Source organism: Melospiza melodia, chromosome Z, assembly GCF_035770615.1.
Source record: "Melospiza melodia melodia isolate bMelMel2 chromosome Z, bMelMel2.pri, whole genome shotgun sequence".
Classification (NCBI taxonomy): domain Eukaryota; kingdom Metazoa; phylum Chordata; class Aves; order Passeriformes; family Passerellidae; genus Melospiza; species Melospiza melodia.
In genome coordinates this window covers 59,922,514-60,030,270 of record NC_086226.1, presented here as the reverse complement: position 1 = coordinate 60,030,270, position 107,757 = coordinate 59,922,514, and the positions used below count along the sequence as shown (strand labels likewise).

Sequence of the window (107,757 nt, the reverse complement as noted above, 5' to 3'; positions counted from 1 at the left end):
TGGAAAAACAGGAAAGCTAGAGATGTGAATGGAGAACTGATTGTTGGCATTTTAGGTAAAAGCCTGATTCCATAAGAAGTGCCTTCTCACAGTTCCAAATGGCAGACAGTACTCTGGCCTATTTCCAGCTGACCCTAAGGAGCCCAGTGAATGAAACCAGGTGAGGGACAGTTGGGGCAGTCCCCATGGCACTGCTCAGGGAAGTGCAGGGCATGGGAGCAGGGAGGGATAGCTGTACCCACACTCAGCCCACAGCTGCTGTTACTGGCACTTGGGAGTGGGCTGTGCAGGACTTGGGAGCGCTGCACTTTTCAGAGTCCTAAGCTCCTTGCACAGTCATCACCAGACTTTCAGTATCCCGAACAGTGCTGCTGTCATGATAGCCTGTCTCACAGTGCAGTGGGCAGGACTGGACCCTGCCAGCACCACCCAGCGCCTGGGTCAGTAGCTGGCCCCAGCTCTGTTGGGCAGGGGTGGTTGGCAGTGACTAGCCCCAGGGTCACGGGCCATTGCCGGTGGCTGAGCTACTGGGGAAGGCATGGGAGCTGACCGGTGTTTTGTGGGAGATGGACATGGCCCCAACGCGAAGAGCTGGGTACGACAACATGGCAGAGGATTTCTGAAAAGATCATGATGCTTCTCAATGGCTGCCTCCAGACCCTTGGAAATCCACAGGGGTTTTTAGTTCCTTTCAGCAGCATAACAGCTTCTGCCTGGACTTTCCTTATCAGCTAGGCTAGGTGAATGCAACAACCAGAGGAAGAGCTAGGAAAGCAATTTATATTGGCCACAGAAACTCTTCCCTTTGGCTAAAATTTTTCTTCCCTTTAGCCAAAGAATTCAATGTGATCCAACAGCTTCTGGGCCTACAGAGCCCTCTTTTGTTGAACAATCTGTCAGCAGCAGGTACTGCCTGTAGCTGGACTGTTTGCAAGCCACAACCACCTCAGAAGCCCAGATTTGTCCTGTTATTTCATTAGGTGTAGACATGTACTGGTTTTAGGTTGCAAATACTTTATAACAATGCAGATTACATTTGCATTTTGATGCCATTATAGAGGCTGAGGGCTGTTGCAGTTCTAGAATACTGAAAATTTCTTCATTCTTCCATCTTGCTAGGAACAGTACTCTAAGATAGACACTATTTTGATTTATCTCTTTTCTTTCTTTTCTTTTCTTTTCTTTTCTTTTCTTTTCTTTTCTTTTCTTTTCTTTTCTTTTCTTTTCTTTTCTTTTCTTTTCTTTTCTTTTCTTTTCTTTTCTTTTCTTTTCTTTTCTTTTCTTTTCTTTCCTTTCCTTTCCTTTTCCTTTTCCTTTTCCTTTTCCTTTTCCTTTTCCTTTTCCTTTTCTTTTCCTTTTCCTTTTCCTTTTCCTTTTCCTTTCTTCCTTTCCTTTTCCTTTTCCTTTTCCTTTTCCTTTTCCTTTTCCTTTTCCTTTTCCTCATCTCTTCTCTCCAGTTCCCAGGGACAGAACCCAAGGGAATGGCCTGAAGTTGTGTCAGGGAGGTTTAGGTTGGATATTAGAAAAAGGTTCTTCACCCAGAGGGTGGCTGGGCACTGGAACAGGCTCCACAGGGCAGTGGTCACAGCACCAGCCTGACAGAACTCAGGAGGCATTTGATAATGCTCTGGGCACATGGTGTGATTCTGGGAACATCTTGTGCAAGACAAGCAGTGATCCTTGTGGTCCCTTCCAACTCCATATACTCTGTGATTCTGTGTAATTCCATGATTTTCGTGAAGAAAAGAACCCAGAGATGTACAGAAAGAGACTGAGGGCACCTCCAGAGAGAGAAAACCACTATGTGAGGGTAGCAGCCTGGTTGTGTAGAGGGTGAGATGCATCAGAGGCTGAATTCCTAGAGGGGAATTCTCAAGGTTCTCACTTGACTGGGAGATCAGAGCAGAGCCTTGAGCTAAAGGTAATGAAGAAGTTGACAAGGCCATGTTTATACAAGCTGAACAGTTCTAAGATCTGCTTTATAGATTAAATGGCAATGGGGAGCCAAAGAGAAAGAAGTTTTAATAATCATGGTGGTAGGTTGTGGGAGTACTCACAGCTGGGTTACCAGGAACAGCAGAAAGAGAGCAGGTCAAAATCTTTTGTAGAAAAAAAAATTTTGTGTGTTGTTATTTCTTCATATTCTGATCATAGCAATCAGTAGTGTTTAGTATAAAATCTCCCTGACCTAACAAGGATAGAAATACTGCTCTGGTTGTAACGTAGGACTGTTCTGAACAGAAAACAGGAAATTGAGCTCTGATTGAGATCTGTTTCTTATCACTCTTGTCCTACTTTGAAGTTCCGTGTCCAAAGTATTTTCCCTGCAAGCACAATATTGTTTTCATAGTAATAACTCCCCTCCTTTCCTCCCTTCATGAAATTAGCTGTTGATTCCTGTACTTACACATCCTGTCTGAAGAAAACATCTGGAGCCAAGGCAGGAGTGAGGTATCCACGTCAGGGTCTGGAGTGTCCATCTGTGTGGCAACATAAAGGCAGCAGGGAGTGTAATGAAACCTGCCCACGCTGCCTGGTCCAGAGTGAAGAAGAGGTCAAATGCCACTGAGCTCCAGATGTCTGGCTGAGTGAGCAGATAAATGTTGGCTGTGTATCCACAGTGCATTAATGCTCATGCATTAAAGGCAGCTGAGGGTAAAAACAAGATGCTGTCAGCAGAAAGGACTAGAGCAGGTTACAGCTCCCAAAGGCAGAGAAAGCTAGAGAGCCACAGTCAGGTTCTGCTGTGACACCACAGTTGCTTTTCAGAGTGACTGTGTCTCTCTTTTGTCTTCTGCATTTAGCTGCAGGAACAGGCCCACTGCAAAATTCAGCAGCATTGGGCATGCACAGCATGGTGATGATTGTGCACCACGGTGACTGTACAGAATAACCAGAGATCGCTCTGCTTTTCACCCAAATACCCTGTACAATGTCAGGGCACACGGGCAGGATTGGGTGAGAGATAGTCCCAGGAAAAATGAGTATGAGTGATCATACTCACAACAAAGAGGACACTCCTTCAACTGGAACAGAATATGCAGCATGAACAGCACCACCTTGCAGCTGGCCACAAGCTGACCTGTGAAAGGCGGCTAGGAAAAAGAGAAATATTATAGTGGCATTGCAGAGTTTCCTTAGGGGGAAATGTCTCCTCCATATTAATGGAATCAAGAGCTATGTCCTCCAGGGCCCTGGAATAAGGGTATCTATTTAAAAGTGCTGGTTTTATGCAATTCATTATGCAATCCAGGACCTGCTCATGCACCTGGGTGGCCTTCTCTGCACAGCTTTGTGAAGACATATCAGCAGAGGCAGTTCTCATTTCTCATCTTTAAATTAATTTGCCCCCAAAGAGGCAGGTGTGTGAAACAACATGGAGAGGTTTCACTAGTTTGGCAAGAAGAAAACACCTGCCTTTGCCTCTTTAACCTGGTTTCCATGACATGTCAGCAGACCTAAAGCTAGCATAAAAAGGCCTGGAGGAGAGGCAAAGGCCTGTGACTTTGGGTACTGTTGTGGAGGTCAAGTCCTTTTTTTCACAGTGCGTGTCCCAGATGAATGTAACAATACTGTTGGGGGAGAAAGGGCCTGCTTGTACAGGTTATGTCTGTGTTATTTTAGTCGACTTACTGTACAAGTAATTGTACCTTGTCTTATTCATCTTGTAGTGCCCAGTTTAGAACCCTCCTCCCTTATATGAGGAGACTGATACCTATGCATGTGATTTGCATGTTTGTGTATGCACTCACAAACACATAAATGAAAGATTTGATAGCCCTTATTGTCATCTTGTCATAGGTCAGGCTTGATAGGGTTGAGAAGTTACTTTCTACTGGTTTTTACAGTGAAACAGTAGTAGTTTTTAGGCTTTGTATTTGGAATGGGAAATCTGGGATCTGAAGAATACATCTGCAGGGACCAATACTGCTCCAATTTTTCTGCTTCTCACAGCAGGAATTTTCATCAGAAATCACTTCTTAAAGTCAATCCCAGGAGATATGGTGCAATGCTACAATTCTCCAATGAATTACATACAGCATCACTGGCTACAAAATATTTCACATGGAATGTATTTTCTGAGCAATAATTATCTGTCAGACATGCACTATCCAGAATAAAGTTGGGGAAAATTTGCTGGTCCCCACAACAAGATAGGAAAGATTATAGAAAATTGCTGGAAGTTTATAAATCACTGTAATAATTGTTGTGTGTGCTTGTGTTTGATATTGTACACTTCTACAACATAAAGAAAAAAAGACAGCCCGATTGCCTTTAGCTTGTCCTAGAAGAAGCTCTGAAAAGTATGATTATGTGATTAATAAAATGCCTGGATTATGGTGCACGATCTTGTGTGCTGGCATGTTTACATATAGGTAATGCTTGAATGTCTTGAGCCATCAGGTGAGACCTAGGTCTTGAGGCTCTGACACTGGGCAGCTTGTCAGTGCTGAACTCAGCTGAAGGTGTGAGCTGTGTCTGTGGGGTTTCCTGCTCCACAGCACAAACTGGACACTGCCTAAGTGTAGGGTTAGTGCTCTTGCAGGGGCACAAGGACAAAGCAAAACACCTCCTGCTGCCACATGCAGATTTCTCATGCAACTGTAATGGCTGTGTTCGAAGCTGGCTTAACCAGATGCTGACACTGGCAGACTGTGTTTGATAAAATTACACTTCCACACCCAAAATGCTAAAGGAATTTGCATAAGGAAACACTGAAGACATAAAACCAATCGGTTCTGGTCATGCAAAATGTGTTCAAGACACTTTCTTAGCTTGGGTTAAGCTTCTGATGGAATTGCACTGAAAGGGGGACTGTGCCTTGCTCTCAGGAACATGCTCTCTTTCTATCAAAATTAGAAGATTTTTGGAAAATGCGATAAGGTTGTAGATCTGGTTGAAAACCGTGCCTTCAAGAAAGAAATACTGGCCTTCAGTAAGACCAGAGAGTTGATGTCTCAGGGCTGAGGGACCCCTATAGCAAGCTTGAGCAGCTGGATAGCACAGGGGAAGCAGACTTGCTTCTTTCAACAGCAACAGGGCGTAAGATAGCTCAGGGTGGCTCTGAAACCACACCCTCACTCAGGATCAACTCAGTGCCACTCCTGACTCTCGGGAATAACGGAGCACCTGGAAAAAAACAGCTACTGGCCTGTTTCGTAAGGAATCTCTGGTTTAGATTGAAAAAGATCTTAAAGAAGCCACAGACATTTTATATCTCTGCATTTCCTAGAGGATTTCCAATTGGATGTGACTCATTAATTAAATGTTTTTTTGTTTGGGTTGTTTTTACTTTCAGTTATAGCTGGGGACATTTGCAGACTGGCTTCAAGTCCTTTAAGGTATAGTAGTCTTTATGGAAATTTTCACTAAATGGTACTGCTGCATTCTCGTTATTGAAGGAAAACAAAGGAGGAAAAACAAATGAAAATTAGATCTAGGCCCTCTCAGCAGCTGTCACAGCTCACACTCCCATTTAAAATTATATGAGCATATATTTTTGTGTAGCTGATGTCTTGCGTTATGACCTTTGCCTGCCTGGTCCCAGAGAGTTATTATGGATATCTATCACATAAATTTCTTCATTTACCTTGTGGTGAACAGCATTGAACAAAAATAACCTTGTCTCTGCCTTAGTAACAATATGAACCAGTTTTTCTTTTTTTCACTGTAGACAAGCTTGTTAAAAACATTAAGTTTTATATTATTAGCACGTTTTTGGTACCTAAAACACCTTGGGAAAGGAAGGATTTCATGGCTTTCTAAAAGCTGTACTCAGAACAGTTGTCAAAAGTAAACTGATTCATAATCAATGTTGGCATGCTTGAGGCAAAGGAAGTATGTGGGCAGAGGAGTAAAATAAGCACATTAAAGGAAATAACAGCTGCCTCCATATATAGAAGTTGCTGGTAATATATATCAATAATATGAAATTTAGATCAATTATAAAAATGAAATGTATTACTCTGATGACTTATACATTATTCTTTTTTCCTCCTTTTCTCCCTTCCTACCATAAGGTACCCAAATAAGGCCTAGATTGTGCTATGGAGATATTCCAGCTATTGCCACTTGTGAAAAAAGCTAGACGCATCTAGACAGAAGGACAAAGCCTTTGCACCTCTGAATCTTGTATCCCTTATGTTTTTGGTGTCTAATTTAGTGGCGGAATTGAGTTTGTACCCTGGGATTTCTCATCACTGCTTCAGATAAGCTATGAGCTAAGAAGTGGGGCTCATAAAGGCCATCATTAGTAAGCTCTCAGCACAGAATTACATAAGGAGAAATCTAGTGCCAAGGTGAGCCTATTGCCTTCAGCTAGGTGACTTTCTCTCTTTTACTGGACCTCCAAGGAACTAGCTATCTCTCCTGACTCCTTTCCATAAAACAGCCCTCTTGTGAACTATCGGTTTTTTGGTTTAAAAAACTGGTGAAATTTAGATGTATCCTTTATTCAACAGCTGTGACTCCCCTAGTGTTGCAGCACAATGTTATAGCTCACAACAGCTGAAACTAATTGCTAGTGTCAGGAAGACTGGCAGTGTTTTAGCAAAAGGGAACTGTACCATCAGTTAAACAGCTCTTGAGAAAGAGCCTGGGGAGGAAAAGGAGAGGGGAAGAGAAGAGAAGAGAAGAGAAGAGAAGAGAAGAGAAGAGAAGAGAAGAGAAGAGAAGAGAAGAGAAGAGAAGAGAAGAGAAGAGAAGAGAAGAGAAGAGAAGAGAAGAGAAGAGAAGAGAAGAGAAGAGAAGAGAAGAGAAGAGAAGAGGTCAGGAAAACAAGTCAGATTGGCAGAGTGACAACTATCCCTTTTCAAGATAATTTTCCACTTTTCCCAAATGCTCCATATATTTATCGACTTCAGAAAATCTTCAAATTGAGAGTCAAATTGTATACATACTAAAAATTATGTTCATTTTCAAGACGCATCAAAAAAAAAAAAAAGGCCAGACAATTTTAATGGATTAAAACCCTTGGGAGGGGGAAAAATAGCTAATATTTTTACTTTGGAGTTCTAAATGATTCTCTGTCAGATTAGTATAGGAATAGGACTCTGCTAACAAATTTACCTGCCAAATAACCCCTAGACCTACTAACCTATGAGGTAAATTCTGCAATAAAGTGATTGTAGGCCTCCACTGTAGTATTGACCTGCAAAGTAGCCATGGTCAGCCAGCTGCACAAACCCCCAGCTCAGACCAGGGTTATGTCTGTCCCTCTTACTGTGCCAAGCCCATCAAGGCCTGGGCAGTAACACCTGGCTCTTGAGAGATGTTCTGTACTCATGAGTTGCAAAAATTCCATTGTAGTAAAATGTAGCTGGCAAGCTTGGAAAGTGTTGCCATTCTCCTTTGACAGGTGGAATAACAGGTGTGGAGAGGTTAAGTGGTTTATTGAAGGTGTCAGATAAAGTTGGTGGCAGAGCTGAGAGTATTTCAAGAAGACTAATTCTCATGACCTTGATCTAAGTCTTTGGAAGGCATCTCATTATTCACACATGTTTTTTTTGCATAATAGAGATACTTAATTACAGGAAAGGAGAGCTATAAGAAATGGTAAATTATGAGAACAAGGCTGAAATCATTAATAAAACAGAGGAGGACATTGAGCGCTGAGAGACTACTATGTTGAATAAACTGGGAGCATGAACACTACTAGTTCTGGCTTCTGCAAATAGAATTTGTTAAATTAAAAACTTGCACAAGTGATCTTTTGCTGCATTTCCAGATATAGGCTTAGTTTCCCCAGGGCTGTCCTCCATGTATTCATGTTTTAAATCATATAAACTATGACTTCCTGAAAATAAAAATAGCTTTGTTAAACTTAGACTTTTAATAAAGTACGTCAGCTTACATGAGGCAGGAAAACTATTTCTTTGCATAATAAAAGCTTCTGGCTAGTAACAAGACATTTTAAGACTTAAAACATTTGCAACATCCTGAGCCTCCTCTCATGTTCACCAGTTCATCTCTGAATAGAGTGAATGCTTCTTCTCTCCACAATTAATTTTCTCCTCATACTGAAGTCCAAAACAAAAATAAAACCCTAAACTCTTAATCTGAATTGTTCTATCAGACAGAGAAGTGAAAAAGCATAGAGCAATATCAGCATTTTGTATTTTCTTCTCCATGCACAGCAGTAGCAATTTACATTCAAATTTGTGAACAGTCTTACTGAAGGCTATTCCCATACTATTCCCATACTAGGGGATAAAGAAGAAAAATATGCATTTTTAGTTTGTGAGGCAGATTGCCATTCTGGAGTTATCCACAGGCCATCTGTAAGTCAAAATTGCAGCTTCTGGAGGTGGACTACCAGGTCATGTCATGCCAGCAGCACTTAACTGCTGGGCTGCCTGCACTCCCTTCAGAGCAGGCACAAAGTGGGTGAGTGTGAGCAGCACAAAGCTAGAGGAGCACCGTGACAGGCAGTGTCAGACACGAGCGGCTTAGCACTTTCAGACGTGTTAAATGAACGAGACAACTTGTCTGTATGAAGTTTGACATGGATGTGTGAAGGGCCAAGGCCTTAGCAATGTATTAGAGCTATTGCAATTGTATTTTCAGGGAAAATCTAAAAGAGAAAGCTAAATCCTACAAATATCTCCTGAGAGTCAAAGACAAGCAATGTACTATACCATCTTTCTGAGTTTGTTTGCAGGCCTGAATCACAGAGACTTGCTTGCATTGCATTTTTTCTGTTTACAGTATATGTTTCAAGCAAGTTAGGGAATTTGGTTTTTATTCTTTTTCTCTGGTTAACAGATATGGGGGCCCTTTTCATCATCAAAGAATGGATGTTCATGCAGTCTAACACAGTAAAAACCACAAGCCAAGGAGATTATTCCCTTGCTGAAGAGGATCCTGAGGAAAGGGCCCTTCTTCCATGGGCACTTTCATTCCTCCCGGCCAGTAGCTCTCTTTCTTTCATTTCTGCCTTGCTGCAAGAGGTTTATAACTGTTGGCAATTGCAAGCCCACTTCACCAAAGACAGCAGAGAGAAGTGACAACTGGGAAAGATGTGTAGGAGAAGCAGCAGCTAAGAACACAGCTTTCTATAGCACCCTGCTGCCAGCCTGAGGAGACATTACAGAGCTATTCACAACATTTTCTGCTGTAGTTATTTTATCTGGGATAATAGAAGCACAAAATGATAAAAAGTAAGCCTACAGAATTAGCAGCCTTGCAGTATTGGCATATTGTGACTATATAAAGACAGCAATCACTGAAGTTGCTTCAGTTTTTTCTCTCCAGATAGCAGCATTGGCAGTGACTCAAAAATACAATATGAATTGCAGCAGAACCACTGATCCAAAAGGGAATAAACAAGAACAATGGGGATGCTTTTAATCAACAACTTGCTCTTTTACAGGCAGTTTTAAAAGGTTATTTTTATGATTACTTTGTATTTCTACACTGTTATTTGCAAATGTGCTCCTGCTAGTACATACTCATTTTGGAAGGCACATCTCTATTTTTTTATATCCTCACAGCAGTGTGGGGTTGTTGAAGCCTCATGGAAATGGTTCTTTCTCTCTGTCAACCATGCATGCATGCATGTGGATTTGATCTAAATATTTATTAATTCTCCATAGAGAATATAAATACAACAATCAAACAGTCCTTGTATGGCCAGAGTCTGACAGTCTAAAATTTCTGAGCAATATTGAAGTGGAATGTTCTATAGCATAGCTGTTCAATTTGCATCTTTTATTGTAAATCAATGAATTCAAGTGGCCTAAATCAGTTTTTAGGGCACTCTACTATATTTTGAGATCTCTGTATCGTAACAGGTTTATCTGAAAATTAAACAAGTATATTAAAATAGATTTATTTTTGTACTGACAAATGAGGATCCAGCACTAGTTGTCTTTTTCAAACATTTTCGGAAACTGAATCTGTCTTGTTCCTGGACTATAAATTTACATGTTTAATGCAGAGTTAGTTTTGGGAAGGGAGGGATGAATTTTATAGCTTCAAGAGGAGGGTTTGGGGTTGTGTGTGTGTATGTGTTTGTATTCTTTTCAAGTCTCATCTGAGAGAACTGGTAGTAGGAAATTGGTAAAGAAAGACCAGAGCATATTTAGTTATTCTGTTCCTGCACCAGATTGTCTGGGCATAATAAATGGACAATAAAATAAATATAACCACATGTCTCTTAACTTGATACTTTGAAAGTCCCCCACTCTCTTTTTGCCTAAGGTAGATCACTATTCTGCTATTAAAGTTCCTTTAATACTACTTAAACTTAACCCAGGTCCCACTGAAGTAAATGGGAATTGTTCAATGTTCATTGTATTTCACTGGGGACAGAAATAGGCCTTTAGGATATATCCTTCCATTGCTACTTATTTCCTTTTATTTCATCACATTGTGTCATCATAAGTACATCTGCCTTCTTGAGGAAGTGGCGTGGGAGATAAAGAATCTAATTTCCCAGGAAAAGTCATATTATTTTCCAAATCTAGAATGAGGTGGGGGAAAAAACTTGGAGGAGTCCTCCAAATCTGTCCTGTAACCCAAATTACAAATTAGTACTTGTTTTGGTTTGAACATCCATTAACACATGCCTAGATATTAAACGTGATTTGCCCTTGCAAATATCTTATAAAGTCTCTTGCAATACCAATCTGTTAACTTTTGCTAAAGGTTAGAAATACTTTTTTGTCAAAAAATTCCAACCTTTTCTGAGTGGTGTGAATCTGCTGGTGTAACATTACATGGAAAGCTCTGGCAACTATGTGGAACAGGTTTGAGCAGCACTGGTTGCCAGCAACATGTCTTTGCTGTTGCTCCCACTCGTTTTCCACATTACTGAAGTTGCTCTAGCACTGGCAGCATTCAGGTTAGAAAACATCTTTAAACAAAAGCTCAGTGTCTGAGAGGATTTAAATAGTTTTTAAACATGATCCTACTCAGCATGGGTAAATTGGGCTATTTTCCAGCAAGATTGGGATTTAAACAGAGATCTGGCTATTCGCACTTGAAGTGCCATGGGGACAGGGCCTCAAAATGAAACTACAATATATAACAGGCTGCTGACAAATCTGTGAACACTGGGGGTGGCAGTTATGAAGCAGAATATCATTCCCAGTCTTACTCCCACAACTCCCTTGCTTTTGGTGTCCTACACATTCTCTTCTACCCAATAAAGTCCATAACAGCCTGTGTGATACTCCTTGATGTTTTGAATTCCTTGCTCCTGGACAGGGCAATGCACTGTGTCAACAACGAGGATGCCACAGCCAGCTCTGGTTTTGTCCCACTGGTAGGCTGCAATGGCCTTGGTGAAGCAAGTGGTGATTAACTTGTTTCCAAGTGTGCATTTGGGTTAGAGACACAAAAAACAAAAGGGAAGCAATCACATGGCGGAGACAAAGCACCAGAGTACATACTTGCCAAAATGACACATCCTTATATCCTCCAGGACACAGTCCTATTTAGATATCATTGCCACGGGCAGCTCAGCTGTGGCTGGTTGAGGAAAAGACCTTTCCCACTTTCAGTCAGGTTTTCAGCACAGAAATCTTTGGAATGCTTTCCTAAATATATAAATGAGTGGGATATTTTATATAGTTGTTCTCTGCTGCTGTCCTGAACATTTTCATTATAACTCTTCTTATTTATTTTTGTTTGGTTTTGATTTCTTATGTGCACTGTAATCAGTCTCTCTGTCAGGGATTTTTAAACTGGAACACAATTCATCAAGAATTTGCTCAGACTGGTTTTGGGAGATTTAAAAAAGTATCATTTGTGCTATTTAGCAAAGGATAGCATGTCAAACTGCTGACCCTGGTCTGATAGAATACCTAACTGGTTCATACACTAGTGTGCTATGTTTACAAAATGAACCATATAGGATTGAATAGCTGAAATCTACTCAGACACAATAAAAATTCTATTGCTTTTTAATATGAGATGTTCCTGGAGTTGCTGTAAATTTCAATGGGAGTTCAATATCTGGAGAACATCCAGATCTAATTTAGAACCTGAATTATATTTACTATTGATTTAAAGCATAGATTGTTTTTAAATTTGTTCACCTAATCTTATCATGCTGTGCCTGTTTTTCCTTTGCAGTTACTCAGAGTCCACCAAGCTCTACTCAAATCGCTAATTAGCAGGAGCTGAATGCTTCTATTTAAAGGAGAAAATCAGGTGTGCATTCCTTCACTTTTTCTTTCACACAGAAACTTAATTGTATGAGTTAGTGTGGTTGTTTCATTACTTTCACGTCAAATATTTTCTTTAAACAGTTCCAGAACAAGATGGAGGTAAGACCTCTGTGAGACAAGTTGTGAAGTCTGAATGTTCCAAGATTTCTGTGAGTGAATGGAAGGGAAGATGTTTCTCAGCACTGCAATCACTTCCTGCTGCGCTTCTGTTGATGTCCCACAGAAAAAGGAGGTTCTGGGAATAGTTGCAATACAACAGAGAGCGATAAATATCAGTTAATATAACTTTTGTGCCATTTGAAGTGTTTGTTATCATAATAAAATTTATTTAAAGTCTTGTCTCACTGAAGGCACACCATATACGAATACCATGGCAGCAGGAAGGAAGGTTTGCTCATCTCACTCTCCTTACACCAGTACCAGTTTACTGCACTGCACCTCAGGGAGGGAGAGCCCTGAGGCACAGCAGCAAACTGCTGCCACTGAGTGCTCACACTGCTGAAACCCACTTCCTCTGACACTTCTCAGGAAGGCATAATTGATTATCTTCTAGTTTGCAATGTACCATTTAACTCAAACAGCTGAACTGTTTCTCTTCCAGCCCAATTTCCGAGGCATTAAATCCCCTTAGTTTAGAAATATGTTTGTATTTACTTTTGTTCTTCAAAATAGTAAGATGGTACTTAATTCAGGTTAAATATGATGATGCTCTGATATGTTAGACAGAAATGTTGCTACTGAGAAATCAGCAGTTACATCTGAGGAAAGCTTCCCACATTTTGCATGGTTTTTTGACAAATGGAAATAAATTAACTATATAGTAATGGGAAAGAAAACAGTTGATTAAATGATGCTTTCTTAACTTTGTGCCACAGGGGAGAAAAGGCAGTTGCTCAACACACAGAGGAAATAGAGTTTAACAGAATGTTTGGATTACAGTATGATTAGATGGCAGATCTTATTGCCACTCTATATTGCTACAGGTATAAAGCTGGAAAAAATGTATTCCCGCTGCCTATGGCAGGTGTGATTTTCATCCTATCAGTTGAGTAATTGGATAGACCCATTTTCTAGGCCAATTCTCCCAAATGCATTAATGTGAAAATAGAGATTTCTCTATAGTTATTTTCCTCTTATTTTATTTGCTCTCTTTCTCATTTTTGTGTTAGAGTTCTTCTTCTTCTTCTTCTTCTTCTTTTTTTTTTTTTTTTGTTTTTTTTTTTTTTGGTTTTTTGGTTTTTTGGTTTTTTTTGGGGTTTTTTGTGTCTGCATAAATAAGGCTCTTATTACCTTAGTTCAAATTGCACATGCTGTACCTATCTGTGCATTTATCATAAACAGGTAAATTCCCAGATTTGTAGACTGCAAGTTGAGCAAAAGAGGTAGCCCAAAATATAAGAGAAGTACTGTCCAGGAGATGGAAACCAACACAATCTTGTTTCCCTTTTCTATACTGTGCAGAAATTACATAGTAGGGACTTACTGGATGTCTCCTCTGCAAGAAATACTTCAGTCATTTGACATTTTACCACACACTGGGGAATCAATTGCGTGATAGAAAGTCTAAGAAATTAGAATACATGCGTTATAGAATTAATGGAACTACTGTTCTCTTATTGATAGTCCATCTCAGTCATATTTCAACCTATATGCATACTTTTGTCTTCTTTTGTACTTTTGGCACAGACCAAGATATCTCTTCCCTTTGCAAATTGGAGACTAGCAATCAGAATGGATACTAACATCCATTTCAGCTTCAGGAAAATGTTCTCTTACACCATTGTCAATGTTATTTGCTATCAGTGGGCTTGTTTGGTTTAGGTGGTGTTTGGAAAAGGCAGGTGTTTGGGTGCAGGCCTGTGCAGACACCCATGCCCTGTTGTGGCAAATTCTGTCTGGCAGTGCAGCTGGACGTGCAGAACTGCACCTTCCCCAAGAATGAATCAGGTAGGCTGATGGCAAATGATAAAAAAACCTCTGTAACTTCACACACACATTTTCTGGGGCATGAATAGCAGCTGAATTTAATTTTTGGGGTGACTGCTCTGGCTTGACCTGAGATTTTCTGAAAGACTCACAATTCTGCTAGCAGTTAGTAGGATACTTGTTATAGGAAAATCTAAGCATGGTTATCCAAGCATATCAACTATTTCTGTTGTGAGCCCCACCTCTTTTGACCTGTACTGTGGACATGAAATAAACACCTCTACTCATCACTGTCTGACATCTCAGTTGCAAGTTCAAAGCATATGCTTCAGGCTTATAGTCACTGTTCAGATGCTGAGGGCGGTTGTTTTCTTCTCATGAATATGAATATCCTGTTCAAAATAAATGTTGGCAATCTGTGGCGGACTAGGACTGAAAACAATTCCAAATTAATCTAGCAGGTTGTCAAGAGATCAAAAATACCATCAGTGTATGAGCTGATGCAACTTACTGCAAGTTACATAAACCAGGAAGGCATCTTAATGGGGTGATTGATGGCACAGCAAATACTACTGCAAGAGGCTTTTAGAGTAAACCCATCATTTAGGTTACCTTTCCATCAGCTGAGTAAGATTCTATTCACTTGCCTAACATTAAATAATTAAACTTAACTTGCGACTATAAACAGCGTAGGAGAAGAAAAACAAAATCAAAGTTAAAGATACACTGTATTTTGTAAGGTGGGATTGAACATGAAAGCCCCTGGTATAAAGAAACTGTACCCAAACACATACAGCCCTCTGTTAAGACCTGAAATTTTTTTACAAGGTGAAAAAACTGTTCTCACTAAAGAAAGTGGTATATCTTCCACTAAGTCATTCAAGTTTTAAGGTCATGATCAGACTGAGGTAATTCCCTGTGTTTAAGAACCAGGGAACATTTAATGGGTATGACAGAAATAATGAAAAAAGCATAAAATAACCTTGACACTGGATACACCATCCTATTTTACTTCTTAGAAGTCAGAAATAGAATTATTCTGAATGTATAGGGAATGCTGGTTTCCTTTTGATGTTCGTTTCATTTTGGTGATGGGGCAGAATGGGTTCAAACAGCTAGAAGTATGAAAAAGCAATGGAGGTTTATATTGTTATTAGATGAAGGCTTAACAACTTGTCGTTAATCCTCAGTTACACTAAGCTGGTTTATTGCAGGGACAGGTAGATTTAATAGTGGTTAGAATGCAAGTACACCTGGTTTGCAGTTCAGAACAGGGTTGGTGCAGTTGCATTGATAAAAAACCACAAATGAGTGAAAACTCAGCATTCATGAAAATGGCAATTAAAAAAGAAAAAAAAATGTAGCAGGAAAATTAACTCAAAGAACTAAATCCATGTCAGCTTTCAAGAAAAAAAAAGTGCGGGCTGGATGCTAAAAATCAGAGGAGTTTTTCCCAGACAAATACGTTTCCTTGGAAAATACTTGAACCTAGCAAGCAGCACTAATAAGTCTGTAAAACTCTCTGCGCCATTAGCAAGGCACTAGGAATATTAACAGCAAGAAAAAGTAGATGTCACAAAGGACTCCAGAGTGTTTCCTCCTATTCCCAGACTATCCTACCTGTTTTTATAGCATATGTAAAATGCAAAGACTGCTCTTTACTGTGCCTAATGGAATGCCCAATCTATGGTTAACCCAGCAAAACTGCACTTTCATAAGCCGGAAACCGAAGTTAATCCCTAGAGCTTCAGAAATAATAATGATTTTTTAAAGTGTGGAAATATTTATAATTTGTATCACAATAGTGACTAGAGAAGCCAAACAAATTGTGAGTTGCTTAATACTGGCCAATGGGCAAACATAGCACAAACACCAAAGAAATATGCAACCTAAACAGACCAGACAGCCAGAGGGTAAGAGAGGAAACAAAGATGCATGCTAAATAACTACAAATTTCCAAAGTCAGAATAAAAACCAAAGGAAGTTACCAAAGAAAACATATTAGAAACCTAATTACCATCAGGGTTCTTGCAAGTGTAAAAAATGCTATTGTTCCTGGGGTTCCATTTCTGTCAGAAAAAAAGGACAATGAATGAAGGTATGCAGATATTTCATTGCAGACTCACAATGAAGCAACTATATCACTGCAGTTACTTAGCAAAGCTCCTTTCTGATAGAAATAGTACTATTATCTGAGAAAATCCCATTGGATTTCCATGTGGTGAGTTTCTTTTGTTTAAGGATCCTCATTTTATTATGCAGAAAAGCTCTGAGCCGCTTTGCCAAGTTCAGGTCTTTACATGTTGAGTGAGAAGTTACTGAGTCAAGAGGACACACATTCTTTTCCATTCACCCCACAATTTTGTTGTCAGTAGTAAATCTGCCTCACGCTACTTGGTGAAAGAGCACCTCAGCTTGTGTTTCAGTTGTCTGGATCTAATTCAGAAAAATGCATATACTAGCTATAAAGCCTTAAGGGAGCACACATGGTGCATCAGCTTCCACATGGGTAGTTATCAAGCCACATACAGGGACTTGGATGCAAAGCACATACAGATTAAGAGATTTTGTTGGGACTTCTAGAGGAAACTTCTGCCTCTTCTGGAAAAAAAGCCCAAGTTTTTTCCTTACCCTGGCTTGTTCATAGAGAAGAACCACTTAGAGGAAACAGTGGAAAGTGAATATCCTCAGCAGCTTCCTCTTTTACCCTAAAAGGAGGCAAGCAAGGAGTTAGCCTTTCTGCTCCAGCCCCACCACCCCCATTCCCTGGGCTGAGCTGCCCTTAAGAGTGGGAGCTGTGACTGCAGACTCCTCCTGCACTGGCCACGAACAGTCCCTTGCAATAGACTGAGCAGTCAGAGCACAACACATTGCCTCTTGAGCGACATTAGCTTCTGGGTCCTTGCCTCTGGCAGCTGCAGAACAACACAAGTTTGCCTAGGCTGCCATCAGGAATCACAGAACCAGCAATCATTTAGTTTGGAAAAGACCTCCAACATCACGGAGTCCAGCCCTTGACTGATCACCACCTTGCCAACTAGACCATGGTGCTGAGTGCCATTCCCAGTGGTTTCCTGAACTTCTCCAGGGATGGTGATGCCACTACCTGCCCGAGCAGTACATTCCAATGTTTAACAACCCTTTCCATTAAAAAATTCCTTATGAAGGTATGAGGGTAGACAGTTGCCACACGGGAGAAATGCAGCTATGGTCAGCTAATGGAACTCAGTGAGTAGCTATCTTGATGACTTTTAACTGCTGATACAGACCTTCACTGACCTGTACATGGCTACATCAGAAATGGAGGAATCCTGTTGTGTTCATGAGTGTTATACCCACACACTACTATTTAGTCATAATTAGTGTGTACATTTTATTGCTCATTCAAAAAAGGAGACAATGCATTTTTAAATTCGAAATTATAAGATTATTTTTCCCTTTTAAAATTAATCTTTTATTTTTTCACACATACCATCAATTCCAGCAATGATAGATGTTTCTATCTGTTTTTTTGGTGTGTTGACTAGCAAACATTCTAGACCACAGAGTAGGAAAAATGTAATTTACCATGAAAGGTTGATATAAATGTTGAATTATTTCTGCCTGACCATTTCTTTCAGGCTTTGGCATGAGGCCCTGAGGACAGCAGGAGAGGAAGAGGATTCTGAAAGATAAATCTTGTCTATCTTTGGATATCTTTGGATATGGGAGAAGTAATTAGTAAAAGTAGTCAGTAATACAGGTAAGACTGTCACTGAAGAAAGAAATCACTGTAGGAGAATTGTCAGTGTTTAGTCAGAAGGACATGAGATACTTGGAAAGTGGTAAAGGCACCCTGACTGGACTTTTGAGGAACTAACCATAATAAAACAGAATAAAAACTGCTGGTGAGAGCACATTTGTCCAACACAGTTCAATCTTCTGAAGGCTTGAGTTCACTTGCAAGCATGGCTGGCTCTGTGCACAGTTCATTCTCACACACACCATGATTAGCACTTTGTCAGCAATGATGGCAGCTGAATACGGACCACTACTGCCAGAAGAAGCCTGGCACACGACTGTCCTCTGACAAGCATTTGCTCTCACAATGCAGATGAATCTCCTGACTCCGCTGCTAGACTTGGTCTCAAGGGGCTGGCATCTTACAGGCTTGTGCTGCTGGCTACACAATGTCACTTTGGGCACACCAGTGTCTGTGGAGACACATGACAGTGGAGAGGCCTGAAACTCCAAAGTGGTACCAGAAGTATGTAACACAGATGACTGTGGATGCACTTGACATATCTCTGTTATTTGAGAGGAATTGCTGTGGGGAACAGCTGAAACTGTGTGTTATCACAGCGCTTGATGAAAATGTCACAACTCTTTAGAATATAAAGGTACTACTTATGTAGGCAGTCCTCCAGGATATCATTACTGTGCTAGCAATTTTGGCTAAAGATTTTATGATGTTTCTGCAATTCACCTGCTCCTGCGTGAAATGTAACCAATAAAAACTGAAAGTTCTTACATCTCATACCTTAAATGTACAATATAGAAACAACACATTGCATGGGGTTCCCCTTATTGGTTCATATGCTTATGAAACCAGATATTTCTGCTGATGTTTTATGTATAAATTTGCTTACTCTCAACATTTCCATGTAAGTACACATTATTTTCTGCACAAATTCAACAAAATAATTCAATTTTAGCATGTCTTTTTTCAACATTGCTTTGCTCCTTCTCACAATAGTTTCTCATGAGTGGAGTCCTGAGAAACAGAGCTTGAGAAAAAAATGAACTTGTGGTTTTAAACTAATGGATCTGCACCAAAATTCTGGATTAAGTTTCTGGTTTTACCACATACTATATATATATATGACCTGAGGCAAGGTATAGTGTCTCTTTATTTCTGATCTTGAAAGCAGGGATAATAGTTTCTCTACCTAACAGGATTCTTATGAAGTAAAATCCACGATCAGTAATGATAACCTTCAGCAGAATGGAAATAACAACTGCAGCTGTTCTTTGCAGACATAAAGTAAGGCCAAGTGCCATGCCCAGCACTTGGGTCTCAGCAAACCCCTACAGCACTACAGGCTGGGGGAGACACATGCTTGGCAAAAAGGGACCTGGGGGATGCTCGTTGTGAGCTGGCTCAATGTGAGCCACCCTATGCCCAGTGGCCAAGAAGGCAGTGGCATCTTGGCCTGAACCAGAGCAGTGTGGCCAGCAGGACAAGGGTGTGATCATCCTCCTGGACTTGGCGTGGCTGAGGCTGCACCTCGAGTCTGGTTCTGAGCCACTCACTTTAACAAGGACATTGAGCTGGTAGAGGAAAGGGCAACAAGGCTCATGAAGGTCTAGCAAATGTGTGTTATGAGGAGATGCTGGGGTAGGTGGGTTTGTTTAGTCATGAGAAGGCCCAGGGGAGACCTCATTGCTCTCTACAACTCCCTGAAAGGAGGCTGTAGTGAGGTGGGAGTTGGTCACTTCTACTGTCCCTGCAGTGATGGGAACAGAGGAAATGGCCTTCAGCTGAGACAGAAGAAACAGATTAGATATTAGAAATTTTTTTTCACTATTAGGACATGTCAGGCATTGGAATAGGTGTGCTGGGAGGCGGTGGAGTCACCATCTCTGGAGGTGTTTAAGAGGCATCTGGATTCAGTGCTGGGTGATGTGGGTTAATGGTTCAGGGCTTACAATGGTAGTACTGGGATGATGGTTGGACTTGACAATCTTAGAGGTCTCTTCCAGCCTTGATGATTCTAGGGCTCTAAAATAAGGGTGTTCATCTTCTAAACACACACAGCAAAAACACCATCTTCAGGGCACTGAGCCGAAACTGGTTTTCAGTGACTGACTCTTGAATGGAAGATCAGTGTCAGGGTATGCCTGATGGAGGCACTTCTCACACCATGTCCTTCTGAAGGCAAATTAGACATAAGTATATTGTTGGGCACAAAGCCCTCTCAGAAAAATATCCAAAATTGTAAAAACACAGCCTGAAGAAATAATAAACCATAAATATGTTGACAGTAAAAAAAAAGTATCTGGCATGTTTTTCACTTTAACTCATGACACCGAATGAGCGGCACGATGTGCAAAACCAGGAAAAGTCGTGCACAGGAGAGATGGCAGCCTAACTCTGTAAAGAACTATGGCTTGGCAGCAACAGGGTGTCACCAGGTGTAGCTTCCAGCCATAATTCTGCATCTAGCAAGGAATATCTGATATTGTAGGTTCGTCGTATTTCATATTTGAGTCATGCGTGCCACCTTCAGCATTTTCCCCTTATTTTTCACTTTTAAAAGACAAGGTATGATTTGTTGGAACGGAGCGGAGATAGCTCTCTTAGAGAGTCGCAGGGGCACCATACCTATGTTGAATCAGTAAACCAGCTACAGGTGTGGAGCACCCATGATGACTCACCACCTCTCTGGGAGCAACTGAAATGACTGCCGGGGGAACGGGGGCTGTAGGACGCTGGAATGTTACCGACAGGCAGAGGAGGATTGTTGCTGTCAACAGCTGGGGGTCAGAAGATCCCCTTCTCATTTCCTTGTCCCACCACAAGCGCATCAGCTTTCGTGACCCGCTTTCCGCCACCCCTTAAGGCCGTGGCGATGCCAGCGCATTTTGGCCGGGGAAGGGTCCCTGCGCTGCGGTGGGCAGCGAGCCCCGGGCGGCGGCAGCGGAGCGGGCCGGGCGCGCTGCGGCGCGGGCGGAGGTTGGCCGGCGCGGAGGCGGCGGAGGAGGAGCGGGCGGCACAGCGATAGCGCTGACGGGCAGCGGCAGCCGCTCTTTGTCCCCTCCCCTCCCCGGCGCGCCCAGCCCAGCCGGCAGCGCGGAGCGGAGCGGGCCGGCCCGGGGATTCCCTCCCCCGCCGCCGAGGTCGCCATCTTCACCCCCGAGCTCGCCTCGGACGCTGCCGGCCGGGCTCCCGGGGAGCCGCCGGGAGCCTGCGCCGCGCCTTCCCGCTGCATGTGACGGGCGGGCGGTAGCGGCCTCCTCCGCGGATCTCGGCTGCGTCCTCCTCCGCCCCCGGCGCGGCGGGGAGGGGGCGCGGGGCGCCCGGCAGCGGGAGACGGAGGTGCCGGGGCGCGGCGGGCACACAAAGGAGCGGGCGCCGCCGTGGGCAGCGGTGAGTGGCGGGGCAGGGCTGCGGGGTGCCGCGCTCGCCGCCCTGCCCCGTACCTGCCGGTGGGCTGGGCAGCGGCCACTCCCTTTCCCGGGGGCCCGCTGGGAGCGATGGCGGGGGTTGCGTTGCGCCGCCGCCGGGGACCGCCGGTGTTTTCCGCACCGCCGGCGCCGCGGCCGGGCAGCGGCGAGCGAGGGCCGAGCGAGGTGCCCGGGGGCGGCGGGGCCCGTGCTGGGCGGGGCGATGCGGGGGAGGCTCCGGCCGCGCCGCCTCGGGAGCGGGCAGTGCCGCGGGCGCGGCGGGTGATGCTCAGCCGCGGTCGCGCTCGACGCTCGGACAAAGAGGAGAGAGCCACAAATTTCGTGGTGGGCGAAAAAAAAAAAAATATCAAACAAACAAAAAAACCAGAGGGGTTTGGGTTTCCTGGATTTTGTGGGGTTTGTTTTCTGGATTTTTTTTTGGTTTGTTGTGAGGCTTTTGGCGGCTGGGCTGGAAGGTTTTCGGCTCCCTTTAATGCCGTGCGCCCCCGGCCCGTCCCCCCAGCGTGCGGCGGCGGGGCAGGTGCCGCGGCGGGCCCGGGCCTGGGGTCGCGCTGCGGCCGGCGCAGGGCGTGGTGCCGCGGCGGGGATGCCGAGCCTCCCGCCGAGCCGGGCCCCCGGGAGCGGTGTAAGGCCCTCCGGCCGGGCAAGGAGGGAGCTGGGGTGCGACAGACAGCAGGGATTGTCGTGCGCGTCTAGAGGGGTAAATTAGCGTTTAGCAGCTGGTGTTTGAAATGTGGCGCTTGGCTCCTGGGGTGAGCGTGCGGTTTTCAGGCAAATCCTCCGTGTGTGTGACCCTGTGCGCTTACCAGAATTGTAACTCTTCCGTAGGAGAACGTTCCAGGAGAACGTGAAGCTCTGCGACATTTAACTCTGAAGCTGGATATGCATTAAACTGTAAGTTTTCCGGTTTTGTTTCTGAACTTGGATTGATGAATGGAGTGATTATTTCATGTCTGCGAGATAAAAACTTGAGAAATAATTTAAGTGGGACCCTAGGCAGACTTTTCCCATGCCTGTTGCGTATATATGTCTCTTCTAGACTGCAATAACTGGTTAAAAATAAAAAAGTAAAGAAAATCTGAGGAAAAGTGATGCCTTAAATGCTTGCTTTAGGTACGGTTGTGGTGATGGATCTTACTTAATCCTCTAGGGCTGACAGTCATCTTTTAGACTTAAATCAGTGTATAGGAAATACTGGTAACTGTAGTACTAGTGTCTTTCCCTACATTTGATGGAAATAACTGAGATTAGATGCTGCTTTTTCCTCACTCATATAGCATATTTAGTCAAATATTTTACTTAGATGGTCTGATTAATAGCAGCTCGTTGAAGGTATAGATATATTTCTGAGCTGTTTTTTACAGTGTTAAAATATAGATGCATTTTTGAAAGATGTAATCAAATATTAAATTTCTACTGTAATGGGGCTTTTTGAAGGGTGAAAAGGGCTGTTGTAGATGGAATTGCAGGAAGTCATCAAGCAAATGACTACAACCACTAATAAAATAAGTAGCAGATCAAACAAGCAATGAGATAATTTAGTATATACATAAATTCATTATATGTCAATAGCTATATCACTGCTCTTTTAAATTTGGGTTCTCCCATTAGCTTGAGTGAGAAGCTGGAACCTGGATAGAACTGTCTGCGCATCTAAAGTGATTTTGCTAACAAGTATGAGTTATTCAGTGTTCAAGACACTGGTGAATTTTCTGTATATCTAGGCCAGAGTTTTTTAGCTTAAAAATTACATCACACAGTCCATATAATGTTATATGGCATTTGTGCACCACAGGAACAAAGCACTCCGTTGTTTTGTGTAGCTTGTACATAAATATTACAGTTAAATTATCTTTTGTTCTGTTTTGCAAAAAAATAATTGTCAGTTTACTTGTGCTTTCATATAACCATACAAAATAAAATTTTTTTTGAAGCGTGCTAGTAATTCTGATGCTGTGAGTGTTTTGGAAGTTCTGTGGTAATGTGGTGGTCTGTGGGAAGTCTTGAGGACATGGTGGCTGGTCACAATAGGGAAAAGACAGAAATGTTTCAAATATCCCATCAAGTGAAAAAAAAAGTTGAGCTGATTTAGAATCAGAAAAAGGAAATGAGAAATTGAGTATGTATTCCAACTTACTTTCTGTATATTTTACTGTGCCTTTTTTAACCTGTATATCAGAGGTTTCTTTGCGGTGATAAAATATTAGCCCTAAAATGGTTTCAAAAAATCAGATCATGTTCCATAGAGCTGTTACAGTGAAAAAGAAGGATTAAATGTCTCATTTAATCCCTTTGCTCAACAAGAAGTTGCTTTTCTGGAAGCAGTGGTTCTTGGTGGTGAAATAGTGCTAATCAGCAGTTGTTGCTGTAATTGATTGTCCACTGCAGAGGAGTCCATGTAGCACCCATTAGCTTGAGCAAGCTTGCACGAACCCTGAAGATACTTGTGCCAGACCTTTTGACCCTGAGGTGGAGGTGAAGGGGCTTCTTTTTTTGCCTCTTGAGTTTCTCCTCACTGGAATGACAGTGCGCTTTTAGAAAAATACTTTTTCCTTTACACCACTGACAAGGAGAACATACTTCATTCTGTGATACATCTTTGAGGTGACAGTTTTCCTGAAGTTCAGTATTATATTTTTAAACTATTAGGCATAGCACTGAGATACTTGCTCTGCTTCATGTGATTTATAGACCTACCTTTTAGACATGAAGCATAATGTGGAATTAAATTACAATAATGGAAAAAAAGAACCCTGGTGTTGAAGTAGTCCCTTGAGATACTGCCCCGATGAGTTTTTTTTTAGTTGTTGTTACTTTATTTTCAGTGAACTTAGCTTGACAAATTAAATGTAAACTTTGCATACCATAGTGCTAAGGAAAATCTTCTGCCAGTCTGTTTTACATACTCCATCATGTTTCGTTTTAGAAACCCACGGGGTTCTGGTCAGTGTCAGTGAGTGCTTGGATAGAATTCGAATGAGACTAATTTTCACTTTTGAGTGATATATTTTGCCTATTCAAATCAGTTTTCAGCAGCTCAGTTGTAGCTCTTGATTACACTTGACAGCCTGAGTCCAGGTAGTGAATAGCAGTTTATCATGTAATTCATTAGTGCAATAAGTGTATTTCCTAGCTATGATTCTAGCAAGCATTACAGACTGTTGCCTTACGTAAACAGATGTAAGCACTTATCTTTGGTCACCGCCTTACCCCTGGGTGTGTGTTCCCCGTCCTACACCTCTGTGTGTGCCTGTAGATAGAGATGAGGGCTGGTGTGGCCCTTGTTCCCTGTGCCATGTTCATTAAAATGTGTTTGCTGCTGCCATAACTGTTTAATATTATCCATCTTGTGTCTCCTGGTTTTAATACTGGCCTTATATTGTGTAGTGCCTAAAAGAGTTTTAGAGGAACTTGGGGTGTTGTGAAAGTGTTTGTCACTGTTTTCATACTTTAAAAGGGGGAGAATTGCTTTCTAATGTGTTCTGAAGGACTGTAGACAATTGACTGCTGAAACATGAATGCCTGTCCCCCAGTCCAATTTTATCAATGCTCAGAGTATACTTAGCAGGGTTGACATGAAGGAGTTATTTTTTATATTACAGCTGCTGTATTATGTTTGTGTTAAAAAGTATTGAAGCAAAGTGTTTATCACTGCACAAATAAATTATTTTATTTTTTGAATAGACTAGATGTAGATGCACTAGAAAAGCAGGCACATGCTGTTCTTTTCTGTAGCCAAACCTCGGAGGAAAATGAAGGAGAGAGGGGGAGGAGGAATACTGCTCTGAAAGATGCCGAACTTGAGATGGGTGGATTGGATTAATTTTTCTTTAAAGGAAATCAGTTGATCTGAAGAGAGGCTTTTGAGCATTCACAGTCACTTAAAGGTTTCATGTTATTTTGATGAAGCAAGTCTGTCTTGCATGATGAGCGTCTCATTTTATTATATGACTAGCAATAAGAATTGATGATGAATTCAAGGAAGAGGCAACCTGAGGCAATTGAACGTGGGTAAAAGAGCAATCAAACAGCTGCAGTGAACATGTTTAAGTGGGGGCTTCACATAAAGGGCAAATTGAACAGGAAGTTTAGCAGTGAGAAGGCTGCCTCTTAGTAGTGAAGTGAATGTAGGAAAATTAGGCTGGTGAGCGTCCTACAAGAGGGTTTTGGCTCAATGCCCATTACATAGATGGGTAGCTCTGCCTGAGGACTCCTTTGGTCTTTCTCAAATTGAATGTTTTGTGTGGTTAGAAGTGGATGTGCAAGATGAAATTACTAGACCAGGGGTAGTTGTAAGAGGAACAGTAGTTTCTGTTGATTGCTTCACCTCAACAACAAGGGGAAGAAGAGCTGCCTTGTCCATATAGAAAGCAAAATTAAGGGGGTGCAGACCTCCTTCAAAGCAGTCTTATGTATTCTTTGTCAGTTTCACATTAGCAGAATGTCTTAGGACAGGGGTGTAAGGAGGAAGACATAAGGTGTAAATGAAATTGTTGGCAGGTTTTGCAGGCTTCTTCCTGAAACATAACTGAACTATATTAATTTCCTCTTCTAATTTATTTAGTTTTCTGTCCAGTCAAATTTGCAGTATTTGCTGTGAGACGTCAGAGGGAGAGCTGCTGGTGTGACTCTTGTGGATGTCTTGTGCAGGGCTAGGAGTTGGAGTTGGACTTGATAATCCTTGGGCATCCCTTCCCACTCAGCACATTCTGTGATACCTTCTGTCTGCACGTGCCTTAGGGAGGAGGCAAGCTGCTGCTAACTGCACTGCCTGAAGAGCTAGGAGCTGCTGCACAGCTTGCTTCTGTGTTATGGCTAAGCAATATTCAACAAACAACTGAAATGGCTCTCTGTTATGTTCGAAGGTTTACCTATTCTGTTACTGTTGGAAGCAGGGATCATATTATAGGCTGACATCTAGTCATGTCAAAAGTCTGTTGAATTGCAGTTACCTGAGCCCTTGATCTGACACCATACTTATTAGAAAAGAGTTATCTCAGTGCTTTGCTGGACAGTTTGAATCCTTTCCCCACCATATACAGATTGCAACAGACGTGTGCTGGCCTGTGATGAGGGTTTTTTTGCATTGTATAAGCTAGTGCCTCTGTGTTGGGGAAGAGGTGCTGGAAGAAAAATTGCAGTTCATCTTTATAGAAAAGAAGAAAGTTTGTTCTCAACAGTAAGGGGCTTGTAGTGCTGGGAGGGTATTTATTGCACATGGAGATGACCACTCTCATCTAATAACTTTTCACAGCTAAACAGTTAGAGTGCCTTGAAGTTGCACTTTAGGCAAGCAGTGATAAAATATTGTAAGCATCTCTATCTATTTAGGCTAAAAGAGGGAGCTATTTGTTTTATCAGCGTTATCAGTGCATGAACAGTACAAGGGCAAAACTGGGCATGAACCCAGTAACTGATTACGAACTGCATCATGGTTCGCTGGGGATTTTGGAATCTTGTACTTTTTTACAAATTGCTGTACAACTCAACCTGTTTTTTTCTAACTGTATGTGCCTTGAACTTTATCAGTTATTACAAAGAGTTCGAAAATGTTTCCTTAAGAAAAATTTCTTTTCACAGAATAGAAAGCGTGTTGTCACCAAAGCCTCCCCAGTTAAAATCCCAGTTGTCCTCATAAAAGAAATAAATATGTGCCTTCACAGAGGTTTGTGAACTCTGTCTTAAAGTTCTGGCTTATCATTGTATGGGCTTTATATACTTTTCCCATGCTTCATTTTTGGAATGGGGTCTTCTAATCATCTTTTTTGTACTCACTCACTGAATTTGGAGACCAACTGTTTAAATCTCTTGCAAAAATAGGACTTTTCCAATTTGCAGCTGGCTTCCTTGTCAAAACAGTCATGCTGCTTAGTACTGAAGTATTATATGCAGAAAGTGTCTTGTTACATTTATTGGTTGCTTTTATCTTGCAGCTCATATTCAGTAAGTCTTGTGCTGTCTGATAACACCTCTTTTAATTGGCCCCATGTGATGTAGCTATTAGCATCAAACACCAGTTGATAGAGGAATTCCACCTACTCCTTTAAAGCTTCCTGAGAACAATTTTTCACTTGAGCTCAACTACCTATTTCTTCTCTTGACCCTGCAAGTGAATGGTATCTTGCCCTGGTATATTTGCACTGAAGTTCTTTTCTAGTTAGCTGAGTTTTATAAGGTTTGTTCTGCCTTGATATAGTTTAAAAAAGCCTAAAATTGATGTGAGAATGTAGTTTCAAGTTAAGTAGTCCTGTTCACTTGAACTGTATAAACAGATTTTGAGATACAATAGGAGCTGTTTCCTCCAGCCAAAATTAGGTATAAGTATTTCAGAAATAGGAGTATACCCATTTTATTTGGTGTAGACATGTTCAAAAAGTCAGTGTACAGTGGACAGGATGAAAGGCTTAAAATGTGTATTTTAAGTAACATCTAAGGGTGGAAAAAGGGAGCAGGGAGTAGTCTTCACCAAATTACACCAAAGTGTTATTTTTGTTGTTCACGCACTCCTTGCTCATCTGATTGTTTTGGTTTTGTCCTCAAGCATATGCGAGGAGAAATTTGCAGAGGTAATAGAAAACTAAGCTTTGATGCATTCTGTTATTTTATTTCTTTTTGGTTGGTTGGTTTTGTCCTATCAAAAATTCGTCTTGCACAAATGTTTAGGTGATGTGCTCACAGTAGGAACATGTCACTGGTACAGCCATGGTTTGCTACGTAATCAGATCTTTATTTAAGTGTTGAAATAGGGACTTTTTTGAAAGGATAAATCTAGGTGTGTTCAGCTCTGCTATTTTGTATAATTGTACCTCGTTTTCTTCTAAGCTGTCTTGTAAATGGCGAAGCCTTGTGGTACTCTTCAAAAATCTTAGTTCATCTTGAGACTGCGAATTCACTGAGGTGGATTTGAAGGGGCAGTGTATCAGTACAGACAGTTTCACGTGTAGACCTTCCTCTAGGGTCTACTGTATCCAAGCTGCCTGTAAGCTTTTTCTGTAGAAGAATCTCTAAATCCCTGCACTGGTGCCTGTATTTTCCATGAATGATTGCAAAGTGGCACTTCCACTTAGCACCGGCTTTTCCCGGGAAGTCAGCAGGAGTGATGACTCCTTTCAGCTCTAAAGCATTGCAGGTCAGACCCTGGCTATGACTAAATTAGTGGTGAAGCTTTCAGTGGGATCCTAAATTCATTGCAATTTAAGGCCTGCAGACCAAGTTAACTGCATCTCTGCAAGAACGCGTTTGCGAGAGTGATCCTGGCCATCAACCAGCACTTACGGTGGAGTCATATTTCTTCAGTGGAATTGCAGATAGTTGTATCCAGAGGTGCTTACAAACCAAAGTATGAGCATTATCAGTTTATATATAGAAAGATACAGGTACAGGAGGTTGTGGTGGATTTGTTTTTTAATGTATTTATTATTTGGTTGGGGCATAGTTGTCACCTTTGCTCCCAGTCCTTTGTCCTCTGTGTTATGAGGATATATATGTATTCATTGCAAGATGATCCTTAATTCTTAAGATTATTTTATTATTATTTAGATCAGTTGAAATTTGTAATAGATAAAAGGAGACTGCATTAAGAGTGATCCCACTTGGGAGAAACTCACAGCAGGCACAGACCTGTGATAGTCCAAACAAGTGTGCATTTTAGTGAAATAGTATGCAAATTAAGAATTCCATTAAAGAAAATGTGTTGTTCTGAAAGTGATTCTTCCACATATTAGATAGGTACTCAAATATTCACAGAGGTAATGGATGATTCTAGATTATGTTTTTTATACTGTTTATATGCTACCTCTTTTTTCAAATTCTTAAAATTTGTTCTTTTTCTTTCAAGGACAGAAAGTGTGATCTGAAAGCTTTGTTGCTTTGTTTCTACTGGTTGAGATAATATTCAAATATTTTTGTCAGTGTTCTTCTGTACAGACAGTTTTATCAAGCTATTTGTGACTTAGTGTCCTTTAAAATGTAACTTAATTTGTGTTTGCATCTATTCAAAGATGCTGAGGTCAAATGCTGTACTGTTCTGAAGTCCCAGGCAGCAAATTTTGCACATCACTATGGTAATGTGCGTGTGGCATGTGGGAGGAAGGCTGAAGTTGGAACCTGCATTAACAGAATCTGTTAATATTACATATGCTCAGTGGCACTAGCACTGCTTGTTCTTTGACATGCATGTTCTTTGACTGCATGTTCTTTGCTTAATTAAAAACAAAGTAATATGATGGAATTAAAAGCCTCTATTGTCTGATTTTTAATCTTTTTTTCTTCTCCGTGCATGTGTGCTTCTGAAACAACTCTACTGAAATAAAATGTAGGTAATTCTGGAATCTTCTTTCTGTTTGGAAAATGCAATTATGATCTTGTAAAGTAGCAAAGAAGCTCCACAATTTCTTTGTTCCCTCTCTGAGAACTTATGGATAGACTTAAAAGTAATTGTGTTACAGCTAGGGATATCTACCGAGAACAGTTGCTACTCATAGTGCATGTCCTAGTGATTTCTGCCAAAGCATTGTGAATGTTTAAGTTGCTTGATTTTGGGTAAGCATATTTGGATTCTTCTGTACTTGCTATTGTTTTCTCAGATACAGAATTAGTTCTGAAGCATCAGAACTAATTCAGTGCTAGTTTATTTCTTTTCTTTAATAAAGAAGAACTGTGTTCTGTTCTGAAACTGATTCTTAATTGCCCTTAGTGCTGATTACAGATAAACTTATAAATACCTATGAATTTGTTGGAAAAGTCGACAAGAGAAAAGTTAAAGCCGACTTTTTTTTGTCTCTTTGTTACTGTAGTCTAAATAAACTTGGAAAAATTGGAGACTTGGATGAAGAATGATTTATATTCCCCATTACTATATTGATTGTCGCAAGCCTCAAAGTAGAAGAGTGAAGACTGTGAAGGATGTAGAGGGGAAGCCACTCAAATAGGGGCTGAGGTCTCTCAGTTTGCTGAGACTGAGGAGAGGCAGAGACCTTGTTGCAACTTCCTTGTGAGGGGTAGAGGAGCAGCATTGATCTCTGTGATCACCAGTGGCAGGACCTGAGGGAATGTGCTGTGCTAGGAGAGGTTTAAGTTGGATATTAGGAAAAGGTTGTGTGCTTGCTTCCTAAGGAAAAGGCTCCCTTAGGAAGTGGTCACAGCACCAAGCCTGACAGAGTCCAGAAGTGTTTGGACAATGCTCTTGGGCACATGGTATGACTCTTGAGGCTGTCCTGTGCAGGGCCAGGAGTGGAATGATGATCCTTGTGGTTCCCTTTCAGTTCAGCACATTATATGAGTTTAAGAAATTTTAATTACTTGCAATAACTTACTAGTTTAAAAATACTGACCCACTGCTATTGAGAATTACAGGCATTGATACGGGTTCAAAATGCAGACCAAGTCACGATGACTTTTGTTATATGGCCTGAGGGAGTGGGCTTCTTAACTATGTCGTTGCATAGATAAACCTTATAGCAAAACAAGCAAGAAGGGTCCAAGGGGAGTTGAGATGTTCTTGCTGCATCAGAGTTCAGGTGGGTCAGGAGGTTCACCAGAGCTGCCTTTGCCACCAGTAGAGCAGAGTTGTTAGCCTGGCGTGACGTGAACATTCAGACTGTTCTTAACTTGGGAGGTCACCCGGAGATCTCAGCCATCTGTGTGTGCATTCACATTACTTGGTGCATTTTGTTTTTACAGTGATATTCACTTGTTGTACATGATCTGTCATAGTAATAACTCTTACTAGTGTGATATTTTTCCTTCAAAATGCCAGGCCTCCTTTTGAGAGTGCAAGTGTGGGAAGTGATGGCTTTGACAGTCTTTGCCTTAGGAAAATAAGCTGCTTTTTCAAGGCTGTTTGTGCGGGGGCTGAACATCGCTGTGTACGCAGTGTAGTCATTTGTGTATCTAGTGACTTGCAAGGTCCTTTTTTGCATTTTGAGGAGAAAGATACTTGCCATGTACTAGACTATCTCTCTTTAAATGTCTTTAAAAGACAAAACTTGTCAGTCAGTAGGACTTTGGACAGTGAACTGTTGTAATTTTGGGTGGGTTTGTTTTTCATTCCATCATTCCCTTGACCTGTTTCTGTTATGTACAGGATCTGTAGTCCCACACAGATTGATTGTCATCTGGGTGATTTAAAGCAGACAGATTTTTCATATTAGATTTGAAGAAAAAATTCAAGTAAACTACGTCCTTTATCTGATGAATCAGTGAAGTTACTTATGTCAGGTTTTCAAAGTCTGTATTGGCAGGTGTGAAAACAGAGTACCTGCTCTGAAAAGCATGCTACTAAATACACCTTCCTCCCACTGTCTAGAAAAAAAATAAAAGCCTTTATGGTAGTAAAATAATCTTGAGAAAGAAATACTAGTACATGGATATTTCTTCTTTCACTTTAGAAAGGTTTAACCTCTCAAACTTTTTAATACCTATTGAGTTACTCAAAATTCAGTGTGCCCAATTGAAGTGAAATACAAGGTTTCTCCCTTTATGTAGCTGAATTTCTGCACTGTCTTATTCTTATCCCAGAGTATCTTTCAGTCTTCTCCCTAGTGTGTTCATACAGTCTTATGTGTTCATCTTCTAAAGCAAGCATGTGTGTCTCTGAGCCAAGGAATTTCATTAGAAAGAGGAGAAATAGGAAAGCCTGATGCCAGTACGGATAAACAGGACGTGGACACCAGTCTTCTGGGTGTCTGACCCCTAGTAGTTTCTGGGAGAATTATTTGCCTTTTTTTTCTGACTTGGGAGGTTTTCTGGAGGCCACCCAAGATAAATGCAAACATTGTAAAGTATTGAAATGTCTTGGTGTTGCTGTCTTTTAAGGATCTCTTGAAAACAATGTTTGAGGTGAAGAAAAGGCATTCTGAGGTAAGTTTAAGTAGGCTACTGTCCCAAGTCCTCTTGTAGGGTTAAGTTGATGAACAGAAGTATCTTTCTCCTAAAGAAACAGAGTGTCTTTCTCCTAAAGACGTACCTTAAGTGTAAACTCCATCTCTAGTTTGTTCTCTAAGGAGCTCTGATTTTGAGATTTATATCCCTCTGGTAAGAATGGGAGAAACTAAAATGAACCTTCTCAATTTTTTCAACTTGTCTTTTATGTTATATGCTGTATGTCTCTTTTGGTGCCAAATATGCACAGGTCTGAATTCACTGATGTTTCACTGACTCCATTCATTATGGTTCTGTGTAATTAATTGCTGTACCAATTACGGGCTTCATAGTGAAATAATAAAATATGCTCTATGGGCTGTCTGTAATTTCCTGTATGTATGTGACTTTGCCTTTGACTAGAATAGAATGAAGATTTTAAACCTGTGTATATATATGGTATATGTCTACGGAGATAAAAATTACTTAGGTACAAAATAAAAAATTGGTATTTTTTCCATTTTTGTTTTTAATAACTTTCAAAATGATGAAAAATGTCCAAATGAAGACAGCGAAACCCAATGCAAACTTTAGATTTTTATTTTTTAATGGATAAAACAGTTAAACTGCTGAAGTTCACTTTTTTTTTCTTCTAGCAGACAGGACTGAATGTCTGCAGACTAACTGTTCATGTATTGTAAATTCACAGGCTCTTTAGCTTAGAAAATCTCTTTCTTTATGGTATGAATACATCTTTACAGTGTACATGTGTTGTGTTTTCAAGTTCTGTATCAAATTCCAACCTGTTTTGTATAATTAGAAAACAACTTAGAAGGTGTTATGGAGCTACAGTAATGATTTTACTCTCTGAATTTGATACTTAGGAATAGCAGTATTAATTTTCTCAATTCTTTTGATGCTTATGATGCTTTTATAGCTGTTCCACTAAAATATACTTCCTTGGCATTGAGGTTCTCTGAAATATGTCTTCAGTAGAAGCACTGTACTAATAGACACATTTTACTTTTCTAAGGGCACCCATTTCCCATTTTTTCAACCCTACTGATTTGGTTTTTGTCATCTTTGTTTTCATACACAGATTTTATAGTGAACTCCTCATAGGAGGCAAATGTGACTTGTAAGCTGGGATGGACTAAGTAAAATAAGAAATCATCCGAGAGATATTATCAGGATGACAATGAAATCGCCTGGTAATGTGACCTGTTAATCACTAATGCAACATTAGTGATTTTTTGTAACTGGTTAAATCAGTAATGTAATTATTATTTGGAAATACAGGCTTGAAAACAAGGCTTCAGAGAAGCATACAGCTTCAAATTCTCACACAAATGATACCACTTAGACAAATGCTTGTTGTAACTGGATTTTTTAATGAATGTGATGTGGGCAAGTCTGCAGTAAGCCCTCCAGAGTCAATAGGGAGTTGGCACTGCTGGATAAGTAGTGTGCCTTGGCAGTACCTGCAAACAACTACTTTTTCCACTCTGCTGTCATTTAATAGCCTTTCAAGCCAAAAGTCTACCATTTATAGCAATGATTTTAGTAATTAAATTGTCCATTAGGATGTATATTTAGTCTCCAGGATTCATACATCTGGAATTCTAAATAGCTGTGACATGATGACTTACAGCCGCTGGTTCAGATCATCTCGTTTCTGACTGACTTTTAAAGATGTTGTACAAGGATGGCTTTCGTTATTCTGCTCTTACAGCATGTCCCTAGATTTCCAATGATGAAGTTTGGGAAAGTCTTGAAGTCTTTTTTTATTTAAGGAGAGGGGTGGAGGAAAACATTTGGCTTAGAGATTGTAAATATAGATATTCTTATATCTACTGTTTCCTCATTTGTATAAATGTTATTACATATTTAAATTGTTTATACAGAATTGGTCTCGACATGCTAAGGTCGTTATGTGTGCTTTTAATGTATTCTCTTTGCTAATTTCTCATAATGCAGTTTTCTCTGAGTGAAATTTACCATAGTAAATCTTTGTCCACTTTGCTTTCAGTTGCATTGCATTTGAGTGAGGAGGTCTGTGTTTACTGCAGCTAAATGAGCTGTTTCTCCTATCTATGTACCAGCTATTGTCCACAGTGTCTTAAACTAGAAGGTAGCTAAATTTCAGTAACACTTGTTATAAATTTCAATAACACTTCTGTTATAAATTTCAATAACACTTCTGTTATAAAGTTGACATCTACTCTAAAAAGATATGATTGCCTTTCTGGCTTTAAGGATTTTATTTGCTTCGTATTGGACTTTCACAGCTCTTGCCATGCAATGCCATGCAGACAAGTTTATCCCATTCCCCTTTTCCTTCACAATATTTTTCTTTTCAGCAACCATTTTTCTGCATTTACAGTTTGAGGAAGCGAAGGGAGCCGACCCACCCTTATTGATCAGCATCGAACTCCGATTTATTGATCCAACATGCACATTTTTATAACCGTGTTAATTAAGTTCATACATATTGCAAAACCCGAGCTCATCATTGCTTACAGATTACACACCAACCCCTCCTTTTGTTTTCAATACCTGTGGTTTCTTATTGAGACCAAAACTTGTTTTTCTCATCCTGTTATTGACTGTTCTCAAGGCCTCCATGTTTGTCACTCTGCTTTCCCATCGCTATCCAAGGACAAGGTATTTACTTGTTATTAAAAAACAAGCCTGAGAACTCTGCTGTTTACAGGAACATGTCTGAGAACTTTGCTGTTTACAGCTGCCTTTTACTTTTCAATCAGCTGTATATTTTCATGGCCTTTTTTCCTTCAAACCATGTCTGAGCAAAATTCTCCAACAATAGTTTGCTCTACCTGCTCTCATCTGCCTTAGCTCTTCATTCCTAGTTCATAATTTCTCTGACGATCTTTTCTGAAAATGACATGGGTAAAGATAAACACCCCCTAATTTTACATTTAAAATCTGTCTTATGTCAGTCTGAGAAGAAAGAGAAAACACTTGGTTCCCTAGTGTGTGGACAAGGAAGGGCTCAGATATGATAAAAAAACCCCCAGTAGAAGTCTGCAAGCAAATGCCTCATCATATAATGTGAGGGTTAAAACATTAGGGTTCTCAAGTGTAGAAGGGAGGTGGAACTTTTTGTCTGGGGCGTTTTTTTTGCTCTTTTTTGGGGTGGGTTTTTTTGCTTATTTTAGTGAAATCTGCAAAACATTGCGCTATCTAACACAGGAGATGTACAAAATTTCATTTACTACCACATTTAGGTTATTTTTATATTCACATTTGAAGTGTGAACTAGATTGTTTGATATTTTCACCTTTCCTCACATCTTCTGTCTGTTTTGAAACCCATTTCTGATATATCAGTGCTTTCATGACTGTCATTGCAGGTGGATGCTCTGCGAATACCAGAGTCTTCTGGTTTGTTTGGGTTGAGTTTTTTGAATAGAGGTTTAACAGCACTAAATATTCTCCTGCTACTTCAAGTAGCAGTGATTCTTCTTTTCACTCAGAGCCAGCTCTTATGAGTGTGTTTCTTTTATTGCTTGCAGTACTTGCAATACACCCTTCCTTCAACTGAGAACTGCTGAACTCATTAGCAGGTGTCATGGATGTGATTCAGTAAAAAGCTTGTTTGCTAAACCTCACACGCTTCGTGGCATTTAACTGCCATGTTACATGTTATTATTGGGAACTAGTACAAAACAGTTATTCCTGAATGACGTGGTACTGCCACTAAATTGAAATCTGATCACTAGCTATACTCGTGAAGAAATAATGTTGGAATACACATACAATTTCCACACACCCCTGCTAATATAAAAGTCTGACCCTAGGAAAGGAAGCAGCCAAAACTAAGTAGGTCCTGCTTTTGCACCCATGCTCCTCATTTACTTCATTTAACTATGTCAAACATATGTGTATATATATATATATAAATAATTTATGTAACTTAAACAGGGTATAAGCATACTGGGATATAAGGGTTAAGAGGACCTGAGAGTGCACAAGTCAGTGATTGTTTCTTTCAGCAGTGCTGTAAACAAGGTAGTCGTAATCCTTGGAATCATTTACAAGTGGAAGTAGCTCAGTTATTCTGACACCTGCGGTGCTTTGCAAAGGAGAAGCCTTGGAGGAACTCCTGACTCTCCCTCTTGGTAGCTGTTTTTTTCCTGGAACCATGAAGTTACATTGCTCTTCACTGTGAATAGTTTGGATTAGGTGCTGTAACAGACTGTAACTTAATTCTGGTTTTTTTTCAGTTTTTCGTTGCTCTCTAAAATTGGGGATATCTTCACTGAATAACTTGCTGCTTAAAGAAAGTAACAGAAGTTGGGAAATTCAGGTAGGCAATACTTTCGATTTACTATTCACTTTAAATGTTGATGCAAATATGTATGACAGATCTATAAATACTCATTGTACCAAAACCATCAAAGCGTGATATAGATTTTAACCTTACTAAGACTGAATGTGGTTTCATGGCACCTCTTGTGAGTTCTAATCAGGCCCTGATAAGAAATCCAGCAGACTTATGATATTCAAGTGTTCTTTGTGCTCATAATAAAAATAAATTAATGTTCAGATTTAATGTCATAGGAGGTACTTTGTAATGCTCAATAAATTTAACAAACTATTTTTGACAAACTATTGTCTTGTTGCCCCAACATACTCTGGTATTCATGGTATGTGCAGCCACATACACTTCCATTTCTTTTCCCAATTCCCTTATCAAGGAAAATTCTTGATGGATTTGCTAATTACATGTATTTCATATTTCACTTCCTTTGTTTCAACTAAGGCTTCTAAAGAGATTTCCAGTACTTAATTCCAGTATAAGATGACAGAATTCTTTTGGTGTTCTTTGTGTAATAACTTTCATGGCTTTAATAATTTAGTTTGCAACTCTGTATATTACAGAGTTGTTTATTCTGCTTTGCTCTGATTTTAAGGATTCATCCAACTTTAATTCGCTACTTTCTAGTTTTAATTCAAATACATGTGCTTTGGTGTAGTGTTAAATAATGTGTAGGAATGGACAGTAGTTTTAATTACCTGAATTTTCCTCCACCAAAATACTCAGATCTATTCCTATTTGACTTTGCTCATTGATAATGATTCTAGCACATTTATATGGGGTTAATTGCTGGGATTACACTAACAACCAATGAAACAGTTAAACCCTGACACTATTGCTGATTTCTTATTATCTCAATTCTACATAGCAATTTTAATTTTAGAAGCTTGTAGCTCTCCTTTAATATTTTCCTTTACTGTTTTCATGTTTTACTTTTTAAAAATCCAAATGAACACTGTGGAAAAGAATCCTGTAGGAAATCAGTACCTTAGGAAATGTATATAAAAATCCCTTGTGCATGTTGTTTCCCCAGAAAGAGATGTAACTTGTGAAACATATTGCAAAAACTCTCTTATAGTGTTTTGCAGGCTTTGTTATTGATTTCTTTTTCAGGAGCTAAGTGTCTTTCTATTTTACCTTACTCTCTACTTCTAATCACCATTCATGTAGTATGTAATTCAAGTACCAGTAAAAATTGATGCTTAACCTTAAAAATACTCAAAGTATGTTGAATTTTGTTTAAAGATTACATTTTACATTTTAAGATACTGGTTAGTGTTACATTTTCTGTTTCATTCTTTCTGTCTCCCTTCCCCCAAGTTCCTTTGAACACTCTGAAGTGTTTTCAGTATGACTGACGATACCAGACATGTTTGGGCTTATCCTCAGTGTTGTGCACTTCCTTTCCATTATCACCTGATCTTTTTAGCTCTCATTTCACTATTACTTGTAAAATGTTTCTGCCAGGGAGTCTGGGGAAGAAAGTCTGCACAGGGATTTACCCTGGAGGAGCATGTGACAGAAAGGTGATTGTATTCTTAGCATGAGAAACTGAAGTGTAAATAGCATCCCACACTGGGAGCAGGAGCTGCTGTCTCTGTTGCTGACCCTGCAGCTCCTCCTCTGGCCTGCTGCTTGCTGCTGGGACTCAATGACATTCCCAGATGTTTTATGTGCCCACCGAGTGAAAAAATGTTTCATTGCAGAATGGGATTGGGCTGTGCAGTTGGGAATCTGTGTTCTTTCGTCTCTGGCAGGCAAGGGGAGAGAGAAAGAAATAGTAGCCCAGTTGTAGTAACTAGTCCAAATCTAAGGTCATTTTTAAGTAGTTTTATGAACTGCCAACCTCAAAAAAATTCACAACCAGAAGAATACTGTCCTGTGAGGGTGGATGGAAGAAGGAAGACAGGCAGTTGGGTAGCATGTGTAGGGGTGATAAGGATAGGTAAAACATGATGGTGATGATACCTATTTGAAGAAGACAACTCAGAGGAAAAGAAGAGCAGTATTTAAAACCAGAGGGAAGTAAGGGCTGTACTGTAAGCAGCAGCAGGAGGGTACAGGGATGGATGACAACGGGTGCAGGAAGGCAGGTGAGGAAGGAGCAGAACTTGTGGAGCAGAGGTTCTGTGAGTGGTGATCGCCACTGGAGCAGGAGCAGACGGGAAGCAAAGAGAACTCGCAGTGCAAAAATATGCATGTTTCATTCTTGTGCCAGAGACAAGTGAAGTACAGTGGGTGTTCCCAACCTGTTGGCTGGCCTTTCTGTGCAAGCTCCAGGAGTGTCTCCAGGAAGCTTCAATCATAGGCCAGGAAGCGCAGCTTTCCTCACTTTCCTTGCTGGCAGCTATGATGTTGGTGACGGTAAAATCTCCATAAAAACCTTATTATGTGGCCTATTCCAGATTAAAAAAAAAGCCTCAGATCCTAATATTTTTCTTCATTTTTTTACGGTTCTGAGGTTCAGAAATTGAAAGAATGTAAGATAGTGATGGACAGTGCTCTAGTGCCATTTCCTGCTGCCTGTTTGCCTAGAACCCTGCAGCTTTTCCTTTCCCTGCTTCTCTGCAGTTGTGTGGTGGACTTTGTTCACATGCCAGGGCTTTAGTTGCATGACTCTGACCATGTGCTTTGTGGATATACTTCCAGTCATGTGAAGTTGAAGTATTTAGGCTTGTGGCTCTTCTTCATAGTTAGTATATTCCTCATCTGGCCTCATGATACCCTTAAACATACACTTTCCAACTGTTAAGAGGAAACTCAGAAAAATCTGAAAAAAAAAAAAAATTGAAAATGTGTTTTTCTCAATTTTTCCATTCTCTTTATTGCTAATTCACTAAAGTTCTAGAATACTGGGGTGAGGGAAAAGATGGATTAAAACCTCTCTCTTGTGAAGGCAGTGTCAAAACTGTAAATTATTAAAGTTTGGTATAGAAGCCTTTGTTCCATTCATGTCTGGAACTAAAAGCTGGTGCAATGTTTCTGCATTACTCATTGCCTCCAGAAGTCATTACCCTAAAATGCTGGTGGACTGTTCATATGTTGTGCGCACATCTTGATGCCACCATAGAAAAAACACACATCTTCAAAATCTCAGATATGTCTTTTATGTTCTCGTGCTTTTTTAGTATATGATTTTCAAATTGGGTCTCCAACCTGTGCGAGATTTTAGTTTCCTGAGTAAGGAAACGTTTAGGCTTCACCACACTTTCATTAGTTTTCTATGATTCTAATTTTCAATTTATTAGTTGATTCGTTAATTTGAAGCAATGCCAAAAAGAGAAATTTTAGTTCATTTACGTAATTGAAATTTAATTCAGTGCTTTTTACTCTGAGGGAAAGGAAAGAAAGAAAGAAGGAAAGAAACTCACATAAGATGTTGGTTCTCAACGTTTTATTTCATTAAGAACTTCTGTTTTTCAGTGTAGCTTAACTACCTTTAACTTCTAAATTCATATAATCATATTAATCCTGTAGAATAATTAAAGTAACACAGGTAGAAAACTGTCCTTCTGTTACTCTATTTCAGATGCCCTTTTGTGCAACCATTCCATTACTGCTGACTCTTGTACCATCTGTATTTGTATCTGACTGTCCTCCACTTCCTCCGTTGTTAAACTTGGGGCAAATCACTGGGGTGCAGCTGAATTATGTGATCCAGCTGATCCAGCTTCTCAAGGGTTCAGAAATGGTTTAGTTTTTTTTCCCTGAAACATTTTATTTGCATTTCAAGGTAGAACATAGCTGATCCAGCTAAACTATATTAATGTGAAAGCCCACGGTCCTTTTGCTCTCACTTTTCACAGTATGTGGAACATGAAATACAAATTCTCTGAGGCTTTGTGTCATTGGAAACCATAAAACAGAGGAAAGCTAGGAAACAAAGTTTGTCAATAGGACAATGGCAGTCATGGTAACCAAATTTCATTCTGTCTGTATGCAGAGAATAGTAAACAAAAAGAATAGAAAAGTGTATGGGGAATATTGGTTGATGTCTACATAAGATACTTAAACTAGTTTGTCATCCTCTGTGCTGTAATGGGGAAGAGAAGGAAAGCACAGCACCCCAGGGGAATTATCCTGGGAAATATACCTGCCTGATGTCCAGTTTCTGTAATTTGAAATATTGAATATACACCTGAGAGATCTTTCATTTTTGGAGTTTTTTAATTAGACTTCTAATTCACTCTAGAATCCACTTTATTTTACAAATCCAGTAGTTCTCTTCTATAAGACGTTTTTACTTTCTGGAAGTTGTATGCTATAATCTTTTTCTTAAATTGGCTAATCTTATGTGCAGTGGGAAATAAGACTTCCTGAAAAACCTGTGTCCTGCCCTCTTACACTGTACTTTGCAACGAATATATTTTTTTAAAAAATATGTCATTTTATACTGGAAGAAAAACCTGCCATTTTGTACTTACGGCACAAAGCCTGAGAAGCTTAAGAGTACAATTCTGGCTTTCTCCACCTTGAATAATCACATCTCCACGGAAAGTGCCCCAAAGTCCATTCAATACTTAATGTTTGGGACAAAGTGCTCTCTGCAGAGAGAATGCCAAGGACAAATGTCTTGGGGGTACTTGAACACTGACATCCTGGGCTGAGTGTTAATAGTCCTTGCTGTGTTCAGTGCTTACTGTTTGTCTTCTGTACTTGAGGTTTGTGTGTGCAATACTATGCATTCGCTAAAGCTGCCAGGCAATGCCTTGGTGTTACACAGTCAGAGTAGATTGCTATAGTTGTGAAATAATTAAAGACTCCCATTCTGCAGTGTGAAGTTACTCGAAATACTTAAAACCTAGTAAGTTAGGTAGCTCAGAGGCAGAGAAAAGCTCCTGTGAAATCTAAGAACTGGCTGAAAGTGAGCACAAGCAGGAGAGATCTGTTTGTTCCATTAACATGTCTAAATGTTCTTGAGTTCTGGGTGGAGCTTCTAATCATACAGCTGTCCATTTTCTTGAAAGGAAAGAAAAGGATCCTGTTCTGTCCCGTATGAGTGATCTAATATAAAGACGGAAAGCATGAGTAATGAACAGACTTGTGCTGATAGCAGAAATTAATTCTCAAGTTTGTCTTTGCCACACAAAACAGTCCTGCAGGCTGTCTTTCGGACCAATAGCACACTGCAGGACGCAGAATGGATTTTGTTCTAGCTTTGTTCTTAACATTATGTGCAGCTTACATCCTTGTTAGGAAAAGCACTTTAACCTGTGTCCCTTGAAGGAGTGGTGTGTTCCAATATGCACTTATTCAGAGTTTTGCACATAGATTCAGAATACAGTCTTGAAAATTTTAGTAACATTTTTCTTTGGAGGTGCAGATTTTACAGACTTCTTTCTTCCTTTCTGTCATTTCACACAGACTGACTGTCTGTGACATGTCTACTGATGTTCACAATTATTTGACTGGACTGTTTGTGTGCTACCTTAGGTCCAGAAGAGACTGGTCTATTTCTTGGAATATGCTTCATTCATATCATGTTATGCTTTGCGTGGACACCAATTAGTTATGTAATTTTCTTTGTAAAATGCAAAGAGTGAAGCAATTATCTTGCTGTTCCTGCCCCCTTTAGTATGAAGTAGTGGCTGTAGATTTTTCAAGAATCTGATTTCTTCTTTTGACCAAGGCAATTCAAAAGAAACCCGTCTTGTCTTTAAATCTTGCTCTGCATTGAAATGTAATTTCAATTGCATTGAAATCAGTCTTTAATCCTTCTAGTCTTTCTTCATTCCCAGTTATTAATCCTACCAGGAATGTTTTCTGTTACTGAGTAAATTGGGGAGGAGGGGTAAGTAGGCCAGTATTTCCATTATTCTGTTGCATAATTGATCTGCCTCTGTGACTGTGTTATGCATGGCTGACCTTCTGTTTGGGGCTGGTTTATTAAACTTCATTTCAAGTATTTGTCAACAGTTACTTTGTCAGTCATGTTGGGCCTTAATTATGGATCACATTCAGAGGCTGGGCTGCATTTGTGCATCCTGGGCATATTCACTCCTTGCTGCGCAGTTGGAAGACCTCTAAGAGTGGATGGCCTCAACCTGGAACTTCTTTAAATCCCACTGACAGGCAAATGAGGATTGCTGCTTTTGAATTGTCTCAGGCAGGAAAACAGTGAGGAGTTTCAGTAGCTTCAGTGGGTTTTTGTTTATTTTTTAATTAATATGAGTGAATTAAAAAATGAGGATAGCAGGGCTACCCTAAACAAACTCCCTTCAAAGAGCGGTCTGTTCAAGTTAGTGCTAGTATTGTGGGAAAGATGCTTTTACTGAGGTAAGGAGGAAGAGTGAATTACCTTCTCTTTAAGAAGACTACATGGGTGATAGTTACTTGTTACAGCATATATATCTATATAAATATAGATATATGTATTATATCTGTTTTTATGTATACATAAATTACCCTAGGCAGAAGAGGGATGGGAAGCACAGAAAAGCATTGTAAGTAATTACTGGGAGGCAGGAGGAATTATTTGATTTACAAAGTAGCAAGCTAAATCTGAAGTTGAGTAGCACCTGCATCTCAAAAAATCTGTCAGGCGTTGAGTGGAAGCTGGAGGGGTACACGACACTTCTGACAATCTCGCAATCCAACTTTCCATCTGAGTTCTGAGATGCTTCTAACATAAAGGCCCTAACTTGAGAAGCCACAAGAGACTGCTGTATTGACTGCCTTTTAATGGACTGTGACTTAACAAGTAAATGAAAAGCCACACAGTGACATGAATCTCTGGTCCCCACTGATTTTAAAGTGCAGGTCCCCAGAGCAGTTTGTATATAGGTGTTACTACTTGATTTATTGTTGTAGTGAAAACAAATTCATGGAGGCTCGCTGAAATTTATCATTGTTAACAGAATTTCTGTGGAATAAAAACACAACTTACTGTCAAAATTTTATTTAACTTCAGATAACCCAGTCCATATAATGATTTTGCCAACAAGTGCTCTCTCATAAATATAATGGTTCCACTGTTTCTGTACCCTCATTCTTTTGCTCTCCATCTAACTCCTTCATATCTCCTGCAACTATCTTTGCCTGTGAATATTAAGATATATTTCAGCAAAACTTTTTAATGTGGTAGTTATCTCTTGTGCTTTTACTTTCCATTCTTCAGATGTTTTTTTTGTTGAAATCGAAACAAATCAACCCTGTTGTTTTATATCACATGTAAACTTCAGACCTGTTTCCTAAGTGTAGTTTCTCTCTCTGCTTGCTCTGCCTTGCTTCTCCTCTTCATCTCTTTCCCCTGTTAGAACACCAGCCTTTCCTGTTACCTCCAGTATAGCACTAGCCCTTCCTGTTACCTTTCTGCCTCTTCCTTTCTGCCGCTTCTAACTCAGAATAGCCACAGTGGTTGGTACCACTGTGGTGATTCTGTTAGTTTGATCCAGAATTTGAAGGCTGATGGATAGCATTACATCATTTAGCCCTTTGTGGTGGGTGGTACAGGAGAAAGACTGTATGTAACTATTTCTGCTTTTAAAGCCCAGGAAAAAGTTGAGAGCTTTGCAAATACTGACTGTCATGCCATTTATGGGGAAGGGACTTGATATGTTTTATAAATTACAGAATGGTTTGGGCTAAAATGGATCTTTAAGGTAGTATTGGAGACTCGTGGGTACTCTTTGTTAACCTATGGATTGGTCCTACATATTGTTTTGCTGTGACTGGTAACCCCCTGTAAATAGATCACTTAATTCCCCAGTGTGAAGTTTTGTAGCAGAAAAATCTGTGTACCAAAACAAACTGTTAAAAAGCGCATGCTTGTTCCAGTCTCTAGAGGTTGATACACTTTCATTCCCATATGTGTTTAAAGAAGTCACATAGCATTTACTCACCGGAAGCTTTACAATAGAGTAGCACTGCAGCTGTAGCTAATTTGGTAGCTCAAGTTGAGCTCAAGTGTGGAAGTGGTTTTTTGTTTGTTTCGCTGCCTTTTTTTTTTTTTTTTTCCTTTTCATATACCTGAGAATCCTCTAGAAGCAAGATTCACATATATCCAGAAATCATAGCTTGTTTTGCAGAAGCTTTTGATATTCTGAGGGTGTGTTTAATAGCACAGTTGCTAGTAACATGCAGCTACAAAAGGAACAAAACTCCATTACTTGACAAATTAAGAGCAGTAGCTTTTCAGAAGAGCTTCTAAAAGACTTCTCACTATCTCATTATTGTGCTCTTAGTATTGGTACACTTAAAGAGCATTTAATTTTTGATAAACTACATTTTCAATATTACAGTAAAATGGGATATTAATCAAGAAGTGAAAGAGTGTGTTTTAGACTATTGTTTTCAGAATTTTTGCAAAAATCCTAAGCCTGTGCCTTTTTCCATCAAAATACCAGTCTGTATTTGTCAAAGTTGACGACCACTATGCACTGACTGTCTAAATTTTGCAGCTGTCTGGGATATCAGTATAGTACAAAGCAAGTTAAATCAGTATTTTTTTTTTGAGAGTGATGGATTTGTGCACATCTCACTAGAGCAGCTGAAATGCTTAAGGTATCCATCTAGCTATGTAAAAATATACACACCTGCTAGTTATTTCCAGACGTTCAATAATGGATGTACTAGTGACATAAAAAGAAGATTCACTCTCTTTTGACAGGTGTCAACATTATTCACTACATTGCATGTTGAAGAACTGCAGTTATTTCAGCATCACTGTGTGTAATTCTACTGCTCCTCTCTTATTCCTCTTTATTTTTCTAGTTAGTTCTGCCTTGTTGGCTGCCTAATGTGAAATACATGTTTTGTTTTTGGTTTTTTTTGCTTTTGTTTTTCTTGGACTCTAGCTGATGTATGTCTTTAACATGGAAATTGCAGTTCTCTCTCCTAGTTGTTCTATCATCTGAGTTACAGAGCTGCACAACAGGTGGGGGAGACAGAGATATGAGATAAGGCTAGATGAAAGAGCAGGTGGAATCAAATACTGAAATACATAGTATTACAAGTAAACAATGGTACCTGTACCATTCCTTGATCTTATTTTGTTCCTGCTTTAAATATTTATGATATATTCTCATGATGGAAGAAAGCCCACAATTGTAGGGTAAGAAAAAAAATAAACCTTTTGTTGTATTATAAGTATTTCACTCAGGGCCCTTGAATATTACTGGTTGTATTCTTCAGGATTAGATGCTTTACACAGAACTGAGGCACGTAATTGTAAATATGCTGCTTTTTTCAAAATGTGGACTTTTATTTCGTTGAAAGAAGTGTGGTTTGATCAGCTCTGCTTTCCTTGTGCCCTTCAGAAATAACAGTGAGGCCAGAAGACCTCAGTAGAACTACCATGAGGGAAGATCTAACCTGTTTCTCAAAAAGTTACCGTGAACAGGGCTGGGCTGTCCTTTATTAGCACAGAGTTCAAACAGCATGCTGCTGCCTGTGGCCCAGGTCACAATGTCCCATCATGGGACAGGTGCCAGCCTCTTGGTTTCAGACTGTCTGGAAGTCATCACCCGCTGGCTGTTCAGGAGTGCAGTGAGTGCACAGCCTTGCCAGCGTGCTCTGGTAATCTCACAGGCAGGAAACAATGGAATTCGTATGGCCTTCTATGGAGACTGGGTTTCCTCAGAGCTGGCACAGGTCCTAGATGTTTCCTTCACTGTCCACTGTTGTGAAGAAACAGGCCTTCAGGAACAGGACTGCTGATTTGATGACATAAAGTGAAAAACTGGTCTGGCCTTTAGTAGAGGCCTAGATAAACTGTGATTTCCTTTCCACCTTTTGCTGTGTGATTGTCTGGCACCCTGTGTGGGAATGCTTTTGTACACTATTCAATCTATGCATCTGCTATTAATGTAGAACTGATAATCTTTAAAGTGTATGTGTAAGATGTACATGAACTAAATATTCTGTTCCCATTGTAAAGTACTTGTACATAGCAAAAAAACCCATATTTAATAAGATATTGTGTGTTGCTACTCAGGATTCTCATGAAGAGTTAATATCTTTCTCTTCTCTAATAATTTTCTGCTCTTTAGCAGTGAAGTTTTGCCCTGAGAAAGGGAAATCCAAAATGAAAATAATTAATTTTGTTTTCTTTCTTCTGACGCCAGAAATGCTAAACAACTTCCTTTTAGGAAATTGCTGATGATATTCTGGCATTTACAATTAGCAAGATACCAAAACCTGTCCAAGAAATAATGAATTTTAAAATATTTCTAATTTTGTTTATTCAGTTACATTTCTTAAATGGTAACACTCCCTTACACCCCTCTCCTTCACAAGTGTGCAGAATGAATCTAGCTGTTAGTGCCAGTAAATATATAAATTAAACCATGGGAGGATTGTTCAGTGCGAATGAGATCACAGCACAGTATGCTCATTTGGTCATTGAATCCTTTCCTGTTTTCTGTCTTCAATCTGTATTTCCCAGAGAAGGCCGCTTCTCTTGAAGACTGGGTTTATTGGGGGACTGTGCTAGCTAGTTTTAAAAATACAGGTCTTGTCTCAGTGGAGTTCTTAAGTTGAATTGTAGTGTGAGCTCCCCATCAAGTCACGAGCCGAGACTGGATCACAAATGAGCAGCTTCTGCAGCGCGTCCCTGGGAGGGAGGGAGGGAGGGAGGGAGCTGGTGGTGACAGACGTCTGAGCAGGGCGCTGTGCCTTCTGCAGCTCCTCATGCCAGTGCTCACGTCTGGCAAAGGCTCGCTGCCTGCTCCTGGGGGGGAGAGGGCGGAATGCTCTTATCTGGGGCTGGGAGGAGCAGATAATGAAACCCTTTGTGTCCCCCTCCGGAGACATGAGCTTCAGCAGCAATGAGCTGTGCAGCTGCAGCCCTAGCAACAAGGGCCTGGAGACAAGAATGAGGGCAGCTTCCCAGCGCAGGCTGGCCAGGGGGTTAAGGATGAGCAAATTGAATGGGTAGCATAGTATTTAGATGAACCTGTGTGCCTGTTAGTCTTACTAGGAATATATATTTTTTTGTTTTAATTTTGACGCTTAGACTGAAATATATCCAAGTGTCTTTTAGTACATCAATAAACCAATGACTAAGGACTTGTCAGTGTCTTTGTTGCTTTTAAGGGTTTTGATAGTGCATTTTCTGGAGAATTCAGTGTTCTTTGATACAATGCAGACAGTCCATTGTCACCAGTTAAAGAGCATGAAAGAAGTCAGTTTTGATTTTTGTAGTGTAGGTGCACAAAGTCCTTAAAGATGCAATGGTTTAAGAAAGAAATTTCTTTTTAAAAGTGAACTAGTTCAAAGGGTTGTTTGCATTGGCGCTTCTGAAGTGATTATGCTTATTGTGACAGATGATTTCCATAGAAACTGATGTTAAATACTTCATTTTTTAGATGGAGCAATCTGGTCTATTTCCATGGGAAGTTCCATGAATGAGTTGAGGATAACTCTACTGATGAGAATGCCATAGGCTTCATTAATTACCTTGCTGTGGATAAGGATTCACAAACCTCAGTTTGGGCTGCATGTCAGAGAGAGGGGGAGTTTATTTGAGGGAGAGACTGAATAATGAATACCTTGAACCAAATGATCTGTGTCTGAGTGGCAGACAAAGAGGGCTTTGGGGCAGTGACTGATTATTCTGTGTGAAAGGGGCACAACCATATCTGGCCTGCATGCTGAATCGCACATGTGAGCTGTCACTCCTTATTTCTCCAGAAATAAGAGAAAAAGGGGAAATCAAATCTGCTTAGCAAGCAAGTGCACCTTGCTGGTAAAGGTGCTGTTACTGACTGCGTGATGCTCATCTAGTTACTGTAATGAGGAAATTTTGGTTATTTTAGTTCTGTTTTCCAGTCTTTTGTCAAATGCAGTAGACGTTTTTTAAGATGTTATGTACACGTCTTTGTCTGTTTTCCCTTACATTTTCATACCTCCTGGATGCAGTCTGTAATATTTGTCCTACAAGCTGATTGTAAGTCACAGCCCCGAGCAAATGGAGCAGCAGATGTGGAGATTCCAGAATGTTTTTTGATCAGGCCAAAATGCTGACCTGAGGGAATTGCAAGTCCAGGACCAGGTTTACTTCCACTGACTGTGCTACACAGGCACTATTGTCCTGCACAGGAGCTGGGTGAAGAGCTATCATCCCACTAAACTGTTCGAGCAAGATTTAATGGAGCTTAATGGTAGAATGAATGAGTTTCTGATTTCTTGGCTTCCCTTATTTGTTGCCTCTTGACGTGAGCACTGAAGGTGAAAGCTAAGGAGAACATGTTCTTTTTACTAGGTATATTTGTTGACTTGTAAAGTGCAGATGGAAAGGTCAAGTGTTAAAATATTTGGAGATACCTCAACACTGAAGTTGTAGAATTCTCTGTATTTTTTTGTGAGGGGCAGGAAAAATGAGGGAAATGTTTTGGTTTGGGAGAGGACTTGAGACTGTACTTAAATATTTAATTGAATAATTATATCTTGCACTCTTTTCAGAAGTTTCTAGTGAAATCAAAGCTACAGATTTAAAGTTTGACACCATCTTTAACAGTCCTTTTCCTTTATTTGAGAAGGAAAAACACGTTCGAGAACAACTGCAACTTTTATCTAAGCGCATACTTTTTACAAATTAATCTAAACTTTTGGATAAAAACTGTTATCCCAGGCAAAGGAATTGGTGTGTGTTTTTTTGGGTTTTTGTTTCCAAATATACAGAGTCAATCTTTGTCAGCAGACACAAGGAAAATATCTCCCACTCCACCCACACACAGAGAAGGAAAAATGAACATTTGTGTGACATTGGGAGAGATGGGACCTTGTTCAAAACAGAGAAACTTTTTATGGTAAATTGAATTGTCACCGTGCAACTGTTTGACAATGTAGTCCAAGTAAATTGCTTCTTTCATTTGAGTTTATTTTCTTAAGCCAATTACACATGCAGATTCGATTGTACCCTCCAGCATAACTCTTATGACTCAGCAACAGATCTTTCACTGGGAAGGATTATATAAATGAAATACTGTTATGGTAGTAAATAACTCAAAACAAACAAAACCAGACACAATTAAGACAAGTGTGAAGGCAGGAAACACGTTTCTTTTTTTCTGTGATAGAGAGTTTTACAACTGAATTTTACAACTTAACTTGTCTGATAATGGAGTTTTGCAGTAGTTCTGTAGTGTGCAGACAGAGCGCTAAAGCAAACCTTCATTATGAAGATATTTACCAATTGTAACTACCAGTTGTATATTTCAGAGATACTACAATGTCTTTTTCAAAAGTGTCTGCAAAGCTTCGTAGGAGTTCAAGGTAACTGGAGATTGGGGAAAGTGTCTCCATAGAGCTGAAGAAAATAGTGCCCCTTCTCTCCAAGTCAAAAAATCTCTCATTGTACCTCTTTTGTAAAAGGCAGTGTGCTAGTTTGGGCTATTTTTGTCTTTTCAAAACTTGTGTAATGCCTGTTTTGTAGTCATTTGCCACATTAGTTCTTGAGAGAAAATGAAGCTGTTGTACTAGTCAGTGGTTTCTCTCTCTTCGTTGCTGCAATGAGGGCATGGGACAAGTTCTGCTGTGTTAAATGAGACTTCGTCTCTGTTTTGAAATGGAAGCATGTGCTGACCATGGCAGCACCGTGGATACCAGTAAAAGTAGTGGATTTGTATATTAGGAAATTCTTATGGTTTGTCTTGTTTCACCATAATAACAGCTGGAGCCAGGAAGATGCTTCTGAATATATGTTTATCTTGTGGTCCAAGGAACTAAATAGTCACCAAGAGAAATAATTTAGTTAATAAGTTTACCTGTCATAAAGATGCCAGATGGTGAGAGTGGTGTAGAAGGTTCTGGAAAAGAGTTTGTTTTCTGGGCTTAAACTTGCAAGCATCAGGTATGAAGTCCATCAGGAGCTAAGCCTTGTAATATACTGTGCTGTCTGTGGCCAGTTTGGGTCTTGAAGGAACCTGGTAATCCTTCCCAATACAAAAAGCCACAGTAGTTGTCACTGCCATTTTCCTTATGACTTTGTCATGTATGTTAGAAAAAACTGCCCGTTGTGTTGGCTGTCTGAAAAATCTGTAGCTGATCTTGAGTAAAGTAACTTGTATTTCCCTGTTTCAAGTGGGTAAATGGTTTTGAATGATGTGAAAAATGCTGGAGTCTTCATGCTTATATTTATTGAGATTCTTACTCTGTGTGGAAGCAGCATTCTTTTCATAGTGAGGCAGCACAAGTATTATACTTCACATTTGTTATTCAGGACTTTAAAGTTATCAGCAGAAGTACTCCATGACTTGTCATTGTTTTGGCATGAGAAATGCTATGGTCAAAACATTGTTTATTTTTTAGACTTCACTTAGGGTTTCTGCTTAGGTCAGAAGGTTGGGGACTAGAGGGAAGTATGTTGTGTATTTAATTTGCCTTCCTTACCTGTTCAACTAACTGAAATAATGCAAGAGAGATTGCTTGGAGACAGTATGCCTCTGATGTGTATCACAGTTGTTGATACTGTTTTCAAATATGTTTTCTTACAAATAATCTAATTACTCCCCTTTCCTGCCTACCAAACAAAGTCTCCAGAGTGAGGTCTTTGTACTTGAAAGTGTTCATTCAGTGTGGATAAGCAAATATTGCCAGGTAATGTGATCACCAAATTGAAGTGCCCACAACGGGGAGAAGAATGTAACTTCATTACTGTGCCATCTTACAGCAGTATGATTTTATTTCACACTGATAACACCTGCTGTTAGTAGATACTATTTTTACTGGTACAGAAATTAATATTTAATGGACAATTTTTCCTTGCCACATGTGTTCGATGGAGAAGAACAGCTGTTCTTGGGAAAGAGGAGAAATCAAGAAGTAGGTAAGAGAAATGTCTGAAGACTGGGCTAGTGCGGAGACCTGGACAACATGGAGCAGAAGCGGAAAGCACAGGCTCCTCTACTAACAGAAGTATAAAAGGACTTAGTAGCAAAAAGAACCTAGTTCTCTTTCAATGGCTGTTTCTCACCATCACTGCATAAAGAGCTGAACACAGCATGGCTGCTTGGCTTGTTCTTTCTATTTTGTTTTCTAACTTTTGGCTCCTGCTCTTACTGTCCTCAGGATCTAACATGCCTGCTTCACAGTGCAGAAAGGAAAGAGCAGACATCACAAAAGGAAAAGCGCTAGGAGACTGAGAATTGTCTAGCTTGATACACCTTGAGGGTTATTGTTTTGTTTGTTTGAAGCACCAGCAGAAAGATAAAAGTTGCACTCAATTCTAACATTAGTTTCAGAATTAACAGCAGCATACTAGTGTAAATATTTTGAGGAATATGCCTAGTAGTTTGGGGGTTACTTTTCCCAAGTTCTGCATTGTCCGTCACTCTGGTGTCTTTATTTCTTTGAGATTTGAGCTGTACCAGTTTGATTGTCCTACGGTAGCTAGATACACAGACAAGAGCAATAGGATATTTATTAATTTTTTAAAAACCCAAAACATATGGAATACATTCATGGCAAAAATGTCAAGGTAAATTGTGAAATGGGGAAAATTACTATAAAGCCTTGGTTAATTTATTCCAAAAGAAAACAGTGTGTGCTGTACGTCTTTACTTGGGATGTCATTCATAATGAAAATAATAGTAAAAGGCTAGTGATGCACTAGTTCCCTAATGTGCACCCTATTCAGATGCTTATTTGTCCTTCTTCCTGTATATTGCCTGTTTAAAAGTGAGGAGGTAGAGATAATATTCTTTGAGAAAAAGGGGCAAAAAGTTAAGGAAAGTGGGTAGGATGAGACAGTGCTTGTGAGCTGTAAGGACGTGAAGGGGCATATTTTTCAGACTTAGATGGCTCAATCATCAGAATAACTTTCTAAGGGCACTAATGGTTACTGCATCACTTCTTTTCTTCAAATGGCATTTGAATGCCTATTTTTAAAAAATTATACAAATGGACTAGAGGTTCAAGATCTTCAATTATTACTTTATTGTCTGTTTGTGTAGAGTGGTGGTTAATGGTGTTGTGGAGGCCTTTTCAGAGGGGAAGCACGCCTGTCCATTTATCGCTGTTTCTGTTTGCAACTAGACAAGGCAGGTTACCTTCCATTAATCTGGCATTTATCTACACAATGAAGTTTCAAACTTCAGGGAGGTTTTTTTCTGCTTCTTAGTTTACAAAATAAGACAAAACTCTCAAACATGAAAGAAGAAATGAACATTCAGAGATATTTGAAGCAGTACAAGCATGTTAGGGGCCACAGATTAACCAATGACTTTACTGTATATTTGTTTTTTAAAAAAACATACTTCTAACTTAATAATGCTTGGCAAAGAGCAGTTATGCAAAGAAATGCAGTTGTAGCAAATATATCCATCAGAAAACAGGATGTTATTAGGTTTTTTGTATCTTCCGTGGGTCAGCATTAGTAACCAAGGTTTCTTTCCAAACTGTTTTTTTTTTAAGCTGTTTTTCTTCTGCGAGTTGTCTCACTTACAAGGCTTTTGACTTCTATACGTAATCTCAAGCTGTAAGTGTAACATCTGTATCTTGAGAAAAAAATGAGGCATTTTAAAATCCTGTTATGCCATATGAGAACCCTTTCAAAACAGAATACAATATTCTAGTGACTTGCACAAACCCTTGTATTAATAAACAGTGAGAAATGAAGTGTTATCTGGCACAGTTACAGTCCTGTATTGTTGCCTATTTGTAGCAAAGAGAACAAATCTTCTTTTACGTTTTGCTTGGTGTGTATCTGGCAAGTAAGCGTTGACAGCTCTAACAAGTGTGTATGTGTTTTACTAGTGTTACCTAAAGAACAGACTCCCTGCATCCATTAGGGATTTGTTAGATGGTTTTGTCAAAGAGCTGCTGAGGATACTGCAGAGCTTTTATAAATACACAAGATTGACATAAGGGGAATGACACTGCTGAGAGTACATAGAACTTGATAAGTATATACTCTTAACTCACCTTGTGGATACTGTAATTTTGCCCCTCTAGTAAAAAAGTAATTTCCATGGACACTGCAGCATATTCCTATTATAAATCCTTACTTCAGTCAATCTTTTTACTTAAAGAAGGATGAACCTCTGAATATTATGTTAATTTACAAGCCGTGTGTGTTACTAACAGACATGCAGAGGACCGCTTGTTTGTTCTGAGCAGTAAAACTGTATAACTGAGAAGATTCCCTTTAAAAATAATGTGATTTTGTCATGAAATTGTCTGAATATGCCTTTATAGTTGTACTGCTAGAATGCAATGACAACAGATACCAAGGCAGATGTGTAGAGTTCTTTTTAAACACATCACAGATTAAAGTAATCAGCAGTGCATATTCTGTGGGGGTTATTTCAAGGCATGCTATTCAGTGAACTGCAGAGTTCTGTGAGCAGAGTATAGAAAAATTTCTGCTGACGCATATATTGCGTTGCTTTCTAGGAAAAGGTAACATTTTACTGTTAGTGTGTCTGTTCATAAAATTGTAAAAGATTAATACACAGAATTTCAAAAACTAGTAGATATCTGCTGGCCTGTCTTTAGCATCTGTGAGCAGTCCCAATGCCTTATCTCTGAGAAGATACACATGGAAATCCTTTAAATGGTAGAAATGTGTGTGCTCAGAACAAAGTTGACTGTGCATGTTATTGGCTGCCTTAAAATACAATTGTTGCATGCCTTAGTTTCCCACACACATAAAGAGGCAGAGGTCAGACTTCCTTAAAGCCTATACCTGCCATGAGCCTCCTGTTTATTTGTTTGTTATGTTTTAGCAATTAAACTAATTCCTATTAAATACTAGAAATAGAATTCATGATGATTGATTATGCTCAAAAGTCCTTATATAAATGCATGATTTTTTTTTTACAGTAACTACCAGCTTTTGCTGTGACAATTCTATCTCAAAATTGGCACCACAAATTATATCAAAGAAGTCACTGGATCTAAGATGATGAATCATGTCTGTTCAGGGAAAAAGCAAAAGCTGGTTACTTGCTTGGTACTGTTTTTCAAAGTTTTGGCAAAGTCTTTGAATCGTTAATGAATTAACTTTTTTCTTTTTTTTTTGTAATGTAGCTTTTTAACATACATCAAGAACCTTTTTGTTTCTTCCCCTACTGAGTAATGGGCTGAAACTTCCACTACTTGCCTACTGAGACTGTTCTACAATTTAGAAAAAAAAAAAAAACTCCAGGAAATGTATTTTGGTAATAGCTTTCAGTTTTTTCCCCTATACCATTTAACGTGATTTAATGAATAAATTGATTAAGTCTGTTTTAGAGTAGTAACGGGGGCCTGGAGTCTGCGTGTCAGAGTACAAAAGTGCTGTTTGCAAACCTGCCTTAGAAAGTAATAACCCAGTTATATCAACAATGTCCTTTGTGTTTTGGACATAATAATCATTTTTTGTAATTAAAGTTCTGTTTTATGCTTCCATCTTTCATCTGAAAGCATGACCATGCAAATAAAAACCTCCTATGTTTGATAAATAAGCTAGATAATTTGATCTCATGTTTATCCCTTGTAATTTAATTTTGATTTTCTTTATTTATTGTTGAAAACACTGTACTGGTCTCTTCATTGTTCACAGTGGTTAAAAATACTCTGTTAACAAAGGACTTTCTAGCTGTCATCAACTAAATGAGAAACCCACATCTATGCTCAGCTTAGGCACCTCTGTTTCCCTTCAGAGCAGCAGTGTCTTTCTGTGAAATTGACAGACAAGTGTCCTGCAATGTGCCTGACTTGGCAACATGCTCTGAGCTTGTTTGTGCTATGTAGTAGCTATTGACAAGTAACTCAGTATTTTACAATGGAAGCAATTTATGAGCACACTGCTGCTGTAGAGCATTTAGTTAGGCCAAACTCGAGATATTTTAAGTACCTCTTTTTGTTGTTGTTACGATTATATGGAAATAGTTCAGTTTCGACATGATGCAGCTCTGATTTCTTTGTGCCAGATAGCAATACACTGCATTTTTCAGCAGAAAAAACACTTGTCTGAACTAATTTTTAGCTAGGCCATATGGCATGACTCTGCTTTGCAATTATCACATCTTAAAAAAACGAAGTTAGATTTAGCTCTGGATGCCCAGCAGTCAGCCCTACAGGCATGGCCATGAAGGGGTGGATGTACAAGAATGTGTGAGGGGCAGGGAGGCATTTTGGGAGAGGCTCTGCTCTGAGGCTTGGCTAGTCTGGGTTGTGTCTGTCTGTGGGAGCTGCAGCGGCTGGTCCAGACTCACTTTCTGTAGTCTGCTCCACAGTTCTGTGTGGTGTGGCAATTGCACTGTCAGCTCCGCCACAGCCACGCCTGGCATCTCCGGAGGTGCCACCAGGGGATGTGGGTGCAGTGTAGCGCAGTGATTGTGCATGAGATCACACCTCAGGCAGCTAAACACCTGCCTCTTCTGTAGGCACAGTGTGTCTGTCCACAGGCAGATCTAGCCTCATATCCACTGTGTTCCTCATTGCCTTCTTTCTTCCTCCTTTCCAGAATGTTTTCTGATTTCTTAGTTAATAAATTGGTCTCTAGAACAGACTTTCAAAGGCAGAAGTTTTTGTGTGGGAACATGAGTAACTGAAAGCTAAAAGGAGTTAAGCGGCAAATGCTGTCTGGCCTTGAGCTAAATAATTAAATATCCTTATTTGGGGGCAGGGAGGATTGTGATGTGGTTCTTTGTGGGCTCTTTTGTGCGGTTAAGATTTTTTGGGAACATCTTGTTGTGATAGATTATTACTAATTCAGAATAGAACTCTCTGATCAGTCCAAGAACATGAACTTGATAAGAAGTGCTGGGGACCTTGTTAATTTTTATTAAATGAAATTGGGGTCTCATTAGGACTCCAGCACTGTCTTTGGCTCTGCATTCAGAAGATCCCTTTCCGAGCTCAGGATAGCAGGATACAGAGTTTTTCTAACTGAATTTAATTGAGAAGCAGGTAACTTTGTTGCGAGTTAGGTTTTAGCATACAGAAAACATCTTCTACCAACAGTAAGGTTAACAGTTTACCTTTACAGTCCCTGGATTAATTGATTTTAAAAAAAATGTATTCTTTAAATTCTCTTTAAAAGAGGTTGTATTTAGTAGCTGTCATGACTCAGCTTTGACAATGTCATGTTTGCCTGCAGTGAATATAATTCATATTGTGTGATGTGAACTTAATCTGGAATGTATTGGGAAAAAAATAATAGGGTGTTTCTGGTGCAAAATGCGCTTAAGAGCAAGCAAAATTCATTTTTAAGGAAGAGAATTAACAGCGGATGCATGACCGTATCAGAGCCAGCTGGCTGAAGTACGTCTGCGGTCAGAATGAATGTGCAAATGTAATTCAGGTGAATCAGATTTTGTTCGTGGGGAGAAAAATAAAACCTTAGTAACCTACATATCCATCTGTTTTCTCCTTCAGCTTTTAAAAGCATCAGCTTTTAAAAAGATCACCTGCACTGGGGGGGCTTGCAGAGGCAGTAGCATCCCCGAGGCTGTGCCTGGGGCTTGGAGGGCTGTGTGAGGTCCCTGACCCAGGGCTTGCCTCCTGGGGTAGATTTGGAGCCAGCTGGATGCCCAGTGGCTGCCCCTTGGCAAAGAACCTGCTCCAGATCTTGCCAGGGTACCTGCTGATGGGCCTATGGTCCCCTGCTGTCACACAGCCCAGACCTTAAGCAAACCAAATGCTTCTGTTTCACAGAAAAGTTCCAAGCTAATGGTGAAATAGACACAATCAAGAAAGTTGTTATCTTGAGGGCGGGCAAGAGACCATGTGCTGAATCCAGATGTATCCTGGAAAGTTTCTGTAGTTGTGTTCTGAGGAACAGAACAAGAAGTGTCCAGGTATACTGTCTCAGTCCTCTCATGCTTATTAATGCAACTTATAGAAAATACTTTGCATCACAGAGAACAGAGGGTTCTTCAGTTGAAAAATCATATTTTTCACAATTTATTTCATAGGAATGTCATTTTGACAGTTTAAGAAATTGAGGTTTGGTTGATTTGTTTTCTTTTTATGAAAAACACCCCCAAAACTCAGAATGTAAAAGAGCAGTCTTTTATGCTATGAAGTATGTTTTAATGTTTAAACACATTTGGTTAGTAGGCTCTTGGATAAGATAGGAGAGTTTGTGACATGGGATAATCTGCAGTTTATTAGTGTATTGTTGGCAGGCTGAATTTACACCTGTCAAATTATATCCTATCTGAATTGAATATGCCTGTTTTTTAAGGGGATGTTGCTTGTATTTTCTGTCTGCTCTATGACAGTACAATTTGGAGTTATTACTATAACTGGAGTTCACTGCAGAGTTCAAATAGTGTCATCCTATGGTTATTTGGTGTCAGAGTATGCTTTTCACATTACCTATTTACTTCCTTATAGTGAGAAGCTAAGAATTGAGAGACGTGAGATTGCTTCCATATTTAGTGAAGTACTGCAAGCTGTTAATGGCTTTGTCAGCAGCTTTCGGTTTCAGGAGCTGAAATGAATCTGTTTAAGATTTACTGGTAGGAACAAGCTATTTTGAAGCTATTAGGAAAAGTGGCTTGTAGCCTTGACAGGTTTATTCTTGGTTTTCCTTTCCCTGGATACCTGTCCAGGGTAGGTGAGCCATAGACCACTGTTTGTGGGTGTTCCCCGTGAAAGTCAAACTGTTTGAGGTTTGCAGTGGTTTTTTACTGGCTGTAGAACTCCTGGTGAGTTTTACTCTGCCACTGGGATATTACCCACAGGACATTTCCCAAATGGACATTTTTAACAGCAGTGACCTTTTCGTGGGTACCCAGGGAAGCCAAGTCAGTGTTCCTTGGCAAGATAGGCAGCTCATTTCTGAGGAGACCGTCTAGTTTCCTTTGGGTTCAGATTGCAGAACAGCAGTAACTGTTCTGCTGAGAATATATACTTTGTTAAAATGTTTCTGGAACATTTTGAAATTTCCTTTTTTGTATAGCACTTTGCTTCTTAACTAGGTCAATAATTCTGATATCTTCAATGAAATTGCATTGAAGTGTTGAAAATTTGTGCACCATGTGTTTTATTTTAAGCTGACTGTATGTTCTTAGTTATTTTTCTGCATATGTATGAAAGATGTCATAGTGTCTTTTGGGCTTAAAGCTAGACGTCACTACCTGGTTCTCTATTTTACTTTTCTAAATTTTAATAAGTTATTTTTGAACTTAATTTGGTAAAACTGTTCCTATTGTCCGATGTCTAAAATGCCAAGTGGCAGGTGAACTTAGAGAAGTCATGGTTATAATGTTAACTAAAAGGCTTTTATTAGTGATTACATGGTGATCAAATTACTGTTAATCAGTGATTGAATGTAAATTAAATGGTAATCAATTAAGCCGTAATTGAATGCAAACTAAGTAGTGATTTAACCAAATTTTCAAGAAAGGTGAGAAGGAGTGGTAACTATAGGCCTGTAGCTCTCACTTCAGTAACTGGTATGGGTGCTACTGAAAACATCATAAGGACAACACAGTCATTGGTCACAACCATCATAAGCTCATGAGGGGAAGTATTTGTTTACCAAACTTAATTTTCTTTTACAAGGTAACCTACTCAATTGACCAAGCAAAGCCAGTTGATGTAATCTTTTTTGGATTTCTGTAAAGTTTTCAATACTGTCTCTCTCAGGACCCTCCTGCAGAAAATGTCCAGCCCACAGCTGGATAAACACATCATGTGGTGGGTGAGCAGCTGGCTCATGGTCAGGCACAAAGGGGTGCAATGAATGGGGTGACATCAGACTGGTGTGACCTGTCACTGGTGGGGTTCCATGGGGCTACGTCTTAGGGACATTTCTCTTTAGTGTTTTAAGAAATGGTCTCTGAATGCAGATATTAAGTAAATTGTCCTACATGAAGTAACTTTACCAATTATTCTAAATTAAGAGGAGTCGTGGACTCCCTTGAGGGTAGGGAGGCCCTTCAGAGAGATTGGGATAGACCAGAGAGCTGGGCCATCACCAGCCATATGGAATGTAAAATAAGCAAATGCCACAGTCTGTGTCTGATCCAAAATAATGCTGCTTGAATATACAACTAGGGAGCAAGAGTCTGAAAAGCAACCATCCAGAAAGAGACTTGGAAAGAGATCTGGGGCTTGGTTTTTCTGGCAAGTTGAATATGAGCATGAGTGGGCAGTGCCCCGGTAGCCAGGAGGGTCAGCTCTGTCCTGGGGTGCATCAGGCTCAGCATCACAGCCGGGCAAGAGAGGGGACTGTCCTGCTCTGCTCTGCACTGGGGGCAGCCTCACACTGAGCGCTAGGTTTTGGGTTACACAGTTTAAATATCCAAATATCTTTATATCTAAAGCTATTAGAGAGGGCAACGTGACCAAGGTGGTGGTAGGTCTTGAGGGCAAGAATTCTGAAGTGTGGTTAAGGTGACTTGGTTTGTTCAGCTTGGAGAAGATAAGGCTGAGGGAATGACCCCATCACAGTCAGCTCAGGCTGGTTCTGTTAGCTTGTGGTAGGACATGGCCTAGATTCCTTAGTTCCTGTGAAGATACGGCCTAGCAGAGTTCTGCACAGCAGGGCTGACTTCAGTCAGGCCTTCTTGATGATGTCTGTCTGGATCAAAGCACTCTTCACTCAGAATGGGTTCATCCATCTTGGACTTGCCAAAAAACAAGATCTCTAAGCGAAAAATTACTAAGCATCTATCACAAAATGAAAGTCAGTGAGGATTTTCAAGATTTTGTTTGTAGTTACATTTTTTTCATACTCTGTGGAGGTAAACATTTTTATCAGCGTAAGCAGCAAGAGCTCTCTGTGATCAAGTACTTAGTTTAAAGAGTAAAGTAAATACTCAAATTCAACTCAATATTAAGGATCATTTGCAGTGAATTTCAGTTTAGGAAAGGGGGAAGCAAAGAACAGTAATTCCTTTTAATTAATGTGCATTTTATTAATGTGCTTTATCTGAATCAAGCTGAAATTTGAAGATTAGATACCAAAGAAGATATTTTGGAAATTACAGTATTTCTTCTATGATAAACAACCCTGTATGGGTACTGCTGTTACTGCTAGTAAGGAGATATAACTTTGTGCATGTGTAATGCCTGAGTGAGAGCAACTCTGTGTATAAAAAAATCTGAAGAGTTCTGATTTTTCTCCCTTTCCTGAATTTCATTCTCTTTTGAAAACCAAGTGTTCCTTCCAGCAAAAGAATCAAAATGTGCTGTTGACCTGAAAAATGTTATTTCATACTGACTACAACTCTAATGTGTGTTTGGTTTTTTCTAATTAGATATCCCTAGAAACTTTTTTTCAATTGGTAGTCGTTCTCCTTAGTATCATCTGGCTATCTGAAGTTTGTAGAGGCAAAAGCTTATTAGCTTTCTAGTTGGTGGTTTTCATACTTGCTGGATATAGCATGAGAGCCTTAGCCGTAGGAATGAAATATTCAATGATTGCTGCAGTTACTAATTGTAGGTTGTGGCTTTGTGTGGCTTTGTATGGACATGTGCACGCACATGCTGTCACAATTTTTAGCAGGTTTCTTGTGTGTAGAAGTGGCTGAAAGGAGTTTTCTGTGCTGTGGAAGTGTAGGAGCTCTCTGTGTGTGCTTCTCAGGGGCTGTATTTCAGTTCATTGTTTTTGTTGCACTTGTTTAAGTGTTACAGAGTTAGGACACTCTTACCTGCATTATGGCTTACTTAAATTACGGTACTTGGACCAGATTTCTTTGTTGCTATAGGTATGTCTGGATTTTTGTTTGCCTTAAGTGACATTTCTTAAAGTCACTTAAGGCAAAGGAAAATCCAGACATACCTACCTATAGCAACTGAAGTCTGAAGGCAGGGGAGAAAACCATTTACTGCTGTATACTGCTAGGAAAAGGTGAAATCTGACCCTCCTGTGTAGGCATCATTTTGTGCTGTATGTTACTCATTAATGTGCTGCCTAATCTCTAGCTATTGATGGAGAATAGGAAAAAGCCAAACATTTTACCAGTTTTCTTCTTCTCCACATGGTGTGGTCTGAAACCACACATATTTTTTTACACGGTTTTTACATGAATACAGATTTCTGACTAGAGCATTCTTTATGAGACTTGCTTTGTGAGTCTATTTGTGCCGCTCCCCATGCTTATCTTTAAAGTGAAATCCAAACAGGCCCAGTTAGCACTTTCCACCTCTCACAAGTTCTAAAATTTGTTTTCCGGCTCTGCCATATGCCTCAGTTACATCCTGCTTTTTCTGCCAAACTTGGGTGATATTTCTGTACCAATTTCGGTCTGAAGATGGACTGCCTGTAAAATGAACTGAGTGTTCGGTATACTTTTCTCAAGTGTCTGGTCAGGAAAAACTGACACCACTTGAGACCAGTCAAAGCCTGATTTAGACTTGTGTGTGCGAGGCTCTTGTGTGAGTGCTTTTCACATGAGCAAACAGTAACGGAGGTAGACGTTGAAGCCAAGAGATGTCACCTGTATTAAACTGCAGAGTGGTCTTTTAAGTGAGTTCACACTGGGCAGTGACAAGAAAATGTACTGCTTCTTGGGAATTGGTACACTTGAGAAAATGACTGCATGAGCTCACCGGCCTCTGCCTACAGCTTCTCTGAGTACCCGCTCCAGAAGTCCTAAATTGCACTTCTACTCTAGAGTGACCCAAAGTATCTTTGAAATTGTGATTTGTCTTAGCTTTCAAGTTTCTTTAAGCCATGTCCCATGTGCCTACATGTGGATGCATACACAGAGCTCAAGTCATCTAAACAAGCTTAAATTATAGCAGATTAAAAATACCCAATTCTGTTGCGTTTTTAACAAAAACCTATTTCTGTTTTGTTTTTTGCATGCTGTGGAACTGAAAGCAGAGACATCCTGCTGATACATTCTAGCCATTTGAAGCATGCGTAGTCCATGCTGAGGAGGACTTGAACAGAGAAAATCCATCTGGCTTTTCACTTGGCCCCATGTGAACCCTGGGTAGTTTCATGGGGTAACATTGACTTATCCAGTCCCACAAAATGCGAGACTGCTTTTGCCTACTGCACTTGGTCTCATAATTGTTTTGCAATCAAGAGGGAGGTGATGTCCAGGTATTAGATAAATTACTTTTATGTAGAATTGCCTCGTTAAATTTTAGCATCGACATTCTTCTGTGATCTCAGACCCAGGGGGAGGTTGACAAAGCTTGGGGAGAAGGATGTACCGCTGATAGTGGACAAAAACAAAGCAGAATTTATGTGCCACAGGGACTTTTGGCTTGACTCCTAAGATAAGGAAGAAACTAATAAAGGAAACACAGCATCTGTGCTGACACCAGCTCCAACTAGTAAAAAGTAATTCTGGCAGAGGGAGATGGGGACCACTGACTGACAGCCCATGAACTAAACAAACCTACGGACTCAGGAGAAAGTCTGAGCGTGTGAGCTACTTAGCATGAGAATCATTTAACCAGTAAAAGGTGTAATACTAGTGAAAGATCCCTGTGTAACTTGTAGCCAATGGACTATGATTTCTTTCTTTGCTGAAATGTATAAATGGTGTAAAGTTTTGGTGACTGGGTTGCCTTTTGTGGGTTGTCACCTGGCTCATGCTTTGCACAAAACTAGAATAAAAAAATAGGAATACCTTGTGTCCGTGTGTAAATTGGCACTGTGCACCAGGCATTTGGGTCAATGGAAGTAGCAGCAGTAATTTACTGAAGTGCATTAAAAGATCTTTAGGTACCGCGTCAGACTTGTGTTGCACCACAGTTTTTACAGGTTTTACAGTGGCTGGTTAAAATCTGAAATACTGGTGTGCCATAGTGATATATTTTTTTATATGGTACACTTCCTGTACTGTTAAGAGTTTGCCTCTGTGAACTCTGGCACTTTAAATGGCCTTTCTTCTCTTGTTCACACTTACTCCTTTCCTCTGTCCCAAACTTCCCTTGGATATTGCCTTGATGTCTTAGTTTCCTGTTTTCCCTGGAAAAAAAGAACATTTTAAATGCTGTGGGTAATGCTCTTTATCTGTTGTCATACTAAGAACAGGTGAGGGTCCCTTCAGTATCTTGTGTGGTCTGCCATGTAGTATGTTGTGAGCATAGACTGTTCCATTCTCTCTAATGCTGCCCTGTTTTTAAAATTATGGTCTCACTGGATGCCAATATTGAGGATTCCCCATCATTACTGTAGAACAGGGTAATAATAATAATAATAATAATAATAATAATAATAATAATAATAATAATAATAATAATAATAATAATAATAATAATAATAATAAATAACTGAGCATTCTTCAGGAATGTTAGTCTTTTTGGGGATTCCTTTCTTTCAATTCTTTACAGAAGGGGTACAGTGTAGATGGTTTGCCTTTAACCATTACTTTGTCCTGTTCATTTTTTTCCTCCCTGACTGGTATTACCTGTTAAAAGTAACTAGGAGGCTAGCTGACAAAAGCATTGTTTTTACTTCTATAGAACTTGCCACTTAAGAAGATAATGTTATTGACCAATTAAAACTTTGTCTGAAAGCATTTTTTTTCATGCAGATAGGAAGCCAGTATGAAATCAGGTTTTCTAAACCATAGGAGTGAATTCTGAAAGGCTTTGCACTTGTTCTTAGCTGGCTGTTTTTGGAGGTAGGGCAAAATGTGCCTGGACTATGTCTTAGGTTGAACAAAACATATTTATTAAGTCTGTGCTTTTCCTTTCTGTTATTGAGTAAAAAAATTTGGATAATTAGTTTTCTGTTAGTCTTTCTGAATTTTCATAGTGCAGAACTATTAGTGCTGAGGTTTCAAGAGAAGTAGGTTGCTGTGGGCATGTCAGTGTGGGGAATAGTATGAGCTATGAATTGACTGTTTCAGAAACGTGCATTGAACCCATATATATCAAATGTAGTTATTAATTAAAGACAATAAAGGAAGCTTTGAAAAGAACTAGACATGAAGAATTTTAATGTGACTTAGTGGTACTGTCTCATTTGTTGGTTCTGTGCCCAAAATAGTAAGGACTTTTCAAGGGCTGGATCCCTCACATGAAATAAATAAATGTAAGTGAAGGGCTACAGAATAAAACTCGGGCAGTTGCAGATAGGAGTGTAAAAAAAAAAAGAAAGTTTAATGCCTTTCTGCTTTAAGGTCACAGCTGGCACTTACAAATGTGTTTATTGTCACACTTGGTGAGCTGTACTTTCCTTGACAGAATTGTGTGCTTTCCTGCTGTCCCCTTCTTTACAGCTCCCTCTCATGCTATCAACAACCTGATAAGGAAAACCTAGTATTTCTCCTTAGAAACTTGCCGTGGTTTCCTTCCTGTATCATTTGCTGCTTTCCCATGTTTTATGCCAGGTGGATACAATTATTGCAGCACAGCTTGTGATGGCTTCCTGCAAGCTGAAAGCACAAAAACTGAAGGTGTTCAGTGAAAGATGTGATTGTTCCTAAAGCTAGATTCTGTACTATTAGCAACAACTACAATTTAAAAAAATCACCCCATCTCCTCTAAGTAAGCTGTAAATAGTACCTTCAGACTATTGCCCTGTTTTCAACAGTTTTCAAACCTTAAACTCAGAAGAAAATTGCTCTAATACTAGTAATTTTTCATGGCTATTAGTTTGTGTTGAGCTTGGTTTGAAGTACAAACTATTTCTAAGTTGCTTAAGGAAATATACTAGTGAAAACCATTTTGGTATTAATAGGGGCAAAAAAAAAGAATTTACTCCAGATGACCAATAATCCCAAAATCAAGACCTATTGCCTTACCACTTTAGTAGTAATGTGAAAAATTGTATCACAAAGACCTGAATAAAAGTAGCCTTTTTACAGAGTCAGGACATGGGCATTCAGGGTTTAAAAATGCACAAGAAAGCCTAACTCAGACTTTGAAGAAGACTGTTAAATGTATTGAAACTAAACCTTGAGGGACTTGGGAGGCACTGAAGCAGAATCAATATGGGAAGATTATGAGGAAATGAAAAAAGAATTTCAGCCTTATTCAGGCTATGTTGATGGTGAATGTTATCTATTGTGTGGCATGAGTTATTTGCAGCTCAAGTTTCTCAGGATTTGAAAGTGCAGAAGACAATTGCTGCATTAAAATCAGTGTCAAAGTGCCCAGAAGTGTCTGTTCTTGTAGGGGGGAATGGAGGAAGAGTGCTTCTGTAAGTTCAGTGCCCTGATGAGATAAAGTTTTCGATACAAAATTCACGAATGGAAGCAATTGTATCTGTAGGTTGTATTTGTTTAAAACCTCTTGCTTCTTGTAGATGGTTTGTTTCAAAAAATCAGGCTGGAAAGTGAAAACATCTCTCTCTCCTTTGAGAGTTGTAGAGTGTCCTCTGGTTGCTACAGCTGTAGGTGTGTATAATTGTGCACAAGCTCAGCCTCTCTCTTGGCTTGGACACACCTTAATCCTCTTCCTCACTTGTTTCTGGTTGCCACATGACTTAATTTAGTCATATCAAGACGAAATAGTGTGGTTACAATAGAAATTTAAAGTGCAAAATGTGAAAGACATCTTAGAAGTACATTCAGAAATGATAATTTTCCACTTACAACTTGCAGGATTGAAAGAAATAACAGTTTTTCAAAGCCTTTAAGGCATAAAAACCAAATCAAAATACCCATGTATTTCATGGGATTAATCTCCTATAGCAAGAACAACTGGAAGGTTTTTTTCTTTGAAGTACTTGAGACTAAAATACTGTTACTGGGCTTGGTTGTGACTTTGTGCCTACATGTGCTTATTATGGCACATCATGTTGTGTCAGGGCATCCCATGGCATGGCATGATTTTCGTTCATGATTTGAACAAAAAATTTTTTTTTTTTTTATGCTTCCCCCCCCCCCCCCTTCTTCTTAAATAATACTCTGAGCTTTGGAGCAAGCCTAGTTAAATTCAGATGCTAACACCTGTAGGTTTTTTTTTCTCTTCCTGTGGTTTTATTTATTTCAAGTGATTGTCAAAGAGCGTTGTTACCACATTTCCTGTGTAAAGCCACAGTGAACAGCATACAGTCAAAAGATATCGAAAATTCATCCTTAAAAGGATGCCTTTTTAAAAAGACCAGGCTGTTCTCAAGCTGTGTATTTATTAAGTAGTTTTATTCTAACTGACTCTCCACAGCATAGTGCATATTCCTGTTTGGATCAGTTAAGGTAAATGCTGTCTAACCTGTTCTAGATCAATAAATTTGAAAGGCTCAGAGGGAAAATTGATGCCTTAGTTTACCTTTCCTGCTCTGTATATTTCTCACCAAAAAGCTAGTGCTGCTTTAGTAAGAAAAGTTGGTGATACTGTAATATAAAGTGTACTTTGCCTACTAATCATTAATGCAGTGCTTGCACTTCCTGCCTTTGTGACTGGTATTTAACAATAAGCAGTAGTTTTGGTTTTTGCATTAGACCAGCCACCGTGAAATTAACCTTAGAGTGAAGAAAATTACCTTATTGGTGTTTCACTTTAAATTTTAAACAATGTATTATTTTTAAAATCTTGATTTCTTTATACTTAGAATTTCTAGATATGTTATTAAATTGTTATAATAACTAAGGTATAAAAGGTATAAAAGATGCAACAGAGTCGTTCAGCATGATAATCCTGTGTGTTTTTGCAGTGTGAATCATCCACTCTAAAATAAGTTGCACTCAGAGTTCAGAAAGTTTACATGGGAAAAACAAATTGGTGTTTCACCACTCATCAGTGATAAATTTCTGGTTTAGACAGAGCAATTGTCTTGTCTTTTCAATGTGAGCTCTACGGTGTTCTGCCACAGACTGAGCAAAGAGCAAAACCAAAGGGTGGCAGAGCTGTTACTGTGGAGTGTGTTCTTCAGCCTCTGTTGTGCTCTTCATCTGGCAAGTCTGCTCTGACAAGGGCAGCAGTACTGCAAACCATGCCGTGTTAGGGTGCTGGGACACTGGCACAGGTTGCCAAGAGAAGTTGTGAATGCCCCATCCCTGACAGTGTTCAAGGCCGGGTTGGATGGGGCCCTGAGAAACCTGGGCTGGTGGAAGGTGTTCCTGTGGAAGGGAGGCTGGAACAAGATGGTCTCTGAAGTCCATTTTAACCCAGACCGTTCTGTGGTTCTGTGATTCAAATCTTAATCCTATGAAAAAGGAGGGAACTAGATGAGAAATACTGCAAATATTTTGAGGCCTTGTTAATTGCAGCTAGGCTTGGGGTGCAATTCAAGCTTTGCAGGAACAATTTCCTACAAGATTGCTGGTGTGCTAATGTTAGATAATTACCTGACTAGAAGCTGTAGGCCACTATATTTTTTTTCTCTTTCTTTCTTTATAACCAATAATTTGGAAAAGAACTGCAGAATTTTCTTGTTTCAACTTGATCTTTAAACAAGCAACTGACAGTGTAAGAGAAGTTTTAGTGTGTTGTCATTAACATCACCATTAGCACCAATATACCTTTTTGCTTTCAGCTTAATTGCTTTTCTTTCCATATTGGTGCAACAGATTTATACCTGATATTTACTTTGACTTGATTCCTGTTAAAATCATTTGTTTAGCAGACTGGGAAGATGTATGAAATTCCAGAGCTCTGAAAAGTACTGCTAAGCATTCATTTCCTTCTAAGAGGTGCAGTTAATGTCAGTTTTCTCCAGACATACTGATATGTCAACTGTGTGTTTTAATTAAAAGTCAACACATTGAAAAAGTGTTGGTGATTGCTGAACCACCAAACTAAAGGCAAATGTAGCACTTTACAGTCTGTAGAATTGAAAATGCCTTTTTAAGAATAAGCATGTAATCAGAGATTATTATTTACAATCTTTAGCTTGGCTTTGTCATTCAGAAGCTTTAGATCTAAGGCAGGGGGTCAGTTTTGACTGTCCTGGAGGTCACAAGTCCTGCATGCAGAGAGTGGCTGTGTAGAGCTAGGCTTCTGCACCCTTGGGTGTTCTGTAACCAGGCAGAGCTTTCCAGGCTCACAGGTGCCCACACAGAGCCCTCCAGGTTTGCTCCCAGGGCTGCAGCTCAGCACGATGCCCGAGGCTGCGGTGAGCTGGAGGAGTGTGCCAGCTATGAGTGAGCAAACACAGAGGCACATCAACAAAAAATCTCCCTGCCCTTCAGAGTGTGTCTTCTGTACTTGGGTGTAACATGCAGATCAAAGTTAACCCTCTGTGACAGTAAGAATTTGATACGTCAATTCTGGACTTAGTCAGAAAGAGATTGTAAGGAAGCAACAAGTACCACAGTTTCGGGAGTCACAAATCAGACTCCTTGCGCAGCAAGAAAAGCTCACTGTGCAACACCCACTCCTTGCTCTACAGCTTACACTATATCAAACTTGAAAATGCTAACTTTGAGTGTTTGATTTCTCAGTTCCTCATAATCTGAACCACTAGCTTTGGGAAGGGCATTGCTGTGTTTCAGAAAAACTTCACGCCTGTCTTAGAAGTAAATTAACCAGCTCTTACGGAGACATAAGCTGTACAGCCACGGGACTAGAAGTATCAAATATTACATGCTTAACAGGAGTTAACTGTATTTTACTTTTGATTTCGTAACATATGGAATCAAATTTAGAAAATAATTTTGTGGTGTGCAAATTCTGAGCCCGTAGAGATCAGCCGAGTATTTTTCTGTCAAGCTTTCCTTTGTTACTCTTGCTATTTAAAGTTAATGAAATTTTCAGTTGCCAGAATAATTGAGAAAATGGGTCTGAAACCACCTATGTATGGAGTGAGAACTTCTGTAGACACTTCTGTTTTCAATCTTGGTTTCACACTACTGGTTGCTGAAACCCAAGTTTTATTGCAATTTCATGATCCATTCATGGGATTTAGATGGTGATCTTTAAACCAGGAAAAGGAAAGGAAAAACATCATTTAAGTAGTGAAAATATATCATGTTAGCACTGTTCTAAGACCTTCTTTTCAAGTGTCTGACAAGAAAAAGGTTGTACAGAAGTATTTTTGTCAGAGCGGGGATTGTTTGCTGGTTTATGTTTCCTTCTTGCCCTCAAGGTATCCTGTTTAATAAAGTTGCTTTGTTTTATATGGTGTTAGCAACAGGATAACCTAGCAAAGCATATCCCCCCCGCTGCTTCCTGTTCTGATCTTTAAGCAAGGAATCTAAGAAGCAGGCAGATAAACCTAATTTTGACAGTATCAGTTGATTTTGCAAAGCTAGGAGATGAGAGTACTTTAGATGGGGTGTTGCTATTTAGATGTTGTTACTGCAGCATGCATTTTTTTCTCAAGGAGCTTCAGATAGGGTCTTAAAAACCAAGAAATGTGAGAGCCTCCCAAAAGCTTTGGAGATCGTATGGAAAAGGTTCCACTTTATTCTTTTTGTGCGTGTTGTAGAGAGTAGTTGTGGAAAGTACATGACCTGTCACGGCCACACAGTGCAGTGATTTGGTGTGTGTGTAAATAAATGAGGGACAGCTTTGCTCATGTGTTTGGCATGTAGTAAACTAATGAAGATGGTAGCAAAGTGGAGCTGCTCTGCCACGGAAGGTGTACGCTGATATATGCCTAGTTTCATGCATTGCATGGAGCCTCCAAACCACTTCATACTGTGAGGAATTGCATAGAAATAGAAATTGCATAGTTGTGCAAACATCTGTGTAAATGAAGATGCAAGTGTATAAAGAATTGTTAAGGAGTATGCCAGTAAAAACCTTCTCAATATTCATTATCTTGCTTTCTCTGCAAGTAAAGTTTGATATGTTGCAAGATAAATGAAGTCTCACAGGAATTTTTATTGCACTCCTACTGAAAGAAACCAGAATGGAGGTTTACCAATAAACATTATTTGAGCAAAGGAATTGTTGGAATCTGGAGCCTCATTTGTTCCACTTGAGGAGTTTTAGAGGTTTAAGGGAACAATTTCAAGGTCTACAACTAATACCCTATTTTGAAGTAAACTGTAAATGAGGCATAGGGTAGAAGAGGGTGGAAGGAAAGAAAATACATTGTGTTGACCAGGTCCAGCCATTTTGCAAATATTCTATATACAGAAATGTATTTGTTTCCTTGACATTTAGGAGAGCATACCTTTAATTGACAATTGTGTAAAAGGGTTGAGGTTAAATACCATTTAAATCTCACACTGTGAGTGTATAATGAGAAGTATGTATGCATTGAGAAGTATGACGTGTTAACAAGCACGATTCTCTAATAAGATAAAGGGGTGTATGGGCAATTATCACTTTCTGAAAGTTAGAAACAAACAGAGATAACTGCCAAAAGATTGGATACCAATTCTCGGTATCACTTAGTCTAACCAAAGCTGGAATGTAAGTCTCATATGGATTTATGTTGTATGCCATTTTTGGTAGTCACAGTAGAAAAAAACACCTGACTTGTTTGCTAAAGTCTTTCAATCTGTGATTCAGGGTATTACCAAGAACTCAATGGTGTGGGTGGCTGGCTTGGAGCTTGAGATTCTTTGTATTCTCTCTTTTTGATTCGTGTGCTTCTGTTTTCAGGTTCACGTAACGCTAGGGACCAAAGAAGCATTCGTAATATTTCTCTGGTGCTGGGATCAACCTTCTGGAAGAAGACGCTAAAATATCTTTTTGCCTTCAAGTTCTTTATCCTGGGACTGACTTGTCTTTGGAGAAGAGCTCATCAGAAAAGAAAATTTTCACATTGGAGCCATTAAAAATAAACCTGTTCAAAGAACAGGCAGACTTACAAAGGTTGACTCCTGCTTTTCATCTGTGTTCCCACTTCAGACTGTAAACAATGAGTGAGTTTTGGTTGTGTTTCAACTGCTGTATTGCAGAACAGCCTCAGCCTGTAAGTATCAATATTGGCACTGCTTTTTTTTTATATAATTAACTAAATTATTAAACTTTTGAATTTTCTTTATTTCTTTTTTCTTTTTTTTTAATAAGGGCTGTTTGACCAGCCTTGGTGAGAATTAAGCAATTAACTTATAATATGCATGGATGGGGATCAAAAAAGTCTGTTCTAAACTGCTGTTACTTTCCTGTCCTTGAGACTGAATCTGTCCAAAGTCTTTAGAAAGAGCCCATATTTGTTGGAATTGAAAAGGAGGGGAAGGGAAAAGGGCAATGAGGATGTAAACTGTCTTTCTAGAATAAATAATGTTTTAGTGGAGGTGTAGAGATGCCCTCACTTCTGTATGAGTTGAGGCCTGCCTTTGGGTGTGGCTAGACAATGATGGTAGAAGAAAATGATTACATTAAAAAGTCCAAAGTGAAATTCAGTCCTCTACCACCTTAATTTAAAAAGGATTTAATCTTTAACTATTTGGTTACTTTTTAGATTCAATCTTTGAAGAATGAAGGGATGCATTCATATTATAAATACTTAAAAAAAATAGAATTTAAAATGGCTGTTGTGTGAAAAAGTGTATAGCAAACTGTTACATAAAAGAAAATTTCAGAGCATATGTTAGGAAAACAGAAAATACAGAAATATTCTTTGTTTTCATATATTTTTAAGTAGCTTTAGAGTATGTTTCTGAGTCCAGTGCTGTTGGCCGAAATTCTGCCTGTATGAAGGTGGAATTAACCAGGAATATGGTTAGGACTGTGAGAAACATCATTTTATGATGTGGCATCTAGATCAAGCTGTGAACATATAGAAATTACAGTGGTTTTACAGTAGTTTTACAAACATGTTAAAAAAAAACCCAGTTACTACTGGTGGCATTACAGTAACCAAGAGAAACCCAGAGTGAATAAAGAAACCTCACGTTAATATGCTCTGCTAATATTTGGCTCTAGGGAAACTAAAGTTTGGAAAAAAGAACCTCACATTAGGCATTGTCCTTGCACAAAGCCTGAATGCCAGACTGATGGGATGCAAATATTAAAGTGTGACCATTAACATTTTGAACTAATGAGTGCAGTTTTATTTCAGTCCTAGTCAAGCAGACTTGTGGGAGATTAACTCTGAGATACCAGCATGGGAAGCTGTGATCCTCCTCTCTTGCTTGAATACCATGCAGTCTTTTAAAACATTAGCTGTACTCATATGGACTCAAAGTTGTCTCTTTTTTTGAGCATACATTTGAATATGATGTGACAGTTCAAAGTATTTCAGATAGCAAAATGGCATATTCTGTTCGTTTTTGAGAATCCCAAGGCTCAGTCCTTAAAAAATCTTGACTTGAGTTCTGTGATTTGTTTAAATTACTGCCCAAGAAATCCACATGTTAATACAGTGGTCTGTGAGTAATGACTCATGAAGCAGGAGGAGACGGTACATGGAAAGTGAAGGAAAGGGAAGCAGCACACTGTTCCTGCTGATACGGTGGTGTGCATTGGCTTGATGATTAAAACAATCCTTGTGTTTGAGATCCTAATAGCATGTTGTTGAGCGCTAACCTAGTTTCTGAAGTGTGTCTTTCAAGTGTTGTAGGAGACTTGCTTGTTACTAAGTGCCAAAATTCTTCAGGATATGTCTCAAAAAAAAGAGGTGTGCCCTTCTTGGCATGCTTGATGAAAGGCACTTAGTTGTCCTTTCCCTGCAGTTACTCATCTCATTTTGCTGTGTTGTGTTGTACAGCCCTTGTTCTGCCATGCTCGGTTGCACTAAGTGGAGTGTTTAATCAGACACTTGTACCTCTGAGTAAGTACAGGAATGTTTTCCATTTCTGACAAATAGCAAAGCGTGTACTGTAACTCTGAGGTAAATGAGTCTGATAAATGAGGCAAGTGATAAGCAAGCATTTTTCCCTGTCTCTGCAGGTGTTGTGTGCTTGCATGTTCAAGAGACTTGCTGAAAAACATGCTAATTTTCAGCCCCAAAATACTGTTACATATTTTCCCATTATATCTTAAACTAAGTGAAACATGCAAACTTGGATAAAAGTTATGAGTCTGTCCCCTGCTGTGCATTCAACTTGTCAGTTGAGTTCAGTTTCTGAGAAGAAATGCCTCATCTGCCCAGACTTATTCCTTTCATGTGCCTTCTTTCATTTTAACTCCTGCATCTCAACCACTTCCATGGCCTGCCTAAGTGTCCCAGCCACTTCATGTTCAGCCATTGCATGTTGAGTGGCCGTCTTCTGGGGAAGGACTAATGGGGTCTTGTAGCAGCACCAACAACCACCAGCCTCTCAAGATAGACCTTGGAAGCAGGAAGTTAATTTGCAAAATGTTCTGATCAATGCTTTAAATGTTCCTTCTATTTTTAAACTTCTGTTTATTATGGAATATCCTGAGTCAGAAGTGACCCAAAACAATCATGAAGTCCAACTCCTGGCCCTGTGCAGAACAGCTCCAAAATACGTTCTGTGTGCTCAGAAGTGTTGTCCAAATGCTGCTTGAACTTTTGTCAGGCTTGGTGCTGTAACCACTTCCCTAGGGAACCTGCTCCAGTGCCCAAACACCCTCTGGTGAAGAATCTTTTCTTATATCCAGCCTACACTTTCCCTGATGTGTCTTTATGTGTTCCTTTGGGTCCTGTCACTGTTCAGCAGAGAAAAGAGGATCAGCACAGCAGGAAAACCTTGCCCACATCATCAGCTGTCTGTCCATCCTGTTCCAGGGCCTCACGCCTGTTGTGTAAGGGCACTTGAGAAGGTGAGGCAGGTGGGGAGGGAGCTTGCCTGTCCCTGCAAGCACTAGTAACCTGCTTCCATTCTGCCCTGGGTCTCCTCGGTCCCCTCCTTCTGCCAGGGGACATGTTCTGAAGTGATTATTTTTTCTCAATTTCTTTGGCAGATGCTGATATCTGAGGCACCTTTAATGTCATGGACATAAATGTTAACCCTCCTTGCTAGAGGGGGAAGTAAAAAGAAAGTCTTCATAGTTGCATGTTTCTGTGGTATTTTTAGCATCTGTTGAGCTAAGGAATTTCATTCTCTCTTGAAATCCAGGATGCCAGAATTGTCCCTGCTTTCAGAATTTTGCTGGCAAAATTCTAACATACTACATTTGAAATGGTCAAATACATCATCTATATTCTTTTCAGCTATAGTGCACTTAACATGAGAACTGCACATGCATGAGTCCAATAAGAACACATTACTTTGTGAATAGCATACCCCAGAGCAGAGCAATAACAATGTTGCAGTTACATATTAGTGTGCTTGTTCCTTAAATCAAAGACAGTGTTCAGGTATTACCATGATCTTTTAGTGAAATGTATCTTGGCACAGCTTTTAGTCTTTTGTCAGTGCTAACTGTATGCACCATGCTGCTGTGAAATAAAACACCTGTCTTGGAAAGCAGTGTTCTACTCTCTCTCCTAAGTGTTACTTTGGTTGCTAAATATGTCACTTGGTGTATCCAAAACAGCAGTACTCACCATCATGGAAGGTACACAGGTTGGAAGCCCTAAGCTTCTCTGAAACACAGTGATAAAATGAAGAAAGCAGGTATTCAAAGTAACAAAACTAATTAGGGATGCAGCTGAAAGAAGCATGTTCCTTGCGGTGGCTTCTAAATAGCCTGAGGTTCTTACCACAGTAGAATCCAAACAAAAGCCAAGGGAGAATGTTCTTGTATCACACTCTTGGTTTTTTTTTTTTTTTTTTTGATTCATAATGTACTTTACCACAATGAAGACTGCAGATAACAAGTTGCTTTCATATCTGTTTTCATGATACCAAGGAGGAGATACTAATCTATTAATAACCGTGTCCAGATTTTCTTGGTGGTTTAAGTAGCCTGAATTCAGTTTCTTATGATCTGACCTTTGTTTTGGGAAAAGTAGCACTTTCTGTGATTGTAGGTTTTCTTACACCTCCCACTGATATCCTTTATAGATTCTGTAAGCTGATTTTGTTTCCTAGTGTAAGATCAGTCATTTTTCACATGCTTTTTCTGTGCTATCATCTTATCCACTGCCATGTTTCACTAAACTCTGCCGAATTCCCACTACCAGATGCATTGCTTGATAATAGAAGCTTAGAAATCTCACAGGTTTTTAGAGGAAGTGTCCATGGTTTCTTTCTTAGGCTAAGTTTGTCACCTACACCAGGAATCTGTTATTTTCCTATACTGCTTTCTTCCTGGTCTGTCCATTTTTAACTTGGAAAGTTAATTTTTGGTCTGAGAAGCCTTTGGTCATGATCTGGTGCACTCCCACCTGATTTGGGCCAAAGCTCAGTACAGCTGAGCTTTGCAGTTTGCTTTGACCTTGCAGTAAAATTGTTGCTCTGCTACAAAAGAATAAACTATGCTCTCTTACTTCTGGCTTCAGGCTTCCTTCCCTAGTTAATTTGTTGATGTGTTTGTCTCTTGTTTAGATTATTTCCATTTTGTGTTTTGTCAAGGGGCTTTTACATTTTTGTTGCATGCTATGCCATAAATGTTTAAAGTGGTTTGGAAAGTGAAGTTTGTTTAGTGTCTCTTTTGGTGTATGGAAGAGGTTCAACAGGCAGGTGTTTAGAGTGGGGAGGCCAGTCTTAAAAGAGAGGCAGGAAAAGCCCTGCACATAGTGCTGCGTAACTGACTGCTGGATGCTTCAGAAGACATAAATTATCCTAACCCTGGTTACCTAAGGAAATTATCCATGAATGGGTGTTCTCAGCCCTAGCTTTCTTTCTGGAAAAGGAGTCATAGATACAGCTAAGGATACATCTAACACTGTAATTTATGCAACTCTTATAAAGGAGAATTAAACATTCATTCATTAAACATTCATTCATTAAACATTCACACATTCGTGTGCCTTGTAACTGCAGAACAGATGATCACCCCACCAGCAGGCACACATACCACCTTGCTGCTTGAAGTACTGGTTCAGTGCAGGCTCTGTGCTCAGCACAAGTGCTCTGTGCAAGTGCAGCTTCTGGCTTAAAATACCTAAAACTCAGGCTTTCTTTTTCATTAAATTCAATCATTCTACTGCATTCAGTAATCCTAGGAAAGACTCAGTAAAAAAACTGACAACCTTAGAGAGCCCTCAGATTTCAGAGTTACCCTACTGAGTGATGTTTTGAGCTGCCAGTTAAGAGGCTTGAAATTCTTTCTTTTTCCTATTCAGTGCTGTTGTTAGAAGTAGCCCGAGGGAACACCTTATCAAAGGGGGCAGAATCAAAAAAGCACCAAAATGCTTGGCTTTTATTTATAAAACCTGATCTGCTTGTATGGCTTTAAGCCCGATAGAGCTGCTGTAGATTTTTCTCTTACCTTTAAATAAGCCACCACACAACTTAAAATATCTTTAGAGACGTTCAAGTATTAAACTGTTTACAAAGAAAACAAAGGAAGTGTTTTGTGTTTATGTATAAATACCTGAATAAAATTAACTGAATATTTTATGTTCTTTTATATTATGGCTGTGAAATTTTTAGCCCTTCATTTGCTGCATTGTTGCTATTTACTTAATATGATACTAGTTGATGACATGGAAAGTAGCTCTTTGAAGGATGTTGGAAACAAGAATTATGCCAGCTTTCTGTTGATGATAATGTGTCTTGCCATTATCAACATAGTTGAAGAAGGACGTAATATGCTTTTAATATCTGCAGGCTCCACAGAGCTGAGGCTTTCCACTTAAACATGGGCAGGAAGTCGATTGTGCTGTTTGTTGATCTGGACACCAGTGCTAGAGCCCTTGAATTGCTTGTTTCTTATTTCTCTTAAATCTCAAAATTTTTCAATGAGAAGACATTTTCAAGAGCAACACCCTGGTATGAGTCACTGACGAAAGGAGCTTCCACAAGAACTAGTTGATGCTGCCTAGCAAAAGTTGATAAGTTTTGCAAACACCCTTGGAGACTGTGCTGAAGCATTTCCAATGCAATTTTTTGTAATTTTTCTGTAATTTTTGTAATTTATAGGGCTATAAATTTATAGGGCTATAAAGCCCTGGTGTTTTTTGTGTTCCTTAGTTCCGTTGTTTGTCAGTTCAGTGGTTTTATCCCCTTCTGCCTTTCACGTCAGAGCAGTGGAGATGGGGAAGCATGAAGATTGAGGGGCATTTCTACTTGCCAACAGCTAGAGGCAGGAGTAATCTGGACATAGCCTGAGAGATGTGCACTTTCACTGGCACTATTTGGAAGTGTGCTTTGTGTTAGTGAATAGAGAAGTGAGTTGTTGCCCTGAAGCTACGTGTTCAGTCTTCTGGCTTTGACTGCTTTTGATATGAAAGGGACTATTGAGATTAGAGGCTTCCTCTGCTGCTATCTTACTGTATTTTTATTGTAACTTTTCTGGAATGGGTCTCAGATACTCTGTTGGTGATAATTCTTAAGACCAATGTGCAACTCAGAAAATATGTATTTTTAAATTGCGGTTTTACAGATCTTTGCCTGCACTTGCATTTTTAATTCCCAGCATTAGCATTTCACAATGCTGAAAGTTTTCCTTTTTCAGACTGTTCCTCAAACCTCTGGTTCTGCAGTTCCTGTCATGACACTTACTTACACAGGAGATATGCGTGATCCCAAAGTTCCCATTTACTTACAATAATGCTATTCTTCACTGTTCTCAAAGATCCTGAATTTATAAGGTATCCATTAAGTCAGACTTTAATAGGTAATCACTTGTAATTATTTTCTTGCCTTTGTCTTCAAAGTGGCTTAGCTGATCACTCTAAAATGCTGACTGCTGTAATTCTGGCTGAATATCCTGCCACAGGAGGATATTCTCCAGAGTGAGGAGAACAGAAGAGTGGAGGCAGGGCAGAAAAACTGAAGCTGTCAACTGCACTGGGATGTGGATTCAGGGAAGTAATGACTCTCTGAACGCATTGGGTATTTTTTGTTTGTCAAATAATTTTAGAGGTTTTTTTAGTTACTTGGATGTATCCTGAAGAGAGCTGTAGTTAACTGTAGCCAGGAAAAGATACCATTTCTCTTTGTGTTTAGTTTCTCAAAGGAATGTGTAACACTGAGTGATTTGTTAATAAGTTATGCTCTGAAAGTGACTTGACATTAAAAGGGATGAGGCTTACATGGAATTTTTTAAAATAGTTTAAACTACATTATCTCTCTTATTGCGATTGTAAATTCAGCTCACTCAGGCTTAGAAAATAGTCTGGGCTTATAATATGTTGTCCTTAGTACGGACAGGGTTTTAATTTCTCCTGCTTGTGCTATAACTTCTTCGGGGTGAACATAACCACCCTTGATGCTTGATAGTGTATTGTAAAGGACTGCTTACTTCACTTACTTCAGTTCATAAGTTCTGGTACTGGGATGCTCTCAAATCAGACTGTTTTATCTTCTTAATGCCTTATCTTCGGCACATTGCAATTTACGCGTTTCTCATCTGCTCAGGATGGTTTCAAGTTGGTATGTGGTTGCCTTATCTCCAGAGAATGAGAAATTTAATTGAGCCCCAATTGTGATTTATCTTTTTAAGTTTGCCCAGACCAGCCTTTCTTTGCTGACATAGGGTGGCATTTCCTGCTGTACTGTTCAGCCGCCTGGAGTTTTCCATCTCTTGAGCAGACATACATCTCATCACAGTGCACAGGAGGAAATAGTTATTACTTGTTGCTTATCAGTGTCTGCGTGCCCTCTGGTTTACATCCAGCGCTCTGAGTGGGATATGTTGTAACACAAAGCTTTGTACTTCAGGTTTGTTAAAATGAATTGTGACCTTAAAGTATTGTACTTACTTAAGCAAAACGTTTTCCATGGGCAGTGTGTCATGACTGCAGAGTGTAGGTAAATGCTCTGGGAATTTAGCATTCTTTTATTCTGGCATCAGACAGCTCCAAGTAGGTTCGAATCTTGCCTTTGCTGAAACCCTTCAGTTCTGTCCCTGGTGCCAAGTTCTGTTTTCTCCCAGTTCAGGCTTGACTCATTTGAAGGTTCAACATTGCAATTCTTGTTTTTCAGCTGGAAAATGTTAGACAGGTTACTCGGAGAGCTGCATGATGGTCCATCAGGGGCTTCAGAACCTGTGACCTTAAATTAGGAAAGAACAGAAAAATTGGGACGTACAGGATGATGTAGTGAAAAATGAATCTAATTTGAATAAAATGGAAGAAAGTACTTCCAACAGGATTTATGAATAGATGTTAATTGGACATTACAGCAGAATGATAGAATTTTAAAGGTGGAAATGATGTCTTGGGAGGCTGACTTGGAACAGAGACTGAAAAGAGCTAAAGGAATTACGTAGGTATTTATTAAAAGACCTTAATGGATACACCTTGGGCAGTACAAGAGCCCAGCCAGGGCTACACCCAGGATGAACCCAAAATGGTCACAAAATAGACAACTGGTCGCAAGGTCTCACACTTTTATAAGTTTTGATCTATTTGAAAATTGGAGTGAATTGTCCAATTACAGCTTCAGGTTAAGAAGTCCTATCCTTCTTGTTTTCTCTCTTCAGTCCACTCTTAAGATTTTTAGCACTGAAAATTCTAAGAGTTGCTCTTGGTCTCAAGCTGGAAAATGATTGTTTTGTCTACCTGCTCTGTGAAGAGAACTTACTTACATTTAATGTGAAGATCAGAGCTAGACAGCTAGGCAGTGCAGAATCTAAAAACTACGAAAACTAAAACTTCAAGGATCATTTCCCCCCTTTAGAGGGGGGAAATAAATTTTAAGACAGTTTTATAAAATGTAGTTACTAATCTTCACCTCATTATGTATATTTGCATTAAACTTATCTTTTGGGGTGCTTTTTTTTATTTTGTGAACTGAAAAGCTGATGCTTTCAGGGATTAAATTGCCTAAAGAAAGCTCATATGTCTGTGTTCAACTGGGAATTGGAGCTCTGTATCAAAGGAGTGTATTACTTATGGAAGGAAATTACTCTCATGATATTCTAAAGGTAGGTGGCTTACAAGCTAAAATGCACTTCAAGTATAATTCTTGAAAGACTAGAGTAAAAGGGTTAACATCTATGCAGGACATGTCCTATTTTACTCTGTTTGGAACAAGTATTACTTTAAATACAGCTTGTTGTGTTGCAGATACTAAAACCCCATTAATCCCTAGGCTCTCGGATGGTGGGCAAATAATGGATTACTGTTAAAATGGGAGAATAAATCCTGCCAGACACAATTCCAGAGAAATATGCTAGGATATGTAAACACACACGCACACACGTGCATATATGCAGCCTACTGGATTGCTTTTATTTGTGGCAGCATCTTGGCATTGCTGAACTTGTGAGGCGTGGAAAAATGCCACTACAAGAATAGGCATGCTCATCCACAGAGTAGCAGGCAAAAGAGTTCACAGGCCTTTTACTCTCCATGGAAGAATATCAAATGCATGTTTTCTCTTTTTAACATCGGAACTAGATTTTGAAAATTAAATTACTTCTGCGTTAATAATGCAAAGAAAGGAAAATTTAGGGGGGGGAAGGAAAAAAGCTTCAATCTGTGTAGTTCACGGAATAAAGAAACAAGATTTGTATGTGAGCTCCTTAATTATCGCTTTAAAAAACTATTTAAAAACCTTTAAAAGATGTGGTTGTAATGAAAGCATGGATTAAACTGACTGTTGGAAAACCAGAATGATGCAGTTGAGGCCTCTTTGCGTGGTCCTACCCCTAAAGAAACAAAACATGTTCCATGCATCTTAGATCACTGAGATTCAGCTGCCCCTTTGATCTCAGGAATAAAATGCCAATATTTCCATTATCAAAGGAGATTAATGTTCCTACACAGAGAAGACAATGAAGAGGAAGTTCACACCTTTTCATAGATACACACCTAGATTAAAAACAGAGAAAAAAGTGAATGAGGCACAAAGATAGTTGTGTGTTAGCTGATTGTGTTTTAAGAGCTGAATACTGTGGGGATTTCTGCAGGCTGTGAACCTCAGGTTCTTCTACATGGCACAGACATTTTTTCCGATTTGTGAAAATATTTATTGTATTATGGGTTGGATTTTGCTGTTTAGTTGGTTTTTGTTTGGTCTGTTTTGGTAGGTTGGGGCTTTGGGGGCAGTTTTGACTGGGGTTTTGTTGTGGTAGTGGTCTTTTTTTGTTTTTTCTGTTGTTGGGGTTTTCTTGTTGCTGCTTAGTTGGTGGGGTTGTTTTGTTTGCTTTGGGTTCTTTTTTGTGTTTTGGGATAATCTGCTGAATTACAGCTGACCCAACTGCCAGAGTATTTTCCTTGGTGCTTCCCTGGGATCCTGCTGACTGCAAAGATACTCTTGGAAGCTTATTAGTAGTTTTTATGGGGCATGTGTATAAGCATAATGGTTTTCTTTGAAGGCAGCTCATCTTGAGTGCTAAGGCAAAATTTATTATAGCTAGATTTTAAAATGGATGGTGCTAATTCTGGATTACATGGTTTGGTTCTGATTTTTGTTGGTTTTTTGGTTTTTGTTTTACTTACTAGATGTTCATTGTAAACAGCTTTTTTGTATCTAATCAGATTATAAAACAAGAAGAGTTTCTGACAGGACCAGTATTCACCCAAGTGCTGCAAAACAAATGCTGTAACACCTTAAAAATGTGAGGGCGTCTTGATCGTCCCCTGAGTCAGTGAAATTATTCTCCTTGTATACTAGTAGCATGTTTCATATCACCAAAATCATATTTTGCAATATCTTTGTCTGTTTCTCAGTGCCTCTAGACTAGACACCTGCGTAAATAAAGTTCACTTTGTTTAGTAGAAAACAGAAGAGCTTACACTAGTCTGATCTATCTTTATTATAGGATAGTGACCAGGTGCCCTACAATACCATACATTACATAACAATTTACATAACTTAGTGTTCTAGAATTAGTCAGGTCACATTATTCCCCAGTGAAAAAGAAAGAAAAATCACGAAGGGAGTGAGATTTTATTTGGTATTGGTGTGTTTGTAACTTTCGTCTAAATGACCAGCTAACTTTTCCATTTGAAGGATGTTCTGAGTCAGCTGAAAAACCTATTTTACCCTGAAGTTCTTTGTTGATCACTAAAATGTGCATCAAGTGGTTGACTCTGACAAGGAATCACTTTTGAACTTCCAGTTGCCAGCTCTACAAGCTCCCACTGTGTTCAGAGAGTCAAGCTGAATCTTTTTCCCACATGGGTACAGAAAGCTTTCTGTGAACAATCCCCCTGCTTCAGCTCACTGGAATTTAGTAAATAATTTGGTCATGCCCAATGAGGAATAGAATTCAGCTTAGGTTCTTAGCAATGTTGGCTCTGCAGGCATTGCAGGGGTGAGTATTACTGACAAAGTATTTTTTATACCCAAACATACCAGACACTTGTTTTGGTAATGCTGAAGACAAGAAATTCTGTTGGATACGCAGACTGTGGTATGGTTTGTACTTTTACTGTTATCACAGATAAACAGCCACATGCAAATTTATGTGGTTTAGTTTCTTAAAAAGAAAATGAACTCTAACTATACAATTCCTGAACACGGAATTGTATAGTTACAGTTCATTTTCTGAAAATGAAATATACAGTCTGAAAGTAAACCTTGCTGGGAAACAATTAGGAAGGGCAGAAAGGTTTGAATTTCTCAATATTTTTATGTAGTAATCCCTAAGAGGATATGTTGAGTCTCATGAAAATGCTGAATGTTGTTTTGGTTTTTTTTAGCTTTGCAGCTGGAAAGCAAACACCTTTGTCATGTTCTTAGTGGAGAATATTTTTTTCCCTTGGGTTTTGACAAATACTGTATTCAAAAATTGTACTCAAAATATATTTGCATTTTCAGTGTGCATTAAAAATGACCTTCAAGGCTTAAGAAATTAATTTTAAAATTGTCTGTAATGATGCTATAGAGAAAGCCAGAGCCAATTATTGTTCTAAATTCTTTTGATGTAGTATACATCTCTCCATAGTCTAAAACTTTACCACAGTTGAGAAGCATTGTCAATGTCTACACGACAGCAGTTGCAGTTGGCTACTCTAAAGCCTCTGTTCAAGGACATTGACAGATGTTCAGGGAAACCTGGTGAGATGATGAAGCAAGGTTTAGGCATAGAAACCATGCAAGAAATCTGGGAAGAGAATTCAATTCTTGCAAATTCTGTGCCTTGATCGTGGAAGCGTGTTCCTGGGTGGTATATAGCCTGATGACATTGTGGCTTAGGGAACTCCTAAAATAATCGAACATGGTCAAGATTTGGCAGTTGTCATGCTGCCAAGCCAGTAGTTCAAAGCTTTTTTTCTAGTTAGTGTAGGTCCACTGAAAACCTGGGTGTTAGTGAAGGGTACCTGTCCTCTTTCAGATTATGAAACACAAAGTGGTGGTGGTAATATTTTATCTTGGTTGTCGGCATTTTTCTTTAATTTAGGAACAATATCTATCTTCCTACCAAAAATTACTGTTCAATTTTGTATTCGTAATTCTAGTTGTTAGGAATATGGAGTTATGTGCTGTCCTTTTAGATATCCCATGGTTCCATTTGCTGAAGAGTAAAATGAAAAATACTTACTATAAATAATGTACAGTTGTTATTATGCAGCCAGTTTAAAAATTCCCAGCCAGAAGCTCTTCAGAAGACCTGATTTTGCTCTGTGTGTTTATTGTTGTTTTTTATTCTTCGTTCTGACTTTTACTGCCAGTCACTGCAAATCTGTAGCCAAAAGCTGATGTTGGGTGTATCTTGGTTTTGAGAGAAGCTGGCTACACTTGTGAAACTGGGAAGCAGTTGCCCTGAAGTTGCCAATAATGCATGAACCCAGAGAAGTCTTGGGTTTATCATGGTGCTCAGTGCTTCCTGTGCCAAAGCTTCCTGTGCAGCTGTCAGTAGGAAACCATGCCTTCCTATTCTTCCTATCATTAGAAGCTCCAATATTTCATGTTGGTCTGTAAGATGACTAGATTTGACACACTGAGAAAACCCCACTATGTATTTCCTGGATTTCTACAGTGAATTCAGCCTCAGAATTGCCAATAGTAGGCTGAGGGAATTGTATGTAATGTTACCAAAACATATGCAAGTAGAAGACATTGACAAAATAGAAAATTATTGAAAGGACTTCCTTTTTATGTTCCTTCTTGTAATAAAATATGTAGGCTTGCAGTGCTTGACGAGTTTTCCTACACAATGTCCTTTTGTCTTTATTGTCTGTCGTTTTCCCCGACAGATTTTCAATGGCGCACCGTGTTGCTCCTCCTTTGCTGCCGTGTTTCTGTTGGAACTTGTTAATTGGTGCCTGAACAACTTCCCTTCTGTCCTTTGGGGATATTAGCCACACATCAGACAGAGGCTTTTGTGTTAGTTACTGTTCTGAATTTGTCAAAAGCTGAGCAGAAAGCTAATCTAAGTCTAAGCACAGCTGCTGATTTGAACATTCCTTAAGACTTTCTGGTAGACTACTCTTCCAGAGATGCTTCTAGCCATGCTCTGTGTAGGCTTGATGTGTAAGGATCTCTAAAATACCTACTGGGCCACCCCTTGCTAAATTGTCTTGGCTGCTTATTGTATTGTATTTTAATGATTTTGTGTATAGTGTCAGCATTTCAATGTCCACTAGTGAGATCACGTTTCAAATGTGTGACTATTTTTCTTATTATGGGAAGAACATGGGAGGCTGTTCCTCCTTCCCTTGTGTGGATTCTTAGTATTTTTTGCTTTGATGCCTCAAGCACAAGCAAAGACAGATTGTCACATAATAATGTATTTTGGGATTTATTTTTTACAAAATGATTTTCCTGAAATGAGCTGGATGAACAGACTGACAGTCAAATTCGGCAGCTTTGCAGAAGTCCTCACAAGAGCAAGAAATGGGATTGCCACTGAAGGAAATTTGTGATTCCATGCTTACAAGTTCTTCTCCCTTACTGCAGATAGGGGTATCCAAGGCTACGTGACAGCCCTCATGCTGAGGCTGTAACTGATCAGTATGCCTTTGGAGCTGGAGGGACAACCCTGAGACAATGCTGAGGTCACTCAGGTGACAAATAACTTAGCAAGGAAATGTCAGTGGGAGGATCTCCAGAAAGGTTAGCTGTTAGGAGTGTGTCTCAGACTGAGACACTTTCTAGAAAGCTGTAATGGGATCACTTCCCGTAAAAAGAGATTTGTATTAAAAAAAAAATTTAGGAAGAAAGTATCTACATTTAGAGCAAGTTCCTTTTGGTGAAACTTCACTGAGGAGTAAGTAGTCTATACAATATATTATTAGAAAACTAGGAAAATATTCAGGTATTTTGTTGCATATATATGCATATATACATATACACACATATACCAACAAGAAGCTGCTGCTGTCTGGGCAAACTAATGCCAAGTTTCTATGATGATACAGAGGTGTTTAAAAACTTGTGGATTCACTATGTGTGTTTTTTTGATTCCTGAGAATATTGCTATTAAATATTATGTCTTTGTCTTTGCCTGTAGCAAAAGTACTAGATCTTCCACTCATTAATCCTACTGCTAAAAAATAAATAGTGCCATAACTAATGAAAATCCATTGTTTCCCAGTAAGGGAATTACAATGAATTTCATAAAGAGATTTTTTGAAAATACCACGTAGGCCCTGATTTATTGTCATAGTTAAAGGTGAATCAGAATGTGCAGGCTTCTGAGAACATATGGCAGTGCCTTTAGGGGTATTACCTTCAGTGCAGTAGATACTTTAGTTGGTCCAGAGAAGGTGTTAAGCTTACTAAGGGATTGGTTTTATATGGTGAGTATGAGGATCCTGTGTCTGACAGTGGCTATTACCTGTTTAAGGTAACACTTCAGCTTATTTTTTGTTCTTTTAGTTTTCTACAGTGAAATTTTGTATGTGCATATCATTGTGTTGGAGAAGATGCAGAGTGTACAAAGGATTAGAGAAGGCTTGCATGTAGTGTACCTTATGCCACATGTGTGCTTCCCTCAAGATGCAAATGTTTTCAGACACCTGCACACACAAGACATAACAAACCTCTTTAGTCAGGTATCTCTAGGAAGTCTTACTACCGCATGGAAGATAATTTCTTAACCAAACTGTTTCAATGCTCAGTGTCCTTAAGCACACCCAAAGCTTTTGTATTTTGTATCTTGGAAGTAAGAAGACGTTCATTTGACTGAGCAGGCTACATGTTGTAATCCTGGCTACATCCTCTAGAGAACTACAGTTCTCATCATGCCAGATGATCTTGCAAGTATTTCCTGTGTTCTTGTTGGGAAAGGTCAGTAAGCGAATGGAAAGAAAGCTCAACATGATAGAGTTCGTGGCATGCTCTTATCAAGACTTTGTGATTTGATTTCTATAAGAAGCTATTAGAAGTTCCCAGAATGTTTGTCCATGGTGCGTCGTTCTATCATTCGTTTAACCTCTGGTTTATGTTCTTATCATTTTTGGTTATGGGGGGATGTAAGAAAAATACAACAGGGGGAGAACATGCAGGAAAGTCAGTTGCAGCCTGCTCTTCATCACCATCTGAAGCTAGAGGCTTGTAGTCTAGACTGCAAGACACCTCTGGATGCCATCTGGTGCAATGCAGCTGCTCAAAGCAGAACCAGCTAGACTTTGCAGGACCAGTTGTATTCTGGGGGTTTCAAAGGACGGACATGCAGATTCACTGGGTTTTTGGTGCAGCATTTGACCACCTACATAAATGTTTATTGTATTCATATGTTTAATTGGTGTTTTCTATGTTGTAACTTTGGGTAACTTCTCAAACTGCCACTGTGCTCCTTCATGGCTTTCTGTCTTCTGTTCCCTCCTATATAGGTAATGGAATACCATTAAGACTACAAGGAGATGTCTCACTTCTTACAGATGAGCAAACCCAGTATCACAGTCTCTCTTCCTATGTCCTGTACAGCAGAGTTTTTGTTCCTTACCCATGTAATAGATCTGGATTGACTCTGTAGTTTCAGTGATTAACTTTATTTTCATCTGTGCAGGCTGATAATGAGCACTCAATCCATGCAACAGCTAAAGCATTGGAAGTTATTCAGCTGTAAGGGTAGAGTAAATATGGTAATACTCTGATTTTTGCTGAGAAACCAAAGCTGGTTTGACAGACATGGATTGCCTACAAAGGCTAGGAAGGGACTTCTTGCAAGCACAGCTAGTCGTAGGACAAGGGGGAATGGCTTTTAAATGAAAGAAGGTAGAATTAGATTAGATTAGATATCAGGAAGAAGTTACTTACTGTGAGGATCCTGAGATACTGTAACAAGTTGTGCAGGGAAGTTACTGTTGCCACATTCCTGTCAGGAACTTGGAGCAGTGTGTTCTGGTGGAAAGTGTTGGGAGGGCAGTGGAAACATGGGGGTCAGAGGATGGTCTTTAAAGTCTCTTCCAATCCAGAATGTTCTCTGAGTCTAGGATTTGTTGCTTTCATCTTGCTCTACTGTCCTTTGATTTGTTACCTATTAATCTACAGTCAGACTTCACAGTTTAAAGACATTAAAGCAGTGAGGTTATTGTAGTAAAAAATGGGTGTGATTCTTTTAGATTACTGGGTTTTTTGTTAATACCTTTTTAAAAAATATGTTAAAGAGACATTAAACCACCCAAAGTAATAAAAATAAAATTATTAGAAGGATAAGTAAATTTGTGGACAAAATGACACCCAAGTTGAAAGTTGCAAATGTCAACTTAAAATTTTACTAATGTGTTTTTTGAAAAGGACAATGTTTTCTAGCTAATGCCAAGGAATAGATTCGGATTTACTGTGTAACTTAAAGGTGGTTCAAGCATCTGGAATGAAACAAGTTCCCTTTGATGTGTGATCTAAACACATTTCTTAAAAGACCTATTGTCTTTCAGAGTCATTTGACCTCATCTGGCAATTATTTCCTATTTATTTAGAAAACATAGGCTACAATTGCCAATTTTGTCATATGATGACTAACATCATCATAATATAATGGAATATTGTGTAAACAAACCAAAAAGCTTATACTTCAAAAGATGCTAGAAGGTGGTGAATTTGCTAAAAAAATCGGAGCTGTTTGAGATTATGTGCAATCCAGTTTGATGTATAAAGTTAGGAAATAGATTAATTTGATGAGAAATCGAAACTTAAAATCAATCTGATTTTGCAAAGATTTAATGATGCCATCTTTGCTGGCATTTCAGATTATTTTATTTTTCCTTTAATTTTGCTTTTTTATATACATGAATGGAACTGCTAGTTGTTTTCCTGATGAGCTCAGACAATCATATTTCATCATTTTTTTCCACTTGAGTCAGTCAGGACGTGCCAAGTGATTTTCCTGTAAAAGCTAAATCCAGTGTACACATGATAATCAGCTTATTAGATGCTAGTTGTAACAGCTCACATTATTAAAAAACTTACGTCTTTTCATTCCCTAGTCTCAATTTCCTAACTCCTTTAGCTAGAGAAATCATGAGGCGTCATGAACTTTTGGAAACTTAATGAAAGCTGGGTGTGCTGGAGACCTGCTACTTAGCTCTGTTGCTTACGAGCTGGCATGAAGGCCTGTGCCGGTTTCCTCCTGCTTCTGTTGTGATGAAGCCACAGTTTGTAAGATCCTTAACCAGTCAGGAATCTTTAAACAATCTGCTAAAAACTGCCCAAGTAGGAGACTGAGAAAAATGTGTTTTAGTGAGGGCAGCGGCTTTGGTATCTTGTTGATGGAGATCACAGCATTGGTTAGAGCATCGTTATGCTGGGCTTAGATATCACATGTTACTGTTGTAGAATAAATCTGTCACTAAAATTCAGTAGTTTGGAGTCAGTGCCTAGCATTTCAATCTATCTTGCACATTACCTTAGTTGTGCATCTCTGTGTTTCTTCTGTGTGGGACATGTTTTGACATGGGGCATTTGAAACTCATAGGCCTGCTCTGGGTCATTGAGAGAGTATGTGGGCTCCTACACTTCCAATGCTTATTGTCACTTCATGGTTCAAAAATTGAATTAAACACTGAAATGTTAAACATATGCTATTGCTGACTGGAATTTTAATATTACTCTGTATGGTGTCTCTTTCATCAACTTTTATATAGTACTTGGAGATTGTATAAATGATGGACTGCAGTGTAACATCACAGATTTAAAACAGCTGAAAAAATGAGAACACCACTATATTCAGGGAAATGTTTAGGGAACGTACAACCTTTCTTCTTCAAAAATATCACACTGACTGTTTGATGATCCTGTACATCCAGCCATTGTTTTCACAGTGTTAATTTGCTACGTAATGATCTAGGTGGTAGAGATGGATGTTAGCTTTTCAGCTTCACATGCATACATACTTTTTGTTGGTTTTGACATGAATCTGTAGGTGCCTAATTAGGATGGAAAGCGTGGAGAAAGGCATCTTAATATTCAATGCACAAAAACAAATGCAAGGGGTACTCCTGCCCTTACAGCCCCCTTATGTAGAGTTTGATGCAAGATGCTACAACCTTTTTAGGCTGTTTTGATGGGTCACTGTTGGGAACTGAGACACACACTCAGACCACAGCTTGTCTTGATACACATTCAGATGTTCTGTCTATGAGAGTATTTGGGAAGTAGAACAGCATGTGTGTGGGAGGACAGAAAACTACCTCTGCAGGGTGAACTGATACTTCCTATTTTGAGCAAGTACCTAGCCCTTCCTGTGTGTTAGTGTCTGGAGGATCAGATGGGTGCCAAAGCCGAGGGAGTCTTGCTGCTGGTATTTTTTAAGAGCAGATACAAAAAGTGTGAAAGGTCAAAGAAGGAAAATAAAGGGAAGGGTTTCAGTTTCTCCTCTGACCATCCAAATTTTCCATCGTGAAATCGTTGACTGTCTTGACTATCTTTGATTAAATCCTTCCCTTAGCTTTCTGCCTTGGGAATTTTTGTTAATCTTTGGCCTGCAACTGCTTTTGAAGTTTCAGGGGAGTTTTTGAATACAAAGCCAGCAAATGGCTTTGTTTCATACAGTTCTGTCATTGAAATGTCCTCAGGGATGCTTATCTTGATTGGTAAAAAGAACCCAAAGGGAATTTGCAGTTTAAGAGTTTGCTTTTTGCATTGGGTAATCATGAAATTATCACATCTACCAGAACTTTTTTGGAGAACTTCCGTTACCACTTCTTATAGAATAAGTGGTAACAGAAGTTCTCCAAAAAAGGCTTGCTGATTGAAGGTTATTTCTGAAACGTCAAACACAATAGATGTGAGAACCGATAGTCTGATAGTTCTTACTTAATTTAAAAAAATCCGCATCGTATCTGTATTATCAGTGTCTTGATAGTGCACCCATATAGTGTGAAAGCAAAATATAGTGAGAACAAATATAGCAGGTAGATATAGAGGTAAACTAGGAGCATATTCCTTCTTTGTATTTGCCCTGTCTATCATAAGAGTAGCAGTTGGGTGGCTTTACTGGGATTTATTTTGCTTTAGGAGAGTTGGGGATTTGGATTGGTTTAGAATGGAAAGATATATTGGCACTAGATCTCCTAGTGTTACAAAGGTTAGATGATGTTAAAAGTTACTACTGTTACTTAAAGGGCAGGCTTGCAAGGAAGTATCAGAGAGTGAATTGTTTCGTATTGTATTTCATGCCTATGTAGTGACTGAGCTAGCAGTCAAAATTCATCCTCATGTTGTGGAGACAAGTATTAAAAGCTGTATAGCTTTCTAGTGTTTATGAATGCACAGTCATTTTTTGCTTTTAAAAAAGAAAACTTTTGGAGGCAACGTTAAGGGATTATTCTCTGACCACAGAAACCCATTCTGCAAAGCAACTCTTTATAACATGCAGATGGATCATTTAGTTCTCTGCTCACAGGGAGAATTTCCATGTAGGGAGTTAGCAAGTAAATTTATTAAATCTCAAATAAGGCTGTGGAGAGGAATTAAATCTTCTTTAGTTAGCATTTGCCAAGAGAGATAAGCCTGTTTTGTAACTGTATTCATTTAAGGGAAGGGGAAAACTATTTTTTGGCTTGGCAAGGTTGCTGAGCCTGCCAGCCAACAGTAAGCGTTGCTGACTCCATGAAGGCAAGCCTAGCAGGTGAACAGGGCCCACTGAAGCCACAGATGGTCCTGCCATAACCCACTGAAAAGTGGAGTGTTACTAATGCATTGATCTATACAATCTCCACTCCTTTTATTTTTTTAATAGTCTGATATTAGAGAAGAAATTGATGCAAGACTGGAAAATTAATCTTGGAAGCCGATCTTTTTACTCTGTATCAGTTGAGATGCCAAAGCATGGTACAAAGTTTTGGTTTTTCCTCATTATGTATCAAGCCAAAATAATATGTCATGAAAAATAATTGTCTCTTGAAGAATAAGGAGAAATTGTGACAAATTTGAACAAAACTTAGGCTTCTACAGGTAGTTAAAATGAAAGACTAGATAATCTTGATTTAAAAGAGGAGAAGGTACATCACTTGGTATTTTATGTACGGAACACTTCATATTGATTTGCATCTGGTTGGAAACACAGTGCACAAAATCAGACTAGATAGATCAGATCAGCATGTTACTTCCTCTCTAATGTATTGTACTGTGCCCTGTACTTTTGGGACACAGATAAATATGGAATGACATAAAAAATGTCTTTAGATGCATAATATATATAATATAACTTAAGTAACTCATAAATATGCTATGTGCAGTGTATTTTTACTGCATATGAAGTAAGTAAAAACTATATGTATAAAACAATTACTAAAAATTACTCATACCATCTGAGTAAATGCTAAAAAGTTGGCAGTAGGAAAGTTATCCTTCCCTTGTGATAGCTTGATGCTATTAGCAAGTATTAATTTAAAAAAAAGTTCTCCTCAATCCAAACATAACTATGTCTCTGTTAGTTTTAGAGAAGAGTGATTAAAACAAGGATTTACTACTTGTGACTTACATACCAGATTTTGTTATTCTCAAAGTGAGGTGCAAAGATCCAGCCTGTCCCTGCCACTGATTTTTTGCTCATGTAGACATTGAGGACAGTGGGCATTCTGTTGTCTGGTTTCTTGCAGTTTAGTTTACTGAGATCCTAAGGTATGAATAGCCAGGACATCGTACAGCTGGATAAAGAACATTTCTCTGTGGAAAAAAAGAGTTGGCATTTTTTCTTGTTTTGTAAAGTGGGATAAATTAAATGGGTAAGCAATAGGAGAAAGATGCCATGTGTGTGAATTTTAATAAAGAAGCATTGTTTTCAGCAATTTTGTATTCACAATAAGGCCATAATACATCATCTCCCCTGAATTTCTTCAGTTTCCACCATGTACTTTAGTGCACATTCTTCATCTGCACCTGCAGTACCCCTTTCATTTGAGGTCTGCCTGCTGCAGGTAGAATCCACGCAGACTTTTGTGTTGTGGGATCCTTTGGAATGCTGTTGTCACTTATATTTCACTTAGACTTCGATTTCTGATATGTCTGTCACAGCCATCTCAAAATATCTGGTGTAGAATTAGCAGAATGTGCTCTTCTGGAGCTTAACAGATTGCTTTGCTTTTGATACCCACCAAATGTGGGCTGGCACTTGACTTTGGAATATCTTTGTATGAAACTTCATACTAAAGTTGACTTCACTTGCATCTTCAGCTTCCAGCAGGAAAGTAATTGTCAGCCTTCCAAGATCTAAGTGACATCACTTAATTTTGTTTTTTTAATATGTTTGAGACCTTGGTGTTACTCTGTGCCTTAACTTTTTTTTTTTTTTTGAGGGGACCTCTCATGAAGAGCAGAGAGGGGTGCATTACCACGTGAAGGAGAAAACATTCCCAAACTTGTCTTTTTCATACAGGCAGAGAGCTTGCCTAATTCAGAAGTGTTGCCATCACGTATGAAAGGGCACGAGCTAAAGAAGCGCAGCCTGAACCCTGGACAAAATCTGGAGATAGTGAAGAAAGATAACTTCTTCCCTGAAAGCCAAAAATACAGGGGAATAGAAAGGAAATTTTACATACTTCTGGACCCATCAGTATGTTTAAAAAAACAAATTACAGTTTTGAATTTCTTGCCATAAGTAGTCTTTGGAACTGTGAAAAACAGCATTTCAGTGAAATGTTTGTGGCTTTGCTGAAGGGCAGGTTAAATAAACGGTATAATTAGTTTAACTTTTTAGGCAAAAGTTTAAAATTGTTTAAAGTTTCAAGAAACTTGCAGGCTTAAAATATTTTGTGTGATGCAACTATTGGAGGCTTTCTGATTTCTAATCTTGTATTTTGAAGGAAATGCTAGTGTGTGGGTGCAAAGTGTCACTTTCAGGTTAAGAATAGAAAAGATCAATTTTTACTTTATTTCTATGGTAACTGAAATGTGATCCTGTTTCATTGCATCTAGAACATTCAGAACAGGCCTTCTTAGGTGGGTCTTCAACTATTTCCATTCCTCTCAAGACATGTAACACACAAGCCTGCATCTCTTCTGCTTCAGTTTCAAGATCAGTTTTTCTTTTCATGATGTAAAAATTGCGTGGTATGTACTTTGCAATCCAAATTCTTAAGCTTTCTGTCAAGGGAAAAAACTGAGTAAAGCCATTAATGATGGCACTTCATGGTACACTTCCAGGATCCTTATACAGGTCTTTTCCTCTCATCTCATCTGTTTGGAGGCAGGCAACCATGTCACTTCTTGCCCTCCTAGTAAAAGGGGAAGTGCTTTGGCGCAAGGCAAAGGTGAAAAAATACTGTAATACAGATTTTAAATGTTTTTTGTCCACTGATACCGAGTGTTTTAGCAACTTGACCTAAACTGTCAGGAAAGATAACAGTCAAGTCAGCTAATCATAATATGAACCTTCTTTTGTTTCCCTCCTGCTAGGAAAAAAATCCACAGGGAATGCAAATAGAGGACACAGGACTCATTGTAATTAGGCTGACATTTAATTAGGTTGGAGCATTTATTTCTTTAGTCAGAAACATTTGAAAACAAAGCTTTAGATGGTACGAATACTCAGGGGCGTGTATGTTGAAGTTCTTTGCACTAGTGTCATAAACATTCATTTGTTTTATAGATGACCTTTAGTCACATTTCATTACTACTTATTACTTAATCAGTGGTGTGTAAATGTATTCTAGGAGTAATTACTTACGGTATGATGTCAGGCAGTTTGAGGTATGGGTGAAGCCTAGTGGCATTAAATTTTGCTGAGCCCTGTCAGCATTTTTTATTTCTTTTTAACATGAAGTGTTTGATGTGTCTTTCCCTCCTGAAAGTCATGGTGATTATCTCAGCTGATCAGCCACAGCTTCTATGGCCCTGAAGAAGACAGGGGCCACTTCCCAAGCAGTGCACTTTTAACTCCCAGAACACAAAATTAGTCCTTCACCACAACGAATCAGTCATGTAAGAAGGCTTGTGAGCTGCGCAAGGAGAGATGGTAGAGATGGTACCTCTCACAGATGGTAGAGAGAAATGAGCATAACTATGTTTAATTTCTTCCTAAGTAGGAGATGAATGTGCTGCTTCTTTCAAATTCAGTTTACTGAAAAAAATCAATCTCATGTGTTAATTCTTACATTAGCATACATACATTGTTATTCATGTATTATTACAGATACAAGGCCTCAAAAAATACAACCTCAGAATGAAATTCTGGCAAAGCTTATATTTCTAGTGCCCTCTGTAAAAGCTTTGTAACCTTTTCAAGCATGTTCCCCTACTGCTTTCTCCTGTGTTACACTCCTTGTAAAGAGACTATTTTTTGCAGTGCTCCTCATGTCTTTACACATTCTAATTGGTGAGTTTGGTTGTGGCTGAGACCATGCCTGCAGGAACAGCACATTCTAATAGGATCAGCTGTGCAGGACAGCAGATTAGTTGCTGTTGGGGAGTCATGATGTGTATTAGATGTCTTGTGATCTACTCCAGCTTGGCTCACCTGGTTCATTGGCCTCCATGTCTGATAGCAATGGGAGAACATCAGTTAGTCTTCTAGTTCAGCTTCATTTTTTAAAAAGTGTAATTTTTGCACTCCAGAGTTAGTCTAAAATTAAAATTGAATCATGATAAGTGAGAAGTGGTAAAGTTGCTTCAAAAGCATTCTTGGGATCCAAGCTAAAACAGTAATGTAAATGCAAGCTGGGTACTCCTGCAGGAAAAAAAAAAAAGGAAATCAATTTTTTGTTCACTTTCACAGTGAACTAATTTGTGGCACCGCATTTAAATACTGTTCCACAGCTTCATAGAGCTCACATCAGTGGGCACATGTCAGGCAGATGTAGCAGGCTAATGGTCTCTGATAAGGAACTCAGTTAAGATAAGAGACATGGTTTGGTGGCAGTGCAGTTTAAGTAGTGGTTACTGGTTGACTACCTGATGATTAGTGGAGAATCATTTACAGTCATTCAGAAGATCCAGCACTTGTTAATGGTATGCCAGTGATCTTAACAAGTTAAAGAGTAAAATAAGTTACTTTGAACAGAAAAAAACCCATTAAATTGTTTTAAAAACTCATAAACAAAATAAGAAAAATCTAAAGTCTTTGAGTTTGTCTATATCTTCTCTCCATCAAAAATCTATTAAAATGAATTATGGGTGTATTGTGTAGATACATTTGGTTGCTGTTTTTTTAAAAGAGGAAGAGAGGCAACTGCTGCAGGCATTAAATAATTTTAAGTGTTTTAATTAAAGCAGTGTATTTTTATACAGCTATCTAGATCATCTTTCTGTGTCAACATTACAGCATATTACAGTAGAGGATGGTGTAAATACAGCTTTTTTACAGCTGGAATATTTTATTTGATCAATTGATTGATTTTGCAAAATTCTTTGGAATTAGAGAAAACTAGTAGTTTTAGCTTAGATCAGATCATTGTATTTAGCTGTTGCCACAGAATTTTATGTGTTCCTCCTTATCCCAGCTATTCATAGCATGCAAGAAGGTACTGAAACCTACTGAAATCTCCTTTTGTAATAGGGAAAAGGGGCAGGACAGGACTAAATGTGTTCTGTACTTCCTGGCTAAACCTTATGATGTATTCTCATAGATATGGGCTCTGATTCATAAAGATTTCATCTGTAGCTATTGAAATAGTAGTTAGCCCACTCGCAGCATGTACCTTCATGCCTTGAGTCTGTGTGGTCTTACAACCTCATAGCCAATTAGAAATAGAGATCATTAAAAACAAGACCGAATGAACTTTAAGGTAATAGGAAGGTTTCACTTGAGCTCAAGTAGGTTTTTAGCTCTTAAACTCTACTTTCTACAACATACCTTAAAGTGAGATATTGGAACTGTGTTTCATGGCTTTTTTTTTTCCAAATGCAGACATTTTTCAGAGTATGGGCATATGGTGACTACATGCTGCATAAATTGCTCCGTGTAAGCTCCTGGCTCTGGCCTTAGAAATGAGGATAGGGTTTTCTTGTTTTTATCATTTAAATGCAATGCTTAGCTGGAGGCAGGCAACCAAAGCAGCTTTAATTAGAGAAATTCTTTACTGCCTTTGATTTTTTTACTTGCATGTTATTAGATTACTAAAAAATGAAGCTGTGACTCTGAAAATTGGGAAGCAGAGTTGAAGCAATTCTTGCCTTCTGTCGCATGGTATAGGAATCAGAAGAGTCCCTGAGCTGGCATTTTGCCTTAGTACTGCACTGCACCCCTTCAGCTCACAGTTGAGAATCATGCAGACTGGAAGTGATCTTAAGTGTGTGGGTTCAGAGTTCAGTAAAAATACATCTGTGACTAACCCTGATCAAACTCAAGGCACTGTTCTGGACATTGCCATGAAGTATATTGCAAACAGTAATACCAGGCCATGCAGATAAGAAATTCTGTAAGTTAGAGGCTTCATAGACTATTCTAACACGCTTTAATCATTAATTATTGTTTTGAATTACGCAAATTTGATCTGTCCCACCATGATTTAAATACAAATATAGGCAGAAGTTACTGTATGAAACATTGCAAGTACTGGTTAATAAATATGGAATTTATTAAGGTTATTAACAAATGTTTTGTTGGCCTAAATGTTGGGAGTGGTATCCATGCTTGTCGGTACACATCCTCCGAGTAAAAAGGACCGTAATACTAGTGTCTTGGTTAACCTCAGAATTTGGTCTCTGTTTTTTGACTCTGTTAAAATACCTTACAGTATATGCAATATCCTTCCTATAGATGGTTAACTTCTGCCTTTATGACATCTACCGTTTTTTGCCTTTTCAGTGAATCTCAGATATTTTCTTTACCTTCCTTTCAGAAAAGACGACGGCGGATTGATCGAAGCATGATTGGGGAGCCGACAAACTTTGTTCACACAGCTCATGTAGGATCTGGAGACCTGTTCAGTGGAATGAATTCAGTAAGCATGCGTGGATGGACATCATTTCATATTAGACAGAATACAGGAACACTGTATTTGTATGTTGTAGCTGAAGCAATGAGTCTTTCAGCTATAAGAAAGCATCGGTATGAAACTGAGGAATGACCTTGTAGTGTTTTAATTCCAAGTCCTAAACACTAGCATTCAAGAGTACGGATTATTTTTTAATTCCTATATTTATTGATAACGCATTTTAGGTGCTGTATAAATTATGTAGAAAACATTTTAAACTAAAAATCCACTCTGATTATATGTATGAACCAAAACAGATGTATACTTGAAAATATACTCAGGTATTATATAGAAGAACCCAAGTGTCTTATAGTTAACTAGATTTCTTACCTTAATTGCCTCAAGTTGTTTTAAATATAGTTCATGTAGAATTCTAACTTACCTCAGTTTATGGTGCAAACAAATTTATGTTTGGGTGTTCTTGCTGAGCTTTTTCTATATTCTGTAGCCCTGTTTGCAGTGTGAATTATTTCAAGAGCAAGCAGTGTCACAGTAAGATTTTGTAGCTTCCTGTGAAAGATGGCCGCAATAAATATTTTTAGCTGTCTGAAAGTGAAAAAACAGAAGCTAAGATAAATAATGAAAATGAGCTTATGGAAGGAGGTGTATGTTTTAGAGCTTCAAATTTTTGTGAAATAGCAATCTATTTCTAAAGTCAATAATATAAAATATAGAAAATGGTTGTATGTAGAGGAAAAGTACTTCTTGATTTTATTAATAGTCTTTAAAGGAAAACATATTTGGAGATGACGAAGATTTGTTGACAAAGAGGAAAAATCTCTGTGTCTGTCAGAAATACCAGAATGGAAAGCAGAGCTAAAAAAGCTTAAATGTAAGCAACGGAGTTCATTTGTAACTTCAACTAGTTTAAGTTGGTGTTATTGAGATCACACAAAATTTTTTTTTTTAACTTGGCATGTAATGAGGAAGGATATAGCTAGAAAATTCAACATCATAAAATGTTTTTCGAAAACAACATTGTGGGCTGGAAATGATTTTTAGTAAAACCTCTGTAAGGAAGTTAAATGGCCAAACACAAATTCCACTTGACAAAATTTAGTTAAAGCTGATTCCTTCTTTAATGTGATATATTACATTAATATTTAAAGCCATTATAAATTGAAATAATAGACTAGTGTGACCAGCTTGTTCGATGCTTTTTCAGTAATTGTTTTTTCTCCTGAGGGAACCTTCCTCAGTCTCACAGCTGAGCTGCCTCATTTGAGATTTGTGTAGGTGGCCTGAAGCTTTATTTTTTCACTTTTTGCCTGTTTGCTCTCATCCTTTTCTTGCATAATACCCAATTTATCTCTATATAGTAGGTAATCATTATTGTCTCTCTACATAAACTTTTTCGTTTTGAATGCTTCTAAGTAGCTCTTTTTCTCTTTTTTGTTTCTTTTTTTTATTTGGATAATCAATGACCAGCAAGATTTTTCTGATCCTAGATGGAAAGTATTTGTATTGAAAAATAGTCATTCCCACTCCCCCTGCTTCAGAGGCTCAAATCTCTGTTTTATCACACTGCATACTTTCTGCCTCCTCTGTGGTGGTCTCCACATTCATTCTTCACAGTGTAAATTCCAAGATTACAGTGTTAACCTTCACATGTTCTTCTGCTGCATAATTTCCTTTATAGTATGGACATTACATTCCCTCAGGAACGTCTTTGTGCTTTCTTTTTTTGAGTAACTTCGGTGAATACCTGCCATTTATTTACTGTTTTTCCATTTATATTTGGTTCTTTATTCACTTTCTGTCTGTCCTGTGCCTTTTTTCAAAAGCATATTCTTTGTTATACATCCTCACAATTCTGACTGAATAGTTTTGTTGACTATTCAGAATATTTCTGAAATATTTTGTTTTTTTGTTTTCCTTCTCTGTAGAGTGCCTTCTTCTTTATCAGAGGTGTACTTAAACAGCAGGAGCCCTCTGTGCACTGTTTCTTGTTTATTTCCATCCCTTTTTTCCCTATTTTGCTTTCACAGTACGTCGTGAAATTTCTTTCTTCTGATGCTTCATGTTCTTCAGTTCAGTCTTTGATTTCATGTATTTCATGTAGTTTTCCATTGTCTTCTTTCTCAAGATATGTCTGTGCTGTTTCCTAACTCTGAAAGGGAGGGCAAAAAAAAAAAGCAAATAGGGGAATTTAATGAGATGCATAAGCAACACAACAGTTTGCATGACCCTTAATGGGTACAATCTTCTTTCCTTTCCAAAATCTTTCAAATCCTTAAGTCCCATCTAAATTAGACATAAGAGAGAAGAACCTTGCTCTTGCATGTCATCAGAGAAAGGCAATGGCATCTTTGGAAAACTAAAAAACCAAAAATTGCATCTCACAGTGCTTGTTCTTGTTGCTCAGCCTCAAAAGGAGCGTGCTTCAGAAAGAATGGCACCTTAAAAGCCTACAAATGTTAGACCTTTTTTGCGTAGCAATTTTAAAATTGTATGTCTCCTACAAAGGTTTTCATATACAAAATACCTACTGAAATGTTAATGCAGACTAGTTCCATTCAGTAATCTCTGAATTTAAGACTGATACTTCCTTATACAGGTGCTCATGTGTGACTCATGAAATTAGTCTAACTTTTAGAAATACTCTTGAAAACCAATACTTCAGTCTTGCAATTTGTGTTGATTTGCTGCTCTCCAAAATTTTCAAGTCTTGTTAGCAAGTTTTTAGGTGGAAAGGTGATGTGGCCTGGGGATTTTTATAGGTCTTTTTATGCTGGATTGAGAGTTCATTCAGAAAAAATTACCAGCATCCTATATTCACTCTTGTCAATACATTTATGTGTAGATTCATTATTTTCTGAGGAAAAAACTTGAATTCAGACTTCGTTTTTTGCCAGGGCAGCAAAAGATGCTTAGTGAAGAAGATGAGCAGCTTGGTAAAATGTGAAAGTTCTTAAATACGTCCCCATGCACTACAGCACACTCTTTTACTGAGTTTGTAGTCTTTGATGTCAGATGCACTAGAAAATTGGCCCTGAACACTTTTCCTTGAAGAAAAATAAGATGGTAGTATTGCTTTGCTGCCACTGTATCACTTATTTCAGCAAAAGGCCGAAGCATAAAATGGTTTTACATTGTGCTGCTTAAATACATCAAAAAACCCACAATTCTTTGCATAGCAATATGCCACTGAAGATACAGATCAATAAAACAGGCTCTTTTGTCGCACAGGTTTGAAAAACCATGTGGAAGAATGAGTTTGCTGATGTATTCTGTGCATGTGTTTTGTTTGCTGTGGAAAAGAAAATATATTTCTTTCATCTTCGTAGACAGGGGATATCGTGCAAGCTGCTTGGAAATACTGCTCCTGTGCTGTTTTAATACAGTACAGTGATATTCCAGTGGTGTTTTTAGGTCTCTGTGAAGGAGGAGCATAGATGAAATAATTGCAAGTGGTGCCCTGCAGGCATAGCTTTGAATGAATGTCATTTTCCACTCTTTGTGTAGTTGTTATGTATGCTCTGGGATGCAGAGAAAAAAAGGGTCAGACCTTTAAGATTCAAGTTGTCTTCCTGCAGGTGCTTAGCCATGATTATTTTGACTCATGCAACACAAGCAGGAAAGAACTATGTGTTTCCTTTTCTGTTTGGTGATAGAGGCAGTGAAAGTCATAGCAGGATGTGCATGTGTTGAAGCATGAGGCATGAAAAGGGGGACACGAAGATTTATATGCATCAGACTAAATATACCTTCAAATAAGCTATGTTCAAGAAAGTTCAGATTTACTGTGATTTGAAAAGTAAATGTCCTCCATTTAAAGGATCAGTATCAATTAAGGCAAGCATTGTATATTGTCACGTAAATAGATAAATCAAAAATGTTCCACAAACCAAAAGGTCCATTTTTGGATCTAGGAAATCCTAGTTTAGCCCTGTTTTAATGATCTGAATTAGCCATACAGATATTTGCAAGTTGGATATTATACCTTTAATATAGTGATGTTTACTTAGTGATAAATGTATGGTTCATTATACCTGCCTGAGAACGTTTTCCTTATAACAAGATAAATTTTAGTTTGTCAGGTGGAGTCAAGGCCAGTAAAAGATTTGATTTTTTTATTTTTTTTTTTTATTAATCAAGTGGGTCAGTGAAACCATGAATCAGCCAGTTTTCTTTGCGAGAGAGGAAAAACTTTTGCCTCAGCACCACTTCTTTGATCTTTTCTGCTGAGCTACATGCTGAAGTTAAAATTTCAGCAAGCCTTGGATGCGTGTGTCCTTGTGAAAAAGTAATATAGCTTTACTGGTAACAAAGGAGACCTTGGAAACTAAACCTAGAGAAAAAATAAAATCAAAAGCAAGAAGATGCTACAACTCATTGTTCTTCATCTTTCCTCTACTCTTCTTTTCCCTTCTATCCCCAGGTCAGCTCAATTCAGAATCAGATGCAATCCAAGGGAGGCTATGGTGGTGGCATATCTGCAAATGTTCAAATGCAACTCGTAGATACAAAGGCAGGATAACCTTGGGGATAACTTTCCTGTAAGTATTTCATTCTACTTCTTAGGCACTGTTAGAGCAGTATGAAAAACAGTTATACTGCCTTATAATTATCTCTTCATAAAAATCTGTGTCCTTATGATGTCCAATTTTTAAATCCATTTCTGAGTAAAAAATTAGCTATCTTGTAAGAATGTTACTTTTTCACAGAATGGAGTGCAGATTGTTCTGACTGTGTCAGTCTGACCTTAAGTATGTTTTAACTAAAGGTGATCTTGTAGGCCGATCTTCGCAGGTGAAGTTAGTTGTAAAACAGATCTCATAAGAAGTTTGTGATGTGATTATGGTACCACTCCTGCAGTGCTTCCATAAGATGTATGGTGTTAAGTCAATGTATAGCAGTATTGCAGTTGGAAGATGGTCAGAATGCTCTAAACTTGGTTTAATGCATGTTTTCTGTCTTTTAGGTTTATGTGAGTTCCTGTATCTTCTTTCCTGTGTCCTCTCTTTTGCCTTGGTGACTGCTTTCTGTGCTCATGACAAGAGAAGTGATGGCTCATTGTTCACCCTTCGTGATTAGTCCAGTGAAAAGTTGCTGTTCTGCTCTGATGATGCCACTTATGAGATTGGTCCGACTGTGCCTTTCAGTGGCATGCACGCATTGGCCTCTACCAGTATCATGGACGTAGAGCTGTGCAAGGGTTAGGAACTCACGTTTTAAAAAGGAACTCACTTGCCGCAGAAGTTACGTCCAGATATGGACAACACTGGACAAACCAGACTAGCTCTATTCACGCTAACCTTCTAAAGATATACCTTAAATAACCTTGTTGCCATCTATAAGCCAATTCTACAGAGGCCTATTGTTATTTGTCACGTATGCTCTACTGCTTGGGAAACTTTTCTGCTGTATTTGCAATGCTAACAAAACTTCAGTCTGAGGCCTATACTTTTTTAACCATTTCCTAAAAACCCTCTAACTTTATGGATTCCAACAGAGCTGTTTAGGATTGGTTGTCACTTTTTAGTTGTTCTAAGGCACATTAAAGTACCAACCTTAGCTTTCCTCATTCCTCAGAAATACTAATGTGTTGGAATCTATAAAGTTAGAGGGTTTTTAGGGTTTTTAGAGGGTTTTTAGAAAAGTATTTCTTCTTTATAAGCTAAGCATTAAATGCCATCTTTTTAACTATCTCAAAAGGCAGCTTGTGTATATCTAGACGTAACTGCCGCAGCAAGTAAATTCCTTTGTAAAACATAAGTTCCTAACCCTTGCATTAATGCACAACATTCTGTTGCTTTTTAGTCTTTTAATATTTTCTCCACTCAAATAGTTTAGAAATGAATGAGTTTCCACTAGTCTTCAATTACCTAATGTTCACTGAATTTTTTAAAGGTCTGAGACCTGCAAGCACAAATAATTATTTCATACAAAATCAACAGAGTAGATGACTGCATGCTTTGTGAGGTTGCTTTTTATGGTGGCCTGCTTGGTGCTAAAAGAAAAAAAAAAATTGCTTACTGCAGATGTGAAAAATTTTGCTGTGGCACCAAGTCATGCCTGTTTCTGAAAAAGGACTTGTAACTTAGCTGCTTCAGTCATGTCTTTATTTTAGTTTTTATCCAATTGGTCTTGAAATAATAAAGAGAGAGCTTGCATTCATGAGGCATTTGTTGTAAATGTTCAGTATATTTATTTTGAAAGAGCTGACCTTGAGACCGTAAACCAGTGTAGTACCGTATCTAAGTGTTGTGGAATCGCTTTAGTCTATTTACACAGAAGAGCAACATGTTTGGCTGCTTCTTTTCCTTTCAATTAATTTCAACCTGTACAGTCATTTCCAGTAGCAGCATGTCAGACTGCCTGCAATATTGGCTGAAAAGTTTAGTAGACCTTTCTAAGTAGTTGGCAGTATCTATGTACTAAATATTTAGGGCCATGGAAGTTGCTAAGAGCAACATACTAATCTGGCAGAACAGGTGCCAATGAAAACAACATACAGGGTGACTTTTTACTAAGTCAGTAAAATGCCTTTTGCTCAGGTTCCAAAGCATGTTTCTTTCACACGTTGTGAAACTGCATTTTAATATTGCACTGTTTTCAGATTATCTCTATAAGTGGTCCCTTTTTTGCTTCTTGCTGGTGGTTTTAGAGAAGTCAATTATTTGAGGCCTGGTTACATTAGATTTTTATGAGGGAAAAAGACCCAAACCATCTAAACAAATAAGGCATAACTGATCCTAATCAAATCCATTTCTATGTGCAAATATGCATGTAGACTACTGTCATAAATGAATCTTTATTCTCTTTCTATTCTTTCCCTGATTTCACATTGCAACAGCTGGTGATTTAAATATCTATGAATCTACCTACGCTTCTCTCTCTGTTTGTAAACAACACATAAAATACACAGCTATGGAGGTAGTTTGCCTTCCTTAGGTTGTATTTCAGTGGTAGATGTCACTTATCTGGTTGAATAGTTCAAAGTAGGTTGGATAGTGTTCGCTGATAAAGATTCTGATTCCTGATGAGATGTTCAATTGTCTGGATGCATAAGTACATGGCAGTGCAGTGATACATATATTTTTTTTAGGGGTTAGCATTTCCAATGCCACTTTAACAATGACTCTTAAATATACTACAAAATTATTACAAAATTATTTGATCTTTGTTATTGGTAATAGCAGCTTAAATTTGCTTGCCAAAACTATCTTGCACTTGCCAAAATGTTTTCAGCTCAATAGCCAGGAAAAAAATTGACATATTTTTATAACAAACATACTTTTTTTGTACATTGTGTTCATTCTTGAATAAAGTCAGTTCAGTGTTGGCTTGTAGATATTAAAAGGAAAGTATTGACTTTGATTCAATAAATGTTTTCTTTCAGTTGGTGGCCTACCCTTTTTCCTTTCCATAAATTATATTTGCATTAGAAAAGCACTTGCATCTTACAGACAGATTTGTGGTGAAAAGAGTAACCTGTTAGTGTAAATAAATTGCAGGCTTGAGTTTTTTTCGCCGCACTTGACCCTTCTCTTGCCATATGGATTAACCCGTAATTTTATCAGTATTATTGTCACATTGATTTAACATGTATGCCAGGGGCTTCTGCCAGGAAGGCAGACTGTCCTAAAAATACTTTGGAAATCTTTCTTTTTGACTGCAGCTCATATGTGTGTTACTTTCCTGATTGTGCTGCATTTCATTTCATATTTGTAATGAAGAGAAACATTTCCAAGGATGGAAATAAGGAATAAAAAAATCACATTTCAGTAAGCATTATTGGGTTTGGAGGGATGGAGGACAGCAGGGAGGGCAGATATAAATGATGAGTGAGTGAAAAGAAAGAAGATTAAGTGGGGGGGAAGGCTAAACTTTTGATAGATGACCAAGAACTTTATGTATTCTCCATGGCATCCTTTTTGAGAAGGAGCTATTGGCAACAGCTGCAAAAACCAGAGCTCAGTGCAGCAAGGTTTATTCATTTTTCACTGTTTTAGGTAGTAGGTTCCAAGACAATTACTCTAAGTTGCAGTGCTTGTTTGGTTTCCAGCTGGCATAGTCAGGATCTGTCAGAATGGGCAGTAGAACAGCCAAGGGCAACAGGGCTGCATGGTGAACAGAGCTGGGAAATGAGACTCTTATTGACAATTTTCAAAGTCTGTATTAAATGTAAACTATTTTTCTTACTGTGAACATGCATATGATGTGAATAGATGGCCCGGTAGCTTCACATCTCTTTAAAAACTTTCTCAAAAGTTTGTTTCATTTACTGGAGCTGGACAAAATCAAAATGATACTTGGACTTACTGCTATAGATTCTAGTCCCACTAGAACTACCCATTTTTATATCTGCTTACATTTAACTGCAATTGCACAGATGCTGTTTTCCTCAGAGACTGCCAAAATGCACCCAGCCCAGTCCATGGAAAGGAACTAAATTGCCATGCCATTATTTGATTTAAGAGCTTCTTTGCTTATTCTCTGAAACACAACCAGAGCGCTGAAAACACGTGACATAAAAAATACTGTGGCTAAAACAACAGCTTTATAAAACCTTGAACTGTGAAGTTATATGAAGATGACTGCTTTCTAAAACAATTTTAAGTAGGATTTTCAGCCTCTTACAACACACTTGCATATCCTCAAAGAGTGAAATTAAAACTTGCTGATCTCTGTTGGTGCAATGGCCCATACTGTCTGCAATGTATGTGCTGTAATGGGACATAATAATTCCATCTCTAAGAGTGCCTAGCAATTTCTGAAAGCACAAGGCAGTTGCTGTCTGAGAGTCCTCATTTTTGGAGCAGCACTTCAAGCATCCACAGCAATGTGGAGGCCAGCTCAGCACTGATAGGACAGACATGGTATCCCAAGCTGAAGTGCCAAAGCCATTTCGTGCAAGGCACTTGCAGCTATTTTTCTGAGTGCTTGCAACAGGTAAAGCCCTGCTCAAGGGCAGCTGAGGCAGCCCCTCAGCTGAGGCAGCTGAGGCATCCCCCAGCCTCCACACACACTAAGTGAGGCATTTACGTCACATTCCTGGGCTGCACTGCGGTCTTTCCATGTGCAAATATGCACAGTACTGCACTAAGAAAATCCTTTTCAAACCATATTTTCTAAGAAAGGGCATTTGGTTAATGCTGTGAAGAAAGTCAGATCCTCCTGCTCACTGCCCCATATAGCAGGGTTATGCCAGCAGAGTCAGCTCATGGAAGGGCCACTGGAGCTGTCTATTATCAATACAATAATCAGAGCTGTCACTGCTTAGAAAACTCTGATCAAGTATGTGCAGCTGCTCATTTGAATAGCTTTCTCACTGAGGGAAGCTATCCACACCCATGAGGAAAAATTCTCCAGGGAACAGACATGCCTTCTAAATTTAAGTTCTATAAGTAAGAAATTTCCACAGCCCTGTCCAACAAACCATGCCACAGGGCCCATAACCTTTCCCTGCCCTGCCCCTTTATTTGCAATATTGATGTTCACATTACAATGTGTTTAAAAGTTTTAATAAATATTTCAGTAATTAGAAAGTGGGCACTGGCCTTTCTGGATGGGCAACTGCTTTAGATTCCCCATTGTCTCAGGGTAAAGCCAGTTTCACAGCACACTGAACTATTTCCCAGTTGAGAAATCTACAGTCCAGTCCTCTGACCGTGAATGAACCTGCAAATGAGAATGGCCTTTTCTAATCAGACCAAGAGAATCCAGAATCAGAGGGATGCAAAGAGTTTAGAGGATTTTTACAGAACCAAGAATACTTTTCCGTGGTTCAGGATTTCAATGCTTTGTTTTTTCCTCTTAGCACCTTTTGCCCAAATTTCAGGTACACCACATCATCTGCATTTTTATTCCTTCACTGTGTACTGCTTAAGGTTTTAGGGCTCCTGAGAACTATTTCCAAAGACTCTATGTCTGTTGCTGCTTCTTCTTTTGCACCTGAGAGATGTCTTAATTCTCCCACCACAAATGGTATCATAGCCATTGGTATCTCAATGGATTGTCAGGAATATGCAGCCAGAGCTAATGAATTTAAGAGAGGCTTGAAACAGCAAACATAGGAGAAATGCCCCTAAATAGCTACAATGCTCCTCAACCAGTAGTATCAGCAGTGGTTTGAAATTTGTTTGAGGGTTAAAACCTTTTAAAGGGTACCATTACTGCTTTTGTAACATAACATCAAATGACTGGCATCCCATACCTTACCCTCACTTCATCAGTAATACTTATTGTAAGATTACTTCAGAGCTTCCTAGTGAGGTGCACAAGCACACGGCATAATAGACACTTTGAAAAAGAAAAACTCATCTATTTTTTTAGTAATAATTATATAAAACCAGCCATTTTTTCCATAAACTAATTGCCTTGTCCCTTGCCTATGTTCTGCAGTCAGAAAGATAAGACTACTGCAGAAGCAGCAGGGTAACAAGAGAGTTCTCTGCTGCTTCAAGCAATTACCATGACATAAGAAAAAATAGATCC

At 39.0% G+C, this 107,757-nt stretch overlaps 1 protein-coding gene across 2 annotated transcripts; it reads left to right on the top strand.

The window, feature by feature from the left end:
• The first annotated feature begins 21,147 nt into the window (after positions 1 to 21,147).
• Positions 21,148 to 104,658, top strand: CDC42SE2 (CDC42 small effector 2). 2 transcript variants are annotated; one of them, XM_063179843.1, is made up of 7 exons: positions 21,148 to 21,228; positions 22,095 to 22,160; positions 36,373 to 36,455; positions 70,758 to 71,070; positions 97,180 to 97,281; positions 101,696 to 101,813; positions 102,239 to 104,658. In XM_063179843.1, exons 4-6 carry the CDS (start codon positions 71,017 to 71,019, stop codon positions 101,792 to 101,794), a joined length of 255 nt encoding a protein of 84 aa, XP_063035913.1. In that variant the 5' UTR covers positions 21,148 to 21,228; positions 22,095 to 22,160; positions 36,373 to 36,455; positions 70,758 to 71,016; the 3' UTR covers positions 101,795 to 101,813; positions 102,239 to 104,658. The 2 variants fall into 2 exon arrangements, with proteins under 2 accessions (XP_063035913.1, XP_063035912.1); XM_063179842.1 differs by lacking the exon at positions 21,148 to 21,228 and adding an exon at positions 21,500 to 21,590.
• Positions 104,659 to 107,757: the final 3,099 nt, after the last annotated feature.

What these genes read in the sequence shown, in the direction of transcription:
- CDC42SE2 (XM_063179843.1), top strand. Translation starts at nt 71,017, where the DNA reads ATGAGTGAGTTTTGGTTGTGTTTCAACTGCTGTATTGCAGAACAGCCT. An exon ending in TTGCAGAACAGCCTCAGCCT is followed by an intron (nt 71,071 to 97,179) that starts GTAAGTATCAAT and finishes CCTTCCTTTCAG; the next exon opens with AAAAGACGACGGCGGATTGA. An exon ending in TGTTCAGTGGAATGAATTCA is followed by an intron (nt 97,282 to 101,695) that starts GTAAGCATGCGT and finishes TTCTATCCCCAG; the next exon opens with GTCAGCTCAATTCAGAATCA.